The 115,550-nt window shown below is 46.6% G+C and overlaps 1 protein-coding gene across 2 annotated transcripts; it reads right to left on the bottom strand.

Moving 5' to 3' along the window:
* Positions 1-15,051: 15,051 nt before the first annotated feature.
* On the bottom strand, positions 15,052-82,356 carry LOC100543007 (gamma-aminobutyric acid receptor subunit beta-4). Of its 2 annotated transcripts, none has more exons than XM_010715273.3 (9): positions 81,421-82,356; positions 77,852-77,940; positions 54,840-54,907; positions 37,534-37,754; positions 25,225-25,307; positions 20,773-20,910; positions 19,087-19,239; positions 16,170-16,414; positions 15,052-15,645 (listed from the first exon to the last, which is right to left on the bottom strand). In XM_010715273.3, exons 1-9 carry the CDS (start codon positions 81,498-81,500, stop codon positions 15,268-15,270), a joined length of 1,455 nt encoding a protein of 484 aa, XP_010713575.1. In that variant the 5' UTR covers positions 81,501-82,356; the 3' UTR covers positions 15,052-15,267. The 2 variants fall into 2 exon arrangements, with proteins under 2 accessions (XP_010713575.1, XP_010713574.1); XM_010715272.3 differs by having other exon boundaries at positions 16,158-16,414.
* Between the last annotated feature and the right edge of the window lie 33,194 nt (positions 82,357-115,550).

A 115,550-nucleotide genomic window follows, 5' to 3' on the forward strand; every position in this document is an offset into this window, starting at 1 on the left:
GAATAGTTCAGTTGGATGGAACTTTGAAATATCATTTAGACCAATAGCTCTGACTGTGTCAGAGCTAACCAAAAGTTGAAGTACAATATTGAGGGCACTATCTAAATGCCTCTCAAACACTCACAGTCATGGGTTTGTACCTCTTTTGTACCTCCAGGAACTGGTACAGAAATGCTCTTGGACACACAATCAGTAATTATTAGTTATTTGCCTTTTCACTTCCTGAAAATTTTGATTTTGAGCTGAAACCTATTACATCATAATAGGCAGCTTAATAAATGTATGATGTCATATTTCATTAATTTATCTTCTAATAACAGGTTCAACAGTAATACTTCTGAGAGCTTGTTTCTGATAGAAACTTACTTTTTGTTTTTAATTGCAAACACAGCCTTGGATGTATTCCCATGAATCGAAGAACATGTTGTTGTTTTTTTGAAGGACTTAGAACTAGGCTCATGATTAATTCACCAAATTAAATTAAACCAGTTGGCAACTCTGATGTAAAGTTGGCTCATTTTCACCCATCTGACTTCAAAATGGCAGAATGGATTTTTATCAAACTTCAGAAGAAAAAAAGAAGAAGAGTTTGCCTTTGGGAAAAGGAACAGGGACTAAAAATAGAAATAGGAAACAGCAGTGGTATTTGTGCATCCTCCTTGGCCATTCAATGTTACATACAAGAATTGGTGTTTGGTGGCACTGCCTGTAGCTGCATGGCGGTGGTGGGATGCCACTGTCAGAGGATAAGATCCAGGTACAGAAATGAGACACCAGAGCAATTCCTGCTCCAACAGGAATGCAACTGGTGCAGCTCAGCAATGCTAACTTTCTGACCCTCTCCTAAAATGAGCTTCAGCTGTACACGCAGCACTCACATATAAACTCATAATGTTAACAAACTGGGCAGCAGCTCCTGTTGTGATCTTCACAGCTCCCCAAGGAGGGTGCTTGACTGCATAGCAACTGAAAGATGAATCCAGTTGAAAATGTACTTATCATTCACCAATAAACCCACGGAGTGAGAGAATATACAGTGTGAGGATGTGGGTGGGTGAGGACAGATCTACCCTGTGGGATCGGGTACATGGTAGATGGGCCATCTCAAAGCGGTATCTCTGTGAGCTCTGCATCATGCCATGAGGTGTTTTGTTTCAGTCAACATGCTGAATTTTTCTGCATGCAGCGAGTTAGAATCATAGAATCATAGAATTGTTGGAGTTGGAAGCGACCCCTGAAGGCCATCACTCCAACTGCCCTGCAGTGAGCTGGGGCACCTACAGCTCCAACAGGTGCTCAGAGTCCCATACAGCCTGACCTTGAGTTTCTCCAGGCATGGAGAACCACCACCTCTCTGGGTAACCTGTGCCAGTGCCTCACCACTCTTATTGTAAAAACCTTCTTCCTTATGTCCAGTCTAAATCTCCTCTCTTTTAGTTTGAAACCATTTCCCCTTGTCTTGTCACAACAGACCCTGCTAAAGAGTCTGTCCTCTTCTTTCTTATAGTCCCCATTTAGGTACAGCAAGTTCCTTCCTTTTTAGACCGAGAGCATAAAAAGAGCAGTCTTATATCTGCTATATCTGCTGATCTTATTTCAATAAATGATTTTTCTAATTGGTCTTGCATGTTTACATGATAATGTCTCCTAAGAGAATAGTGTGAGAGATAAAGCTGAATTATTTTATTGTCACACACTGCAAGTACAGGGGAAAGGGACAGGAAAGCCTTTCTCCCATATAATGGGTACAGGTTGAAGTTAGGACCTTCCTTGATACAGTGCCAGTAGCTTTAAGGAAGCTCTTCTAAATCCTGATTTAAGACCTGTAAGCACACAACATGAATGAGAGTGGTATTCAACATCCAGTTTATCAGAGCAGAATTTTAATTCCTCAAACTGAGATGATCATTCAAAACCAGTGTCAAGAACAGCTTACGTAAATCATATTTTAAACCAGGAGCACCTCTGGAAAATTTTTCCAGCTACAAACCTTGCTATCATTATTTGTGTCTTTGCTATTGCAGTGCCAGACTCCTGCATTGTGCTTAATATGATGTCAAACCTTCAGACAACCCATCAGCCAAAACTGGTGCGGACTCTGACATTACCCTTGGCAGCTGTGTGTTGCTGGGGAGTTCGGTCCTGCCAACCATGCATAGACTAGCTGCCTTGTTTAGGTTTTGTTTATTTGTTTCTGACCAAGTTGCCAAAAGTCCCAAACCTACCTGTTTGTAAGGGAGCAGGTTCCCATCTTCAGAGAGATGCCTTCAGCCCTACAGCAGACACATTGCAGGATGGCAAATTCCTTTTGCCTCATGTTTGCAGCCACCTGTCCAGGCAGACCCTGCAATCACGGGAGAGACCTCTCTTCCTACACAGCGCCTTTGGTGTAAGGAGCAGAGTGAACTGTGAGCTATGTCCTGGCTGTTTGTAACAGAATGGCCCTGCTTGGGGGAAGAAGTCCATGTGAGCTATTCAAGGTTGAATTCTCTGGCTGATCCTGCATTTCCCATGGGCTGGTGAGAGCACATGGAACAGTTAATATTTAAACTGTTGACACAGTGCCCGATTTAGACAGCAGCTTCAGCCTCACCCTCGTTTGGAAGAGTGTGTTGTCTGGGGGAAAGCTGCATGACCCGAGCAGCCAGCACAGAATGTCTAGGCTGGGCTGCGGCTGTGTCACATCTGCTCTGTATGCCCAGGGAGAGTGTGACTTCCACTGGTTTCCCAGCACACCGTCTATTAGATGCGACTTCACAACACAATTGGCTGGACAATGTTTGTGAGTTTTTCCTGATTTTTTTTTTTCCTTCAAAAATTCTAAAAAAGTGAAATTGCACTGACTCCAATGAAGTGCTTTTCAGCTGCCTTAAAAGTAAATACTTCAAGTTTAGTAACCATTTTGGTCTCAGTTTTTGTGAATTTCCCTCCTTACTTTGCCTGCCTGAAATTTTGCATTGCAAATTTTGTTGATACAACTCAAAACATAATTTATTCTTGGACATGGATGCTCCAAAGATATATCAACAAAAACCGAAACCTTCTTGACACTGATGATTTCACATGCGGTAAGGAAATCAGTCTGAAATTTCTACAACTCTTTTTTTAGACTCTCTTCTTTCTCCAGTTTAAGAGCGCATATCTTGACTTTAATACATGATAGCTGGCAGAGCAACGCGCTCTGCCCTCTTGCTACCACCCAAACTTTTGGAGGTCAACCCACAGTTGTATTTCCTATAAATGTGTTCATGCTTTTTAAAACTTTGGATAATATTATGATGTTACTTAAGTGCCCCAACCATTGAAAAGCCTGAGGAGCCTGGATGTTTAAAACTTTTGAACGTGTGGATCTCTGTCATTATTTGAATGTTTAATAGGTCTGCACAATTAATGCTGATATCCCTTCTGTTATCAGCAGAAATTCTTTCAGTACCCGGTAACATATGTAAACATGTATTGAATTTAATGGGGTGTTTGTTGCTGTAAAGCTGCCTAATCTGGGCTTCCAGGAATGTCAGGTGTGGTTCACCGTGAACGTGGATTAACACAGTACAACTGCTGGAATTCTAATCTAGACAAATTTTTCTCATAACAGAGTGGAGAATAGGTATCTAGGGTGGTTGTGACCTCTGTCTATGGTTATGAGGTGATTATTAGCATCTTCTGCTGAACCACAACTGGAAGAAATCATTAAGTGCTTTTCCCTCTTGCAGTGTGAGATCTTGCCATGGAAACCCAGGGTACAATAGATTAAACAGAAGAGAACAGGGAGACAAGGTGAGATTAACAGAACTGAAATCTCACTTCAAATTAAATGAGACAAGAAGATGAAGTAGTTTTTCCAGCAGCTAAACCTATGCACTCTTATCTCTTTAATAAGATGAAGGCAGGAGGAAAATAGCATCATAGAACCTCTCCAGAGTGGCAGCTTAGCAGGAACTGTAACTCACCACCACAGCTCGAAAAGATTTACATTGTGCTGCTCCCCTCTTCTTCATTCTCTCATTGTTTAACCATCAACACTGCAGACACTACCCACTTGCTACTTCTCTTTTAAATCAATCAAGTAGTTGGCTTTTATGTTTCTTATTGGGTGGGAAATTCCTCTAGGTTGAGCCGTGCATCTATGATTTTGGTGAGCAAACTGTGGAAGGCTGAGCCCCTCAAGTGTTTGGACCCTTGAGACTGGGGGCTGGTTGTTCAGCTTCAAAGAGCTTCAGTTTTAAGCAAATATGAGAACAGTGGGAAGGAAGTCCAAGAGGATTGGGTGGCAGGGGCATAAGGGCAGCCTTTCAGCTCAGGAGGGCGTGAGGGTTTTTGATAGTGAGGACTGCCACACCAAGCTTGGGAGAGAGTTATGAGTTGTCACATATGAAGAAAGTAAGGTAATGATCTTACATTAGATATGGGCTTTGGACTCAGTGGGAAAAAAAAAAAAAAAAAAGATCCAAAGGCAAAAGAGAAAGCCTTTCTCTTTTAATCCCTCTTCTCCATTGGCCCCCTTCAGGATTTCCACATCCCTGAGAGACAAATTGTAGCACCTTGGCCTCTCTGCACATCCTTATCTGCACATCCAAATCTTCTTGGTGACTTCAGGAGACCAAATCTTTTAACCTAGGATGTTTGGAGCTTAATAATCTGCCTATTAGATTTAGGCATAGATTATAGATTTCAGTTAAATATCTCAATGCCTTGAATCAGTCAGTTCTGAAAATGATACTGTGTCAGCTACTTTTGGTTAGCATGAAAAGGTCCAGCAATGCTTGAGTACTTCATTTGCTTGTAGAAATAAGAGCTTATATTTTTTTACTCCTCAAAATCAAAGTAAGTTACCTCATAGCAAAAAAAAATAATAATAATAAGACCAGGATTTTATCTGTTTTCCACTTTGCTCTGGGCAATAGCATAGAGCTTGTGTGCATCCAACTCTTGGTACAACCCAGTAGGATACTTGGATACGTAGAAAACTTTGCTGAAGTTGTAGCAAAGTCCTTTGGACACACATTTTAAATGGCATAACAAGAGTTCTGTTCTGAAGTTCAGGACAAGTTTGAGTGCTCTGATGGTAAGTTCATCTGTTTTTTCGTAGCTCAGTAACATGGATTTGGCCTAAAGACAGTGCCTTAAAAATGGAAACCTCTTGTATTCAAACCAGCAGAGAAAAAGTTCTCATTAAAGGTTGTATTTGTTATATGTTACTTTTGTTCTGGGTAGGAAAAAAGAAAGCAAACCCAAAAGCCCAAGAAAGATTCCTAACCAATTGATAATTAACAACTTTCAAGTACATTTATGTCCACATACATTTGTTTTCTTTTTTCAAAAAAAAGAAATATTTTTAGAGTTTTAACACTTAAAAAAAAAAAAAGAAGAAAGAAAGAAAAAAGAAAGAATAAAGTAATGTACACATTACATTATTTTGGTACTGGTATGGATCATTTTAAAAAACATTTGTTGTTAGTATTTATAATGGTTTGTACAAAATTGTAAACTATTTTCAAGTTTGTTTTTACTTTTGTTCAGCATCGCCTTTCAAAAACTGTCACTGCAGGAACAGAAATACCCCAAACTAAACCCCAGAATGAAGGCAAGGAAACTCCCCTTGGCCCTGCCCATCCTTCCCCCTGCCCTCCTGCCCACTCTACCTACAAGAAGACAGAAGGAGACAGTTTTTGAAAGCACCCAGCTGTAATTGGTGAGCACGCTTGTCCTGGGAGCCATCCCATGGCACAGAGTGGGCTTTAGCTCCTCTCCATCTGGCACAGGATGGCTATGAGAGTAGAGACTGCCACCCACCAATCACACCTTCCCACCTCTAGAGTAGACAAAGATGGCTCTTTAGGTCATTTTATTTTATTTCTTTGTTGTTTTTTCCCTTTTTTTTCCTCCCCCCGTTTTTTTTACAAAAAAAAAAAAAAAGAAAAAATCTACATCTAAATCACTTTGCTATAGAAACATTATTTTTCTTTCCCCCTTTTTTTTTGTTTTTTTTTTTTTTACATTTGTTAAAGCAGAATCTGCTTTTGTGAAAAAAGACAAGGATCAAGGTCTTATTTCATGCAGAAAATGCAAGTTAAAGAACGTAAAAATGGGTGGTTTGTTCTTTTTTTTTCTTTTTTTTTTTCTTCTTCTGTTTGTTTTTGTAATGCTGTACAGGATGCAACGCAGCCACTCAGAGTATGTCAAGATGGTTCACAGCGGTCCCTTTGATAATGTATATTGACATTGCCATTGATCTCCCTGTTCTGTTGTCATTGTTGTTCAATTAGGATTTTGTTTGAAATTCTGGCCACATAAGACGTCCCCAGTTAGAGATGTTGCCACTTCTTCATCTTTGAAGGGAAGATGGATGAGTGCAGTTTGAGAGGATGATAGATTGGCATAAATGATCTAGCCTTTCCTGGGAAAGATGCCCCACACTTAGAGGTCTAATCTTGTTTGCTTTCATACCTCTTGGCTTAACATCCCTGTGGTGAGCACATCACGAGTAGGCATTTGTTCTTCAGAAAACAGTTTCACCTCTGAAAGGGGATGTGATTTCACATAAAGACACAATATTATGACATGCCAGGCAATGGAGAGAAAAAATACTGTAGATCGGACAAAGGTCATTCTACCAGGGTCAAGAGTACTTGCCTACAGGTGGTGTTTTTCTGGTAACTCTTGAGTCTCTCTATTCTCTGATTTCCCATTTTCTTCTCTAGTATCTGGCTATTCATCTTTCCAAGTGTTAGAAACTCCTCTGTGACATCTGCTAACCCTTCCTTGGGTTTGCTCATGGGAGATCATCTCTTTTGGTCTGTCAAGCACATTGGCCCCAACCTGGTGAAGCTGTTAGATCCAGATATGATTTTAAACAGATGAGTAGCCATCAGGACTGTTCCTCTGCTCAGAGATGAGCGCGGGATTGGGCTTTGCTGGATTGAGGCACTGCATGGGTTTAGTCCTTCCCTTTCCTCTATTTTGCCCTTTCCCTTCTTGCTTCAATGCTCTTGAAACATGAGAAGAAAAAGGTTGGGGCAACCTCATCTCCCCCTTGCCAAATACTTTCTTCAACAGCACCTACCTTTGAGCTGAATCTCAGATTTATGCCCAGTATCTCCCTCTGAGATGCTCTGGGGCATATCTCCCCCATTTCTACCTCCATATCTTTGAGGCGTGAGGTTGGTGAGATCTCTAACAGCCTGGAAGCTGCACTAGCAAAAGACAAATTCCTGTTCAAAACATCCTTATTAGGTACCCAGGGTCCCTGTGGCAGGTGGCACAGTGGCCAGAACTTTGGGCCTGTTGTCCGCTCATCCTTGAAGAAATAAAGTTAAGCATTGCCAGCCACAACAGCACAAGTTCTCTCAAAAGGTGTGCCTCCTCCCTGTAGTGCCACCTGACATGTCATGATATTGTGTGGCAGACACTTCTGCAGCGAGGAATCACCACTGGACCTCATTGGGTCTCATTGGGAATGGTCATTACCTTGGCAAGACTTGGTGCTGCAGCAGCACAGGCCCTACAGCCCTGGGCAGAGCAAGAGGATGGTGATGAGAAAGGAAAGACCAACTAAGTGCATCATTCCCTAGTGGAACACATAACAAGGAAAGGAATGCCTCTGCCAACCTGAGCGAGTGCATTCCTCATGCTAAAAAACATCTGCATGACACCAAAGGCAATCATGTTTTCCTCCCTTGCTGACCTGGCTTCTCCTAGTCTGCCAGTCCCCAGATCCTCCTCACTTGGCTCAACAACACTCGGGGTTGTTCTGCAAAGGGTGTTCTATGCAGCTTGGAGGTGGGAGCCACATGACAAGATACCCAGAGAAGCACACTGCAGTCAAAGTGTCTGGCACTGGCAAGCTCTGGCTATCTGAGATGGGAGCAGGGCAGCCCTCAGCATGGAGCTGAGAACAGGAGGTGTGGGATGGCAGGTTCAGTGCCTCTAGAGTGAGATGATGATGGCAGATCTTCTTGGATGGAGCCATTTTTTTTCACCATGATTTTCTTCTGCAGAGCACAGTGTGGTGCAGGAACTCATACTCACACAACTTCTTGCTTTCTCTCTGCAGAAAACACCTGTCCCTGTGTACCCCCAAATCCTGCCTGTGCTGTTCGCCAGAGGAATGGCTGTGTCAGGGCTGTGAGGCCTGCATCATGCTGATGCACTCTAGCTGGAGTGGCAGTTATAGTGGAGAGAGAACCCTTACTGTTGAAGAATGGCCATTCCTAAGAGAACTGAGGCTTCCCTGTGGTCCATCTTCCATACAAAGATTTTTCTTTTATCCTTGCTGCAATAATACAAACAATAAAACGTTTGTTGGCTGCAGAAACCACACTCTCCCCACAGAGAAAGGGCTGTCCTTATTTTTCCAAAACACTAAGATAAAACAGACAAGCAGTTTCTCACCTTGTTTTTCACCCTTGGCATTCTTCCCAACCCAGACAAAGATTGGTTTTACTGCAGAGGGTTACCTATCGGTCTCAGACCCACTACCATTATTATCTATGGCATTCCTCTATTGCTCATTTCTGCTAACTGAAAGCTGCATGGAAACCAAACATTCCTTGGTCCAAAATCAGTCAATGCCGTAAACTTGAGCCTGTTCATTTTCACTTCTGACCTTCCGTGCTTCTTCTGCTGAAGAATTTTTCTCTGCAAGTCCAGTGGCCACTAAAACAGATAGCTGAGCTTAACTCAAGGTTTGCACTCTCTCTTCCAAATCCATTTTTCACCACCCGTTCCCATGCAGCCAGGAACTTGCAGACAAAGGTCTATTGAATTGCAAAGGCTCTTAGGAGAAGTCTGTCAACACTGATGGCTTCCTTGATAATTCTTCTCAGCAGCTGGCATTTCCTAGCATTTGTCACCTTAGGCCAAATCACAATGCAGAAAGGAGCATCAGCAACAGCAGCTTCTCCAAGACTGTTCAGGCTTGTACTGCCTTTACTCCACATGCATTACTTCATTTATGCAAGTGATACCTGATATCATTTTCATCCTTTCACTACTACATCCCAGGATACAGTAAGGCATAGTACAGTTTGGCTCTCCAGGAAGAAGCCTGCAAGAAATTGGGGTCTAATACATAGCCTCCTCTCATTGATCTCAGGGATGATGGGACCAAACACTGAATAGTTACTTACAGAACACAACTTCCACCTCTGCTGCCCACCTTTACTGCACTTGGAGGTGGATCAGGGAGCCAGCCCTAAGGTCACCATCTTGGAGGGCTGCACTTCTGTGCAGGCACAGACACAAGTTCACCCTCCAATCCCTGTGGGAAAGTCTGGGAAATGGTATTGTATCAGCCTGGAGGATAGTGCTTCTTTATTACTCTTGTCACCTTTCAGCTGTTCTTTACTTCTGAATGTACAGAACCATTTTTATTTGGTTTACATCAAGACATTAGAAATCAAACATTTATTTTTCAAAAAACAAAAAACAAACAAAAACCAAAGAAAGACAACCCAAAGCAACAAAAAAACCTCAACAAAATCAACCAATCAAACAAAATAAAACCAAATGAAAAAGAATAAAAACCAAGCCCCAACACTATATACATCTTCTTGTTCCCAGTCTCCACTCCCCTCCCTCCCTCTCTCCCACCCTTCCTCCCTCCCTCCCAGCATCTGCATTAGGTCCTGCGTCCAACACATAGATTTCACATCTTTCACCCAACCCATGCCCCCAACCCAGTTTCCATGCCTACTGCAAAGACATCCCACCCTGCTTGGTAAGCCCAGTCTCATCTCCAAGAAAGCATTTGGTAACCTGCACAGCATTTCTTGCCTGGTTATCTCTTATCTCTGACATCAGGGCAGAGCCCAGCCATTGCCCCAGCTTGGGACAGTGGTAATTCCTCCGCATATCCCAGCCCAGCTCTTGCAACATTGTCCTGATGCAAATGATTGTCCCTGCCTAGAGGGACTAAGCTCATTCTGAAGGCAGAGCACTACGAGTCTCCCTCTATTTCCCAGTTCCTGACCTCACAATCTCCCAGAGTCTGCGGTCTCCGTCCAGCATGGACTGCTGCCGTGGCTGGGTTTCCTTGAGTGCTGCCTGCAGCTGCACCCAGCCCATCTGGCTCACTGCAGGTCCCCAGTTTCCAGTGCTCTAGGCTTTTCAAACCTATTTATATTGCACGTATATTTCCACTACCTCTCTCCTAATCGTCTTTGAAGTTCTAGCCCGTTCTCACCTCTTCCTCATCCTATCCCCTCCACTAGAATTTCATTAACTATTGTCCTTTGGTCTGCACAGCTCCAGAAGTTTCACTTCAGCTTGATAACAGTTCAGAGATTTAAAACCCTTTCACCCTCCTCATAAAAAGGAAAACAAAACCAACTCCCTCCCCCACACCTTATCTCCTCACACCAGAGCCTTTGGAGCAGATCTGGTCAAACAGACCAGCCCAATCAGGTCCTCACACGGCTCTGTTTCTGGGAAGTGGATGTGCTGTCCATTGGACAGAGGAAGTGCCAAGCCTTGGCAGGTTTCCTACTTATTTGCAAGACATAAGCTGCTGGCATGGTGTCAGATGTGCATGCAAGAAAGCTGGATGCCAGTTAAGACCTATAGTCTTGTTTGTTTCATGCACTGTGAACTTATCCTATATACACTACGGGCTGGTTTATGCTTGAAGACATGAATATAAAGGTATACATTTTCCTTTTATCTTAGTAACCAAAGCTTTACTTTCACCCATGGAATAGCAGGGGTTTGCTACCACGGCTCTTATTTTCCTCTTCTGCTCTTTCTCTCTTCAGTTCTCAATACTGAAGGTGAAGGGGGATAGGAGGGGGACAGGTAGGATTACAGTCCCAAGGTCCTAGTTCCTAAAGGTCCCTGAGTGACAGCACTGTACAGTATCAGAATATGAAGCGATAGGGTTGTGTTGGCCATTTATATCCTGAGAGAGATTTCACTTTTATTTCTCCTTTTCCTCCTCCTCCTCCACATGCCTGCGTTAGGCTGTTACGCATGGGAAAGGTGCAAAACATTCTCCTCCAGCCCAGCCCCCTCAGGCTGCCCGGAGTTTCCCTCATGCTCAGCTTCCATTCTCTGACAAAAAACAGAAGGCCCAACAGACAGCAACCCTATCTCAAGCAGCAAACAAACTGAGGCTTCATTCAGCATTGCCTCCTGCACCACTGTAGCAAAAACCAGATGCTGCTCCATTTTGGAATAGCACTCATGCTTATTCCTCTCCGCTGCTCTCCCTTCATGAAGAGAAGGTGGACAGCAACATGCACACAAGCTACAGAGTGGAAATCTTCTCCAGCTTTCCAACAACATTATCTTTGTACCCACCCAATTAAAGGCTCATGTCTTTCCTTATGTTTGTGACAGCCTGAAACCTCTCAGCTGGAGTTTAATTTAAGTAAAATTCATTTTTTCTCCACTGTCTCCTTTCAGAATCACCGGACCCCGAAACAACCCTTGGATTTGTTGCCTTTCTTAGGGTGGACACAGATTGCTATGGAGGGGGAAAATGGAGGTACCACCTCGGTCCTGGAGGAGGGCATTTCTAAAGGCCTCCAGCATCCTTCCCTCCCCCCTGTCCAGGACCACATATTCTATTACTCATCTGACTTAAAGGACTCGATTGTTCTCCATCCTGCCATGTCACCAGAAATTATAAGGCAGTTCCTGAACTGTGAGAAGTCCTGACCGCACACTCTTTGGCAAAGATTATTGTGTAGGACTGAAAAGTCCAGATGTCTGGATATACGAAGACAGACTCTATGAAATAAAACTGGCCTGGCAAGGACAGGTCAGAAACATTCAGAGAGAAACTAGGATGACTCCTGCTAAGAAAGAGAACCCAGCCGACAGAGAACCGAGGCAAATAGCAAAAGAGTCTGGCTCCAAATCCCAGCAGGTGAAGAAAACATCTGAGCAGTGCTTTTTCCCTGGAAAGCTTTTGGATTGTCGCTGTGAAATTCTGGGCTCAATCTCTGATTGAAGCCTTGAAAAGTAAAAACAGACCCTCCTCCGTGCCTGATCTCCAGCTGCTGGAGGCCCTGGGCTGTACCTGCTGTGCCGGACGGGGTTGCTTAGTGGCTGGCAGGAACCCCTTCCATGTAGGACTCACTGCCCAAGCAGCAAAGAGCAGAGGTGAGCTTTCATCATATCTGTGTGCTGCTGCCACTGCTGGCCCTTGGGAGCAGCTGAGGGCACTCTGGGTGCCTAATTCCTACCACCGATTTGTCAGGCTTCTACTACAGCTAGCAAATTGCTGGAGATCCTGAGTCATCTCCCTCAGCTTCATCATTTCTTACCACGTGGCTATTTGTTCCCTTTCCAGTTTTAACAGGCTTCTTACAAGTGCCTCTTTTTTTTTCCCTTTCTGTCATTCTGACCACCCTTTGCATTGCAATCCCATATATAAAGGGTAAGTGTTTTGATATTGTATTTACTGACCAATCAGCTGGTTAGACTTCCCTGAAAGGCCAAACCTGCTGATAGGCAGCCTCCCTCTGGCACACATATTACCACATTATACTGCTGATGTCATAAAACACAACTTTATGACTTCCATTACAAATTTTAAAAGCCTTTTCCAAATTGAATCCCGCTAGAAAATGTAACAGTCTCCTCTGGACAACCTTTAACTTCCTGCACGTCAAGCAGAAGAAACTACCTGATTCAGCCACTAGTCCTACCATCCAGTTCTGTTCACTCTTCAAATTTACTGCTGTACAGATCCATGTCAGCAATAAACTGCAGCATCAAGAAAACCTATTTTCAACAGCATCGCTCCTGAATGTGGAAACCAGCAAGAGACTGTTCTGTAGGGAAGTTAAGCCTGATTTAACAATTGTGCTAAAACCTTGGTGAGCCCAGAAGGGCCGGGACTGAATGTGTGCGTGCATGAACGTGGCAGAGGGAGACAGAGATTGGGGATGAGTGAGAAGGATGGATGTTCTACTTTTATGCTTAGGAGTCTACCAGCAGAAAATGCATAAAGCACATTACTAATATAAAAATAGCAATACTTATCACTCTGATGTGCCCTGATCCTGCTTCCTCCAAATCAAGGCAAAACTTTCCATGACTTCAGTATTACTAGGTCAGGCCTATAGTAATTCACATTTTCAGAGCACTGTACAGACACAAATCAGTAAATGAAAAGATGTGCATTAGATGCATCTGTTCTCTGACAAACAAGTTTCCCTGGCCTCAGAAAATCACTTTGCTCTCCTGAACAATGGGAACTTAAGAAAAAGGAAGAGGATGCTAGCAGGAAAATAAAGGGGTGTTTGGATTCAAGGCAGTGTGTGTGTGGTGGCATGTGAAAACCTCCATCAGGTAAGAAAAGGGTTCTCATAATTACTCCATGAATGGCAGAATGACCCAAGGGTTAAAGTTTTGCACTTGTGAATTTATTATTTTCATGGCTTTTATTAACATTGTAAGGGAGATTATCAATCATCAGTGATTGCCCAAGTGGCCAATAATTCAGTGATTTATCTGAAAGTCACTGGCTCCTTTGGAAAAGGAGTGCCCTTTTGTACCTTAATAACATGTGCCTGCAGATGGAAGCTACTACAGACTTAAGGGCTTCCACAAGCACTGACAAGCTCAGCACTTTCACTGCAACCTTTGTTGTGCCCAGTCTTTGAAGACCACTGTCTTCCAGAGGGATCATGCTCCATAGAACTCTATGCATCCTTAGTTGCATCTTCTGCAGGAAGGGACACAAGGTGCTCTTCTCTGCATGGTTTAACAGATACAAAGCAAGGCCATATAAAGCAGAACATATTAGAGGGTGGTAGATCACCATTTGCTTCTGAAGCTCTTAGGAAAGGGAATAGTTATCATTTCTGGATATTTTCATCCTGAAATACAACAGAGTTAAAAAACCTCCTCCCCTTTCTGCACCTTGCTGTAGGCTATGGTCATTTGGTGGGCTGGAGTATGAAGTCCCTTGTCTGGCACAAAGAGCAGGTAGAGAGGGGAAATGGCTGAGTTTTCAGAATCCTGTAACTGCTTTTCTCCCAAAACTCAGTAAGAAAGATGCAGAGTGGAAATGATTAGGAACAAGCCCTATTCCAGGACTAAACCAGCTTAGATCAGATGCCAGCAGTGGACAATGGCATCATCCCATTGCTGATTCCCAAAACCCTCTCTCTCCTCAGCAAGTGTATTTGCACAATCTATTGTCCCCAGCCTCGTGTCTCTAGTACAAGCTAGGACTCCAAGTTCGCAAAGTTGCAATGAGCAAACAAAACCCTGCTATCCCCCCCAGAACATTGCCAGTTAAATGTCATCTGTGTTCTCTTTCTACAAAAGACATTACAAAACCCCCCTCCCCTGCTCCCTTCCCCAGAAAACATGCTTGCACACACACATCCACACCCACATCCACACACACTCCCAGATGTGTCTCACATGCACACACTCATTCACACAGGAAAAACAGCTTGCAAACTCCTGAAGGTGGAAAAAGGCAACTTGCAAATGTGCCTTTGCTTTTGATAAGCTCCCTCCTCCCACCCCCCCATGCCCCATATTGCCCCTTCCCTCCCAAATAATTGCCCTGTCCTCCCCCCTTCCCAGCTCTTCCAAAATAAATATTCTTTTTATTTGTTGGTTTAAAAGATTCTTTTAGGCTTGTAAGCAAGAGAGAGGGAGAGAGAAAAAGAAAAGAGAAGTCTCATAGCATGAGAATGAAACCCCACTATCTCATGAATCCATGTAGGAATAAACATGAAGGGGTTAGGAACAGTGACAGAAGAAAGATTAAAAAAATATAATAATACTGAGAGGAGAAAGATGAAATTATGAAGTTCAGTAGTGAGATGGAAGTGAGGATAGTGCATTAGTGAGCACAGCCAAAGATAACCTATCCCCCCCACACCAGTTTTTAACTCAATTTCCTTATATCTCCCTCCCCCCCTTTTTTAAATACTTTTTTTTTTGTTATTTTTCTTTTTTTCCTATCCTTTTTCTTTTTTTTTTTTACGCTTTTTTTTTTTTTTTTGATTTTTTTTTTCACAATGGTTTAAGTCCTTCAGCAGGAAACCAAAATTAAGACAAACACATCCCTCCCTGAAATCAAATCCCCTCCCATATACCTTTCTTTCCCTTCCCCCCCCCCAACACTCTGTGGTTCTATATGTGCTGAAAAGAGAAGAGTAAGCTTAGAGTAAATCTAATGAATCAAAGGAATAAATGATAATGATAGTAAAGAGTAAAACCCAAACCCAAAAGACCACAACACTCCTGTGTTGTCATTGTCTGAGTGTCTGTCCCTATCTCTCTTGGAGGCTGCAGGCATCAATTTACATAGTACAACCAGTAAACAAGGTTGAAGAATCCAAAGGTGATTGGAAAAATGATTCTTGACCACTTGTCAATGGTGCTGACATCTGTTAGGTCTGGAATTTTGAGCTTCAGCTTAGATGACCGCCGACGGAGACGGCAGTTGGCACGGTTGCGGGCTGCGGCATGGTGGGTCAGCGGGACATGGCGGTCCAGGGTTGGGTGGTGACCAAATCCATCCCGGGAGGCCAGCTGCTTGCGGAACTGAATTCCTGAGCCTTCAAAGGACATGACAGAGTTTCGAGAGTCGCCAACGCTGCTCATCATGTCCGTGGCCAGCAGCTCGTTGTTCATATCCAGAGTGCTGAGGAGGATGTTACCGTAAGGGTCAACCTAGAACAGGGGAGACAGAGAGAAAGCTAGCAAGGATGCCTTGTGCACTGTGTGCACAGCTATGCCACCAGGGATGATTTTGAACTGCTTTCTGTATATTGATACTGGTCTTTGGGTTGTAAGTGGGTTCTGAACCTGAACTTCTGCATTTGCAAAGGTCATCCATTGATGTTGGTTGCTCACAGGCTGGAGCCTGTGCTTGCAGTGAGTTGAGTAATGTGTTTGTGCCAACAGAGTAGGACCAAAAGCCACAAGGGTACCTTGCAAGAGGGTGGTCTGATGAAACTGTCTTGAGGATAATGACCAAATGATCAAGGAGAAAAATTCCCAGTAAATAATGGAAAGAGATCCTTCTCAGCATCTGTCTGCAAACTTCAGTAGATCTATGTTTATCAGACAAGGGAACTGGAGTTTCTTGTGGTGAAGAGATAGGCTGCTCCACAGCTCATCCAGGACTGAATGAACAGTGGAGAGTTTGAATTCTCCTGCCACAAGGAAAGAAGGGAACAAACCTGCTCTCTCACCCTCTTTTCTTCATAACGATGGCGCTCATTGTTGGCCTTGCTGATCCGTTCACTCTGTTTCTTCTGCTGCCGAGGGCCTCGTCCAAAGAATATGTAGTTGACAAAAGCATATTCCAGGAGTGCCAGGAACACAAAGACAAAGCAGCCCATGAGGTAAACATCAATAGCCTTGACGTAAGGGATCTTAGGGAGAGTTTCCCGCAGATGAGTATTGATGGTAGTCATTGTGAGTACCGTGGTGACCCCTGTAAGGAGAGGGTAGGTATTCTGTTATCAAGGTGGGGTGGTTTCCTGAAATGCCTATCTCAGATTTCCCATCCCTTCTCCCATCTGGGCTGAACCTCAGGAGGGTTGGAAGCAGCAAAACTGGGAAGAAAATTGTCATTATTCTAAGATCTACTGCCCATTGCAGAAAGTAAACAAGCTGTCAAAAGTGGGAGAAAATGTAAAAGCTCAGTAGCATCAGGACAATGTGGATCAATGTTCTCTGGACCTCAGTTCTCTGAGTCCTCCCCGATCATCCTTCTTTCAATCACTGTGATAGGAAATACACAGTTTTGTTTTCAGTCTCTCAAATTTTTTCCTCATTCTTTCCTACTTCATGAACTCGTCACAATTCCCTGGGCACTACTGAATGCCTAAGTATCCTTGACATGAATTTCTAATATGCTGTGACTTTCTAATGCCATAAATATGAGAAGGAGATAAGAGACTACCACTTCATGAGTCTCTCTTCTTTTACCTGCCTCAAGGCTTCTATCTATTTCCTTGATTCCATCAATTCCTACCTTTCTCTCATCAGCTTTACCACCCACTACTTCAATTATCTGAGCTCCTTTCATGGCTCTCATGTTCTCCTTTTTATGTCTACTCATATTTCCTGCATCTTAAATAAACCTTTATTTGACTATCTACTCGGTCTACTTGGTGCATCATGATTACACTCTCAGCTTCATTCCTTTCCTTCAGTTCGTTCTTAGCCCCTGGCCTGTGAACTCTCAAAATGGCCACAGATTTGTCTCTTCAAGAGTGCCTCAGAAAGTAGCAATTGGGCTTCATACTTCTTTTGGAGCAGAAACTCTGTTGCTTCAACCTAGTTCTTCTTTTCCCTCTTCCCAATCTCAGCTGCCATGTTTTTGTTACTACTTTGCTGATTTCCTTTTCCTCAAATGTCCTTCCTCCTCTTCTCTGTTGGCAGCATTCCAGTCCAAGTTCTTTGTCTCTAGCTCTCTTATTCTACATGGTTTTAATTTGCTCTTCATTTTTTAGCCCTATCTCTACTGTGATTGCTCCCACATTTGTCTGTGCATCCCGGAGTTGTGCTTGTCCTGTTTCCCCATCAACTTGATTGTTTTTAGTGTCATTCCCAACAAAAGACTTAGAGAGCTAATAGTCTTCAGTTCAAAGAAAAGAAGAGGGAGTGCAGACACAATGATAATTTTTGAATACCCAGAAGTCTGGTAGAAATTAAGGGGGAATAAAATGTTCTCCATGTCCACCAAAGACAGACAAATTGCATCGGAGATTTAGAACAGAGGAAAAGGGGGGATTTCTGGTTGTATGAGCAGGCTAATCCAGAGGAATAGTGGTTAGAGAAGGCTGCAGATTCTCCTTCTTTGAAGGTTCTTAGGAACAAGTTAGATAGAGAGCTGTCAGGAATGGCTCGTTGAGAGCTGTTCCAGTTCTGATCTACAATGTTTTTTCTTCTGTTTTCTCCAGATGTCAGCTGAAAATCAACAGCTGTGCATCTCAAGTCCACCCTTCTGCTTGTACTCTTCATGTGAGAGTCTACTCTGTCTACTATGTCTAGGAATGTCTACTGTGGTCTCTTTTTACTCTCACTAATGATACTCCTGTCACTGCAACTTACCTTTTCAATTTACTGTCTTCCTCTTTTCCCTTCCTTGATCCAGCCTCTCCAAACAGGCACAGACAAATCATTTCTTTTATATGTTTTTGTACAAACCACCACTGCTCTGCCTTCTCCTAAATCTAATTTAAGCCCCCAGCCTTCTCTGTAAGACCCAAACTTTACCTGTTCTCCATTCCTTATCAGAAGCTTTTCCCCACCACAGGAAATTTTCCTCCCTTGTCTCTCCTATTTCCTCTGAACTTTCTATCATGTTGCATAGCCCCATTCTGATATGCCAGCTACCCCACTTTTCTCCTGTTCCTTCTTCAAAATCCTCATCTGCAATCCACCCCCACTTCCCTTCTGTTGCTTAAAAGATCTCTTTTTTTTTCTCTTATAGGAAAACATCCCTATTTAGGGGCGCATATGTTTAAAAAAATCTTTTACTTCACTGTCCCACATTTGACTTTGGTTATGAAGGTCTTCAGTCACAAAAAAGAATCTGTATTGGGCCTAAAATATCATGAAATTGTGTAATGTCACTTTCTTTATCTCCTTAAACTTTTAGTCATTCACTCACCATTCTTACTGCTCTTTGGCCATCCACTCTTAGCATTTATCATCCAACTAACCTGCTCTCAGCACACCTGTTAATCAAGAGATGCCCAGACTTATCTATTTAAGAAAATAAGTACAAACTGGAGTGAGGGAGCTGGTGGGTTCATAGCATATCATAGTCTCATGCTTCTGAGAAGCTGTGACCATTTATACTTCTGTATGTAACAAATTCCCCACAGAAATCTATAATGTAACTTTTACTGATTCAAATAATACAGACTCAAGCTTGGGAGACATTGATATTTCCAAAAAAAGTAACTTCAGGCTGAAAACCTGCAGTTTGTTCTCCAAGGAGATGTCATTCTTTTGGGATGACAAATTTGACAGAACTATCTGCCTTGTTTAGCTGCTACCTCATCAAGAAAAAGATATTTTCTTTCTTAGAACTGTCCTGTTTGATTTCCCTCAGATATCATATTCTTCAGTGTATAATGAAAAGGTACCTACCCAGTGCCACTCGTGCAGCAGAAGCATCATAATTGATCCAGAAGGACACCCAGGACAGAATGGTGATGAGGATAGATGGCATGTAAGTCTGCAGGATGAAGTAACCAATGTTCCTCTTAATTCGGAAACTCAAAGATAAGCGCAGGTATGAACCTGTCAATGAGATATTAAAGGGAGATCTTGTCTGAGAGGAAGGCAAAGTCGTGTTTTTAGTAGGAGCTTCCATTTGGAAAATGTTCTCAAGAGGCAGAGATAATGAGGAATCTCTCCTCTTTTTTTTTCCTTAGATTGTACAGACTCATCAGAGAAGAGGGTCTCTTCAGAGTCTGCTCAATTGGCTAAGAATATTAGGAAGAAAGGAAGCTCTATGCACGTTACAGTATTATATCAGACATCATGGGAGAACGTCTGTTCAGTACTCAGTTGAAACTGCCTTTGTGATATGTGCCAATAAGATTTGGGCTTGCACGGGAGACTTCAGCCCTATATCTGGATGCAGTAAGATCATTTTCCATTGTATCATGTGCTAGTTTTTCCTCCAAATAGCAATGAAGATATGAATAGTATTTTTCCCATGCTGTTCTAAAACTGGGTTATGGTCAGACTGGGCAAATTCATACACAAATAGAGTACCATTGGTTGATCTGTAGATCTTTTTTCTTTTTCAAGTTCCTCCTAATCTTTTAGCAAATCTAATGAGGATAGTGACAGGAAGAAGTACTTTTACAATTCTTCTACTGGAACATGGTATTTTGACAGGACAAAGCAGCAACTCTCTCACTGCTGTGAAACAAAGTCCAAGCCATTCCTCCTTTTCACCTCCTTCCCTAAGCAACACAACAGACTGAAATATGAGTGTAATTGTGGGTTGGCAGCTAAGCTAACAAGAGAACAACAGTCTGTAATGATCAGGGAGGAAGACTGGGAAAAGGAGGTTATATTTTCTCATCATTGTGTATCATTTATGCAGTTTGAATGTTTTCGTTCACCAATCATTTTCTTTTTAAGGTCGTATCCACCCAGATTGCAAAGTTCTTTTGGAAGGAACATGGCTTCTTGCAGATGTCTAGATTACTGATGCAATGGGACCCTGCTCCTAGCATGTCCAGTGAGGTACCACTGTAGCAGCATCCCCATCTGCCACTGCCATGGACAGACTTTGGCTGTTACTTCACAGCATTTCAAAAATCATCCAAGTTAACACGTGTGGCACTCCGCTTAGGCAGTGAACTCCATACCAGATCAAAATGAAGTCAGCAACCAAAATCCAAACCCTTAATTGTCCAAGGTGTTCTCTCCAGATCTTGTAGTGTGCAGATGGGCCATTTGCTGTTCAAGAGAAATATTCTGCTTCTTACTGTTGCACCTACATTGATTTGAGAGCCAGTTTCAAACCACATAAATACAAGATAAAGGCTGAGAACCTTCTAAGGAGGTTCTGTTTTGGATTTAGCTGGTGTTTCAACTAAGAAATGAAAACAACTGTAATAAAAATAAAAATGATTCCACAAGTCTTTGAAGAGTCAAATTTGATGGGTACAGAAGACGGCTCTTTTTCAAACGAATAGGGCCTGAAGCCTAGAACCTAATTTAATACCTCAGAATCTAAATCAGATGAGCAACCACATTGACCTGGATCAACAGAAGGTTTATGAACTCCATCACATCTCTTGGGCAGAGACTCACCGGTGGTGAAGACCACTTCCCTGCTGACCAGTCTCTGCTCGATAATGGTGAACTGGGGCAGTTCTAGCACCTCCATCCCTGTGACAGCTGAATCATTTCCTTGCCAGAAGAAGACAATGTCATCAACTGTGTAACCATCTGCAGAGGTGGAAAAGCACAGAGAGAAAACTAAGCTGACAAGCTGCAGCAAATGACTCCCCCATTTTCTCTAAGGTGATTTGGAAGAGGATCCAAAGGAAAGCCCACACCACCAGACAGCAAGCACAGCCCTTCCTTGCTGACGTCATTTTCTTCAGCTGAGCTGGGCAATACGTTCCCCAGGAGAGGAAAAAATTGGTCAGAACTCCCCCTTCTGGCTAGGATTCAGGAAAAAAAGGTGGGATATGGTCCATCATATCTTGACTCGTGCTACATAATCTCCATAACTAACATGACAGGGAGTTGTGCATCAGAAGCTGCTATCAAATGCACAAAACATTGCATTTTGCTTTTTAAAAGCTGCCTCCTTTTACCAGAAGGGGGAGATCACAATACATTCTGATGCAGACCAGGTAAACAGAACCTCAAAATATTAAAGATTCCCAGAGAGAAAAAGATTTACAACGATGTTGAGAAGAAACTTGAGCATCAGTACATCTCTCTCTTAAATACCCTCAGTCATAATTTGGAAGCACACAGAGCCTCTGAGACCGGGGGCTGTTTTTGCCAAGCTCTGGCTGGAAAGAGCACTAAGGGAAGAAGAAAGTAGGCGAAATCCAGCTGGTGACAAATGTTCATTCCTTATTTTTCATGGTAATGGATTTGTTCAGAGGTCAACTCAACTGAGGGCACAGCCTTAAGCTTTTTAACCCCAAACAATCCAAGGCAGGAAGGGCTGCACAGGCTGTGGGTACTGAGAAGCCCACAGCCATATCCCAGGTGCTTCAGCCTCATTTGGAACAAGGCCTGGGCGACAAGAACATGCAGCTCCTCTCACATCAGTGTGATGATCACAACCCTGCCCATTGCACATGTGTGCAAGGATTGATCTCCGCTCGTAATTCAGTGCTGCTTGTGCCAAGGTCAGTTTTGCAGCACCACAGCTGTTTCCAGACATTTCTTATTCTAAGAAAAGTGTGGAGCTGCATGGGAACACCTCTGTGCTCAGAAAAGAACTGTGATATGTACAGGCTTTGGTACAGCACCACAAAGCTTTGTTCAGAGCATGATCTTCACCTATGCCCCCAGAAAGCCTGTATTTACAACCTGCACTGCATCACGACATCACGACAGTCAGCCTCAGCCATGAGCCCTGGCAGCAGAGGTGGTTGGCTAGCAACACCCAGCAAGGTCAACATCTGCTACAGAGAGCTGCCACTGAGGCCAGCACCAGTTTATTAGTGACAAGATGAGAATGAAGAGCTGTTGGATGCACCATAGAGGAGAAGGAATTATTCAAATTGGCCTCAGGGCCAAGGATTCCCTCTGCTCACAGCTGAGCTTTTGAGGACAGTGTGATGCTGCAGCTCCTGGGTGGCCAAAGTCCTGAGCAACCTGTTCCAATCTCACGGCCAAGCCTACTTTGAGCTGGGGGCTGGACTATGACACCCTGAGATCCCTTGCAAACTGCATTATTTGATGACTCTGTAGCCTCCAAGCCCACGTCTTGTGCTTTTGGTCATTACTGTTCTTATTCACCGATGCTAAAGAAGTGGAAAACTGTTATCAAGTGCTATACCAGATCCGTTTTGCTGTGAATCGACCAAGCCAGGCCTCCACCTCCTCCCTGGTGGCAGCCAGTCTGCTCTGTGGATGACTGTGGCGAAGCACCTAGACCCACGAGCTCAGGGAATCAGAAGGACCCTGAGGTCACCTCACCCACTGCAGACACCCATGGTGGCACAGGTTGCTGTGGTGCCCCATTATCCCAGCTTTGTGCACCTGTCCCAGAGCAAGGAGCTGACACCAAGCATGGAAAGCATTGCTCCCAGCGCCTGGTTCCTGTGGCTCAGAACCTCACAGCTAACAATGTGTGTGAGCTTATATTTGAATCCATCAAGCTCAGACCTTAAGACACCGGTGGCCACTCTGAGTTTTTCAACGAGGTTACGGAGCCCTTCCCACCCTATGCAGAGGTGCACCCAACCTGTAAACAACTCACCTCTCCACCTCCTTGCAGTAAACAAAGCAGGCTGAGCTATTTCAGTTCCTAACTGCAAAACATCTGCTCCAGCCCTTGAATGCTTTTTAGCATCTTTTTCTCAACCTCTTCTGATTTCTCAACTTCCTTTCTAAATTATGGAAACCAAAATTAGAAAGAACCCCTTTCCCAGTCTCACCAGCGACACATGCAGAGGCCAATCGATTCCCTGCTCTGAGTCACTGCTCTCCTGGTTTATATAACCAAGGCTTGCTCCAGCCCTCTGTGCCAGAGCCTTGCTACAAAGCCTCCAGCAGCGATCTTGGGGCTGTGATCCCTCCATCATTTCCCCCGGTCTGGGCTCGTGCAGGTCCCATCCTCAGTCTGGCAGCCTGGCTACTGCGCCCAGCCACAGACCTCCACATTTAGCTGTATTCAGATGTACTCAGGATGGATGTATTCAAATTGGGATGTATTCAAATGTGCAGCAAGCAGGCCACGCAGACTGCTATCTTCATCATCCACAAATTTAACAGCAGTTACTTCAAATTTACTTCCTGATCAGCAATGAAAATGTCAAGTTACAGTATCTAAGCTTAGGAGCTCTCGCAGTTAACTCGCTCCATCCCATTCATCCTATGACCTGCTGATACTGGGAACCGATCTTTTTTTCTAATATTATTATTCAGTATGAAATCAAACATGTTTTTCAAGAATCCATTTTTTTTTAAGTGGTTCTAAAGGGAAAGGTTGCTCAGTCTAAAAATAAATGTTCCACTTTGATTTGCAGCTTTAGAAAAGAAAACCAAGTTTCCACTTCAATTTTAAAAAGCAAAACAACTTTCAGAAAGTCATTTCAACCTGAAATATCATGAAGTATTGATACAGCATCTTAAGATGCCAGATGAATGGCCTGGTTGCTGCCAGCCTCATCACTTTTTTGTTGAGTCCTGGCACACAATCAGGAGGGGGGTCACGGAATGAGGGCTGGTTTGGGGGCAGTGGCTTGGATCAACAGGCAGTGTTAGCATGGGCTTATCCTCTGCAGGTAAGTTCAACACACTGCTATGGGAAGGAGATCCCAGCTTCACACTGCTGCTTTCTTCTCAGAAAGAGTGGTGAGGCATGGTACAGGCTGCCAGGGAGGTGGTGGAGTCACCATCTCTGGAGGAGCTCAAGAACTGTGGAGATGTGGCACTAAGGGATGCAGTTAGTGGGCAGTATTGGTGGAAGATGGACGATTAGACTAGAGATCTTAGAGATCTTTCCAACCTTTGTGATTCCATGATTCTACAAACTCAGCACTTCTGCATTACAAGGTTATTTTGGTGGGGTTTTCTGTTTGTGTTCATTCTGTTTTTTTTTAAAGCCAGGCATGAGAGGAGCATTGTTTCAAAGCTGTGTGGATGTGAAAACAAACAAAATGGAGCCCTGCAGATTTCCAGTGTGCGTGAGTGTGAGAGACAAAGGCTCTTAGCAAGGAAACCACGAGTCTCTTCATCTCGGCGTGGGTCTTGGAAATACTGTAAGGAAACGTAACTTCAACTAACAAATTGGCTTGACATGTCCCATTAAGAACAAAATCGCAACATGGGGAACTGTGGGTAATTCTCTGCCTTCTGTTTTCTTGGTTGTACCGTAAACTATTCTCAAAATACAAAAGAGTGCCAAAAATGACATGCCATTAGTGCCTCCAAGTGGACCTTATTTACATCCCATTACCCGCCACGCCAAAAACTGCTATCGCTGCACATCCCGAGTGGGACCAGGGCTGCCTGGTAGAGGAGAGGCTGGGAAGGCAGCGCCGTGCCTTCCGACTGCTGATGCCATGGGACATCTTTTATGAAAAAAGCAATTCTCTGATAATCACTACTGAAGCTGCATCATCATTACTGTGAGATCTGCTGCTCTGGACCGCTCCTATGGGAATACTGCAGTGCATTTTTATGAGGGAGTGCCGGACCTCCCTTGGCCAGAATGATCAGGGAGGCTTTTCATGGGAGTCCAAGAAAAATCCAGATGGGGAGGAGCTGTGGGCTCTGCTCCCACCTCCTGCAAAAAGCAGGCTCAGCCACCACTGAGGGCACCTTCCCAGGGCTATCTTAGGGCTGAGATAGCCTTCTCCACCCTCCCAAAAGTGAGAGTGATTTTAAGTGTCTCGCCTGCTGCCAGAGCTCCATTTTCCCAAGCACTTCACCCTGGGGATGGAGTTTGAATGAGGGAGCCCAGTCCTGCCCCAAGGGGCATCCTTGTGAATGGGTGGCCTTAAAAGCCCTAGGAGGCAGCCCAGGGGTGGGAGAGGTGGCTTGTTTGGGTCAGCATTGCATACGCACAGCTCTCAATCTCCAGCGTGCAGTTCTGCTGGTCCAGTGGGTACCTCCGCAGGTCCATCATGCAGGCAGCCGTGGTGGTGATCCTGAAAGAAGATGGGGGAAAAAAAAATAATAACAATAATGAATATTTTTAAAAAGGAGAAATGAAAGGCAGATGTGAAAGTCAGGCAGCATTTGGGGCCGCTGTTTCCCTGGAAACCAGAGAGAGCCACGGTGGGAGGGCAGAGGGAGGTGTGCGGGGGGCTGGATGCAGCTCACACTCAACTGCATGGCTTACACCCTCCGTGACTCACGTCAGCAAGGCTGTATCTCTGTTAGCAGGGTGGGGAGGGATTGGTGTTCCTCCCCTGTCTCTCCAGGAGAAAGACAAAGAAACTGGGAGTAGGCAGAGCTATGAGCAGAGCGGGGAGAGGAGAGAGATGTCAGATTGTGAAAGAGAGGCTGAGGGCAAGTGTCCATAGAACAGAAAAGCATTGATCATATTATCCTGCAATGGCCTCTTTCCTCCCAAATTGCCCCAAGAACCCCACTGTGCCCCTCCATTACACTCACTGCCCTCCTGCTCCTGCATTGTGTGCTGGTGGCTCCACTAACAGATTCACTCCTGTGCAAGTGATTCACCTGACACATGTGTACATATGTGCATCCCCTAGGAAAATAAACATAGGGAGAGAAAAAGGGCTGGGGTTGTTTTAGGGGTGTCAGTGCCAGGCAGTATTCTGTGAAAGGTTTACATGCATGTGGGTGCATCTGTGTTACACGGTGCACACAAAGGAGCATTGCTTTCTGGGTTGGGGCATTTTGCAGTGGGGCAGGTGGGGTGCAGGCACAAAGCAGGGAGAGAGCAATTCAGCTGCTAACTGCCAGCCCTGAATTTAGCAGGCTGCCCCAATTTCTCAAATTTATTGCTCCCCTCACCCCTTAATGCAGTTGTCTTCCTGTGCAGAGTTGTGTGCAGAGTACTGAAAACGGGGGAGAGATTGGTGCATTCCCCCCCCCCTTCTTTTTTCAATTAACCATCTGGAAGGCATTAATCAAGCTACACATTTTTTACTATGTAGGCATAACCAGTGAACTGTTAACGAGAAAGCTTTATCTTCTGAGCCCTGTGGATGGGGAGAGAGAGAAAAGAGGGGGAAAAAAAAGAAAAAAAAGACAAAAAAAAAAGACAAGAAAGCAGATAGGATGAGATGGCGAACCAGCAAAAAAAAAAAAAAAAAAAAGCAAAAAGGAAAATGCATCAATGAAAGAAAAAAGAGAGCAGAAGAGGGGGGTGTGGGTGAAGCTGGACAGAAAATCAGAGGGGGCAGAGGGGGGAAGGAGGGTGCAGGCACCCCTGGGACAGCACAGTCCTGGGGCACAAGGGTGGGGGCTGAGCAAGGCGGGCGCGTGGCCCCGCAGAGCTGCTGGCTCTTTAAGAAATCTCGTGTGCTAAATTTATCTCTCTGCTGTCTGTGAAGACTGTTTGTAGGAGATGAAGCCTTGAGGAGAGCCTTTGCCACTGCCTGCCGTGCTATAAATAGATCCGAAGAGACGAAGGGAATTTATATATATCCTCGCTGGGTCTAGATACAACACTGCAACTGCCCTCTCTCAGAGCAGGGGGCCCAAGTGAGCTCTTAACCCTTTTATCCGTACTGCAGTTGAGGTGGAGGAGAAAGCACAGAGGGGAGGAAGGATGACAGGACAGGAGTCACTCACAGATGATCACTGCGGCTTTGGGTCCGCGCGTATGGCTTTTGCAGCCACTGCGTTCGGCCCCTGTGGGCAGATGAATGGAAACACAGTGCCTGTCCCACCCCGACCCCAGAGCAGGGTGGGGGGCATAGGGGGCTGTGGTGTGGGAGTAGACCAAGAGCATACCTGGGGAGTGCACCTTGTCAGGAGAGCTCCCTGGAGAGTCCATCCTGGCCGGGCACTGAGACCAAAGAGTCACGAACGGCTATGACTCATCCTCCTATGCTGCACACGGCATATACTGTATATATTATACTGCACCCGTGGGAAATAGCAGCTACAAATGCGCTTTCCAATTTTCCCTAATGTGTGAGATGCAAAAAAACAAAAAAAAACAAAAACAACAAAAAAAAAACCACTCGTATTAAATGAAAATTTTCCACCCCATTTGTGCGACCCCGCAGGCTAAAACCTTTCCACAGTGTCCATCCCCAAATTGTGGCCCAGCTGGCTCACTTGGCCACACAAAGGACATCCAAGGGAAGCCTCTTCTGCTTCGAGAGGAACCCGCTCGCCTCTCAGCAGGATTTGCTTGTCACCTGCAGTGCTGGTTGGAAATGCAGAGCACGACACAGTGAGCTATGGCCACTGCACGCCATGCGCCAAACCCTGCTAGCACTAACAGCCAGCATAAATCCAGAGCCACTCCAATGATTTTTGCAAGATCACACCAATTTACATCAGCAGAGATTTACATCAGGGCAGAATTTAGCCCTGTAGATTCAAAAGAAGAGAACTTCAGGACAGACAGGACAAAAAGGAGAAAAATGAGAAAAAGAGGACAGTAGTCCTCAAAAATGAGATAACAATTTTTCTTTTATTCAAATTAAAGGCTGGGCAACCTCTGCAGCTCAGCATCTTCCAGAGATAAACCAGTGGGCTCGAGGTCCCAAACTCCCAGTGACCTGCCCAGTGACATCACTGGGGCACGTGAGAACAGGGACTAGGCAGCATGCAGATCTTATGATTTTTTTTTTTTTTCAGAGCAGGTGTAGCAGTGACACTGGGCTGTAACCACCTGCTTGTCTGGAGCATTTGCACGGCAGTATTGCACCCATGGTGAGGTGCTCCCAGCAAGCACCAATGTCACAGGGACTCCTGGATATGGCTCCTGCAGCATGATTAGATTTGGGGGGCAGCTGGTGTTGGGCATCAGGTCCTAGCCTGGGGCTTCCTATAACTTGATAAAATTTTTCAGGATATAGAAAGTGACAGCATCAAGGTGTTGGTAAGGCATTGGAACAAGCTGCCAAGGGAAGTGGTAGAATCACCATCCCTGGAGGTAGGTGCTCAAGAATAGGGTCAATGTGGCACTGAGGGACACGGTTAGTGGATACAGTGGTGATAGGTCGATGGTTGGACTAGATTATCTTTGTGGTGTTTTCCAACCTTCATGATTCTGTGATGCTATGTTTCATTATTTTGTCTTTAGACATCAAAAAATATCCTGGACACCAATAGCACTTTGCCACATCCTAATTGGAGACAACGGATGACCCACAGCATCGTGACTCTGTTCCAAAGTGCACTACTGTAGCACACCTACTTGCCATTGCTGTACTCAGCACTCACCACCATTGGCAGAACGCCCATCTGTGGCCTTTCTCCCTGACCCCATCACTCACTCACTTCTGGAGGGAGCCACCAAGGGGTTTTTGCACCTCCTTAGGTGGGTGTGTAACAAAGGAGGGTTGGACCTGGCAAAGGGATGAGAAGCTTTCCACCCCTCGTAGCCAAAAGGGACAGGAGTAAAACTCAGGCATCCCAGTGATCTTGTGGGGTCACTGTGCATCTCCTGTCTGTTCTTGAAGGCCACAGTATCAGTCTCTGCCTCATGCTTTCATGATTTTAAACAAACTACTTTGATACACTCTGGGCTGCTGTGAAAAGAGATGTGCCACAGGAGATAGCATGGAGAGAACTGGCCAAGGGCAGCTAGGGGGTGTTCCCTGTTCTGGGTGTCTCCACAGAGTCAATGGGCAATAAAGGAGAGGGGAGATTAAAAGGTGGGAAACTGAGGAAAGGACAAAAGAGTGATGATGGCAGGAGTGGTGATCAGGGAGACACGAGTGGAGATGAGAGATGGGAGAGCAAACAATGCAGGACAGAAGACTGCTAGGGTAAGGGAGCAGCAGAGAGGGCTCAGAGGAAGCAAGGGGCAAAGGAGCCTGGGGATGGGGAGCTGGAGAAGAATGAGAGGTTAAAAGAAAAAGCAGAAGAATGGAGATGAGGAGACAGAGACCAAGCCATTGCTCTGCACACAGCTTTAGATAGAGTGCATTCCCTACAGAGACACCAAAAGAGGAAGGGAGCATTGAGCGTGGTGCTGCAGGGGACGCTGGGGAATGATGCCACCTTCCCCATGGCACTGGCACAAGGCACTGGCACCCAGCCAGGCTGCGTCTTCTCCCTCCCTCTCTCCCGCTCCTCCTCTCTTGCTTCTCTACTCTCCCTCCCCTTTTAAATTCAAAAATTTGTGTGGTGTGAAATCTCATCTGCTTGATGGCGATTCACAGCGACACTGCCCATCGGAGGGGAGCAGCTCGCCTGCTCTTCATATGATGCGCGCAACAAAGCGGCCGAGCCTGGCCAGCACCATCCACCTCCTCCTCCCATCTCTGCCCCCTCTGTCTGCCTCCAAGTCAGCTCCCTCACTCCACCGCCTTCTCACCTCCCTCCCCACAAAGAAGACATGTCCGTGCCCTTGCTCTAGTCACTGCTCCTCAGGTCTGTGGGCATCTGTGCTATCTAGCAGCTAAGTCCTTGCTGCCCTGCTACTGCGCTGCACAGCTGGCAGGCAGACATAGTTCATCTGGGGGGAGACAGAGCTGTGACAGAGAAACTACTGTACACCACAGAAAAGGAAAAGGAAAAAGAAAAAAAGGGACACGCATTCATGAGATGTCGAGCAGCCCTGGCAGGCTGTGGGCTGACGGACATCCCCCTTCTCTGCTAGCACCAGCAGATCCAAGCAGAAGCTGAGGTAGCACAGATACCTCACTCTGGAGAGCATTCGTCTGCCCCAGGGGAGGAATGGATCATTTCAAGAAGAGTAGACAAAAGCTCAAAGTCACACCAGGCAAGTGCTAGGTCTCCATTTGTTATGATGAGGAAGCGATGCCCACCTGGAGTTTGTACTGACAAAGCAGATTCTGGCACAGAAAGGGCAGTGCAGCCTCACTGTGCTGACCCTCCACCACTGCCTGCCCTGTGACATGAGCACAGGGATGTCCCACCACTGCTGCAGCTCAAAGGGAGCACTTAGTCTTCTGCTTATCATCCGTCCTCCACAAGTTCTCCAACTTGAACACCATCAGACATTTCATTCCCTCTCTGATCCTCCTCATCGCTGTTTACTTATTAATGGCTTCTTCTGTCTTATTTAGAATGATTATATAAGTTCACAGACGGCATAGAGCTCTGACCTGCTACTAAAACCTACCAAGGTTGACAGTCTCTCCTCCATCTCCTTCTTATCCCACTGCTTGCCCCCAGATTATCTGCCCCTCCAGCTCCTGCCCAAGCCTCATTTCCCCGTACTAAACTCTGAAGGCCACCAGCCCATCCTCCACGTCACCTCCAGGGTGTGAGAAGACCAAATTCATCAGCTACAAGTGTAAAGGGCAAAAAATGACTTCCCCAAAATACCACCTGGTTTCAAAATGAGCAGGACCAGGCTTTGGAAGGAGGACTGGGAGGGAGAAAGAGGAAGACTTTCACCTTTGAGGTGTTCCTGAAGCAAGTAGGATCCTGTGCCCCCAAGCTCATCCTTACAAAATAAACTCTATGCATCATGTCTATGTGTACATCATGAAACTAAACTTGTCTGGGACTGATTTCTAGGGCTAGTGTCAAGCAGTATAGAACAGCCTGTGCCTACACTTCACTTCTTGCCCTCCAGAGAAAGGGTCTGGGTGCATGCAGAAGAAGAGAACAGGTACCAGCCTCTACTGGGCTCTGACTGGGAGAAGTCCAAGAGACCTCTTGTGGACAGAGACCAAACCCAGGAAACAATCTGACAAAGTGGACTTCCCCTGTCTGGTGCCCCTGTCCAGTTTTTAAGTTGCTGATTTCTGGATTTCTGGAGAATTTGAAGATGTTTCTGTCTCCCAGCAATACAGACCCCAAAAGCTGAATTAGTGGCAATGAGAAGGTGTGGAAGCCACTCAAGTTTTGCAGGACATGTGCAGAGCCCCCATGGGGCAAGTTAAACTTGTACGGGAATTTCAGTGACTAAGAGGAGAGAAAGGCAAAATTGCTGTTTTGCTGAGAGAGAAAAATTGAAATCAAATTTTCACTCTGCACATTCTCAAAGTCAGTCATAAAATCATGCTGGCAAATGTCACCTTCTGCCTGGCAGTAAGCACAAACTTCGAAGGGCCTGGAGGGATTTATAAACCCGTGGTGAATTTTGCCATTCTTTTAACACGGTCTGATCTTTGCAGACTCCCGGAGGTCATGTTAGAACCAAGAGCGAGGCAAGGATATGGAATATTTTCCTCTTGTGTCTCTGTGCCTAAAACCAACTCCATAAGCCTTGGCACAATCCTGCTAAGGTCACTCTGTTTCCAAAAGCATCTGTGCTTGCATAGGCTTCCTTTGATAAATAACACCATGCACTGTGTTCTGATTAGATGGAGAAAAAAAAAGCTCTTCTAAACTAATACTTCACCCACGGAATGAGCCCTTCTCCCACTCCGAAACACAGCACCATACCAGACACTATAGAATCACAGAATCACAGAATATCCTGAGTTGCAAGGGACCCACAGGGATCATCAAGTCCAACTCCTGGCTCCAAAATCAACTCTGTCCCAGCAGAAACCAGGACATGATCTGGGAGAAAATTGCTCAGTAGTCTCAGCGCAGCAGAAGAGCTCCTCAGTTATAACCTGCCAGGCTTCTGCTTCATAGGGAACCAGATAACACCTATGGAGAGAGCAAGGACACGGCTGCAAACAGCAATTTTTAAGTGCAGTGTGAGCAGAAGGACCCTTTCTGCCAACCGAAGAACCAAAAAGCCCAGGCTGGAATATAGAATCACAGAATCACAGAATCACAGAATTGTAGGGGTTGGAAGGGACCTCTAGAGATCATCGAGACCAACCCCCCTGCCAAAGCAGGTTCCCTACACCAGGTCGCACAGGTAGGCGTCCAGGCGAGACTTGAATATCTCCAGAGAAGGAGACTCCACAACCTCCCTGGGCAGCCTGTTCCAGTGCTCCGTCACCTCACCGTGAAGAAGTTCTTACGCACATTCGTGCGAAACTTCCTATGCTGCAGCTTATGTCCGTTTCCCCTCGTCCTGTCTCCACGTACCACTGAAAAGAGACTGGCCTCACCACTATGGCTGCCACACCTCAGATATTTATAAACCTGGATCAGGTCCCCTCTCAGTCTTCTTTTCTCAAGGCTAAACAGACCCAGTTTACTTAGCCTTTCTTCATAGGGGAGATGCTCCAGGCCCTTCACCATCTTTGTGGCCCTCCGCTGGACTCTTTCCAAGAGATCCCTGTCTTTTTTGTACTGGGGAGCCCAGAACTGGACATAGTACTCCAGATGAGGCCTTACCAGGGCAGAGTAGAGGGGGAGGATCACCTCCCTCGACCTATAGAGAATGCAACACAGATGGGGCTGGGCCCTGGTCAAGAGCTGGGCTGGTGATGGGAGCTCTGGAGAAGACCCCAGGGTGAGCTGCAGTGGAACCCAAACCATGGGCAGCAGAGAGAGCAGCCGCCGCGGCACCGTGCAGCAGCATGCCTGCTGGTGGCTGTGCAGGAGATGGGGATGCTGGGCCAACCTGTGCTGCTCCCCTGCACAAGATGAGCTGGAAGAGGTGTGTAAGCGCAGCCTGGCCCAGCAGCAAGCACAGTGCCAGGAGTGGGTCAGCTCGCCATAGCACAGGGGCTGCCCTTCCCTGGGAGTGGTGGGAATGCAGTCCTGTGAAAGCATAAAGCAAGCGCTGCAAAAATAAGTACACCTGGATTCACTCAGGTGTAAACTGCGAATGTGGAGCTGTTTGAAGTATAATTATTCTCTTCCCTTAGCTTCAAGCCCTAAATAGGCATTTACACCAATGGGGACAGTGGAGGTCTGCCCCCCTTGTATTCAAACTGCCTCATCTCCAGCATTGCTCACTGCAGTGACTCTCATGGGCAGCTATATAAAAAAAAAAAAGCAAAGCAAAGCAAAACACATGCACACCCCACCACTACCACCTTCGCAAGAGGAGATCCCTCATTCTCCCTGCATTTAGTCTGTGTCATCAAATTCCTCTGCAGCTCTCAGTTGCTCAGTTCTCATCTCCCAGGTTACTCGCCAGCGCGGTGCTGTGTCCTGCACGCTGTCCGCTCGGCTCTGCACTGCTGCCCACTGTCCCAGCAAGAACAGACCTGCAGCCCCAGCCCTCCAAAGCACCCATTTTGCTGGAATTCTGTTTTTCCCTTAATTGGAATGCAATCAAAGAGCTTCAAGATTTCCCCCAAAGACGTTTTTAAGCTGGTTTCAAATACGATTTCGCATTGCCGTGCGAGAATTTCAGCGTCGTTACATTTGTTTCTATTTTTAGGCCTCTGAAAACAGATAGGAAAATACTGATAACATCAGCATTTGGTGAGTGTCAACTACCAATTTGCTACCAAATGGAAGCTGCACAGGCTGGAGATGGAAATCTCACACCATTACATGTAGCTTCTATGTGTGATGAGGTAAAGCTTATTGAATACTACAGCAGAGGCTGAACAGACCATCTCCAGAGGTCCAGAGAAATGGTTTGTTGGTCCTCCCTTCACACGCCAGCAGTGGCAGCACCAGCACCTTGAAATAGGGAGGGGAGTATTGACACGAGTGAAAAATTCTCTGTGTAACATCAGGAGTGAAATATCAACACGCCCCGAAACACTTCTTAAAGGAAAAATTTCTCCCTAATTTTTTTGTTTGTTTGTTTAAAATTGGATGAAGCCAGTGCAATTTCTAACAAAAAGCCATTAGGAGGAAAAATGCATTAAATCCAGCCAGTTCTATCCTGCTCCTCCTCACTATTTTACTCACCTCTTTCCGTGACCCCAACAAACTGCTTTGTCTTGGCGGGCAGTTCCCTTAAGCCTTGCTTCATACTGCGACCTAACATGTTGTTTTAGCACTTTCCTGCTGCGTGCCCCAGGTGACCGCCTGTGCTTCATGGACATTTGTAACCCTGCAAGATACGGAGGGGCCAGAGGAGCCCAGGCACAATCCTACTGCTTCATGCTTCCTAAAACCCTGCTGGCTTTGCACCCTCCCACAGCAGGCCTCAGTCTCTAGGAGCATTCCTTGGGTTGGATCTGGGTTCCAGACCCCAGGATCTGGGCCATCTGATAGCTTGGGGGAATGGAGCTGGGAAATACCCGTGGCAGCCCCGCATTGCCTCCCAGCACAGCCCGTGGCTGTTTATGCATTCCTTTTGTCAGAGACCTGGCAACCAGCTTTTAATCCTAGCCCAGCGTGAATTAATTTTGGAGTAAGCTTTTGTATCGAGTGCTTTCCTAAGATGTAGCTGTATTACATCTGCTGCTCTCTCTTCATCCACTAATTCGCTAATTCTATCAAAAACAAGCATATGCTTTTCTGACACACAGCTTCCACAATGAAACAGAGCAGTGGAATAAAGGGCTTCATTTACTCATGGAAACGAGTTATCTGAGGCTTGATCTTGTCCTCACCGGAGTCAGAAACAAAATACCCATTGGCTTCCACGTGAGCTAACTTGGACCTTGTGGTCTGCTCTGGGTTTGAGCCTGATCCTGCCTGAATGCTCGCTGGAGCCGGGGCTGCCAGGGTGTCATCCTCCCCGCTCTCTGACATCAGAGACTGCTGGAAAGAAAAATGACTGTTGTGCCACAAATAGCACGATTGAGTCACTTTGCTACAGGATCAGCTCAAAGGAGGGGGAAGTGGCTGGTGAGAAGGTGGAAGGAGAAGGAGCAGAGCTGTGGTATCTTGCCTGGGCAGAAACAAACAAATGGGCCAACAAAGGTTAAAAAAGAAGAACCAACAAAAATTGCCTTCTTCAGCTTTCTTCTATCAGGGCAACTCCATTTTAAAATCCTTTCAAAAATGCAAGACAAGACAAGATGGGCTTCACCCTACAGGAAGGACCTGCACTTCCCTTTCTGTTTGCAGAGCAAGTGTAGGTGCACCTGTACAAAGATAAAGGGAACACAGGTGAATGTTTAGCTTGTTTTCTTACCTGCTTACACCTGCTGTGCACATGGTTGTGTATTTTTGAATATGTTCACAATTCTTTGCACCTGCAAAACTGCACTTAATGCTTCTGTGGTCAGCAAAACCACAGGTGCAGGAGTCAGTCCAGACTGTAAGCCCTAAAGGAAACACTGTCTGTACACTATGAATAAATTTTGAGACTTCAGGCATTCAGGGCACCTGGCTTGTCCCCCTGTACCCCCTTGCCTTCAAGGCATTAAAAGCCAGCCACTCTGGCCAGAGGCACAGCCCAGGAACAGCAGTTGCAATTGCTTGCTGCTTCATTTTTGCAGTTGCAGTTTTCTCCAGGGGCAAGAGAGCAGCTTCCAGGAAAACCAGCCAAAAGTTAAAACAACACAGGCAGCTCCTACTATGGCCCTGGAAATAACAGGGGCAAACAGCTGTCATTTTCTTTCTTTTGGCCTGGATGCAGTTTTCCTCAGCTCACCCATTTACGCAGGCGCTGGGAGGGAGCTGAGCTCCCCTGCCCATGCTGCAGAGCCCTGCAGGAGGATAGAGGCAGAACAGTGCCAGAGGTGCTCATGCAGCATCCTTGCCCTGCAAATCCTCCATGGGCTTCCACTGCTCTTCACCTGTGCAGCAGGGTTCACACTGTTCACTCTTGGAGCTGATTAAATGGCAGCTGATAAAAATATACTAGATACCAGCATCTCTGCTTCTTTTGCTGTGCAGGTGCATGCTAAGGTCTCCTACCAGCCTGGTGGAGGCAGCTCTGCACTCAGGTGGGCTGGCTCAGCAGCTCCAGCTTCACAGCACTTTGTGCTCCCTCCTTCACAACAGGACAGGATTTCTGCTCCTACGTACCCTGAATCAAAGCATCTTCTTGCCCAGCCCAGCCTTCATACTTTGTTTAATGCAATGCAGAAATCTGGGGTAGCCAGCTGGGTGAAGGTTACAATCTTTTTGGTGAGTAAAGTTCAGAGCAGTATCAGCCAAGCAACATCACTGGCCCAAGGTCAAGAGATGGATGCTTCTGGGAAAGGAGAGGTGGAATTGGTGGAGGCTCACAGCTGAACTTATTCCATCTTTTGCTGTATCAGAAGAGCAAGAAGCATACTCTATTCAGAAAGACATTAAGTGCAGACATCAGAAGACCTACCTACTCCAGCCTGCTCCTTACCACCAGCAGCCACTGCTTCTCTTTTGGCTTCCCATAACTCTGCCATAGCAAAGCACTGGGTACAGTCACCCCATTGTCCCTAGCACAACAATGCCCTATTTTGCTGTGCCCACACTCAGCCCCTCTCTCCTAGAAGCAGCCCTGCTACTTAAAAAGGAGGAAATCATCATAAAAAGTCAGATTTTGCCACAAAGCACAAGGCAGCAGAAGAGCTGATACTGTAAATGGGAAGGGTGGGTGTACCCTCTTTGAAAGAGAAAGGTCTTTCCTCCCCCTCTGCTGCACTGGGATGTAAGCCCAGAGCTGCTATCACAATCATTTGTGAATGTGGAGGCAGGTCGAAAAGCCAGCTGTGAATTTTGGTAGTCAAAAAGGGAATAAAGGAAAAAAAATAAAGCAAAAAAAACAACACACAAAAAAACCACCCACAAAAAAAAATCTAGGCAAACAGCTCAAAGCAGACAAACACAGGGTTGGGGAAATCATTGCCTAGATCTCATCTACAGCATCCAAAACTGTACTGCACTTCTACTTACAGCTGCAGGCTTCTCTTTTAGCCCCTACTGCCCTGGCATCTCCAGAAATCCAGGTAACACAGCAAGCCAGCCTCTGCCACCTTCACTGCACTCAGAGTACTTTCAAATTCTGTGGACTGCCAACACAAATATGTTCCAGACACATAAGAAGCCTCCTCACTGAGCACCATTCCCCTACTAAATATCAACTTTCAAAGCACAACCATCAAAATTGCTCTGATAAAGACAAACAACATTTGTTTTTTTTTTAATGATCCAAAAACATTTCTTATATTTCATGGTCAAAAATGACTGAAATGATTGGATTCAAATGCTACAGAAGTTAGGTAATTAATTCTTGTGTCTCTAAGCCAAACTTACAGAAAATTATAAGCAACTGAAAATGAGTGTTTCAAATGGAAGTGAATGCACTGTATGACAGTAACCTGAAAAGCACAGAACCAACTCTTCCCATCTCCAGCACCTGCCTATAGCAGTCTGAAGGTAACAACCATTTTCAGCCTGGAGAAAGATGCTTAAACCTGTGCAGCACCTGACTATGGCTTGGGTCCCTGTCTGCGCCTTAAGAAAATACGAGAATATCATTCAAATGAGGGAAATTTAGATGAGAAGTCATTCACGAACACAACCAACAAGAATCCCCCTCACACCTACCTCAGGCCGTACAGGACCGTCCCATCAGGATGGAGCCGAATCATGCGATTCTTCACCGTCACCCCATGCAGAAAGGACTTCTTGTCATTCAGGAAATAGGTATCTGGCAGCCACAGCTGGTCAGCCACCCGGTTGTCCAGGGTCAGGTTGAGAGGAAGGTCGTTATATGCCAGGCGTTTGTCCCGCCAGCTCTGCTGGAAGTACATGGTGATGGTGTAGTCCTAGGAGAGAAACATGCAGGGACATAACTCAGACCCTCTCTGCTGCCACTGCGGAGACGTCTGGTGGGTCTTCACCTTTGCTGGCACCCAGATGCTTCTTTCTGAACCACCACCAGCTGGGGAGGGCTGTCTTTTCTTCTGGGAAAATGGATACAAGGCAGTTGCTAAAAGCCACTTCTAGTCTGAGCAGAAATTCAGGAGGCTCCCAAGGGCACGTGGAAAATCTTACCTCCAGGCCAAGGATTCAAAGTCAGCCCAGGCCAGCCATGACAAGCTATTAGCGCCTGCCTTGTTATACGAGCAGAGCTGGGAGCTCATTGTGATTCTTGGTGAGGGACATATGTGGAGGAAATCTGTCACCAGTGGAGCATGATCGACTGGGTAAGGGGCAGTGCCATAACCATCCGCAGCCACCGCAGTGCCGTACATATCTCCTGCTTCTTTCCACTCCAACTGTACAAAGCTGAAGCTTAAAACGGCAGCTAAGTCAAGATGTTTCTGAAGGGAAGGGAGAGATGTTTTGTGGCCCATAGCTGTAGCCTTGCAGAAACGACTTTAGATGCTCTACAGTAACTGCATATCCTGGAGAGGCCTAGAGGCCCCAAATCAGCTTATTCACCAAGACACAGTATTGCGGCACTGTGATGGAAGAGTAATTATTTCCTTCCAGATAAATGAGTAGTATGGGAAGGGGTCTTGTACAAAATGATAAAATATTCTCTCAACAGCTCTTAAATAGTCCAGGAGCCAGATTTTTATGGGTAACCAGCCAACAAGATGCAGATAAGGAAGTGGGCAGGGGAAACCACATGCACAATCTTACAGAAACCAGTAACTTTTCACAAGTCCCTAAATAAAAAGCATTCTGCAAATGCATGCAAATGAACTGTTGGGGTCAGAGATATGTTTCTTCCTGTGCAGATATTGACAGCACAACAGGAGCCCCCTGAACCATGCAAGTTTGCATGAGGGGCATTTCCGCTGTGCAGAGGAGGGCTGGTGAGGACCTTGCTTCTGCACTAATATCTGGGCTGAGTGCAGAGGCATCCTGCTTGCCCACCTTCTCCCACTTACTTTACTCAAAGCCAGGTTTGGTTAGCACCTCTGAAAACAGGCTCCAATAATCCTACTGTATCCGCATGCCAGGATTTGAGTGCCTAACTTTGACTCAGAAATCTAGACCCACATGCACATCTGAAAGGTCACGGAGCAACAAATATGTGGTGTTGTCTGGATACAAAAGTTATTTCTGTCACCTTTGCATTATATTGAAAAGAACAAACAAACAAGCAAGGAAACAAACAAACAAACAATAAAATAAAATAAAATAAAATAATCAGTGCCAGTTTTCTGGCCAAGAAATTGTTTTGCTATGATTTTTAAAGGACTGAACTTTTGCTAACTCTTGCTTCCCAATCCATCCCTCATTCTGATTTTGGTTAAGGACCCTGCTAAAAGAAAATGTTCTCCCTGCTCACCTCTCCCAGTGGGTGAGGAAAGGCAAGATCTATGTTGGAGGGAACCACTCTGCTCTGCCCAGCAACTCTCAGTGAGCTGTCAGCCGTGAGCCCCCTCTCTCAGCCTTTGCAGAGGCTTTGCTCTCTTCTCCTCCTGCTATCCGTATGATGCATGCACAAAGCAGAGGTGAGAGTAGCACGTGGAGCTGGCAGATTCCAGAGCTGCCTCCCTGCAAGGAGGGAGGGCAGCACATGTTGAGGCCAGCAAAAGCCCCAGAGAATGAAGAGGAGCTTATCTGGAGGCTTCACATGTTAAAATGGCAGTGCATCCTACCAGCTAATGAGGACAGGGCTGTTAGTATGCGTCTCCAAACAGCAGAATGTGACTGATAGCTCATCCTTTCTGATGCAGCAGAGACCTCAAAACAAAGACAGTATAAGAGGACTTGAACAATGAAAGGCTGGAGTGTGGACAGAAGAGGGGTATGGATGGAGAAAGGTATCTCCTGCAGAACTCCAGAGAGGACAAATGCAGAGCAACACATATGAGGGTCTCCCATTTTCCCCAGTTAACAAGTAATTGTTAACTGCTACTTCAGCTTACAGAGTTCCACCTTCTTTTGTAAACATAATGTTTACTGAGCAGTATACAAACAACTAAATGCACCAAAAAAAAAAAAAACAAAAAACAACAAAACAGCAGTAGAAAGGCTCTGATAGAAGAAGGAAGCAGCAAGGGAGGAAAAATATTGCGCAGATTAAATACTAAATACTAAGCAGAGGCTTAAGATGACAGCGTCTGATTTTCTGCAGTGGGTCGCTGTACAAGAACAGGCTGAAGGCAAAGTAATGAAAGCAACTTTCCACAGAAGTGATGGAACTTGTTACAAAAGCACGAGGTCAGCTGCTTTACGGTGTTTTGGAAGGCCCAGGCATGATGTGGAGAAAACAGTCCTCCAGGTTAGAAAAGGGAGGAACTAACATACCAGGAAAGGAGAACAGCCCAAGGATGCAGAGCATCCTGCTGCAAGGCAGAAGCTCCAGCTCCCAACAGACAGACACCAGAAGCATCCCTCCTAGGCAGGCTGCTCATAAACCATCAGCACAGCTCCTGGCAAATGTGGATGATTGGAAGGTTGGATCTGATTGGTTTCCTCTGTATTGTGACCTATACAGACCCCAGTATGAAACCTGACCAGAGGCAGAAGCGTGCATTCTTGTTGCAGGCTACAGTAGATTCAAAAGCCAGAATTAGAAACTGAAGGAATACTACATGCAAAAGAGTCAAATCTTTGCTTAGAATACAGTATTATTGGCAACATGGATGTCTCCTGTGCCTAGCTCGTGTCTCCGGTACCTTTCTTCTAAAGTGAGAGAGCTTTTAAAGTGAAGGCAACAATTTCAGACAGCTCGTGGAGGCTACATTTCACCAAGAACTTGAAAGGTGCTGGAAGCAATGAGGGGAATAAAGGCCATTTTACAACTTACTCCACCTCTAGATGTGCCACTTAATTTTGTTCCCCAGTTCTCCCCCCACCCCTAACTTTGACGAAACAGCTCCCTTTGGAGAAGTGACCAAATAAAAGTCCTACCCCATGTAAGCAAATGACATATGCTCTCCTTGTCCAAGATCATAAAAGAACATTAGGAAAGCCAAGATGCTTCAGAAAGAGAGAGAAAAATGGAACATCTGACTTAGTAAAAACCAAGCTGCCACTGCCAGAGACTAATGAACAGTTTGTTGGCTTCAGCTTCTTTGATGATTAAACACCAGCTCCTGTTCCCGTCATTCCTGGGAGAGAAATTAAAGGACAAAGTAGTCCTCCAGTATGTTTTATTTTAAGGAGAGGGCAGGGAAAATAAGAATTATTTTTAAGGGAAGGAGACAATGTGCCTACAATCTTTTGCAAAGAAACAGAGCAGTGTAAAATGCACAAGAAAATATAGGAAGGACAGGGCAAGATGGCCACAGTTCTTAGCAGGCTTGTTTTGCCCTCACAATGGATTGTCCATTTCCATGCAGATAAAACAAAAATCTTAAAAAGCACCAGTTAATCTGACATTAGTAAAGACATGATGGCAATCTTTCCTTCTCCAAGACAGCACCAAATCTGTCTTAGGCTCTCACCTTTGCCTAGGGCAGGAGGCAGCAGCTCTTGTACTTACTGTGCTTTTCATGGGGAGAGAATTCTGCCAACATCCTGCTTTTAATTTATCTTCTGGTGCAAGCCAGTGCCCAATTTACAAGTCTGAAGTTCTGCATGACAACTGCTATACATAAAGTGACAACTATTTTAGATATTGTCCTTCTTCCTGTTCTTCAACTTAGGAGAGAAATCCAGAATCTCTTTCCATTTTCCCTAATTTTGAATAACCAAATATCCCCAGACTTAGGTGACAGGAGAACCACATTGTACCTGCACTATCTCTGTCAACAATGCAAGGAACAAATGTGTTTGCTTCTAGAATAGGCTTTGTGCACCTCTGTACAGCAGGTCATTGTGATCTTGAACTCATTTTTCTTAGGACCTTGGAAGAACTTTGCATGGAGATGTTTCCCCTCACCAATCTGATCTACTTTTGTAGTAATTTGCATGTGTTTAATTGCTGAATGCATGTCCAGAAACTGGGACATATCAGCTGAATCCTCAACAACTAGGGGTGTGCAAGTGAAGTGTCATCTTGTTGCCCTATTTCTCTCCTCCACACTCCATGTCTATAGCATCTGTACTGGTGCTGGTCCTGCGTTATCTTAGCATGCTACATACTTGCATCTTGCACACCCACAGCAAACCATAGAGCAGCACTGGTGGCTGCATCCCATTTCTTCACCCATCTCCCAGCTTCCCCCAGCCCATCTATTTGTACTTCCTAAGAGCTACCCTTACTGCCTTGCAGCATATTACCAGTGCCCTGCTGCATCCGCATATGGGCATATCTAATATACAGCCATTAAAGCTCAAAAATATGTATTTAATAGTCATTTGTATCCAATTAAACATGCAACAACTAGCCTATTAAGCTAAATTGAATTTGAGTGAGACATTTAAACAGCGACTAGTGAAGATACTGGTTTCTAAAGCCCTCAGAAGGCTGAGGGGAGAACGCTGGACTATGCCAAAGGAAAGGTGAAGCTGGAAGACCAGTGACACTCCCTAAACTCTTTCAAAGGTACTTCACAGCCTCTGCATGCGCCCTCAGAAAATTTTCATTTTACCGTGACTTTCTTACCTCTTGCTTGCTGAGAGCTGCTCAATTCAAGTGGTCAACACTCATTATGCTTTCTAGCAGGAACATCACGGTAGCAGTAAAATGCAATTTCACTAAAACATTCCCAGAACTGTTCATTCCTCTGAGCTATTATTTTTGAAGAATTATTATTATTTTTTAATGAAATGTCCTCTTCATCGTCTTGTCAAGAGGTTTATTGGACACCAATCTAGTCGAACCATACTGCGGACAGGAGATTTTCTGAAGTCTTCCAAATAGACTGACTGCCAGACACTATAGGAAGAGAAGGGAGGGATGGCAAGGAGAAAAGGATACTTCTAAATCCTTCAAGGGACTTAGAAGCCTACTGGGATTAGGTACTCTAGAAAACACTGCTGTCTCTCTCTTTCAGCTCAGTCAATACTATTCTGTAGGAGACTTTGGGCACTTTAATCTACTTGTAAAATTGAGACAGTGATGCTAACTTGCCTCTGTGTTGCAGTTTGGGATCCTACACCTCTAGGCAAGTGCTAAGTGTGCAGTGCCCAGAACCTACCTTTTTTTTTTTTTTTTTTTTCCGGGAAAATAAAACTTTAAACAGAGTTTGTAATTCATTTTGGCATTCAAGACCATCAGTGCAGCTTAGGGCTGCGTGGATAGGGAATCATGGCATGAATGAAGCAATACTACTACTTTACATGGCAGAACAAAATATTGTACATACAGTTCTGCACCAAAACCATGGCTCTTTCTGCATTATCAAGGCACACTATGCTTGAAAGACAGTTTTAACTTAGAGAAAGAAGAGTTGTTATTCCATGGTAAAAAACAAAAAACAAAAAACTGCTGCAAAGATGTTATTTCCCTGGAGATAGCTGGAGGCAAACAAATCCTTTAAATGATGTAAGACAACTAACATGTCTTGGGTGGAATAATTGCCACCACTTGGTTGGCAACTCAGTTGGTGCAAAGTGGCTTGACCAAAAGGCTACGTGGTGGAGCTAATTTCCCTTAGAAAGCAGAAGAATTTGATCACGTAGAAAAGATAACTGGGACTAGGCAGAGATGATGTGGAATCAGGCACAGAAGATGCAGAACATTTTTCTGGCAACGTGGCACTGCCAGGCCAAGTGGGGGGGTATCCTAAAGGGAGAGGATGGCAGCCTGTGGTCTGAAAAACAAGGCTTGCTTTTCAACAGGCCTATGAAAACTTTTTGCAAATTATCGCACTCAAAAACCCCAGGACTTTTGTACGCACAGACCCATTTCTATATCTGATGTGGCAGATTCTACATGAGTACTCTGCATAGCTGTATCTGTGACCTCTACGCTTGCAGATTGTGTTAGAAAAAAAAGGCTAGCAGTCACTTGTGGTGTGAGCAGAGAACTGTACAGTCATTCTGGGACAGCTGTAAGGTAGAAGGATACCAACTGATAACCCATTCTTGGCAACATCTACCATCTAGGTTGCTGACCAGATGGGGTGTCATACTTCCAGGCTACCTCTGCTTCCAGTCATGCCCTTGGTTGTACCTGGGCAGAGCCAAAGGAGCCAGACTGAGCAGCAGCAGCACACAAGATATGGCCTACGCTATCACTCTCCCACTTTAGCAATCCAAGTCCTGGCTGCAGGAGCATAAATTTGATGGATGGGTGCAGTGTAGTTAACTGACGATAGCCTTCAAAATGCAGCTTATGAAACACTCCTGATCCTGCTGAACGAGTCAAGTTTATTACAGGATGCATGAGGCAAAAAACAGATTTCAGCAGGCTGTAGAGGTCCACAAGCAAGCAGACTTGGACTTCACGGCCAACTGGATGGCAAAGAACAAACTGCAGTTCTTGTCCATGCTGAATGAGTGCTCTCTGCAGTACCAGGACCAACAGTCCTGGAGCCAAGGAGCTCTATTTGCAGAGCTGGCTGAAAGTTGTTGGCAGGGAGCCCATGTGAGCTCGGTAAATAAAGTATCCAGATAATAAAAATACCCAAAGGCACTGTTTAATTTTTCTGAGGGTTCTGATACAGCCAGCAATATTGTGAGGGAGCAGAAATCTTGCATACAGGAACATGAGCACAGGGCAAAGCTGACCTTCCAGAAGAGAGGAACAAAAGACACCTGGATGGAGGTTTAGGAGAACCAGGATTATACTGGAGCTGGTGTGTTATAGACCTTCAAGTCTGCTTGAACCTCAGTTGAAAACTTGATGAACAAAAGGGTCAGTACTTTGTGTATCCATGACTTAGGAATGCAAAGTGCAAGGGAAGGGAGATGAAAGGCACAAGCTGCCTTCTCCTGCAGTCACAATGACGTAAAAGGAGATCCTGTGGCTGCAGGTTGCAGCAGTGGAAGAGGGAGATGAAGAAGGAGATATTTACAGCTTGCAAGATGTAAACATGCTTGGGTTTGCATTCCTTTTCACTAGAGCCTCAGGTGGGAGCTCACAGCATACTGTAAAGAGGGGTGTGAGGGATGTATAGGAGCGCACATCCCAGTCTAGTGGTCCACTGCTCCCTGGCAGATGGAAGGCAGCCACCTGCATGTGCCCTGTAGGCAGTGGTGTGGAAGGAAGCAGGGGCTGTAGGATCCCACGTTTCACTTCTTTTCCTGACAGTTTTCTGGCTAGAAATGCCCCGAGAGTCTGCTTGTGCCAGTGCAGCAGAGACTGCCCGCATTTCATCCCACATGCATGCACTACCTCCTTCCCCAAAACAATCCCTTTCATCTGAACTAGAAGGCTTTTCTGGATCTACAAACAGCTCAGCAGATCCTTTCCCTTTCACCATCATTTTTCCTTGAATGTTCATTTTTCTCTGTAGCCTAGCAACTCCGCACAGACTCAGAATATTAACAGCTCCTGTCCCCACACACAATCTTCTCCAGAGGCCTGAAAAATGTGATAGCAGAAAGGCTGAGAGTGGTAGGAGCGAGCACGGGAGATGTAGGGAGCACGCAGGGAGCCTATATCAGCATTCAGAAACAGCAAAGCTATTCAGCTGTCGTATCTGCCACCTTCACTCAACATGTACATAACATATAGAGCTATATATAGCCCCATTTATTTACATATTCAAATAGCAACACGACACGCACGCCCTTGTATTCAGAGCGGGGTTCTATATTCAGGTTCTGGCACTCTTGCGCACGCACATTCCATTGCTGCATGCTATAAATATATATATGACAAGATGTCAGCAGGTCAGATCCACAAGATCTAATATGGTTTTCAATCAACCAGATGAAGCCTTCGCTTGTGGGAAGATACTTCTGCAGTAATCTTCTCCAATGCTGCAGCATTGCTATTGAAACAGGTGGCCATTTAGAACACTGTTCTCAAATACAGACAGATTTTTTAATATATATATATATATATATATAAATAATATAAAGGCTGTGGGAGTTCTGCCTGTAATATAAAAACTGAAGCAAGAAAAAATCATCCAGGAGAGTTTTCTGCAGTAACAATTCTAACTACTACAGGAATGCCACAGTGCAAGCTGAAGTGGTTCATACCACTGCCATACAACGCTGACATGTTCAGATCTAAAGATAACTTGGCTTGTTCAGGAACAGATGGAGCACTGCAATACATAGCACTGTTCAGCTGAAAGCGTGCTGCAAACCATATAGCCATGGACTCTCATCCTCTCCAATATGACTTTTTTCCTGCTGTGGGGTGGAGTCATCTATGAAACGCAGAGTGAACATAAGTCTCTTCAGTGAGAGCACAGAATATTCACATGGAGGAAATCACCCACTGAGCCAGGCATCTGAACTCCTTCTCAGTCCTAGAAGTGGGGTTGACTAAGCCCTGCTGAGGTTCAGACTTGTGATACTGCAGGACTTGCAGAGCTGCTCCTTAGGAAAAATGGCAAAATAGAAAGATGCTTAATGGGAATGTGTAAATGCTTATACTCAATAAGCAGCACCGGCACATCTTATTAGTGCTGCAAAATCCCAGATTTGGTCTAGAAATCAGCCAGTCCATCCAACTGCTTGTCCGTATCCAATCTATTCCAGTTGCACAGATAACTGGTTTCCTGCATAACCTCCCATTAATTTATCCTGCGAATGTACAGGATTTCTAGGAGGAAATCTGCATGGTAGAATAGAAAGCCTTGGGGGGAGAGAGTCATACTCTAGCTCAGCAGCTCCCAGTTTTTCTTCAGCTGAGAGCTTATTTCAGCAAAGCTTCTACAGCTCATTATCAATTGATCTACGTCCATGGTAAAATCATGCAATTCAGCCAACAAAAATATTTCATTCCAGAACATCATTAATGACAAAGACATTAGAGCCTTTCAGCACAAACATAGGGGACTTCATTATAGGGGATGCTATAAAGCTTTCCCCCACTCACATGAGGACAGATCCAAGCAGGACTGCTGCTTTACCAGACTGCCCTCTGCTACACACACCTCAAATCCATGGGACCTCCATCTGAGAAGCAGTTTCTGGCTCCTCGTGCAGGTCCTAGCTTTCTTCTGGCCATTGCATTTGAAGAAATGGTATGGTGATCTTTGGGTTGTTAGCAACTTGACTCTAAGATGTAGTGAATTCACTGGGCTGTCTCTACAGGTGGCCAACATCAAGGCCAAAAATGTAGGGAGAATTTTGTCACTGAATAGGATGATTTTCAAAATATTATGGAAGATAGATAAGATTTTTCCCTTCTATAAGTTGCCATAAATACAGTACATATTGACATATGAGTCACACTGACCTATTTTCCAGTTTTTAACCCAAGCCAATCTCTTTGTAACTAATTTCATAACCAAGAATGTGAAGTACATCAGGATCCTTCACAATAGTTTGCATTTTTCTTAATTACTTTGTGCAACATCACCACCCTATTGTGGAAGGATCATGTTTTGGGGCAGGGATGGGAGCACTGCTTGTTTGAATTTCAGCAGCCACTCTCACATCTTATCACACAGAAGTCCCCTCAGACCTGATGCTTTTCCTGTCTCCATGCAGTACTTTAGTCTAAGGGCTGTCAAAAAGGACTTGGGGATATTGGTGGATAGCAAGCTGGATGTGAGCCAGCAATGTCCCTCATGGCCCAGAAAACCAACCGTATCCTGGGCTGCATTAGAAGCACTGTGGTGAGCAGGTTGAGAGAGGTGATCCTGTCCCTCTACTTTACACTGTGAGACATCACCTGGAGAGCTGCACCCAGATGGGGAGTCCTCAGTACTGGAGAGACATGGAGCTGCTGGAGTGTGTCCAGAGGAAGGCCACAAAAATGATGCAAGGGATGGAACACAGTCTGAGAGAGCTGGGGCTGTGCATCCTGGAGAAGAGAAAGCTCCAGGGAGACCTAAGTGTGGACTTTCAGTAGCTAAAGGAGAGCAATAAAAAAGAAGGGGACAGATTCTTTAGCCGGATATGTTGTGATAGGACAAGGGGAAATGGTCTCAAATTAAAAGAGGGCAGATTTAAATTGGACATAAGAAGTTTTTTACGATAAGAGTGGTGAGTTACTGGCACAGGTTGCCCAGTGAGGTGGTGGTGCCCCATCCCTGGAGACACTCAGTGTCAGGCTGGATGGGGCTCTGAGCACCTGATGGAGCTGTAGGTGGAGCTGGACTAGGTGAACTTTGAGGGTCCCTTCCAACTCAAATGGGTCTATGACTTAATTCTGCGTCTTTCAGTACAATCAGTAGGATTTCTGTTAAAGTAGAATGTGGTTTGAGCAGATATCCACAAGCAACTCTTGGCCTTTTAAACTGTATCAGTGCTGGTAAGTCACCTTGAGACCCAGCAGTCCATGATGGGATGACAACTGGAGGAATAGGCAAAGCAAGTAAGGTCTAGAAATAGCAGAGAAGATGGGTTCTTGCTATGGATTAGAGTTTCTCTCTCCCCTTCTACAACTGTCTTTATTTCTTCAAGAAACTCACGGACAATAGGAAAAAGCACCAGGATGCTGCTGCTTCCCTTTAGCTAGCACAGGGTTGTGTGTTTATGTAGAAGTTACTTTCCATTGCTGAAGAAGCATCTGAGAAAGCCACCCAGGTGACTACATGTAACTGATGGCAACCTGCAGAGGATACTGCTCACAGCTATAGAGCAGGACCTTCCTTCTCATTCCTTGTTAACTCTCTCCTTCAGGAAAATACCACTTAATATGTACAGAACTGCTACTGTTTGATTTTCCAAGCAAGCAGCCACCCAATGCATTGCAGCCCTGCACGCAACTGACAATTGCTGCATGACCTAAGTGGTACTGAGGCAATCTTTGGCAGAGAAAGGCACAGACCATTGCCAGCTCTGAAGAAACCTATCATCTCAGCCACATGCTTGCAATATCACAGTTTAAATGACAGCACACCAAATCCTCTAGCACATGAAACAAGCACAACTCCTATTTGTCCACGCCACCACAAAATCTGGGTACATCAGAGCTGTACCATGCTTATGCTACACTATAAGAATTTGGCCCTTCTTCAGCACCAAGGCATCCTCTGCTACCTGCCACTGCAGGAGCCTACAGCAAATCCTCTGGGAGTACAGCCCCTGCAGTACTATTACAACGCACCACCCCTTCAGCTCAGCACCAAAGATGCATCTTTGCTGTGTTTTGGCAGACTTCAATATTCAGCGACCTTAAATACTAGGATGTAGCATACTCACACACACAACTGGATACTGCAGTGCTGTGAATCAGGAGATAGCTGAGGCTAGAGGGACACCATCACAGTACTGGAATGTCCTGTCATACTTACAGCATATAACCCAGAAACCTCTGACTGTAGGTTCTAAATACTTGAACCTTTAAAACCTTTGCATATCCAGAGACATAGAATAGACTGATTGGAAAATACCTTTATATCATTTTTTCCCCATTGAAAGTAGTTGCCAACAAAGCAGAATAATTTTGGATAAATATGAAAAACACTGATATATTTGAAGAGAATATGTGGTAGTATCCATAGCAGAAATCTCTCCTTAGAAATTTGAGTTTTAAAACTCAAGACAAGCATTTCAGTGGAAAATCCTCTCCAGGTGTATCTTATGTTTCCTGCCTGCTATTGCAGACGTATAGTTGGTCCATTGGAAAGCAATCAAAGGCCAAGAGATGTGCCCATATATATCCTTAGCCTAAGAAGCTGCTGTCTCTCATACCAAATCTATCCATCTACGCTGCCTTCTTTCACCAACTATGTTCAGCACACAACAGAATCACCCATGCATTAATGTGTGTGGGTTATAGTGATTTGGGATTCAGCTAGGCACATTCATATTCCAGTGAAAACAGGACCTACAAAGCCTGATCAGGACAAATTAATCTACAAAATTCCTCTACATGGGCCATTTCAGACATTCCTGATAAATGGAATCTTTGATATAGTGGAGAGACTGGTGCATCCCTGATGGTGCCATAAGAGGCTGTAGGATGATATTTTCTGGACAAGAATGCTCTTACACACCTGTAGTGGAATTGCAAAGTCACAGATTGAAGCAGTGATTGAGCACCTGGGTTAAGGCAGGGCCAACCCAAGGTTGCTCAGGTGCATGCAATGTACGTGTGAGTGACTAGAAGGGATGGAGCAAGGATCCATGCCTTCCCAGACCTCTTTTAAGGGTTGGCAGTAGAAGCAAGGGCATCTTACTGAAGCTTCCTGCATATCTGATGTCTTCTGAAGGTAAGCAGTTGTCCCCCGTCCCTCTGCCCCCATTTTTTTCTATGGCTATTGCATTTGAGCTAACTGTCACTTGCCACAGCTTGGGATCCTGCTGCTCTGCTGTCATGTTATGCTTTCCCTTGCATTACAAAACCCAAACCACCTTTTTCATTGGTTAAAAGGAAACTTAAGACACTTGCAGCTCATAGCTTTCCAGGGACATACATTGAATCCCTCTTGAACAGGGATAACTTATTTTCCTAACAAGACAACTTGGTTTCTTAGACTTCAATCAAACCTCAAGAAGTTAGGAGGTATCGTGTCTGTCGTGTCTGCTATCTCCTGTAATTTCCAAGTGATCAGCCAATTGCTGGCACTCCCATCAGGCAGCAATGTGGTGAGAGGTGATGATAGAGGAATAGGGAACAGGAGGCAATGAAGTGAAATATCGAGGTTAGCCTTGCCAAGCATCCTGCACCAGCCACTAACCTCTCTGCACTGCGGACTGTTGCCCAGCAAAATGTATCACCAGTCCCACAAATATCACTGCTTTAACACCTTGTATATCCCTGCAAACGGTTCTTTATGGAAGCCTCGCTTCTTATGCTAGCCCTCTACAATAATCCTCTTGTAACTTTTCAACTTGTCACCAGGTTTATAAAACTTTAAAGCTAGTGCTATAACAAACTGAAACAATGTTATTGCAGATGTAGGAGAGCATCTCGGGATGAATAAATTATAGGAGCCACAAAGAAATCACGACGACAGCAGCTGCATGCTCCAAGTTGCTTATGGTGTGCAGATACACAGGGGGAGCAGGTTTAGGAATGCACAGATCGTAGGGCAGGGAAATTGAAGCATTATGAAGGATAACCATCTCTTCTAAATGCATACAATGCATCTGGTTGCTTTACTTATTGAAATCCTTCATGAATGCTTGGAGGGAGTCTGAACTGTCTGGTACTGGAAAAATACATCCCTGAAGATGAGGGAGGCAAGGCTGCAGGTGGAGATAGCAGCTTCCACTCCCACCCTGCAGAAAGTGTGCAGATTGGGCCAGTTCTTCAGCTGCCTGCTGGAAGGGCATGCAGGAAAGACTTCCAGCTCCTGAAGCAGTTGGTGCTGGATCCAACAAAATAACTTCTCCAGCCTATTTCCTCAGAGGACAACTAGGAAGTACCATCCTTTTGTTCTTAGCAGATCCACTGAGCTACAGAACATCATTATGAGGGTGTTATTCTTTTCAGACTGCCTTTAAAACCCCAAATTGCAAATTCATACAGGATCTGAGAATTCTCCAACCAGGCTTTTCATCTTCATGGATCAGCACTTCCCAGAGGATTTGCCTCTCAGATGTGCCCTCCCCAGTACCTACTTGGCCTGGCCCCTGCCACCTTCTCCCAAGCACTTCAATTGATGTCACTGATCCTGGCTCAGCAAATAATCCTTCTAATCAATGACAAGAACAGAGGCTGCAGCTCAGCATTGCTTAGCAGAGCTAAGAAGAGAACACAGCAATAAAGCATTACTTGAGCAAGTGAGCTTGAAAATACGGCTGACCACACACAGTTAGCAGCTGTGGTGAATGAGATGTCATTTTTTAAAATAAGGACAATAGTTTTGGTCCCTCATGACTAGGAGATCATTACAAAGCCAGCAGTGCACCTAGGAGCCTCTTTTAACCCAGCGTGACTCCATCTGCACTGTACCATGTCACGGTGTTAGGGCATGGCCCTCAAGAAGATAAGATGCTTTGCCTTTGTACAACAAGGAACCAGGAGACACTGAGCTTGTACAGGCTACTGCAATGCATTCTGTGGTGTCTGGGAACTTCCAGTGTAATGACACAGTTGTGTTGTCTTTGCGTAGCCCTGTAGCCTCCAGAACTGAAATGTCATCACATAATCATTTCAGCAATACCATTCCCATGGGAGTGGAGGCAAAGAGTGCCACTTAGATTGTGGATGGAGCTGCATTCCTCCAAAGCACCGCATCCAGCCAAAGTCCTGTGGAAAACAACTTCTTGAATCATGCTATGGCCAGGCACTGGCAGCACTTGTTCCCTACCATTGTGCAGCCAGTAAATGCCAGGAGTCCCAGGGATAGGCACATGGGAGTGCTGGGGGTTCTCCTCAGCCTGCCCAACCCATTGTTCCAGAAAGGATGTCTGAGGATTAATTAATTATCCTACAAGGGGCAGTAAGTAATAACACTCCTTGTGGAACAATAGAAGCTATTTGGTTGCCATGACAACTCAGCTCCACTTGTGTGCCTTTAATTTATTCATTGCACAGTCCCTTCTCCAATCACACACAATGCCAAAAAATGCCTTGTTTTTCTTGCCAGTCACCATGTCCAGAGCAGGGGTAGGACACAGCCCTTTCCCCAGGGCATCTGTCACCCAGAATGATGCACATAAATCTCTCCTGCCTGGAAAACTGCATCCCATGAGATTCTGCTCCCTGTAGGTTTGATTTTGATTCTCATCATTTAACCCCTTCTGAAGCCTCCTCGCTACATTTCTTATAGATCTTGAGTGGGTTCTACTGCAAACGTAGGCAGGAAGGATGACCAGGAGTTTGTGCTTGTCAACCTCTATGGAGAGCCAGGAGGGATGATCAGAAGCATGGAAGTGACATGCCATGGCAGCATCAACAGGCATGTGGCATAAGCAGCGTGTAGTGCTCACTCTGGTTACAGCCATGCCATGATTACCAAAACACTCAGTGTCCATCAGCAGTGCTGCCCACATTCCATAAGACCCAGAGCAATGTGCAGGTGAAGGTCGGTGCAGGTTCAACCTGCTCTCCCCTACGCTCCTCAGAGGTTTCTCTACAATCTCAATCGTACACTTTTGCCCCAGCAGTCCTTCTGCAGAGGAAATATGGTGTTCACTGGAAAGGGGAGAGCACTGCTCTCACAAGGAAAGGGTTGAAAGTATTGCTAAGAGAATGGTGGCTAGCACAGTATACAGCATGCCTGACTACAGCAGGTGTATGGCAAAAGACTTGAGAAGACCTTACAGCCCATGGACACACCTCCAGCAGGAACCTCATCTTGAACCTGAAGCATTTAGCTCTCTTCTGATATCTATACAGGAAGATCAGGTAATTGTAGCACGTAAGCTGAGAATAAATCCTTCACTTCCTGCAATTACATTTGTGCAATCTGGGGTCTTATACAACATTTCCAGACCCCCAGTTTTTCATTCTGACTTTAGCAAGGAAAGTGACAGCTGCCACGTAGGAAAATTCAGGTCCAACTTGAGACTGGGGGAGGAGGTGACTTAATGTTGAGCTTTGTCCTGACAGGCAGGATAGATGGAACTGGGTTAAGCCATCTGCCTTTTCGAAGTTGAGCTTAACCTCAAGCACAGTTACCCAATGCAATAGGGACTGAGAGCTTTACCTGAATTTTTGTATTGTACACGCTGCTCAGTGTCACTATTAACACTGAGGTGTAACATGCCATGTAGAGAATGATAGTAAAGGTTGGGCTAGAGAAAACAGGGCAGGGGAGTCCAGAATCGGATAAATAGGACAGGAGCGTTGGGAGATCAAGATTTTAACAGTCTTGAACAGCAAGAGCTCTAAGCTGGCCGAGGATACCCTGCATGGGTCAGGACTGAGGAATAGGACAGCTGCTGCCGAATGGTCCCCATCCATCCTCATGGCATGCAGAGGGACTTTGAGGAAAAGCCTCTGGGCAGGAGGGAGGAAGGTAGGTCTAGGTGACAGATCAGTCCAATGCAATGAAATCTGTTATCTGAGCAGAGAACATTTTTCTTCAGTGGTAGAAAAAGCTCCAGCCTATAAATACCACCCCAAGCAAGCAGATTGCCCTAAGATGCCTCCCTTCCCTGTATAGATCTCCAAAGAAATGCCAAATCACTACCAGCAAGCATAAAAAGCCACTGCCAGTTTTTCAACCTTGCAGACACAGGCTGACTGTAAAGCTACTCTTGCTTTTGTGCCACTAGAAAAATACAAGCATCTACTTTGAAGGAGTAAGCATTAATGGCTAGAGGAAACAACTGGAACAAAATGACAAGAGATGAGAGTCTGCTCTGAATAAGTTGTAACTAGCTCCAGAGATGCCAGCCAAGTTTCTTCATCCACATATTGACAGATGACACTCAGGATGCTTCTCTGAGCTAGTGAATGCTAACCTTTCCGGGACTTATTTCATCAGGAAGCAAACTACAGTCCTTCAATCACATCACAAATATTACCAGCAGATACAGGCATGTACCAGAGGTCCATCACACCAGCCTTGCTTTGTGAGGGCTTAATTTCAGAACTGTTTTGGTCTGGAGCTGGGCTGTGGGGCCAGTTGTGACACAGGCCAATTAGTGGGTGGAAAGAGCAAGGCTCAGACAGAAACCAGAAAAAAAATTTGGAGACCTCATTTAGTACAGCCTGGTGATGTGCTGAACTTTCTTTTTTATCACACTGCACACAAAGAAATCCTGCTTGAATTTGTTATGCTTTAGTGATGAAGAGTTGTCTCAAGCCATAGTACAATATCTCTCATAATCCTATGTCCAATGAGGAAAAAAACGCATTTTGTATCAGACAATTACAACTTTTCTCCCGCAACTTCCCAACAGTTGCAGAGAAGGTCTGCAGGAGGAGCTTAAGGAAGCAAAGATGTCTGGCCTTCTTTTCATCAGGGCACCCTGACAGCTCAAGTGACTCCAAGGACAGATTGTCTTGGATGTGCATCTCAACCAGAAAAAAGATAAAATATTTTATTAGCCTTTTGTTCTTTTTGTTTTCATCCCAAACTCACCATGTTGACTTCAGAGATCTGGTCAATGCTGGAGATATGGATGCTCATTCCCACTGTGACAGGGTTACCTGAAACACAAACAGACTAGGTTAGGACCATATCCAGGCTCTCTCCTCCTGCCTGCTATTACAGCACTGACTAGAAATGCATGGATATGACTTAAGCAGCCTGACATTCTGCAAGTATCCAGAATTTCAAAGTCACATGTGCTCAGATTATTAGAGAAGAATAGATTTGTCTGACTCCCAGCTTGATTCTTTAATTCTTGGAAGTTAATCACTCCCCCTAGTTATACAATTATCTCTACTTATTCCAAATAACACCTTCAGAGACATCAGCAGGCTCTCAGAGGTCTTGCAAAAGGTGTTGCTGATTGACTATACACAGAACACAGCAATCAAACCCATGCAGCACATAGGCAGGAAGGATACTCCAGCTCACTTCTCCATCCTCCTGCCAGCACTGCCGTACCAAACAAAGCCCAGATGAGTTTTAATACCCAAGACACCAGGCAAGTAATGGAAACAGATCCATTAAGTTAGAAACTAGCATTTCTACTGTGGCTTTTCAGAGAAGCGAAGAGTAGTGCTGGGATTAGAGAACAAATTTTACCAATGGCATAAGGGTACACCATCCCTTACTTAAGCTGTGTAAAATGATTTGCAGAGAGATACACATCCGCTGCTAAAACTAGCACAAGCTTTACCTACAGCAGCTAGGAATGGGTTTTCTGAGAGCCACCACTCTCCTGTCATCCCTACTGCTCCACAGTCAAACTCAATTCCACTGCAGCCAACAGCCCTCTTCTCACATGTGCCAGGTAGAAAATGCTTCCTTGCAGCGTAGTACAAGGAAGGGAAAGGCAAGCAGCTCTACCGCTCAAGGTATTAACTCTTCCATGGACTCATTAGTAGATCTAAGTGCTGGAATATTTACAGATAATCATGAAATGGCTTAGAAAGTAATTAGGAGATTGGGGTAGAGGGGAGAACCACACAACTGGAAATGAAGTGATTTTTTAATTATATGTTTCCAGAAGTAGGGAAGTAGTGTCATTAGGGCTGCCTTGTGATTGGGTGTACTGTTAACCAAGACCCTCTGCTGCAAATTAAGCAGCATTATCTTTTAATGGAATATGAACAACACTGAAAACATCAGAATCAACAACTGTAATTAGACCCTGCTAGGCAAATCCCCTGAAAGAGGCAGTGCTCTTCTGCAGCACTCCTGGCTCGCTGTCAGTGGTGCCAGGGACAGGGTGCTCAGGAGACCTTGCAGAGCCTCCAGAAATCCCCATGCAGGGCAAGCTCCCAGCCACATCTTTGTATTGCTCTGCTCATCTATTACAAAGCAACCAGGTGGGAAAATAACCACAAGTTACTCTGTGACAGCCAACCTCCTCACATCCTGCACTGTGCCAGCGGCTGACAGCAGCACCAGTAAAGCACTTCAGGAAGTCTCAGTTCAAGTAGTTTGTCTTTTTTTCCGCACTCAGGACCTTGTAGTGATAGCAGCTATAGCAGGAAGTATCACTGCCCTGACGACCTTACTGACTAATTGGCTGCAAGAGGAAAGATGGGGCTGTGTCAGGGCTGCAGCAGAGCTGGGGAGAAGCCAGCTCCTGACTCCTGAGCCCCACTGCCATGCCAGTGATGTTTCCTCCAAGAGATGCCCTGCTGTCTTCTTTGCTTCCAGTTTGTCAATACTGGTGAATATGGTACTGTGGTTGGGCGTCCTTTCCTTTCTTGGTGCAAAGAAAAAAAAGCTTTTCTTCACCCCTGCTGTGCAAGAGACCCACTCAAACAACCGGTCTGGGTGGCAATAGAAAGCACTGACAGCAGTGATATGCAAATATTTGTCAAATGCAGAGACTATCCAATCTAATCTATCTGTCTAGACATTTGTGCTGTGTTCATCACCATGGTATCTGAGTGCCTGGGGTCATGCAGTGACTCAGTGTCAGAGCTGTGGATAAGATCCAGACCTTCCAACTCCCAGCTCCAAGACAAGTGCCGGAGCGGAGATCATCGTGCTGCTCCCCATCATTCTGTGCTCACCCACACCCAGCACTTGTGCCCAGTCAGCAATGTTCCCAATGGCCACCCTGGGCACTGCCAAGTCCTCTATACTTCATCCATCACAGCAAGTGGGAGGCTTCATGAGCTACTTCCATCCCCTGGGATGTGTATGTCAACCCACTCCAGAGATGAAGGTATGCAAAGATCTATACTGGATCTACTCTTGGCTTGATTGCCAGGAAGCCATTTTACCTCCATTCCAGTTTGAAGACTGCCCTTCCACCTCTTCAGAACAGCACACGTGCATACACAGCCAGCAGAAAATACTCGCCCTACCTCTTACCACAGCCCGGAAAGAAACTAGATCGGCTGCTGTCCAACATTCAGGCTGTAAGTAGTACACAGAATAAACAAAGGACATCAATTCTGCCAATGTTAATAGCTTCAGGCAAGAGGGATACAAAAAGTAGGGTATTTAAAATACAGGATAACGTCATCTGAATTTGTTCAAAAGGCAGAGCTCGACATCTGCAAATCTGAAAAGATGCAAAAGAAAACCTGATATTAAAGATTTATGCTTTTATCTGCAAAGTAGACCTTTACCCCTTAGAGAAAATGCTTATGCCTTGGAAAGGTTTGTAGACAAGTTCACAAATAAGGGAGAGTGAGAAACTCTGCCTCTTCAACCAGTGAACAGCACTGCCATGCATCTCCATTTCTCACCACCACTGGAGAAGTCACCAACATTTTGTCCTCAAAGCAGTTTGACGTCTGTGAAAAACGTTCTCAGGGGAAGTTGGAAGGAAAGCAGACAAAAGAGTTATAATAAAATCAGTCCTTTTTCTGCAAGTGATACTTGTCAAATACAAAAACAGCCAAGGTAGAGAACAAGTTGTGCTAATCTGCAATATTTTTCTAGCAACCAGTTATTACTTTCACATTTTATTTTATAATGTTTTAAAGCCCCAGAACCCAGCATCGTGTTGCTACAGAAGCCATCCCTATGGCACAACTGCAGAGGAAAGATCATGTTCCCAAGCTTGTCTGTTTTCACTGCAGCCAGGGGTGATGGCAGCTTGGATCAAGGCATTTCTTCCAGTTTTCAGCCTTGTAGTTCAGCTGTAGGAGGAAGCAAAATCTATAGCACAAAATTCAGTGTACGTAATGTGCCTCCAAACACAATATGGTGACTTGGGCAGCTGGGCTGCACCATGGTTCACACCACCCTTTCTTCACTCCTAGCCCAGAAAGTTAAACTAGAGCAAGTTTGGATTTCTCTGCCATTAGATTTCCAACTACAATACAGAAACAGTCAAAGACTCAAGAACAGTGAGCAGTCAAATGGAACTTATATTATTATCTACTAAAGCCACATCACTTTTATAAACTACAGCCAGTGCCTTGAGGAGCCTGGTTCATGCATGTCTGAGTATGTGAACCTGGCATTGCTGGCACAGCAAAGGTTTGCAGTTGCTATTGACAGACTTCAGCCTCAAGTCTACCCGCCAGCCCAAACTACTGGAACAAAGGGTTGACAAGGATCCTGGGAGGTTGCACAGCCCATATCCTTCACAGAAGCAGACTCAAGTAAACTTAAAGCTTCTTTAGTGGAAGCTTTCTTTAAAACCACCAGTATCAGAAATTCCCTCGCTCCTCTGGACAATCTCCTGCATTTGACTGCACTGAAAAAGCTTTACTTGAATATCCAAATTAAACCTTCTCTGCAGTACAAGCGTAGTTGATTGTCTCATCATCTCCCACCCTTCCCCCCCCACCAATGATAGTGAAAGAATAAATCAATCATCCTTCTTTGACAACAGCTTTTATGTACTGAGAAACCATGACATCCTTCTCCCTCCCCCACTAATACTGTCTTTCCTTGATTAAATGCACCTGAGTTCTCCAACCTCTCCTTGGAGGTCATGTTTTCTAAAGCTCTAACAATTAGTGCTGTTCTCCTCTGGCCTTTTGCCAATTTGTCTACATCTCTATTTTAAAGGATGGTAGCCAGACTCTAAAGTAAAGATGACATGTCATCAGCACAGAAGGGGAAAAAAACAACTTCCAATTTGTATAGCATTCTCCTAAACCACTTTGGATATATTGCTGTCCAGAAATCACTCCAAACCCACTGCTCCCATCCTGAGATCTGCTTGCTTTGAGTAGGAGTTCAGAGATATTAATGGGGCAGCCCTGTTCTTAACATTCAAGTGCATCACATGTAGAAGAGAGGGGATGTAGCACTGTCTTTTGGCCAAGAGTGAGGCGCATCCAGCACAGCTATATGCATGAGTCCCAGTGTTCCCTGCTTGCACCCTGCCTGTGGCATTATCAGTCTCCAAGATTGCCTGGGAAGATCATGGAGCAGATTCTCCTAGAAGCTATTTTAAGGCATGTATGAGACAAAGAGGTGATTCAAGACAGCCAATGGCTTCACCAAGAGCAGATTTTGCTTGACCAATCTGGTGGCCTTCTATGATAGAGCGATGGCTTCGGTGGATGGGGAAGGGCGATGGATGTCATCTACCTGGACTTCTGCAAAGCCTTTGACATGGTCCCTCACCACATCCTTCTCTCTAAATTGGAAAGGTGTGGATTGGAAGGACAGACTGTTCAGTGGATCAGGAATTGGTTGTCTGAACGCCAAAGGGTTATGATTAATGGTTCTGTGTCAGGGTGGAGGTCAGTCACAAGTGGTGTCCCTCAGGTTGGTCTTGGGACCGATGCTCTTCAACATCTTCATCAGTGACAGATGATGGCATTGAGTGCACCCTCAGCAAGTTTGTGGGTGACACCAAGCTGAGCAGTGCAGTCGATACATTGGAAGGAAGAGAAACCATCCAGAAGGACCTGGCCAGCCTGGAGAAGTGGGCCATGAAAACCTAATGATGTTCAATAAGGCCAAGTGCAGGGTGCTGCTCTTGGGTCGGGGCAATCCCAGGTACTTATACAAACAGGGAAGAGAGCAGCCCTGTGGAGAAGGACTTGGGAGTCGTGGTGGAAGAGAAGCTGGACATGAGCTAACAGTGCACGCTTGCAGCCCAGGAGGCCAGCTGTGTTCTGGGCTGCATTAAAAAAAAAGGGTGGCCGGCAGGGACAGGGAGGTGATTGTCCCCCTCTACTCGGCTCTTGTGAGGCCCCACCTGCAGTGCTGCATCCAGGCCTGAGGCCCCCAGTACAGGAAGGACCTGGAGCTCTTGGAGCAGATCCAGAGGAGGGCCACTAAGATGATCAGAGGGCTGGAGCACCTCTCCTATGAAGGAAGGTTGAGGGAACTGGGCTTGTTTAGCTTGGAGAAGAGAAGACTCTCGAGAGACCTCATTGTGGCCTTCCAGAACTTGAAGGGAGCGTATACACAGGAGAGAGAACAGCTGTTTACGAGGGTGGGTAGTGTTAGGACAAGGGGGAATGGTTTTAAACTGAGACATTTGAAGTTTATGTTAGATATTAGGAGGAAGTTTTTCACACAGAGGGTGATGACACACTAGAACATGTTGCTCAAGAAGGCTGTGGATGTCCCATTCCTGGAGGCATTCAAGGCCAGGCTGGATGTGGTTCTGGACAGCCTGGTCTGGGGGTTGGCATCCCTGCACATAGCAGGGTGGTTGAAACTAGATGATCATTTTGTTCTCCTTCAACCTAGGCCTTTCTATGGTTCTATGATTCCTGCAGTAGCATTAGAACTCCTTTAAAGTCTTCTGCTGAGTGAAAGCCAGAGAAAATGAGTTTTCAGACTCCAAATCTGTACAAAGAACAGGTCTGTGCCTCACCCTACAATGAGGCATAGTGCTATGTCCATGCCATCCCATGCCAGAGAAACCAGAGGACAGCAGAGGCACTAGAGCCCAGAAGCAGCAAGTCCCAGACAAGGTTGCCCTGTGTTGGCTGGCAGAAATGTTTCTGCAAAAGCAGGGCAATACAGGCAGACATGGAAAGGGCAAGGTTTCTTGTTAGATGCCACTATGGGACTGCAGTGCCTTACTTGCATTTTCAACGATTCCTCTGCTCCCACCTCCCTCCCGTCTTCCACCTCCAATTAGAGTATTCTCAAGCTTGCCAAAGGCAAGACCAGCACACAGATTAATTTCACTCCCAGGACTTTTTCATTCAATATGACTCCCGCTTTGCTGAATGCAGGAGAACTGTTCAGTATCTACTTGCTCTTTCTGCAGGAAAAGGCTTGTCCAAGCCACTGCCCCTGCTTTGTTCTCAGCACTGGACCTCAGGGCAGCCTGGCTTTATGTTTACAACTTAAAACCGTGGCCTACGTCACTGCTACGTGCAGTGAGGAGCTGGTTATACAAGGCTGACAGACACTGTTAGTTAGATGGAGAGAACTACCAGGTAATCAGCGGCACAGAATGGATCAGGGCTTGCTGCCTGGATCCAGCCACGCAGGCTGCCAAGAAATCCCGCTCTGTCCTATCCAGAACAGCTTTCAGCCCAAAGACTATTCCACAGTTTCTTTTAAATCTTCCCAGAAGATAATTTAGAGTCCTGTGTAGTGCCTGAACACTCAGTTTCACCAAAGAGGAGTCGCCCATAGTTACCACCAGTACCAGGAGAATAAAAGTGTTCCTGTTTCTTCCCTCCACAACATTGGAGGACTGTAGGAGGAGTTTACAAATTGTTATTTGCATAATGGCTGTGCTGTTGAATCTCAAGGCTCTGCTGTAGCAATTAGTGGGAGAATGTCTAGAAGATCATAGAATCATTGGAAAGGACCCTTAAAGATCATCCAGTCCAACTCCTCCACAATGAGCAGGGGCACCTACAGTTCCATCAGGTGCTCAGAGTCCCATACAGCCTGACCTTGAGTTTCTCCAGGCATGGAGAACCACCACCTCTCTGGGCAACCTGTGCTAGTGCCTCACCACCCTTATTGTAAAAACATTCTTCCTTATATTCAGTGTAAATCTCCTCTCTTTTAGTTTGAAACCGTTTCCCCTTGTCCTATCAGACAAGGGGATGCCATCCCAGCATGCAGTACATCAAACCATGAAGAAGATTCCAGTAATTTTCCCATTCTTTCCCTTTTAGCTTAAGTACAAATGCAGTATGCACCTCCCCTATGAGGACAAGCTAAGAGAGCTGGGTCTCTTCAGCCTGGAGAAGAGAAGGCTTCAGGGAGATTCTAACAGCCTTCCAGTACCTGAAGGGGCCTACAGGAAAGCTGGGGAGGGACTTTTTATAAGGGCATGTAGCGACAGGACAAGGGAAAATGGCTTTAAACTGGAGGAGGGTAGATCTAAATGAGATATTAGGAAGAAATTCTTTACTGTGAGGGTGATGAGACACTGGAACAGGTTGCCCAGGGAGGCTGTGGATGCCCCCCTCCCTGGAAGCATTCAAGGCCAGGCTGGATGGAGCTTTGAGCAACATGGCCTAGAGGGAGGTGTCCCTGCCTATAGTTGGGAATTGGAACTAGATGATCTTAAAGGTCCCTTCCAACCCAAACCATTCTATGATTCAGTACACATTAATCCTGCTAGATGAGCAAGGAAAGTTGACCGCATATCATGAAAGCATGAATGTTTTGGGAGCAGCTTTCATCCAGCATCTCTGATTTGTGGTGACATCTGGAAGTGCCAAGATCAGCAGGGTCTCTTAAGCACCTACTTCAACTTTTCAAAAAAATTCAGGTTTAAATACCAACTAAACATCCGCCAAACATTTTTCTTTTTTTAATTCTTATTTCTATGACTCACTGTTGACCTCTTCCCCATCCACATCTAATAGCTGTGCAGTGAGCTTGCCAGGATCAGCACAACAGCCATCATTGCTATGAGCTATCACACATCCAGAGGCTGATATCAAAACTGTCCTGCTGCTCCTAGCAGGTCACTCCTTGATATCCATTGGATGTACAGGAGAAAACTGTACCATGACAATAGCCTTTTATCCAGCTTTGTAGTTTACAAGAGAGATGGTCTCATGGCAGGTTAACAGCTACAACATTTGCTGCACTGTGGGGAAACAGAGAGGCAGAGGAACTTGTGCTAAGGAATCTTCTTGCTTCACATGAATGAAGAGTGGTAGTCTAGAGCTGGAAATCAGAGCCCTGGTGTCCAAAATATATAGATCTATCTATGCCTGTTGCTTTCCCTTGGATTTAATCTTCTGCAAGGTGGGAGGGATACCCACCACCACTGACTCATGGAGATTGCAGCCGCTCTCCAGGTAGGCCTGGCAGAAAACAGTTTCTTCTGCCTGACAGGCTTGCTGCATTTTTCCATGCTTCTTTAGGGACATGGCTTGGCACATCTTGAGCTTTCACACAGAACAGGGTTGTGCCTAGCCTTGCTAGGCTTCCATCCATCCAAATCTGATCAGGCACAGCAGAACCCTGTGTGAGGAGGCTAAAATGGGGATTTGCAGCCCACACTACCCTGCTCCAACAGAGTAACTGAACTACATACTTTCCTAAGTCATATGTCCTCCTGACGCTAGCAGCCCATGAGCCAGGAGAGCTGGGCTAGTTTGTTTCCTGAACAGGTATTTGGCATATCCAAATACTGAAAAAATTTAGGGCTTAGGTAAGAGATAGGTTTGCCTCCAAGTAAGCACTGAAGCTGATCTTTCAGCAAAGGGCCAAGAGATGCAGCACTTGCAAAGTATGCAATCTGACTATCCAGGTATTACCCCATGATGCTCTCTGCAGACATACCCTATCAGTTAACCTTGATAATAGCTGCCACGTTTCCATTATGTTGTCAAATGAAGCTGTCCCTGCAGATGTGAGTGGAGAGGATATTTTCTCAAGCAAGCTGTGCCTGCTTGTGAGCCAGTGCTGAGGGATCCTTCTGGAGGAACAATGCTTTCCCACTGCAGATGTAACATTCATTCTGCGACTGTTCTAGGGAAAGCAGAGAGCTACGGAGCACAGTCGAGCACAATCTGTGAGGCACAGTGGATTACCTAATCTACCTCATGGGTATTTTTAATGGATTAGTAGGTATTAGAGTGGGATATTGCAAACATCCCATGGAAATTTGGAAGTGAGAGACAACAATCAACCGGCTGCAAAAACAGTGTAAAGGTTGTCCCAAAGGTATCGAAGGATTACAGAGCAAGCTAAATCAAGGCTGACTTTAAAAGATATCACTAGACAGCTTCCCAAGCTGAATAAAAACAAGATCTCAATGTACAGGCTTAAAAATGGAACAAGAGAGTAGACATTAACCTCACAACTCTTGTACAACTGGTGGACTCAGTTCAGCAAAGCACCTGTACATGCACACAGGACTTTCAGCATTAAGAAAAATCACCAACTTCTCAGAATATGATCTGGTTTTGTGAGAGACCTGGCCCAACATTCAGGAGACATTTTTAAAGCTACTTTTCCCTCAGTGAGGAGGGTAGCCTTCCAAAGCCAGGCTTATCTCTTCCCTGAGTGATACATGCTTGGTAAGATTACAGAAAATTGAGAGGAAAAGAAGTTTTCAGGTTTATCATAAATTATTTGTCTTCATTTACAGACCTACAAAGCTGAATCACCTTACTAGATCTGATAGTTAACAACGTGACATCACTAGTGGGACTCAAGCAATAAATAAACTCTTAAAGAGCAACCTGACTAAGAACACCACTTCCCACCCCTTGAAATAGGCAACACCCAGCCCAAACCACAGCAAGTTTACTTTGCAGGGATGCCACAGACATTGGTTTCTTTGCTAGGCCAAGTGCAGAAGGCAGATCCAGCCATCAGGAGATGAAGGTGCAGTACTCTGTCAGAACAAGGATCAGTCACCCATCCTCCCTGTCCAGGGCACATACACTCAAACAGATCCCTGGCTTTGCACTCTATGAAGTAAATACTTTGTTTGAAGGATTTTCCTTTTACATCCCTTTCAGCAGAGAAGGGCTCTCCTGTAAAACATTACCTTTCCCTGCAGTTATACTAAGCTGGCTCTAGAAAAAGCAGAGGTACTGAATTTCCCAGACTCCTTCAGCTCTTAAACCCCTCCAAAAGTGGTAGTGGGAAGGCAACAGAGCTTCCCAAACAAGTATTTGTCGTAGACTGACAGCAGATCAACTGAAGCCAGGTATTTTTCCTCCAGCAGCAAGAACCATCAGACCCACACTGATTAGCCACCTCCACATTTATCCACCTGATAAAACTCCCTCCTACCTCTGCTAAGTTGCTGGCAGGCAAGTGCATCTCCCTGCAGGCCTGCACAGCAGCTGGGCAGAGCTCTATTCACCTGAGGAAGCTGGGGAGGACTCAGGAAGAATCCATTTTTTCTGCTTTTGCTCAGGCCCTCATTGCTCTATCTACATTTCCAGCTGGGGTATCCCTTGTGCTCTCAGAGCCATCATCTTCCTCCTGCTTTCAGAGCCACCCAATCCCCAACTCAGATAGGCTGGGAAGCCTTTGGTTCCCATTTCCTAGCCCACTGCTAGTTACTTCCCTTTCCAGGACTAGCAGATAAGAGTAGAGCTTTAGAAAGCATCATCCACAGACATTTAGTATTTTGAACCACACAAGAGGGAGCAGAATGCTTTTCCACTGGGTTCAAGCCTAGTATTGGATGCACCACACGATGACTCTCCTGCAGCAGCCTAACAGGCAGGAATACAGCAAACAACTGGGAAGACCACAGCACCAAACTACTCTCCTCCTACACACAGCCAGAAGGGGTGCTGCTATAAGGGGGGCATCCCGCCCCACCTCCTCCCATTGGGTAAGGCTGCCATGGTGGTACAAAGTTGAGGCCTTTTAGCCATTTGGCAATCATACCAACTGGCAGCTGTAGAAACTTCTCATACATTCCCCATTAGTCTGCCTCATATCCATCTGACCTCTCAGAGCACAAAGGTCCTGATCCACCTTTTCAGCACTGGGCTTTTGTTAATGAATGCTCCTACATGCAAGAGGCTTGCTTTTGTGATGCCCTGGAAACATCATCCTCCAAACAAACTACAGACCTGGGCCGTATGCGAATATGTGACCTCTCTAGGAAAACGCTCTCATACATTACCAAATCCTGAGCCATCTAATCCCCTTAGCTGAAAACGAGCCGAACCAAATTAATTTAAATGGGTTAACACAAGCTTCTCTATTCATATCAAATCCATTACTCTGTCTTGGAACCATTTGTAACAACAACAAAATATCTGGACTTGACATTTTTATCAAAGTGACCAGAAGGTGTTTTTCTTTTCCCTCTATTTTCAGTCATTAATGAGTTAGTCACACTTCCTCATCACTTCTACAGACTTGTGTCTTTAAAGAATACCACAGTTTCTAATTTCTGGGTGAATCCAATAGGATGTGCACAGCATGGGGAGAAAAAGAAAAGGGAAGAAACACAATGACCAGGTCAGGACACATCAGACTTATGCAAAGAGCATACTCAGGGCTGAGACCTGCAGTGGCAGTAGTGACAGCCCTGCTGTGCCCAATGCCATACCTGTCAGTAGGTGACTTCTTGGTGGTGCTTTATCCCACAGCATGATGCAAATTCAGTGGCTGGGGTCCCCATGAGAGAGAGATGGCCATTCCTTCCTTGTTACCTTTGTCAAATGTTTGGTGGAGATACAGCTTTTCTCAGTGCCTAGCTCGACCTTCCCAATACACTACTATTAGGGCTTTAGCTGATGCTGACTTCGGACGCTGCCCACCACCACCCGTCTGTATCACACACCTGCTCCCTTCTCTCCCCTACCTTTCTGGGTATGTAGATCATCTTGGAGGTAGAGCTCTGGGGTCACACGGTGCCCAAGGCTTATGCACAGTGAAGGTCAGGATGATTTACAGTGCAAATATTGCCAATGAAAAAAAGTGGTGAGTCAGGCCCGAAAATACAATGGAGTTCACATTGAAATCTTGAGCTGAGTTAGAAATCATGAGAAGCAAAGCACAGGCAAACAAGCCCCCTTCTTCCAAATGTTGGATATGGGATTGTATGTTTTTATCTCCCAGTTTCTCGGTCAGGGATGTGCTTTGTTCAGGTTCTGCTTTTTCTCCAGCATGAAGACAGAGAAAGTCTTAATAACATAGGTGATGAGTGAGAACTGAAAGACTGCTATAGGAAGAAGGATCCAAGTTTGTAAGTTGGTCAGATTTGAAAGACTGATGCCCGGACTGGTGTTTCCAGCATTCTGCTAATTATCATTTCGCAAAACTGCCCTGGAGATTCATCAGAACCAAAGTTACCAGGCCATTCCTTACCCCAGCACGTATTATTAAGAGATACAACTGCCATTTGTTCACCAAAATAATTGCTTTCACTCAGGATGCATGGGTGAGCAAATCTTGCAGAGCTTTTACATATATATTCATCTTCATCAATTCATCAACATAATAATCACACATTATTAACTTGAGTACTCATCATTTTATTCTCTCCAGCTTCAAATCCTAGCAAGGAGCTAGTGTGCAACAGAGAAAAAAAAAACAACATGTAGAGGAACTTCTGATGAATGTTCTATTTTTGAAATGAAAGGAGAATAAGAAGAAAAACTCAGATCATCATATATCCTCTCCCTCTCTTCTAAAAATGTCCTGCCAACCCAAGACCCTTCCCCAGAAGCCAGCAGACCCAACACACAGCCTGTTTGCCTTGTGGAGCTTCCTCTCCCTGTCCGGAGGAGGTTTCTTTCTTCACGTGACAATGTTCCACCAGCAAGGTCCCAAATAGAAGCTAGGAGGCCTCCTGTCCTGGAGGGAAGCCTCTGGTCTTACACTTGGAGCTTTGCAACTGTGCATTCCCTGCTGAACTTCTCAGTGTAGAACCACAGTGCCTTTGCTGGACCTGCCCTTACCCAAAACGTGAACTACTCCAAACCTGAAAGAGACTTCTCCTACGGCCTCTCTCATGCAAAGCTGCTTAAAGAAAGAAGTCTGCAGGTGGGTTGCCTGATTGAATCACAGAACCATTAAGTTTGGAAAAGACCACTAAGACCACCTAGACAAACCACCAGCCCATCACTGCCATGTAATAGCTTCACAGCACCACTGCAGTTATGACCAGGGAAGGGGAAAGGGCAGTTTGGGGTTCTTACTTCTCAGCTTCCTGATGAGCCTTGGTTCTAAACACTGGCACTGGATGATAAACTGTCATCACCTGTCATAGGAACTGGATAAGATGTGGTACTTCTGGGTCATTGTTCTTGGTAGAAGTTGGTCTGCATAGCAGACAAAAACTTACTACTGCTTTTAAAGGCCAAGATAACCCTGCTGGCTCAGATGTCTGAGACTGGCTCTGGGCAGGGAATGGCAGGATGTCTGTTCCTGCAGGCATTGACGGTCATTTCAGAAGCACACGAACAGTAGAGACTGGAACTAGTGTGAAATCTGGGACACCCTTTCCTATTTCTTTAGCATATGGCATGATCATATCCAATGAATCTATTATCTGCCTCATGCCTTACTTTCCAAATATTCAGCCAATGACTGTTCAAAATCTTGTATTTTCTGAAAAGGCTGTGGGGAATACTCTCCTGTTCTGTCTACCAGGAGGGGACTATTTGTGAACAAAATGAATACCCACTGCATGTCAGAGCTTTTCCTATGACCCTTCCTATGGACATTTGTCTACAGCAAAAGAAGGGCACATGTACCCATTCCCTCTGCAGGTTTCACAGGCTATTTGGTGACCAAGCAGTGGACCAAGGCACTGACAGTGTTTGGGTCTGCTCTTCTGAATAAAGAGCATCAGAAGGAAGCAGATCTGCCCAGTTCCATGCCTTGCTCTGCCTCAGGTTTTGCTCTGCCACCCCCAACAGGCTGCCACCTCTTGGTGTCTGTAGACACACAGTGGGGCTAGCAGAAGCCCATCAGCCCATAGGTAGTGGGGAAGATCTGTTAGTCAGTGTTTGTACAGCACAGAAGCCTTGCTGCTATCTGTCACACAGAGCCCATAATACCACCTGAGAAGAAATTATATTCCTGCATAATCAAAATCAGATTCAGCTCAGCCCTGATTCAAGAATCCTTTTTGGCTGGTGATGATGTCCAGAGCAGAGAGAGCACAGCTTGATTTCCAGAGCCCAGGCTGAGCTGGCAGAGCTGGCAGGTAGAAATATCTTGTTTTGACTGGTAAACTGAGCAAATTTGACATGGAAACCACTGAGGGAGAATAAATATGGAACAACAAGATGTAATTTTTACAGAGGCTCTTTTCCAACCATAACTGTACTCCAAGCCATCCCAGACTTGAACTAAGAGGTCCTGAGGTCTGGGGAGGGAAATTCAAGCCATGGTAGGTTTGGCTGAGGCTCACCCCTGTCACAAGCACAGACATCTCTAAGTGCACAATTACTTAACGGCACTATTCCTTCAGGACTACAAAGAGCAGAAAAAATAGAAAAGAACAGAAAAGGGAGGGAGGGAAGATCAGAGAAGAAAAAGAGTTTTTAGCTCTGACACAGAACCAAGAATAAATGCCAGAATCAGAAGAATAGCCTATAGGAATTGCATGATCAGTGTTCTCCAAAGCGGCCTGAAATTCATACCCTGCTCAAAGCAAATAGTGGTGATCCTACAGCCTGGGAATAAGGGCTGACTGAGCCAAGCTCAGCTGCTTTCCATTTAATGGGAACAGGATCGGTCACTGGATCAATAGAATACCTGTTTACTCGACAAATCTGTTCATGCCACGGGGCTCCACCATCCAGCATCCCTCCCTTTCTCACATACACGATGTGAATTCCTTTAATGGGCTCTTTGCCATCATTAAGCACATCATTTGCCTTGTCCATGTTTCTAGTGATGTTTTTAACAAGTGCATGATATTTCACATGAAATATCAAGATATAAATAGACACTTAACAAACCCCACCCTGGGCTATCTGCAAGAATGGATCTTAATCTTCCACACCAAATGCTGTCACTATGGCTGAAGAACTGTATTACAACAGTTCAGCCTGACACTTCAGTAGCCTTTTGCTTATTTATTTTTGAACCAGACACAGGTGAGAAAACTGATGTGTACACACAGCCTGCGTTTTATATTTTGTGCTCTATGGGTTAAAAACATTCTTCTGCTTCATTGGGATATTAGGAATCTTAAGAAACGAACAATATGTATATGTAAAGCTGCTCCAATGAACAGCTCTAGGGCTGTGGGAATGTATTTTGAGTAATCAAAAGGACTTGTACTAATGAGTTTTGCACTCTTTTTACATTTTGCTTGTAGTGACAGTCCCTAGAATGCAAGTTTACTGGCAGGAATAGCCTCAGAAATGGTTGGGTGTTACGTATATATTAATCAAGGTGGAAGATGGGTCCAGGCGAGATGGCAAACATCCTCCAGACTTGCTATAAACAACAACCTACTTTTGATTAGTTAATTAATTAAGAATCATGGAAATTTTTATGCCAATCAGTAACTTGAATACATTGTAATCTGTAATAAAAGAGAAAAAAAATGTGTGACTAAGAAAAGAGGCAAAATTCCTGAAATCAACACTGCAAAAAGGATGATTACATCTTTCTTTTAGAGATAAAGGGATCTCAGAGCACTTCACCAGCCATGGTGTGTCAGGGGTTGGATGGAGTGGCACAGAAAGACTACACCAGCCAATGGGGACAAGGAAAGAGGAGGGCAACTGAATGCAGCAGTGCTACATGGAATTTGTCACAAACGGAAGAATCAACGTCTGTTGTTTTGAAAGTATAATGGTTTCATGAATAACAGTAAGACCTCATGTCTTTCACTGGATACTGAATCCAGCAAATAACACTAGGTGATACTGAACATTTCTCTAGGGCAGGCATTCAGATTGCTCAGACACCCAAATCCAACATTACTTTGCACTGAGAGTCAGGGGAACCCATCTTTATTGCTGTCTTTGTCACACCACCGAGAGCTTCCTAACACTGACGGATCTTCTGGGGCCACAGATGGATGCACAAATATGTTCAGCATGTAACAAGGAGTCTTCAAGATAAGTCACATTAGAGGCTGGGACTAAACATTTTAAAATATTACTGCACCCAAGAAACAAAATGGATGAAACATCAGTGGAATCATGCCCACTGCTGCATGGACGTTATACAGGCAGTTCTTAATTAGGGAGTCCACAGGATTCTTGTTCATTCCTCTTCCTTGTTCAGTAGAGGATGGATTTGCTCTAAGGATGATGTAGGATTATATACAGGAGGACAATACTGTCAGTGGGGTCCCTGGCTGCCTTGCTGAAAATCTTATTGCCATGCAGTGTGTGAGGGGGAGGTGTTCAGGAAAGGAAAGCTGTTTGTGTAGCTGTGTCCTATTCTCCAGTGCTGGATGTGTCACACTCCTATACCCAGATCTTATAGGTTGTCATGGACTGCCTACTGGGGCATGCCTACTGGGACATGGGGCTGAGACTCACAGCTGTGGCTGATATCAATAGGCACCACGCTTTGAACATGTCATATGCTGAATGTAACACTGCTAAGCATTCTGGAAAATCAGGTGTTTTGGCTGGGCACCCCACAGCAGGGCTACTTTTGACTCCTCAGAGGGGAAGTGTGAAGATATTCACACTGTTCTTACATATTTGACAGCAAAAACTAAAACAATTAGTTCTGTAGGAGCATATCTCAGTATGGAGCAGACAAGAAAGCCTAAGCATAAGCTGGTGTCTGCATACTTAGTCCGAGGCTTTGCATCAGATGTGCAGCTCACCAACCTCTCCTGGCTGTCTGTCCTAATCATTTGCCACAACCACCTCAGTTCATGCCCACTAGCATGCTGCCAGCCTGTGCCCCTTTCGAGTGAGGGGAATAAGAAGGAGCATCTCCATGTGTAACAGCATCATCCCCCGGGTGCTCTGTGGAGGAGTGCATGAGGAAGCAGTTGTTGGAGCTCTCCTCCAGACGCACCCTCACAAGGAGAACAAACGCATAGCCAGGGAGCAACCTCAATTGTGGCTTTTCTGAAGTCCTGAGTATTTGACTTTGCAGCCTCAAAGTCCTTTTCGCAGTATATATTTCCTATAAAAAGAGCAAAGTGAAAAAAAAATAGAAATCCCATAATGTGGCAATGTGTTAACATCCACATATGTCCCAGGAAGGTCTGGATCCTTTCATTTCCTGCCACTTCAGCTAATGAAGTAAGACACAACAGCAGGAGGTTGTCATCTTCTTTCTGGATTAGCCCTAGAGAAGATGTGACCCATGGTCTGGAGCCAGAAGTCACATACATGGAGGAAGTAGCAGGGGCTGAGCAGCTGCAGCCAATTTACCAACGAAGGACACACTTTTCTCAACACCCTTTCCTTAGGAAGAAGAGTGGAACTACTGGTAGCCTTGATGATATATCTAACTTTGCTTTGGCCCTGGATGGCATGAGGGTTTGCTAATTTTTCCATACCTCTCTTTCTTCCACTTACTCCTTTCCTGTTTTCAAACCCAGAGCTGCTTCCCATGGGTATGGGAGAGGAAGGATGATATCTCCCACCTCGGTGTCAAGCTGCGAAGCGCAGCAGGTTAATGTGTGTTCTGTTCTAAACAGTCTCTCCTGAAGACAATGAAGGGTGGCCATGGAGAAAAGGGTGCCATCCTGCTGGGACCCAATTCTCTGCTCCAAAGCATGCAGAAGTGTTAGCTGAAGGCACTTCAGAAGCACTGGGGAAATTGAATCTGGCCACTCTGAGAATTTAACATTTTTGCCACAGAAAGGGAAGAGAAGAGAGATGCAGTGCTGAAGATGAAGCCCTTAGAAGGCCAGGATTGCAGCTCCGTCTTGCAGGGTGCCTCTCCCTCCCTGCCACATTGCGACAAATGGAGGTGGTGACATCAAGATGCCAGTGTCACCATACTGGGGTGATGATGGCCCTGGGCAGCAGCTGTGTGTGCACGAGGGCCAGCCCTGCTGGGGTGCTGCTGGCTTCCCCCCCAGCATTTCAAAAGAGGAAAAAAAACCTATTGCATATGTGCCTCGGCTTGTTCTCAGAAATATCTGAATCATTTTGCCTAAAATTTCCCCTCTTTCCTCAGAAAAGTGAAAGCAAACGAGCTACATGGAAAAAAAAAACAACACAACAGGAGCACGGTAGCCAAGCCTTATACGCAGCAGGAAACAGGGACATTTTCAGGGAGCCTTAGCACTATGCAACACTGCCAGCCCTGCCTACATAAGGCACCAAATTCCCATCCTTCCAGTACAGTGCCATTGGGAACAATTGTTTCCCAGCCATGCTGGGCTGGGGGGCCAAGGCTCGGCCCCGCGCCTCCTGCTGCACTGGTGCCAGCCAACACTGCTTCTTCTGCCAGCCCTGCTGCTTTCCAAGCCCTGAACTACTGACAGTGCTTCACTGCAACACTTTATGCATCAGCAATCGTTTGTTTTCAAATTCTGGGTTTTAAGCCACATTGCTACACAGGGAATGGCTGAGGATTTTGTCCTCAGGCCCACTGAGCTTGGGGTGGCCTTTATTGCCCCTGAGGAAGAAGTGCTGTGGAACAAGAAAGGCATGAAGGAGGTTGGGACCACAGGAGGGTGCAGGTGTGATGGAGCAGAGAGGGATGAGGGCAGGAAGGGCAGGCAGGAGAAGCAGGGAGGGCAGCTGAAGGAGGGGTTCATGTCTAAGGAAAGAGGTGAGACAGGGCAAGGTTGATGGAAGCCGGGAAGCCAGGTCTATGCTGCACAGCAGATGAGGAGCAGAGCTATGAGCCCTAATCTCAGGCGCATTTGGATCCAAGACCCCCTACATCTAATTCTTCTTAGAGAAATTTAAATAAAATCTCGAGTGGGGAGAGCTGCTGAACACACAGGCATGGAAATATAGGAAACATAGAAACATATGCCATCATTCATGCACATCACTCAGGAGCAACACTAGGAACCCTGCATTTCTAGGTAGGCAGGGGACAAGGAACAGGGAATAACATCCCCTTATTTTTTGACTGAAATCTGTATAAGATTCCATGCAGGGTTCTCTTTCCATTAGCTCCTTGGAAGAAGAGAAAGTCTCACAAAGTTTCAGGTTGAAAATGTTGCACCAACAGAGAGCAGCTGAGTCACTGAGCTCAAGTGGGATCCTCCTGCCATTCCTTTACTAGCTTCTCTACCCTGGGGCAAGATAGTCTTCATTTACTTTGTCTTTTTTTTTTTTTTTTTTTTGTATCTTTTTTTTTTTTTCCCTCCTATGGTACTAATGCTTCTAAAAGCAAGTGCCTAAGAGCACTTACAAGAGCCAAGGTACTGCTCTGAAAACTCCCTCTTCCCCACCCGTAGCTTTGCAATGCTTCCCAGAACAGATCTGCAGCATCGTCCAGCTCTACACAGGGGTTTGCTATATCCTGTTTGCTGTGCCATAGCCTGCCTTGCAACCCATCCAAAAGCAGACATGGAGCTCTGTGCCATTGATCCCACATGGCAGGGCCACTTGGTCTCTGAGCGAGCTGCCCTGCTTCCCGCGAATTGAGCCGGCTTCCCAGCACCTCCCTAAAAAGCTCCTTCCCTCCCTTCCACTGCCATTCTTGCAGTACCAAGACAGAGATCTCTGCTTTAGAAGATTGGCTAAATCTTTCTCCTGCCATGCAGATACTTTCTCCAAACCTGTTCCAGATCCTCACCACAATCCTGGCCAAACCCATTAGAAATGTGTTGTGATGACATCCTGAGCCCATGAAGACTGAGCATTGCTGCCCCTGCATGTTGGCACTGTCCCACATCTCCTTGACCTGGCATGCTACCTAGGGTCAGTATCTGGAAAGTAAGAAGGAATGGCCAGGGCTCACCAGGCCACAAGGGTTTATCACCTGCACCCCAAGGATGGATGTACCTGCTGTCCATGCAGCATCCACTTCAATATCACCCATTCTACTCCACTTCTCCTAGCTTCTGACTCCCTCAGGCAGCCTCCACTGATCCAGGATGGCTTTCAGGAGGAGGTACTCCCAGATTTTTCCATCACACCCACATGGCTCCAACTTTCCCCCATTTTTCCCACATTTCCTGCTGTTCAGTTCAGCTCCCAGGTGAACATGTCACACTCAATGCCACCACATCACCCGTGAGAGCCGACCTGCTCATCGGCCTAATGGGTTTCCAGGGGGTGGGGGAGAGGGGAGGAGAGTGAGTGGCTGATGCTTCTCAGCCACTCAGCTCGGCCCAGAGCTAACGAGGCATCTCAAAATTAAAAAGTGAACTGCAATCCCCAGCAGGCCTGTCCTCCTTTTGGCATTAGCCAGAGTTCTCATTCTCTTTCAAAAAAAAAAAAAAAAAGAGGACTGGGAAACCGTGAGTTGCATTTGGAGCTGTTGATGCACCATATCCCAGGTGCAATGGGGGTGCTGAGACAAGGAGGAAGGACCCTTGGATGGAGACAGCAGCACAAAGGTCTTTGGTGCTACTGGAAATCCTTTCTTCTCCAGGGGAAGGAGGGAAGCAGCATTATTCACTTTGAGGCCCATGAGCTGATTCCTGCACTCTTCTGCCTCAAAACTGAGTCTGGCATTACGGATGGACCGGGGCCAGATTGTGCACAGAGTAATGGACCAAGGCGGTGAGGATGAAAGTGGGGAATGTGTTCCTTTATGCAAGAAGGGAAGAGGAGCTGCTTTGCTCCCATCTTCCTGTCCAATTAGAGACTTTGGTCAGAGCTGTGCCAGCCTCAAGACAGCCTTGTTCTATTCCTTCTGGGCTCCAACTAGGACTTACCATTCCACCAAGATGCCATCTTGGCCATTCATAGCTCACCTTAACTGGTCTTCTCAGAATGAGAGGTCAAGTGGGTGAAGAGCAATCACCTTCCCAAGCAAAGATGGCTTACACCCATCTTGCCCAGCATTCAAGGCATAGGCACTGTCCTGGAGAACAGAACAGTCATCAGGTCTCCTGGGATCAGAAGCCACTACAGATTAGATGAGTCTTGGTGTGATCTCTCTAGATTTATCCTAGCAATGGATTTGCCCCAAAATCTCAGAGAGCTGGTGAACTCTGGAGACAGCAATGCTGCAAGGAGACTTTCACCATTTTTCCTTGGGAGTACAAAGCTAATGACCTCCAGTTTTCAGACCCACCTCTCAATCCATCTTTTCCTTACTTACAGATGCTGCAGAGGCAATTTTTCCACACAGAAGCTTATCCTCAAGAGAAGAGGGCCAGGCATGCTAAGAGTTAGGGTGTCTCTGCACATTGAGCATCGAAGGCACAATAATGGGTACTGCCAGAGGGGTCTTTTGCACTCCCAAGCAGAGAAAAGGGCAAGAGAAAGGCAGCACTGAGATGTGTACCAGAATTAAGTCCACTGCTTTCTATCTCTTGCTCAGCTTGAGCGAGGAAAATGCATTATGTACTTTGGGAATTCAAGGTAAAATCAAATAAACTGCAATGGTTTCTCAAAAACATCCATTTTACAGTCAGAAAGGAGGCACTGCATGTGCAGCCCAGCCCATGCACTGCACAAACCTGGCAGTTCCAATAGCAGAACCTGGACTGAAGGATGGGGTGGTGTGTCCCAGGGGCAAGCTGGGTGTCCAAGGGACCTGGGGGTGCAGGACCTTAACAGCTCCCCACACTCTTCTGCTCTGTTCCCTCATGCAGCCAGGTCACTTGCTGTTTTACTGTATCATAATCATCTCAGCGGCTTAGGAGATGGTTTTCCTCACCGTTTTTATGTCATCTTTGCAGTTCTCTCCTCCTCATAAAATGTGACTGCATCAATTCCTCTGATTGGGGCAGGTCAGCTAATAGGGGCAACATTTCCCAGATAGACCTTTAAAACAATCCAGCCATATCTCGCATCTAAAGGAAAGGAGGGAGAAGGAGGAATCCTGCTGTCTTGCATATGCTCACAAAGCCGTACCCCACTGCACTGAGGCGACACTCAGCTGCACCATGGAGGATCAAGCATTGCCCCATCCCACAGCCCCCACTAGGCCAGTGCCAGCAGCACCTTGTGCTGCTCTTATGTCACCAGGGTGACTTTAAAAAAAAAAGAAATACACGGCAGTATTCCCTTACCCATGGTTTCAAGGAGATTTGGATCAAGCTCTTTGGGAGAAAATTCCTCCCTTGCCTTCCATTGAACTGACTCTGGCATCTCTTTCCCTCAAAAGCCCATAAATGAATCTGCTTCCCAGCAGTTGTCTGGAGAACATCTACCTCCTTGGGCTGAAGCTCCCTCAGTCCCACATTCCTCCTCTTGAGGAGGAACTGGCATCGCCCAGAGAAGACGGAAAACAGCCAAGCGTGGCAGGTAAGGTCAGGAGTGCTCCAACCCCCCCACCTTCTTGGGATGTTCTCTGACCACGTGGTCAGTGGTGGGATCTCCAGTGCTTGCAGCTTTACAACAGATAGACCTCAGCAGTGCCCTGCAGTATGACAATATCCGAGGATGATTTCATACTTCATCTCCACCACGGTGACAAAGAGCAAATCCCTTCCATTCTCTTTTGTGTTCACAGAATACAAGAGAGGAATTCGCAGATTCTTCCATCTCCTACTGAACAACAGTGAGGCCAGAGGCTATCCAGGTAATATTTTATCCCATATTGTCATTAAGGGGTATAGACCAACTGACAGCCTTGCCAGTGGACATCCCAACCCTCTGCAGGGAAAGCAGCTATAAAATCTGGCACCAGGAGCAGCAGAAGTTATGGAGATATGAACTATGGTCCATGAGGGAGAAAAGTTCAGGGTAGAGATAATCCAGAGTGTCTCAGCAAAATGTCCTCAGAAACAACCTACCATGAACAATCCCCCATCTGTCTGCAGACAGTGCAAATTCAAGATAGAGTTCCTCTTTTTTCTACATTTCTCATCTCCAGTGGCACTCAGTAATGCTGAACCTGGACCAGCAGAGTCGGCCCGTGCCCTGCAGAGCTCAGTGCTCAGTTGAGCCAGGGGCCAAAGCAGGCACTGGGGTGGCCAAGGAGCCAGGGATGGGGAAGGATGAGGAAGAGAAGGGAGGGCAGGATGGGAGGAGAGGAAGAGGGAAACCATGGAGAAGAAGAAAACATGAGGGAGGAGGCAGGAGGGTGCATGTTGCAGGGTGATGCATGGTGCAGGCAGGATCCCGTGCTCCGCTCCCCGCAATTGGCTGTCACCATACCTCCAAAGTCAGGCCTGAGGCGGACGTCATAGCCCTTCAGCAGTTTGTCCACAATCTCTTTCACCACAGAAATATTCCCAGTGGATGGGCTGAAATAAAAGGGAGAAAATCCTCATCATCCTTTGTGCTCCCAGGCCCATGCATGGGGATCCCAACCAGCCAGCTCTATCACAGCATCCCTCATATCCCACAGCATCTCACAGGATCACTTGCATCCCGCAGGACCACGCAACCTGTGCTGCCATTCCACAGCCCAGTGCACCCTGGCCAGCAACTCGCTTTTCTGGGTACCTTCCCCTGATTTCACACTGTACAGCATGGACTGCCATGCTCTGATGTCCACACTGCACACCTGCCCCCCAGCACACAGCCTGCACTGCTACAACCTAGTGCAAGCTCTGCTTCCCTGTGCACCCAGATATGTCTTCATGCTATTAAAGCACAGGAAAAAGCAGTGTCATAACACACAGCCAATCTTTGCCATGTAAAAATTCGTTTTCTGCCACTCAGCATCACCATGGCTTCTTAGCAACGCGAATCAAGAGGCAGAGCTGGGAGGCAGGGACCATCTTCTGCTATGTGTGCCAGGGCACAGTGCCTTGCCCTCCGGCCCCCTGACTGCCATGCAGGGCTGCCCCTGCTTCAGTAGTTTAAGCCCCCCCCAGCCATCTCAGCAAGAACAGTGCTCCCTCTAAAAGCAGCCTGTGAGGCAAAGCAAAACCAAAGGCAGGAGACCAGAATGCAGAGGATACTAAAAATATTGAGCCTATTCTATGTAGTGGGGCACATAGGTTCTGTCACCTGGAACTCAGCCCCTGTGCCACCCTCCATCCCCTGCTCTGCAAGAGAAATAGGGTCCCTGGCAGTAACAAGCACTGCTCCTTGCAGTCACCCACCAGAACAGCATGTCTCCCTGTCAGCACTGCCTCCCACATCCATCTAAGTCAAAGGAAAGACACACCATGGCACTACCTCTGCCAGCCATCCTGCGCCTTGCTGGACATCAGTGCCTGTCCTGACATGTCCGTGTGTCTGCACACACACACACAGGGCAGACTCTATGGGACATGCATGGCCTTCTGCATGAGCACACGGACATGCAGATACACCAAAGCACTGGAGCTCAAGGCTACAGCTGTGACAGATGTGCACAAATGCATGCATATGTGTGACGACATCCAGGTCTACATGATGGGGACTACAGGTGCTCTGTTAGATTGTGAGGACAAGCTGGGGTGTGGACACGATTTACGCAGGTGCACAGAAGCAGGAATTGATGGGTACCATGGGCTGAGGCCAGGTTCTCTGTACAGGAGTGGGTGGAGGCATGTGGGACTGGCAGGACTGAGCATGCAGCGAGGCTGTGGATGTGCAGGGATCTCTCAGCCAAATAGTGATGTGCAGTGCAAGCCAGCACACCTTGCCGGCCCAGCTTTGGTGCAGGCACAAACCCTTCAGCACTTGTGCCAGGGTTGTGACTGAGCTGCACTCCTGACTGGGCACCTTACAAAGATTTTTCCTTGGAGAGCATTGTTTTAATCACTGTAAAAAGGCCAGAGAGGTGCATGCAGGTGGATGTGCCTGTGTTTGCAAAGGTGTTCACACCTGTGGATTTCTATGCAGGTATGCAAGTTTTTGCCGTGCACTTTTGTATATATATTCACTGTGTTAGTGTCCATCAGTATTTTTCATTTCTAGATAGTCACTGCTGGGCACAAAGATTTTTATGTTCATAGATCTCCGTATTCAACATATAGACATAGCATGCATTTCTCAGGGGGCTAGGCACTTCTGCCTCACACAGGACATGAGCTCAGGAAATTGTGATACTTCTTTGATATGGGCAAAGAAACCAAAGCAGAGAGAGCAGCCAATGTGTCAGGGGCCATGAGGTAAGGGGCAGAGGGGAGAAAGGGACAGAGAGACTTGTTCCTCCCCATCAGTTGGCCCCATGAGGGCAAAACCTGGCACTGTGATCAAGGGCACGGTTTCTTGTCTGTCAGTGCTCTTTTTGATCCCAAAAGCCACTTCCCTCATGCTGAGCAGGCAAGTTGTGCATTTGCCCAGCTGTGGGCGAGCAGCTGCATGTCAGTGCTATTCCTGGCAAATGTGGGTCTGCATCCGCCAAGGGAGCACATCCATCCAGCCTGTGAGCTGAATTTGTGAATACCACGTCCCTGGCTGTGTGGGTGTGCATGTGCTTCACATACACACACACACTTGCAGCCAAACATTCACATATATGCACACTGTTCTGTTAGAAGGGATGAGTGGGAGTAGCTGGAGGCATGTGCACATGGGAGAGCAGTTTGTCCCCAGGATGTGCAGAGATGTGCATTGAGACTGTAGGTGAATGTCTGTCTGGGACATAAGCAGAAGAAACATACAAATAAATACACATGCAAGGACATGTCTGAGCACAGGCTGCTGATGTGAGCGCTGCTCTTTACACATTTGCTTCTAAGCATGTCTGTGTATGTGTCCATACACATTAGAATCATGCACAAATAGTGTGCAGAAGGTGGGCATGACTCTGCGCATGTGCATGCTTATAACTATGGGAACATAAATCTTTGTGTATATAGATATGCAAGCCTGTGCATGGAGCTGCATATGTGTGATGGGAACGCTGTGCTAGCGTGCATGGCTGAGCATAGTAATGCCTCAGCTCCCACCGCAGCACACAGGTACCAACCCACCTGCCTGCATCTGTCAAAAGAAGGGTGAGGAGGAGCAGTCAGAGGGCTCTGTGTGTGCAGGCAGCAGGAACGCCTGTGTCAGAGCAAACAGGTGTGCTCTGTACACCTTGTCCAGGCTGGATGGGTGCCTGTGCCTCTGACTGCTGGGATTGCTCAGAGTGCTCAAGGCATGCACCAGGAATAGCTGCAGCCTGGGCACACAGGGAAGCAGTGCAAACATTGACACGGCTACACACAGAGCAGGTAAACCGTGCTGTGCTGTCCGTGTGTTGCCATGCACATGTGTGCAGCCAATCAGCACAGATGGATGCGTGCATGCAGGGCTGCATCTGAGCCGGTTGCACCCCCAGATGACTATGTGGCATGCCATAAATCTGCGTGTAGGCACAGACGTAGGCATTGCCTCCTGTGCACTGCGGAGCTGGGCTCTGCTAACGGCACAGCACGCCTGGATGTGATGTGGCTGCGTGTGCACCGTGTGTGTGCAACACAGGCATGGCCAAGGCAGCCCCGTGCCGGGTGCGTATGCACGCAGCTCGGCTCCCACGGACACCATATTTCCCAGCAAAATGCTTCGTTTTGTTGTTTTCCCCTCAGGTTGAGCAGGAAAAGGGGGGAGGAGGGGGGGAATGCGCTGCAAGTGGGCTGCGAGGTGGGCTCTGTCCGCAGCACATCGCATGTATGAGCATCCCTCCTCCCCCTGTCATGACACGGGCTAGGGAACAACAACAACAGGCAGCGGGGGAAGCAATTTGGGGAAAGGACCCCCTCCCCTTTCCCACACGCAGATTGATGGAGAAAATCCCAAAGAAAACAAACAAGCCCTGTATCAGCACCCCAGTCCCTGCAGCCTGGGATCGCAATCCTTACCTTTGCGCACAGCAGGCGACACAAAGAGCTGCTAAAGCAGAGACAATTCCACTCAATCTGTCTGCTTGAAATGTCCACATTTCCACAAAGACGAAGGATGAAAAAAATCTTTGGAGGGGAGGGGAAAGAAGGATGGATCTCCTGAAATCCCCCTCCAAAGAAAGGGGGGGAGGGAAAAAAGAAACCGACCCCCCCCAGTCAGTTATTTCCTGGAGAAAAAGAATAATGAGAAAAACTAAAAAATGTGGGGGAAAAATATCCCCCCCCCCTCCTTCAGTGCCAGTCAAAGAATTCGTTTCTTCTTCCTTTCAGCATCCTTTCAACAAGAGACATCCTCTGGCAATGGAGAAAATCCCAAGAGAAAGAAAAATAAAATGCCCCAAAATGAGCTTAGCAAAATATGAAATCGAATCTCACAGGTATGCAGATATGAAGGAGAAGAAGGGAAAAAAAAAAAAAAAAAAGGAAAAAAAAAAGAAAAAAAAGAAGAACTCAGTGTCCCTTGAGCACTCCACTTGGATTATTTTTCCTCCTGCTCTTTTGCCATCCGGTTCTGCAGATGTTGCATGGCTCCTGCTACCCACCTTCAGAGAAGAGGAGGAGGAGAAAGAGAGTGGTGTGTGTGTCTGTGTGCGTGTGTGTGTGTGAGGGGGGAGGTGTGAGTTATCGAGCAATACAATTTTATTCTGGATTTTATCTACCTGCTCCCCCCTCCCTCTTTATTTTCCGAGGGGGAAGGGGAAGCAGTGCCACCCCACTCTGCTGTTATTCTATTTTATGGCAAGCTCAGGCTCATCACTTGGATGGTTTGGGGCTTCTCTGAAAGAGTTAAAAAAAAAAAAAAAAGGAAAAAGGGAAAAACAAATGCAACCCGGTAAATAAATAGATACATATATGCATGTGTAAAAAATAAATAAATCTCTGTCTGTGGAAGGAGCCACTCTCTGAGGGAGGCTCAATGTCTCCCTAGTGCTGTTGCCGCAGCTCCTGTGGAGTTTTGCTGCTCATTGCAAAGTCAGAAGAGGAAGGGAGGAGAGAGGGAGTTTGGGGATGGGGAGGGGGACTCTCCGGGCAAACTGCGATCCTGACGTCATGGCTGACAGCATTAACCCCTGCTGGCTTGCAGAGGGGAGGGTTTTGCTTATTCCTGGGGAGGTGGGAGCAGGACAGAGGATGGAGTGGTAGGCAGGGGGATGTGCCTGGACAAGGGTGGCTGAGCTGCAGGAGCTGATTTTCCAAGGCTGTTTCCGAGGTTGTCTGAAATGGTGTGATCAGTGAAGGCTGGACTTCTTCCTCCAGACACAGAGATAAAGGAGAAGGTGATCTGCTGGAAGTCCTTCCATGCCACAGGGCAGAGGGTGGCCTGGTGGCCTCCTGGGGAGCTGGGGAAGGCCTTCTGAGGTCTGGTGGGCTGGGGGCCTTTCCAGGCCAGGTAAGACCAGGTCAGTGGGGATGCTCAGCTTTCCCCAGGGGGTGTTGTCATATGGGCGTAACAAAGTTTGGGGAAAGGAAGACAAAACTGCCAGAAACACTGCTGAGGATCAGTTGCTGATGCTATAGTTTTACCCACTGAAATGGTAAGTCATTGAAATCTTCAGTCACAATCCCCTGTGTATCAGCTTCTGATCTTTATCTTAAAAAAGTAATATAATTAAGGAGCTCTACCTCTCTAGATCAGGCATGGAGTGATGGATTTCCATGGAGGAATTTTTCCTAGGAAGAAGGAGAGCTACAGTGGCACTGTCAGCACAGAGCAGGGTACCAGAGCTCAGATACCATCCACACCCTCCCACCAGCACCATCCAGGCAGGGGATGCAGGGGAAGAGCAGACCTTGAAGGAAGGCTCTCCCTTCCTCTTGCACCCCACTAACACTGGCCAACACCTGTGTGTGGCTGCTCTCCAAAGCCCTCTGGGCCTGAAGGCAGAGCAGATGTGTAACTGTAGCTGGGCAGGGTGAGGATCAAAACACCCCTGGAGAGGCACACGAGGCAATGCAGGGTGGAAGCTGGGCAACACCCTCATCTGCAGGTTGTCAGTCCTTGAACCTGGAGAGCATCTCTGAGCTGCCCTTCTGCTCCACTGCGCCTACCAACCCATTGGGGCTGTCCCTTTGCAAGCCCTTGGGAAGAGAAGCAACCCAAACTGATGTTCTGTGCATCGAAACAAGGGTTGCAGGACACTACCCTGGTGTCACAGTTGGGACCATCCTCCCTGGGCAGCTCTTGTCACAGCAGGGAGGTCCTGGGGGCAGCCAGCTTGGAAGGCACGGGGAGAAAAGGGGGATCCAGAAAGGTTTTGCATCCACACCAAGGGTATGAAAGGATCGGAGGTGAAAAGGTGTCACAACAACTGCTGAGGCTGGTGGAAAATGAGCCCTCCTCATATCTCATGATACTCATGGCCTGGGGGCTCTTCCAAAGCAATAGGGTTTCCCTGCATGCTTATTGCAGAGGAGGAACCAGCCCATCAGGTCTGAGCTTGTGCTTTGTCAGGTTCAGCCTGTAGCCAAAGATCAGCCACTTCCACCATTTCCACATGGCAGGTTGTCTCCTCTGTGGTTGCTCATGCTTCAAATGGAGTGCCTTGCCCTGTGATGAAGGGCACAGGTATTGCTGGCATGATATCAGGATCCTGTGATGTTTCCCCATGTGCAAATGTGCCACCAGGAGCCTGGAGTGTGGGAGGCACAGCTCCAGCTCCTCTCACTGCTTGCTGTCACACAGGTGTGGTATTAACCCCATCTGCTGCTGCAGCAGTGCACAGGTCTCCTGGCAGCAGCAAGTTTCTGAAGCACTTGTTCTGAATTAAGCTGCTGGGTACCAGAGAGGAGCTCCTGGGAGAGATGAGAAGCCTTTGCCTCTCTCAAAGCTCTGGGCACAAAAGGTACCATTTAGCCCCACTATGGGCCATTCCACTCCTTCCTTCTCTGGTCCATTAGCAATGTTCCATCCCACCAAATGTGATTGCATGTTACTGGCAAAAAGGTAAATGGAAAGCAAATGTCAGGGGCATACATGAAGGGGAAAAATTATGCTCACAAATGGTGACATTTGTGCTTGCAAGTTCACCCAGTCGGGAGCAGAAACCGTATCACATGAATTATCTGACCATTCAGCCACAACATGGAGCTTGGGAAAGCCAATTGCTTAGCAGCAAACGCATTCAAAGACACCATCGTGTGCTCTTGAATAATCTACCTGAAGCCATGTTCACGAATAAATGAATGCTCTGGAATTAGTCACCCATCTCTGCTGAGTCTCATTAAGGCAGACGCACATTTGATACAGGAAGATGCTCGCTGAGGAGTTTGTTTCTTCCCCTCCAGATGACAGGCAGCCTTGAGACCCCCAGGACCCCAAGAGCCGGGTCTCCCTCCCCTCCTCAGGAGCTCTCTGCACTCCAGAGAGAGCCCAACAGTGTTTATTTCTGAAGTTCATGTTCTGAGCTAAAAAAGAGCCACTGGAGGCTGCTGGAGTTGGCACGCTGTGACTGCAATCATCCTGAAGAGGCCATGGAGGAATTTGTTCATGGCTGTCCGCTGTCCTCTGTTACTAAATCATTCATTTGAAGTACCCTCCTACTTGTTGCTCCGCTGCAAGCTCTACACCATAACCTTTTTCTCCTGTGGACACCCCTGTCTCCAAGTCCCACAGTCACAGTGTGATAGCACTGTGCCAAAAGTATCTACAGATCATGGCTTCTGGTCTATAGCTACCATGGTGCATGGTATCCAATGATTCAGCACTTGCTAGGTGTTCATCTGTCTGCTACCTCCATCTTTGGGTTTGTGACATGGAGGGAGAAATCAGTGCTGTCCTGAGGGGTCTGCACAAGTGTATGGGGCTGCTGAATCACGGCCTGAACCTTTGATTGATCACCTGAGGCGAGCAATGAGTCAGCCACAGGAGCACAGGTGAAGGCAATTCACCTGTGCTGCAGGAAGGGGTGGAGCCTGGCTGCACCTCTCCTAGACCCATTTAAGAGCTGACTGCCAGTGGGGAAGGATCTCTCTGGAGATCTGCTCCATCAGGAGTTCATCTTGTGAGCCCAGGACAGGGTGAGTGACTTTCTCTCATTTCCTCCAATATAAATTATATTAGCCAAGCTCCTGGATATATATATATATATACATACACACACCATCTGTATATCCATTGATTAAACAACAAGTGAAGTAGCAAAGCAGTGAATCAGGTTACATCTACCTTTCTGTAGAAACAGGGAAAGAAAGAGAAAGCAGGGCTTTGCCAGCACCAGGGCATATTTCAAACCTCTTCTCCAAGCACACAGATGCATCTAGCAAATGGAGCTTGGATAGATATTTCTGTAGAAAGTATCCCACATCAGTAAATACCACAATTAGAACTAGCATTAGGGAGCATCCAGAATAAATCTCTACCAGTACCACTTAGCTGTGTCACCTCTGGCCCTGAGGAGCTGTTGTGGCAGGGGGAACAAGAAGCTCTTTCCCTTTCCATCACAGTTATCAGCTAAGTGCCACTCCTCCCCACGCTTTGCCATCATGGTGGAAAAATCTTACAGGTCTCCATGCGCTGCTGACAGGAGGGGACAGGGCTGGCTCTTCTGTCAAACCAGCAGCTCCCTGAAGAACACAGTTATTCTTCCAAAGCAGGAGAAAATAATCATCAACAACAGCAACAAAAAAAACCAAACCCAATCTACGACAACAACAACACCAAAAAAAAGCAAGAATCAGAATGAGAGAAGAGAGAACAAAGCAAACTGGACAACAAACCAGAAGTGCTACTGATCTTCCTGCACAGAAGATGAAAAACACCCCACAAATACATGAAGTGTACTTCGTGATGTGGAAATAGGGAAGGGCAGAGGTAAGGGAATGTTTCCTGCCTTGTGTAGGACATGACCTTTTCTTCCTGCACTTGCTGCAGCTGCACCTAGGCCTGGTCTCAACAAGACAGAAACCTTTGGCAGTTATATTTTGTGGGTTCCTAGCAGAAGAGTTTTTCTTCAAGACCTTCCACAGGACGAAGTTTCTACCAGCAATTACAGTGCCACATAATCACCTTTGTGCATCGGCCCTGGATGAGAAGACCACCAGTACTGATGTAGCTGGCAGACATCAACAACTGCTTGAACAGCTGGGACCATCATTTTTTTGGCAACTATGTGTTCTTTAAGCCACAAATCCCGCCTCACATCAGCCCCAAGAGCATGGACACACCATATGCTAGATGCTGTATATTTCTAAGGAAATATCCCAAAGGCACAGTCTATATCCAGGGTTCCCCATCTTTGCTGAGTTAAAGATCCTTCATCTTGCACTTCTGAAGATAGTGCAGAATTCTCAAGAGCGAGCGGAAATGTTTGCTATTTTTAGGAACTGTGAATGGGTGAACTGGTGAGCTGAGTTTTGCATGCAGCAGTGCATCTTGCCTGTGCTCAAATCTCTTTTACCAGAGGATGGAAACTGGTGGAAAGGCAGAATAAATTCTCAATGGAGGTGAGTTCACACACTGCCTTCCATTTAAGCCGTCCTTTATTACAAGCCTGCAGACCAGTCTAGTTTGAGCTTTAACTCGTTTGAAAAACTGTACAGCCAAGTGAAGGTCCTTCAATTATGGTTGCCGAAGTGCTGGGATAGTTGTAGTTATTGAGAAGCTTTAGATCCTACATCTACAGTGAAAGAACAGCCCCATGCATGGCAGACTGCCCATGCCACAGCCTCTCCAGCCATGCCTGCTCAGTGGTAAAGGCCTACTCAGGTTTGAACTTAGCAAATCAAAGGCCCCACATTTAATTTCTCTTCACATTTCCACGACTGCAGTTAGGAACAGCAGTGATGCCCTTTGGGACTGGCATTTCCGATTGTGTTATGACTGGTCATTGAATTAGTGACTGAGCACCTGGTGGGAAGGCAGAGCCAACCCAGGGGAGCTCAGGTGCATGCAATGTACCTGAGTGACCAGAAGGGTGGAGCCAGGATCCATCCCTTCCCAGTCCTCATTTAAAGGTTGGCAGTGGAGGTAAGCATTTCTTGTTGGTGATCTCTCTGTTTCTTTCTGAGGTCTTCTGAAGGTAAGCAGCTTCTTCCCTTTATTTTTGTGCCCATGGCTGTTGTATTGGAACAAATTGTGACTTGCTGCAGCCTAGGACTTTGCTGCTCTGCTGTGACTGCTGTGCTTTCCATCGTGTTACAGCTGGGTACCCATTTCCACCATTAGCCTGATGTTGATCAAGTCCACATCTGCTTCAGCCCAGGCACATAGAACTCTGTATTTTATCCCAAGGTAAAGCTCACGGTGGTCTCCTTCACGGCCGGAACCACCTCAGCCAGGAGATCCTGTTTGTTCCTGCACCTATGAAATGCTCTCCAGCTCTTATGTTTTCAGTCATTTCTTATCCTAGAGCCCAGTATGGAGCTCAGGCCCCAGCAAGGGCTGGCTGGACCACAAGCTTGAGGTTTGTTTGTAAGCACTGACCATACATACAGGGCTTGTAGGTCATCCAGGCTCAATTGTGTTCTGGAAATAACATAAAAAGGTGACCTTTACTGTCACAGCGTGGAGGACAATGGTGAGTGATAATATCACAGAGGGCATGCACAGAAGGTGTCTGAGTAAGAGCCTTACTAAAGGGAGCATGACAAAGACTGAGGGCTTCAGAATGACAACCAAACTCATAAAGTCTCCAGGCTGGAAGATGATAGATACTGGCGTTACACACATCAAGGTGCTCATCTTGCCTTTCTAATCTGAGAAGAGATAAGAGAGAACATAAAACTGCTTTCAAACTTTCTAAGACTGTAGAAGGAACAACCCTACTCCTTTGTGTGTCATAAATTTCTGTTTTTATTTTTCAAGTGGGAAATTGAGGCAGATATGTGCTTCCTTCATGACTGCTCCTGACTGGAATGGGGACTTTGTAAAATGTTCTCACTGGGCACATGTTGTGTGCTCCTCGTTAACTCAGTGTTTTATGTGAGATAATATTCATATGTGCTTTCCCATGGCCTTCAGCCACTCTAGTGGTTCCAAAGGGCTTTGTCTGATGGCTCTAAAACAGGTGGCTGAGATTGAGTGACTTTTATGACCTGAGAAGGGTGATAATGGTGCCAAAACTTGCTCTCAGGAGTGTTATATTGCTGTCATGAAATGCAATTTGTACATTATAGGATGGAAGACAGTGCAACATGTATCTTGGTCCTGAAATAGGACTGACAGTCCATCAGCCTGCTGACAGCTAATAAGCTCTGGTCATGCCTCAACTTCTAAGTCACTCGAGCATTCACTTTGCAAGCATGAGAGCAAAACACCTGTGTAAGGCCCATATTTGAGTGCTAGGCATGCCTCTGCCATGGAAAACAACTTAGATGGGTTCTGTGTTCCCTCTTACCCTGGTGAGAAACAGCCCTGAGTAGAACTAGATTATTCTGGATTTGCACCAGGCACAGCAGTGAGGGGCACCTCACTGTCTTGCCTGCACCAATCCAATGTCTATGAGGTTCCTCTCCGGATAAGCAAGAGGAGAATTCCCTGTATATACACTTCATTTTGGAGATTGAAAGTGAGATGTGTGTGATGCTGTGTTGCCTGGCAACAGGCTGGGAGTGATGGAGCACAGGGCAGATCTTACTAGGGGCTGTGCTGGAGAGGAGCATCTCCAGCCTGTGCACGTGGCAGAGGAAAGGGCTGAGTGCTCCAGCAGAGAGGAATGTGCTTGGAGCAAGGTAGAGACACAAAAATGTGGGAAGGACCATAGGGGAGATGGAAGTCCAGTTGAGAAGGAAAAGAGAGAAGATAGAGAGTCCCCTCTGGTGGGGGGTGGAAGGTGGAAGAGGTGCTGAGCTGTGAGGGCTCGTGGCCATCACCTTCCAGGGAGTGGCTGTAATCTCTCTTCAGATGTGTTGTGTCTTCAACCCAAAGAACAGCAGAAAGAGGCAGTTTTCCTCTGAATTGTCTGTTCTCCTGTAAGGAAGTCTCATATTCCTGACGCTCTTGTGATCCCTGGATACTCTATACAGCTTTCAAAGTTGACTGCAGTGACTTTTTCTGAGTGACAAGCATCCACACAAGGCTTCATTGGGAATAACAGCACCTCTCTGACCAGTCCCAAGAGGGTCCAGCTGTCCTGAGGGACTACACTCAACTTAACAGGTCAGTTTGGTCAACACAGCAAGAATCTGTCCTTCATTTCCTTTACTTTAAATTGCTTTGAAATTGCAATTGGGGGGGAAAAAGTTATGTAGGATTGGAGGAAACAGGCATGAAAAGCAATTAGTTTCCATCCACAAGAAATGTTTTTGGTCTGGGTATCCCCCCTCAAAGTCACAGGTCTCCCTGGACCTCTGTCCTCCCATTTGCACCCACAAGGACTTTTCGCTGTGCTCTCTGCACAAAGAAAGGAGGGGATTCTGTGCCCTGGCTTGGTTGCAGATGAGGGAGGCATGCAGGGCATCAGCAGCCCTTGGGGAGACCACTTCCCCCACTGTCAGAGCAGTGCTAGCTCCTCTCTCACTGGGAATCCTTTGTGGTAGGTCCCTCCTGCACCACAGCTGACCCTGCCAGGCAGAGGACTCCCCTATCTCTGGAGCATGGCACATTGAGTCCTGGCTGCAGACCTCCACCCCCAAAGAAATTTTTGGGGATGCTGTATTGTCCTATACATGAGTCTTCCCTATTTCCTGCTTTTATTTTAGTCCATTTGCATCACTGATTTGGGCAGGCCATAGAGCTCAGCCTTCTGCATCTGTCCCAGCTGCCATGCAGGACAGTCTCTACACACAAAGATGTCAGCCGACCTTCTGGCTGGTTGCTGCCTTCCCCCTTTTGCTTTTTTCCAATAAGCACACCATCTCCCGGTGTGCTCAGGAGGAGGCATTCATCCACTCTGCTGCTCGGACACATACAACAAGCTATCGTGTTTGCTCTCACACGGCGAGCCAGTAGCAGCGATGCGATAGACTGTGGTTTCCCTGTACTCTGGTCTACAATCTTAATTATTAAGATAAACCTTTTAGCTCAGTTCTTTCCATCTGGATACTTCTCCATCTTGACTGAAAGCAGCTTTTAACAGGGAATTCCAAAACTTGTCCTTGATTTATCCCAACTTAGGAAGAAGAGCAAAAATACTTTTCCTGACTACAGCTACTTCTGAGATGTGCAGTATTAAGTTTTGTTCTGCCTTTCTTGTCATTTCCAATATCATACGATACCATATTTAAACTGACAGGGACTGTAACACTTATCAGAACAAAATCTATCCATGTCCCCCATGCAGGGCACAGCATGGAGGAGCTGTGAATCCTTTCCCAGCCTTCCTCCTGCCAGGCCTTTCACTCCACTGCCCTTTTGTTAGGCAGGAAAATATTTTCCTGGGAAGAACTGTCTATCATGGCAGTGATAGCAGAAATATCTGATTTCCACCAGCCAAAACCTCCTGCTGCAGCTTACACCAGCTTAAGGTGTGTGCAAAGGCCACGCTTGAGTAGTGTGTTAAACTTGCTTTATGCTGGTGCCAGCTGCTGTAGAAGGTAGCACAAAGTGAGTTGAAGCTAGCACAAGAGCTTTGAGAAAGCTACTGACTTAAATTTAGGCTGTATCTGGCATGTTTTGAACAAAGCCATGGCAGAGGGGCACAAGTTTTTTCAGTTTATGCCCATTCTTTCTCCACCAAGGTAGAGAATTATCGTGGAAAGGATTATTTCTATTCAGGTTCCCAACTGAAGCTTTCTTTGCTTACCAAATCTACTGGGGGGAAATGTTTTCATCTAAAGGAAGCCCAAGGGGAAAATTAAGTTTTCCAAGGAAACTGCAGGGAAGCAGGAGAACAAAGCAGCTGGAAATGGAGCTGAAAAACATTCCTGTGATGCTGTTGGAGTACAAACCTCCTCTGGGAGGGAAAGGCAGTTTCCTATGTGAATGGGAACAGCAGTGGCTGCAGTGCTCAGCATCTTTGATGTCCATGCAGGCAAGGAGCAGCCCAAGTGAGCACAACTGCAGGCTGCGCTGTGCTGGGACCAGCAAGCAATGGCTGGGTCAGCAGTGGGTGGTCACATCGGGCTCTGACTGGTTGGTGCTCCCATAAGCTGATGTTTGAACCCGAGCTCCCTGTTCCTGGGAACTTCACTTTTCCCTTTTATTTCCTTCTGACTCTCATTTGAAAATCAAAGTGCTATAGGAGGTGGCCTAGGCTCACAAATCCTACCGGGTTCACAGCTGAAACAGAACCTAGACCTTCCTTTCTTCCCTTCTTCTCTTTCCCCTTTCAGTCCGGCTGCCAGCTTGCTGCACCTATTTGCATCTCCAGAGCACCGTTTCTCTTCTCTGTCAGTTTGGTGCACCCTCAGCCTTCCTTCCTCCATCCCTGAGACCTCTTCAGAGCCAGCAGCCCAGCATTGTCCACACTGAGGTGATGTAACCTGTATTTCTGCTACTTCTTTCTTACAAACTCTGCTGCCTAAAGCCAGGGCCGCTTTTCTTCCACATTTGGAGAGAGCGATGCACTTTGCTAATGTAACCTTAAGTGACGTCTGAGCTGGATGTGTGTTCCCAAGGCACAGAGGGCTTGGCCAGTAAATTATCTAGTCTGCCAACCCACTCCCACCATGCCTACTAACCCATGTTCCCCTGTGCCACATCTCTGTGTTTCCTGAACACCTCCAGGGACACTGACTCCATCACCTTCCCGAGCAGCCTGTTCCAATGCTTTACCACTCTTTCAGAGAAAACTTTCTTAATATCCAATTTGAATATCCCCTGGTGCAACTTCAGGCCATCACCTCTTTGTTCTCTCACAAGTTACCTGGGGAAAGAGACAACCCTCACCTTGCTACAACCTCCTTTCAGGTAGCTGTACAGAGCAATAAGGTCTCCCCTGAACACTGCTTACAAGGGAGCTCTGGAGATCACATAGTCCAACCTCCCATTCCCTTGCAAGTAACCCATACCTTGTAACAATCACAGCTCTGATCTAAGGGGATTCACATTTTCTCAGATAAACGCTGTCTGCCAGCGTGCTCTCAATTTCTCTTCCATCATGAGTCCTATGACCCCTCCCCAAATTGTCACAAGGACGTTTCTCCCCCAGGGAGAACAGCCTGGAGTGTGCTGGGGACTAGGTGACAGAGCCACTGCTTCCCCCTCCTCAGCTCCCTGGGGGAGGATCCTACCTCCTGATGCAGGCTCAGATCTACAGCTGCAGTCCTCCTACCAGCATCTTCACTCTGATGGAGAGAAGTAAAGATCATCAAACTTTCTGTTTCCTGAGTGGCCCTGCAGGACATCTGCTTGGCAAGTTTTAAACACACTCTAAAAGACTCCATGCTGGCACAAGGCCCCTCAGCTGCCCTGCACTGTGAGCTCCCTCCATCCCAGCCCTGCAAGCTCCACAACAGCAGCGAGGGCAGAGAGGTGGTGTGATGTTGCAGGGAGCGAAGAGTTGTTTGCTTTGCTGTATCTGATTCACAGTGGAAGTGCAGGGGTCAGGAGAAGGCTGTTTATCATGCGAAGGTGTCCTGATTAAGTCAAGCAATGACGATGACATCTTAAAGGAGCAGATGAGAGGTAGATCATTGCCTGGGACTGGAAGATGAGGAAAAAACAACCCCAAAATCCCTGGTGAGGGGTCAGCATCAGTTGGGCGTGTTGCCAGCCCGTGGTCCTCAGGAAAGCAGAGCGTTCTTTCACGATGCGGGGATGACAGCCTCTGTTGGCATGGCAACGTGGGATGCTGCAGTGGGGATGGCCGGGCAGAGTTTGCAGTCGGCAGAATGGGGAAATGTTTGATAGATTAAAAAACCACCAGCTGCACACCATCGTCCTCCCTCACTCGCTCCACCTTGTGCTGCCAAGTTGAATAACTATGTTATTTTGGTGGGAGAAAAACAGCATAATCTGAGCCCAGGCTGTCAGGGAGGAGGGAGAGAGTGCGTTTTCTTCTGATATTCTCCCTTTTCCCCCTTTTCCTTCCCAGCACCTCCTTTGGGGAAATGAAGCCAAGCAGTGAACAAGGATCTGTTGTACAAGTGGGAGACCCAGGCTCTGTTTGGGCTGTGGTATCCCACAGATCTCATCATTACCCTGCACAGCTTTCACATCCTACCTGCAGGTTGCACTCTAAATTATATATAAAAAAAAAAAAAAGTTCAAGCACGAGGTAATTCTCGTTCACTTAGAAAACCTGAGGAAACACAAGAGTGAAGAAGTAGGGGGTTAAAAAGCAGGTCTGTTTGCATGGCCAAACCTTCACTGCTTCCATGCAGAATCTCTGAAGTACTGGCGAGGACACCAGGGTTTTCTGTGCAATTGGTAGTTGCAGGGCTCCCTGCTCCCACTCTGGATGTGATGTGACTCACAGGGGTTTGCCCATGCACCCTGAGCAGGAAGATGTGTGTTAACCTCAGGCGCACAACTTAGGATAATTTCACATTATTTTGGATAATGCCAGGCTAAATATTTTGCTGTCTTTTGTTCAAGTATCTCAAAGGGATGTTCTATTTTCTCCCTGATTGGACCAGGTTGCACTTCAGGTGTCTTGCAAGGGTTCAGTGAGGTTTCCCTCCATCTTCTGAACACCACCTGGCTTTCTGAACAGCTCTGCAAGGCTTTTACTTTGCACCTGCACTTTGCACACTGCTGCTTCCTGAACCACAATAGCATAAACCAAGAGATGACAAAAGGAAAAGTCACCTGTAACAGCAAAAAAACCCACAACCTCAGGACAGAGCAGCCTCTGGGGAGTTTTGTCTCATGATGTGGCAGCTGTGCCAGGATCACGAGTGCACCACCAGACACTGACTGCCCCAGACAGCTTCACTTGGGACGTCCCCTACCCACTCACACCACCCATTGGGCCATGGCTCCATTTAAGCTCAGGTTCATGCACCCACCCTTTGTTTTGGGCTGTGCTGTAGCTATCTCTGAACATACCTCTGAGATGGTACCTAGATGTGCTTTGCAATCTTGTCTCTAGCTGGGCGTTCTGGCTCTCATTCGTGACAATAGGTGGGACAGTGCTCAGGTACAGTGGGGCTGTACACCCTGGTCTCTTTGGTTCTGGCCTTATTCTTCCCTGTGGGGCAGTTCTACTCTTGCTGCTTCCTTGATACTGAGTGGGGCAGCCTGCTGAGAACCCTTCTGTAGCCTGCACCCAAGAAGAAAGGCAGGTACCAGAAGTATAAGGAGGTGCTTAGCTCAGTTCCCTACGTTCCACTTTCTCTTTGTAGTTGGGCAGAGCCTTCCATGGGGCTAGACAGAGCAGGAAACCATTTCCTAAACAACCTTTAAGGTAATAAACTAAAGGCTTTCACTTAAAATGAGGTGCTGTGCTACACAAGGAGCAGGTGTCCCAAGGTCACTCAGGAAGTCTGTCAGAGAAAATCAGTGATTAGTTGTTAAGATTCAGCTTGAATCTAGATAGGGTTTTAGACTGTAAAATTTTGCACTCTGGTGTGGTGCAGCATGATCTCGAATGCGTGCGTGGTGTCACAGCTCCTTTTTACAATGAGGAAAGCCATAAGGGCTGGGCTGTGGGAAGCACAAAGAACAGGGCTGGCGTCTCTGGAGCTGCTTTGCTTGCCCCTGCTGTGCATGCGGGAGCACGACGGCTTTGCAAAGCTGCTTGGCGCTGGCCGGGGCCGTCCTAACAGCTGCAGGATGGGATGCGTTGGTTCTCGCTGGAGGCTGAGCGCCCAGCACGGAACGGGGAGAGAATGCCGCTTCTCTAGAGGGGAGCGTCGGGGGGTGAGGCTGCTGTTAACCATGCTTACAGGGAGAGCTCCGCTCCAGCGGCTTATCGCCGGCAGTGGGTGGCGGAGGGAATCCCTTTGCAGGAGGAGCACGGCTGAGCCCAGCTCCTGGAAGGGAACCTCCAGGTGAGCTGCGCCCTGCCCACCCCTCTCCGGAGGAGCCTTTGAGCATCCGCTCCTCTGTTCTTTTCCATCTCCCCCAGCACATCCACCTCCCTCTCCTGCATTTCTTCTGCCTCGCTCCACACCGCTCTGCAGCTTTCTCTGCTCAAAATAATTTCTGCTCAGGGAATTCCTCTCCCTCCCTCTCCGCTCTCCTGCAGTATTTCTCTCTGGCCTTTGCCCTGGGATATGTAGCTGAGCATTAGCACAAACATCATCTCTCGCTGGTGATTTGGAGCAGACAAGATGACTTTAAAGCCCAGCGAAAAAGCCTTCCCGTGAAAACATCTTGTTGCAAAAGCAGGGCATTAGCGAGGAAGGCTTTGCTCTCCAGGTGGGGTGTTTGCTGAGGAATTATTCTAAGCACTGATCATCTCGGCAAAGTGCTGCGTTCACCCAGGGCATCTGCGTTCACTGCAGGGCTCACAGCCTGAGCAGGAACAAACCCCCGGCCTGGCAGCGGCAGCCTTGGGCACTGCTGCCAGCATCCATCTCCTGTGCTGCCACTGGGAGGTGCCACCTCCAGCAGCGCGCCGGGATGCTGGGGGGCAGCCCCGCAGCCACCCCCAGACTGCAGCAAAATCTGCACTTAATCACCGGCTGATCTCAATCGGGGCACTTACCGATTGTAAACGCTGTGTTTTTGTGGGAGGTCTCCCAGGTTGGATTTGTTTTGTCTTTGTGGTGGGGCTGCGGGGTAGAGAGGAGACCTGGGTCCGTCGGTCTGTCTGAAGTCTGTTCTCATTCGGTGCTGTTCCCTGTTTCTGCTTTTCATTTCAGACTTCTTCCTTCTGCACTTCCATCTGCTGATGCTTTGTGGTTCCCCTGCTAAATGCTGAGGGGACCTGAGCAATTACTGCCTTATGGCACACGTTATGTCTGAGGTAAACCTATTTCTTCACCAAGCCTTACAGGCACAGTTGTTAGGGGGCTGTGCATGCCACAATGTGTTTGCAGCAGTTGCTGATCAGAAATTTCTTGAAGAGAAGGAAGCTGTGCCTGTAACCTTCCTTTTAAAATAGAACAAACCTGAGTGTGTGATGGGGTTAGAGGGGCTATTTTTAGCAAAATGCTTCAGGTGAGTTGGAGCTTTCCCCTTTGCCTGTATCTTCAAAACACCACTTCCAGCCTGGAGAAACAAGGCCAATAAGGTTCTGTTGCTTTTCAGCTCTCCTGGTGCTGAGTTTACTGTCTGATATGCTGCTGAAAATTTGGGCACGGTCTTTCAGCTGCAGCCTGAATTGCTCTGTGTCACAGTGCTAAGTACTAAAATGAAGAGAATTATCATGGGTAAGCAAGGTTTGCCAACCTCATGGTCTTTCCTTGAAAACAAGCTAGGATGTGTTAGCAGCTGCTCTTCAAGGTTTCTAAGGAGAGTGACCTGCATGAGTTTAACATATTGCAAAGGGAGGTGATGCTAACACTGTAGCCGACACGACGATGCAAAGTGTGCCCTAATCCTCCTGAGGTAAAGCATGGAGGGCTGGGGGTGCTGGTGCCCAGCTGGTGCTCCCAGCCACGGAGAGAAGCTGTGCTGATAAAGGACCATGATTTCAAAATGCATTGGGCAGCACTGAGAGTTGTGTAGCCTTTTCTAAAAGATGTTTTCCCCCGATGACTGACAGAACAGTTCCTTGGGGAAAGTCCCATCTAACCCAGTTCTATACCCTGCACTTAACACAATGGATCTCCTCGCTTTCCCGAAAAATCCTCACTTACAGCAGGCTCAATTGTCACATTCCTGGGTCAGACGTATCTTTTTTTTTTTTTTTTTTTTTTTTGCAAAAAGTTATGCTGCCATGCCTTCACTGGGCTGCTCTTAAAGCTGGCACAGATAGCAGCACAGAGAAGAGCTGCCGTGCAGTTTGCATTCAGTTAGTAAATATTCATGCTGACTTTCTAAAGGTGAGTGGCTTAGCAGCTCAACCCTTAATAAGAGTGCAAGGCTTCAGCTCTTGGAGCTTGAGGCCAGAAAGGCTGATTAAGTAAGTTCTGTATAGGGGGTCCTTAAGTTTTGGATGACTGACACTCCTCATCTGATGAGCCCAATAACTTCATGTGGATGAAGGTAGAGTATATTTGGCAAGGCCAGCTTGTTACAGCAGCTGCTTTGATTTGCAGATATCTTGTCAACAGTAGCTTCCATGCAACCAGCTAAATTAGGAATGCAGTTGCAGGGAATGTAATATTTAATTATCCTTGCCATTAAAAATGTTGTACTTGATTCTTTTTCTTGGCTAGTTCAAACCATGAATTTTTACTATTTTCACTATTTTATGGCAGAAATGAGGCAAGCAAGCCTTGTTTAGCCATGGGGAGAACAAGGTGTGAAACTAAGTCAACTTTACTGCTGAATGTAGAGCTTTGTATTTGAAGCTTGGCTTTAAGCAAAGGTGAGTGCTTGTGGTCCAGCACAGTGCCAGATGTAGGAGTTGCTTAGCTGGGAGAGCGGGTCTGTAACTCATGGAAGTGTTTATTTGGCATTTAAGCTCTCCTCACTGGTAGCTGATAAGGATGTCCTGTGTTGGACCTGAAGTCCAGGGGATTACAAATGATCCTGAGGGAGACTGAGGGTGAATGCCAAGTAGTCTGTGCTGTCAGTGTGATGGGATATTACAAATGCAGCTTATCCTCACTCTGACTGTCTGGGGCATGATGGGTCAGGTAAGCACAAAAGGGCTGAGGAAATCTGTAGCTAAAGCTTTAACTAGAAGGCAGATGCTAACTGTCAGGGCTGCCACAGAAGCAGGTCCTGACCTGTACCAATCCTGGGGCCTGTTTGCAGTGTCCTTGTCCCAGCTGGGCTGGTTCTGTGCTGCCAGAGCCTCCTGGGACTTCAAAGTAAGGCAGGAGGTGCTGCTTACATTAAAGGCAGCCCCTCAGCACTGCCTGCTGGGGTGCAACAAAGCTCTCTGAGCTGGTCTCTGCACCAGGGCAAAAGTGATGCTGCTTGGAGCTTTCCTTAGCCAAGCACCAGGCTCCTACATGAGCACTACAGCATCTCCCTTCTGTATGCCATTACTATAAATGTATGCTTATTCAAGGCTTGTCTGCTGTTCTGCCTGAATGCAGTGGTTAGAGCATTGAGACAATGTGCTACCCGTCATGCCTTGTGTCAGCATATGGTTTTGAAGGGTCACTTAAAATATAGCTTCAGTTCATCTTATTGTGCTGGCTCTTCTGTGCCAGGGAATGTTGGGGGGCTGCACGTCTTCTTATGATTCAAGTTAAATCTTCAGTCTTTCTGGAGAACTGATGTTTGGATGCCAGACCACCAGATTGTGGTGCAAATTGGACAAGAAGCTTCTCCAGCTCAACAAAAGACTAATTGCCATTGAGGTAAGAATCCTGGACCAGTAGGGTTGTAGGAGACTCCTCCTGAAAGCACTGTTCCACTGCAGCATGTCTATGGGATGCTTCTGCAGGAGAGGAGGACAGGAGCTTACATAGGACTTCTGGAACACAGAATGAAAAGACTAAGATGGCTGGGAACTGGATCAGAAAAGGCTTTCCTTTATCAGACCAACTTCTGCTTTCTTCTTTCCTCTTTCCTGTTCAGCTGAGAGCACACTAGCATTGACTGAAATCTGGCTCTTCAGCTGAAGAACTTAATTTGCTGTTAATAAGGACATTGAGGGGAATGTGGATCTCTTTGACCTTTTTAACCTAAATTCCTGTCCCTAGACTGGAGGAGTTATGATGGCAAGTTCTGTGTGAAGCTGCCATGGAGGCATGAAAAGTTTCTTGGCATTTCTTTGCAACTCACCTCCTGCCTCTGCAGAAACCACTGCTACTGAGACCCATCAAAGACTTTAGTGAACCAAAAAATGCTGGGCTCATCTGGTGAGACACTGTTGTGACTCTTTCTATAGAAAGGTACGTAATGAACACAATTTATATACCACTATCACACCCGTAACATATAAAGACATTTAACACAGAAGAAACCGCCCGCTCCATGGGGATTGAGGACTGTGTTTGGCAAAGTAAGCACTCTGCCATAAAATGAAGAGATCAGCTATGCTTGCTGGAGCCAACAATCCTCTGTTCTGTTTAACCCAGCAGTTTTCACACTGTGAGAATAAGTATGCTCTTTATATCTCATTTCTGAGCTGGGTGCCCTGTTGCACTGCAGCTGTGACAGAGGCAATATGTTTCCCATTAACACCTTTACAGGCTGCTTAGTGCATCTAGGGCTCCTTGAGGGTGGGAGAGAGGGAGATAGCAAAAGCCACTCTGGAACCTGAAGTTGCTGGCCGTGGCTTATAACCAAGCTCTTCTCCCAACCCTGGTGGCCTGACCTCTTTCCAGCTCTGCACGTAGTGCAGAAGAGCAACATGTTGAGTTTGCTCTTGGTCTTTGGGAGTGTAGCAAGGCACTAATAAGGAGAGGAAGAGGCACAGGCTGCACAGAGAGGTGGGGGAGTCACTGTCCCTGGAGGTGTTCAGAAAACACGTGGATGTGGCACTGAGGGACATGGTTTAGTGGGTATGTGGCGATGGGTTGGTAGCTCAGCTTGGGGATCTTAGTGATCTTCTCCAATTCTAAGTGGAGGTTGTCAGGGAAGTGTGAGCAGACCTGGAGCGTGGAGACTTGCTGGTGGCTGCTGCAGCTGCCTGTATGGTGTTGAGCAGTACAGGAGGCATCACTCCCTCCTCCTTCATCCCTAGGGCATAGCAGGTTCAGAGCAGACGTGGAAGGAGAGGTAAGCAGTAGGGTCTGGAAGTCCCTGTGAATGGGGTGCTCCCCAGATGCATGCTGCAAACAACACTGTGTGTCCTGGCTGACAAGGAATTGCTATTTGAGAAATGGGATTTGGGGCATGGGGTGAAAATGGGGAAAATGCTGGCAGTTTCATTTCAGGTTAATGAAAACATGATTAACAATTGTAATTAACTGATGAAACAGTGGCTAGTTCTCTGCCCCCTCCTGATGATTTATGAGATGCAGAAGTTACCTGTGCCCATGTTTCTGCTTATGGCAGCACTTTGCAACATCTCAAACTTTCTGCCTTAAAATCCCCTCCAGGCACAAGTTGCTGTGGCTTTAACTCCTGAGATGCATGTAAGGATGTGCTACACCCCCAGCATAACTGCCTCTGATCCCAGTCCCGTTGTTGGGAGGCTCAACAGCAGAGCCAGAGGCTGCAGGTGTGCTGAGGGAAGAGCTGAGAAAGGGTGGCAATCTGAAAGAGCAGCTGCTCCACAGCAAAGCTGTGGGGAAACTCAGCCTTGGTCTCAGCTGGGGGCTGAGCACCTGGGAGAAGTGGGTGCTTCCTAGATGCAGAAGATGCCTTTCAGCCTTACATATATATTTAAATATCTAGGTGGACTTGTACAAATGTGAGATTTTTACTTAGGGAAGAAAGAAACAGAAAAGCACTGTGTGCACAACCTCCTACTGTGAATAGGACAACTGCATGAGTAACAGACAACTTCCTTTGGTGTATTCCAGTAAGAGGGCAGCATTTGTCCCTATGATGGAGACAGATGGCACTTCTGGTGTGTGTGCCCAAGGCAGACAAGAAAGCGATCTTTTGTCCCATCTGATCAGTTACTGCTTTCTTTGGAGTCGTTGTTAGGGCTGTGCTTTTGGCTGTAGATGGGAAGAACAGGTGAGCTTTGTCTTGTTTGTCTGCTTGCATATGCGTGATCTAAAAAAAGTGACTATCCATTTCTCTAAGGATACCTGATGAGCATTAAAAATACAATTGCAAGAATAATCAGGTCAGACTTCAAACAAATGCAAGGAAGCAGATCTGTTGAAGAAAGAGATACCTTGTTATGTCATTTTCTCTGAACCGTTCTTAAAGGCTGATCTTTCTCCTGGAGATCAAACTAAGGTTCTTCAGCCCAGGGATGGAACCCAGTACTCTTGCCTACAAGCTGTGGGCAGATAAGAAGTCCCAGTATGAAAGATAAAAGATGAAACAAACAAACAAACAAAAACAACAAAGAAGGATCTCTCCAGAGTTTGCAGCACTGTAGAACATGGCAGGAGCAGACTTCTAGGGATGGCCTGTGCCTCTATGGTTTGTGTGTGTGCAGACATGGTTAGGAAGCACAGTGCACTGGGAGAAGTACCCTGATGTCAGTGAATTGATCTCCTGGACATGGGGCCAGCTTTGGGAGATCCCTGGTTTGTGGCAATTTGTAGCCTTTGGAGAGGCATGAGGCTCTTGCTGTGAGCCCACAGTATCACAGAATCACAGAATGTCAGGGATTGGAAGGGACCTCAGAAGATCATCTAGTCCTACCCTCATGCCAGGGCAGGAACACCTAGATCAGGTCATAAAGGAATGCGTCCAGGTGGGTTTTGAATGTCTCCAGAGAAAGAGACCCCACAGCCCCTCTGGGCAGCCTGTTTCAGTGTTCTGTTCCCCTCACTGTGAACAAATTTTTTCTCATTTATGTGGAACCTCCTATGTTCCAGCTTGTACCCCTTGCCCTATCTTTGGACCTCACTGAGAAGAGCCTGGCTCCATCCTCCTGACACTCAATCTTTACATATTTATAAACATTAACGAGGTTACCCCCTCAGTCTCCTCTTCCCCAAGTTAAAGAGACCCCGCTTCCTCAGCTTCTCCTTGTAAGGAAGATGCTCCACTCCCTTTATTATCTTGGTGGCTCTGTGCTGGACTCTCTCAAGCAGATTCCTGTCCCTCTTGAACTGAGGGGCCTAGAACTGGGCACAATATTCCACATGCAGTCACACCAGGGCAGAGCAGAGAGGGAAGAGAACCCTCCTCTACCCACTAACCACACGCCCTCTAATATACTCCAGAATGCTATTATCCTTCTTGGCTACAAGAGCACAGTGCTACAGTGGTTCCTGGGGTTGTTCTTGCCCAGATGCAAGACTCTACACTTGCCCTTGTTGTATTTCATTAAACTTCTCCTTGCCCAACTCTCCAGCCTGTCTAGGTCTCACTGGATGGCAGCACAGCTTTCTGGCATGTCAGCCATTCCTCCCAGTTTTGTGTCATCAGCAAACTTGCTCACAAAGCACTCTATTCCCTCATCCAAGTTATTGATGAATATATTGAATAGTACTGGTCCCAGCACTGACCCTCAAGAACTCCACTAGATACAGGCCTCCAGCTAGACTCTGTCTCATTGACCATTCTGGCTTCTTTCCTTCAGCCAGTTCACAGTCCACCTCTCTACCCAATTGTCCAGACTACACTTCCTCAGTTTAGCTGTGAGGATGCTATGGAAGGTGGTGTCAGATGCTTTGCTAAAATCAAGATAGACCATATCCACTGCTTTACCATCATCTATCCACCTGATTATATCTTCATAAAAGGCTATCAGGTTGGTTAAGCATGACTTCTCCTTGGTGAAACTGTGTTGAATGCCCCTAATGACCCTCTTATCCTTGATATGCCTAGAGACAGATCCATGGATAAGTTGTTCCATCACCTTTCCAGGAATGGAAGTGAGGCTGAGTGATCTATGGTTACCTGGGTCCTCCTTCTTGCCCTTTTTGAAGACTGGAGTGACATTTGCTTTCCTCCAGTCCTCAGGCACCTCTCCCATTACAGTATGCCTATACTGGCGTAGTTGGAAAAAGTCTAGTGTTAAATTGCTGTTTGGGTGTAGCAGAAATGCTAAGTCACAGCTTGAAGCAGTGATTGAGCACCTGGTGGGAAGGCAGGGCCAACCCAGGGGAGCTCAGGTGCATGCAATGTACTGGGGTGACCAGAAAGGGTGCAGCCAGATCTACCCCTTCCCAGACTTCATTTAAGGGTTGGCAGTGGCAGTGAGGGTATCTTGCTGAAGATCTCTGCCTACCTGAGAAACCCATGATTTCCTAGATGTCCTACTGAGATATTGAGAGCAGTGTAAGCAAGGAACCTCTGCAGGTCTGTGGTTGCTGGGTTAAGAGGGCTGGCTAGAGGTTCTGTTGGCTTTGGCCCTAACGCTGGTGGGTAGGTTGACAGTCTGAGATCTGCCCTACCTGGGTTAGTGGAGCCTATAGTTTAGACCTTGACTCTCCCTGGAGGAGGAAAAAACAACTTGAACAGCTAACCATAGCTCAGGTTTGGTTTGGTTTGGTTTTGGTTGGTTGTTTTTTGTTTGTTTGTTGAAGTCTAGATGCAAAAATATCATATTACGGTCACTTCACCTACAAGAGGGACACTTTCATGCATCAATGGGATGCTAACGCTTGGATAAGCCTGTGTTTAAAGTGGAAGTTCATCTGAGAGAGCAGAGGTCTCCCACGGACATTTCCAGCTATGAGAAATGCACTCGCTGACCTGAATGGCCATGACACGTGTGCAGATGATACTGTTTATCTACAGCCTCTCTTAGCACATGTGCAACCTTAGAAAGGCACTCAGAAGCATGTGTTAATGGCTGCCAGAGGTGCTGTGTGTGCGGAGTGGTCTCTGAAGACCGGACGCTCCATCTAACTCTAGGGCTTGGGTTTTGCTGGAGTCCGGAGAGCAAGCACTTCTCAAACCATTCTCCTTCCTCAACAATCAGCAGCCAGCGCTGGGCAGCGATTCCCAGTGGGCGCTCGTTTTTACGAAGGAGCGTCCCGAAGGCCTCTCTGTGGCCGCAGCTGCGGCGCTTCCTTCCCGCGGCTGGCAGAGGGCAGCAGAAGCCACGGAACCGGCGGCGGAGGCCGCGCGGGGCGGGGCGGCACGGCGGCGCTTCCCGCGCGGTGCTCAGCGGCTGTGCTGCCTGCAGCCGGGTGCGGGGCGGGCTTTTCCTCCGCGGGAGCGCCGAGCTCCTTCAGGCATTGGGCTCGACAGCTTCTATTGCGATTAGCCCGGCCGCTTTGCGGAGTTCCCCCAATGTGTTCATGATGTGCGTCCCTCCAGGCTCCTTCCCTGGGCAAGCTTGCAGGCAGCACTGCGGCTTTCTGGGCGTGGGCATAGGTTCCTAGTTAGAGAGGCGGTCTGTGGCTGAAGCCCGAGCAAAGGAGGCAGGAGAGCGGAAGGCAGATGTACGGGAAAAACTTGCTGCTGTGGTAAAGGGATTTGGAATCTCCCCCGATGAACCGCTCCCTCCCCATGAGCCATTTGGGGCCCTGGGACACCCCTTCTTGGCCCCAGGGTGGTGCACAAACGGAGCCCTGGGCTTGGCTTTGCATAGAGCTTTTTCTCTCCAGAGCAGTTGAGTCCGGCCTCGCATTGATTTCCATTTGAGTCAGGCACTTCTTAAAAGCCCCGGAGGGAGCTTGCACAGCATCTGTGTCTCTGACGTTTCCAGAGAGAGCATCTTGCCAAGTATCTTGGTGTGTCGATAGCTGAGGGAATCCCTCGGTAACCTTCCTGAGGATGCTTCTCTCCAAGTCCCCTGAAACAGGGCACTCTGGTGCCAGACATTCCCACAGGAACTGCAGCCCTGTTTGGAAAGAGGCCGTGATGAGCACACTCCATGGCCGCTCTGGATGTGGCTCTCCTCCCCTTTGCATTTTAGGAAGGCTCTTTGCAAGCAGACGGTAGCCTTACAATATCTGAGTAGCTTTCACAGGTGTTTAACCCCCTGTAAAGCTCCTCCTGCAGGTAGTGTTGTTTTCTAACCCCATCCTCCTGGCTGGCACCAAGGCTGCTCCTTGCAGCGCATCCACCTGCATGCAGCACTGCCTCCTTGGGGCTCGGAGCTTTCTGTGAGGGTGAAGGCAGCTTTACCATCTCCATTCAGCGCATGACTTAATTCTGTAATGTTTTACAGTGATGTGATTATCAGCCCAAGTTAAAAATATTTTTAGCAGCAGGCACTAAGCCCTCTTCTTTAGGGGAATGTCTTGGCAGAGGAGTTGAAGCAGTTTTAAATAGGTGGCTTCTTGGTGAGAAATAACCTTTCCCTGAATTGTCTCATCTGTTTTCACCTGACAAAACTTTCTTTGTTCTGGTTTATTATTATTATTTTTTTTCTCCTGGGGAGACTTACCAGACCTTATCAGCTTCCTCAGCAATGGAAAGCCCATATCGCTTTTCGAGGTAAAATGAGAGTGGAGAAAGAGATTAAGGCAGAAGCTACTGAAAAATATTCTGACTTCTTTCTCTTCAGGTGGGGATGGAAAGATGAAAAGGAAGCAAATTTCCTTCTGAAAATTTCTTACTGCTGTTCTATTTGGGAGAGAGCTTGAAGTAGGAATACAAGTCCTTAAACAAAAATTCAAGTTCGTAAAAACTTCTATTTCTGAAATCACTGTGGTGCCACTTCTAAAAGGTGATCTATTTTGATCTCAGTAGGCTGCCAGCAACCCATCCTTGTATCTGGTTCCTGCTAGCAGGGCAGTGCTGGAGCCCAGTGCAGCTGATGCACAGTGAGGTCTGTTTGGTTCCTGACAGTGGCACCATCGTATGGCTGCAAACGGCTGCCCAGTGTCTGTGGGAGAGCTGAAGGGCGTTTCCATGGTAGGAAGGTTTAGCAGTGCTTGGTGAGCATGCCTTGGATGGCTTTTAGGATGACTGGAGTCTGATAGCTGCACTTTCATGTATGTTTTCCTACCAAGAGTTAGAAACCTCTCCCCTGCCCCCTCCCCTTTCTCTCTTACCACTGTATGTGTGTTCATGTGTTCTTTCACAGCTTTCCTTCACAGCTGCAGTGTTTAGTGAATGAAGTACTGTCTCTTCAAACAGCCTTCTCGAGAAGCCATGCTTCTTTGTGAGCAGCCAAGCTATTTTGCAAGCCTGGTCTTCTTTATCTTGATTTCATTGGTCTTCCTGGCTCCAATTTTTTTTCCTTGGTTTCATTTCTAACTTTCTGTTCTTTGAGCAAGGCTTCAGTATTTTGCATGCTGATGTTAATGAAATGTTCAGGCGAAGAAGCCTAATCTTTGGGAGCTGGAGGAAGAAAATGAAACCCACATCTCCTTACTTTATTCTCTACCCTGTACTGTGTATTTGCATCAATACATTCCAATTATCTGACCTCCCCATAGATCTTCTCTGAAGCACCTCTGCTTCATTGAATGCACGTGATATCTAGTGTTTCCATTAAATGTGGCTCTTCAGTCTTTCTTCTTTTGCCCATTGTAGGATCTGCTCCTTTGCCTATTCAGGTGCTGCACAGTAGTACTCATCACCATTGTATCAGACTGATTCACACATGGTAATGAACTTAATTTCACACCACCACTACAGGGAGTCAGGTTATTTTTATCTTACATTAGTGAAAATTGGCATGCAGTTCTTAAAGGAAAAAAAAAAAGCAGAGAATAGTTTTGGCTGTCAAACTGAAAATATATAGGGTCGTGATTTTGGAATACTTTACCCCCCAGAGGTCCCTGCAATGAAGCTTCTCCTGGGTAATAGAGGCTGCCCAGCACACCTGTAAGGCAGACCCAGGACATCTGTAGAGCAGGATCTGCTGTGCTTCATTGTGCTAATTCAATCTGGCTGTGAGGTGGAAAAGAAGTTGCTGCAGTGACTTTTTCTGCTGCAGCTCCTGGCACTTTGGCTGGCATCAGATCTGCAGTCCACTGAACAAGGTCTGCTGGGCTCCTGGCAAAGCATGTGGCTATGCACCATGCGTGTAAGCTGACTGCAGCCTCCTGGAATTAGCAGAGCTTTCATTTCTTACCTCTCTGATCACCTCTGCAACTGGAAATTATCAAGTCTTCATCAAAATCTTGGGGTTCTGGATGTGGAGAAATTTCTGCTTATGAATGAAAATGTCCTCTTGGAAACTTCTGGTTGGAGACCTTTCAGATTTGCTCCAGAACATGTGCTTTTCTAAACCCCACCTCCACATCCTCCTCCCAGCCAAGGGAAGCTGTCTAGTGGTTGCATGTGTGATGCCCAACGCTACCCCTTTTGTCTAAGAAATTAAAGTAACCTGATTAACTAGGATGGAAGGAATTAAGCCTGCGTTTGTGGAGATGAGGACCAGCAAGGTCTCTTAACACTTGTTACTCTGGGCTTCCTTTGATTGGCATATCAGCAGCTACATGCCATAAATTACCTGGATAGATTCTCCTGTGCATCTGAATGCAGAAGTGAAGCAGAGTGTTATTTTAATTAATATCTGGTGCGTGATTTTCCAGGTGCTGTGCAGCTCCTATCTTGACTTGTAACCTCTGTTCTTTCAATTCTGAAGTCTTGTTTGTGCTAACAGTACTGCATGCCATCCTTGAACCTGCTCCTGGCTTTCTGTTGCTCCCTTGTCCCTTGACAGAGACCTTTCCTTAAAGTGAGTGTGTTTGTGATGCCTTGAGGAGATAGGAGGGGCTTAGGGACTGACTGACATGATCTGTTGGCAGGTTCTAGGTGTTCTCCCACATGATGGGCTGGAGGTGGTGGCATGGATTCTGGAGTGAATTAGCTTGAGAGGTGTTCCTGGATGCCTGTGGGTCCACAGCAGAAATCTTGGTACTCCCACTGTATTCCATTAGCAGCAAAGTGTGAGGTTGCATGCCTTGGATTAGAAAGCACTTGAGGATGTCATTTACTCGGGCAGATTTCCCAGCTGACTGAGCATTCCTATTCCACTAATTACGAACCAAGAGGGTGTTGTATGCAATGGCACCCAGACAAGAGGAGCTTTCCTCTCTAATGGGGGCAGGTTGGGAAAAAGCAGAATGGATATGCTAATTGTTATCCTCTCCCATTATATTCAATCAGTTGGAACAAAGTAAAGCTTCCTTTGGTAGCTCCTGAGAAATGTGGTGCTCAGATGCTGCAGCTGGCTCCTTCCAACAGCCAGCATCCGAGTCAGCGCTGTAGATGAAGTGTATCAGGAAGGGATAACTCAGAGCCAGGACTGGCTGGAACTGCCAGCTTTTCTGAAGTCACTGGAATAGTCAAGGATTAGGGAGCAGATGAAAGAGCTGCCCTACCCAGATCTTTGTGAAGCGTTTGACCAAGCCGGTGCAGGACTGCGTTGTTTTGTTTCTAGCTGGTGTGGGACACAGGAAGATGGAGTTGCTTTTTCAAATTTCCCAGAACTGAAGATGTGGGGCTGAGAGGAAGCAGTGACCCCTAAAATCCTACCAACCTCTGGACTTCCCTCTGTGTAGGGCTGCTCTCGGTCAGGTGTTTTGATCTCAGTCCTGCAGCTTTGGGGCAGTTACAGCATGCCTCTTCTCAACTTGAGTGTCCTTCAAATCCCTGGGCCCAAGTTTTCCTATTTGGCATTGCCAGAAGCTGTGCATCCCCCTGCCAGGCAGCTGATAGCAGCAGAACATCTGCCTGCCTCTGTGCCCTGTGGCTCTTCCTCCTGAGCATAGCTGCTTTGCTCTGCCATGTGTCTTCCTACCATCAGATGCATAATTCCTTTTGCTGGCTTGTGCTGTTTGTCTCTCATTCTGTTGCACTAAAAACCCTCCTGAAGCAGATAGGCCCTGGAAGGGCCTTGCCTGTTGGTGGTGCATTTGTAGTAGCAACTGACAGATGAATCCTCAATGCTCTGTGCAGGAAAAAGTACCAGATCCTGCCCTTGTGCTTAATGCTATCTGCTGGTGGGCAGCCTGGTAGGGGGACGGGGTGAAGGGAGGCAAAGAGGACTATTTAAGCCTCCACTTTGCCCCACTTCTGACAAGCAGCTGGTGTTGTGGTTTTCAACATACATCTGAAGGTGTTTCTGAGATGGGGATCACTGACAGTGGTAAGGAATTAGGGATGAAGTGGACTGGAACTGGTGGCTAAGCTGGTCCTCCATCATGCTTCCACCCCTAGTACCAGCAGTTGCATATGACAGATGCGTGACAAACTGCTTAAGTACCAGGGAGATAGCCCGTGGGGATGCTTGGGGCTGGAGCTGTCCCTTTTTTGGTTACTTCACCACTTGCCAAGAGAAGGTTATCACAAACCTTTTTAAGCAGCTCCTTCTCTCATTAAGCGAGCTCTGGCTCAATGTTGGCTTCCCACGGGGCTGCTCCAGGAGGCAGAGATTGGAGTGTCCTGTCTCCTGCAGCCACCACTCACCTTAATCTCGTGAAGAGCTCTTATTACCTGAGTCTCTGCTGTTTTGTTTCAGCTAATTAGTGCTGATGAGATCCACTCACTATTAGGCAGTCTCCTGTTCTTCAGCTTCCTGCAGCCCTCATAAAGTTTACCAAACATGGCAAGATATTAAACCTTTCAGGCACCATAGCACAGGCACTGCAGTGGCGTTGAGAGTCCTTGTTAAAGCAGCAGATTCAGCTGATGTCTTTAGGAACTTCGTCTCTCCTGCTGACAGGCTCCATCTACAATGAAGTTGTGTGGCTAACTATCCTGCTTGATGGAGAGGATCCTAAAATTGCTACTTCAATGAAAGTACAGCCAATCTCCAATGCAATAAGTTCTGGAATCCGTCAGAATTGATACTTCCCTTGGAATTTATGGTCTTGGTGCCCAAAGCTCAGCCACATCTTTGGGCCAGGAGATTTGCTGCTGCTTGGTGTACAACTATAAAAAGGACTCAGTTTCATTAAGCTGTGATGAGACCAATTTCTTTAAAAGGAGAGATTCAGGCTGGCATAGAAAGCTGAGGAAGGTGTTTAGAGGGAAGGTAGGACATGGGATAACATTCTGTGTAATTTGAGCATATGGCATTTTCCTGAGACTTTGGCTAATGCTGTCAACTCCTGCAATTCAGTGTGAATCTCCTGTTGTTTGGCTCTGTTTCAGGCTCCTGGTTTTGGCTTAGTGTCATGTCACTCTCCACACAAAATGAGTTCGGTTTTGTGGGGCCCAGAAGGACAGAAGGATCCCAGATCAGAAAAGCAAGCCAGCAGCTATCCTAAAGCCAGCCCTCCCTAAAACCAGCTTTCCTATGCAGTTGATTTATTAGCATTATGCACCTAAATTGCTTAAGCATATTTGGACTTCACAGGCATACACAACGTTAGAAATAGAAATGCTGAAGCATCTAAAACCTCACGACTCCACAGGGGGTTTTTTGAACTGATGCTGCTATTGTAACTGCAAAAGAGATGTGCCTGTGTCTAGGTCTTTCTCTCCAGGTTTAGTTTTGCCCTTGCCAAGGGACTGCAGGACAAATACAGTTTCTTTCAGGCCCATTAGTTTTTATGAATTTGTTCTACTGCCAGCTTATATTTCTTGAAATTCAAGACGATGAGCTAGCCCTCCTAAAAGAGCTCTGGTGCTTCTCCACGTAGCTGGGTCTGCCTTCTGGATTTTTGGGTGAATGCATTCTGTCAGAGAAACAAGGCTCCTGCTCTTTGCTCTGCCAGCATCTGCTGGGGCACAGACCTGGAGCTCAGCAATGGCGTGTAGGAAGCTTTTTAGCTCTTTGAGCTGTTGGATGGATATATGAGCTGAGCATCTATGTAAGACTGACATATAGCCATCCCAGTGGCCATGTGGATTTTATTGTACGTGTTTGAATATGGGTAAAACTCCAAATACATTGGGGTTCTTATCTGAAGCAGCAAGGATTATGTGATGCTTATGAGTGTTATGTAGCACCTCGGGCATTCCTTGGCACTGCATGTAGATCAGCACCTTTCAGGTCTAGCAGAAGTAGAGGTAATTTTCCTCAACCTTTCCACACTCCCTGTTTGCTCTGTCATGGCTTGCCTCAGATCTCAAGTGAACCATCTGAAAGCTATGCCCTGGCCCATTGCCCTCCTCTTTCCCTCCTGCACACTGCTGCAATGCACCAACACCTTCTACAGGCGGTGCTTCCCTTCTTGACTGCTTTGCCAGGTTTGTGGAGACTGCGCTCCTGGTGGTGGGAGCCACCTTGGCATTTGATTCCAAGGTTAAGCCCCACCACTGAGTTCTTGAAGTGTATGTGTGAAGTGACAGATTGCATAATGTATGTTGTGGGATATAAAGATAAAGCTGTTTCCTTTCACAAACTCTGAGATTTAGGGCTGGAGGCTTTCAGTGTGGGAAAATTTGTCTCTTACAGGAACCAGCAGTTTTTAGCTCCACCTGCTTCCAACCACCCAGCACAGGAGATGCCAGCCAATGGGTTTACTGGTAAAGGGGCACCCATTTATGTCCTGCTGAAATAAAGCTTTGAAGAGGGCTACCACTTTACACTGTGCTGGGGGAAAGGTTGTTCTTAGGTGTTTCTCAGGCACTAGGGAGAGCAGAACGCTTTAAGTGGCTTTTGTCCCTTTCAGGAGCTTCACTGTGGACATGCTGGAGTGGAGAAGGGAGGAGGATTGCTTATCATGGGGAAAATTGTTACCTTTCTACCTCAGCCCAGCGCTGTGCCCGCTTGCTAGGTTCTGGCCAGTGGTGCAGCCCTTCCTGCACTCTGTATAAGACTGAAGTTCTGCATTACTGCAGCAGCAACCCAAGGCTCTTCTCCCTGCACAGAGGAGGAAGAGTTTGCATGGGTGGCTCCAGTTTGCCTGTGCACTGGGAAAACCAACATCATTTTGGTTCTGTTCCTTTGCATCACTGCTAGACTCTGCTTGAGGGCTGCAGTGTGGTGCACAGCACTCTGCCTGTGTGGGACAGCCCTGGAGGTTGGGATGGCAGTTGCAAGGCTGCCAGCAGCATTCAGGATGAGCCGTGACCCCCATCTCTGACCGAGGATGTAGGCAGGTGGCTGATTTATGGCCGTGGTGAGATAGGGGTCTCTCAGAGTTAAGCTGTAGGCGAGTTGCCATGGAGACAGGCTAATAAAGCACCAGGCAGCAGCCGGCTCTGACGATGGAAGCCCTGCTACGGGTGCAAGGAGCGGGTGGGTGGAGAGAAGGAGCAGCTGGCACGGTGGGGATGGAGGGTGAGCACCAGCAGAGTGGGACAGGAGTTGGCTTTTTGAGATGGCCCTGGATGCTCTGAGAGGGAAGGGGGTGAAGGGAGGAGAGATTCCTCTTCCAGTCCTTTTGAGGAGGAGTATGTCTACATGGTGCTCCTCGGGGTAAGTGGCAGCCTTTGATGAAGGAGCTGGACCTATGCACATCATGGAGCATCTCCTGTTTTTGCATCAGCTACTTGTTTGCTTACTGGATGCAGGTTGCTTTCTTTCCTAGTAGCTCAGAGGGCCTCAGAGTGGATGGGTGGGGGTGTCAGCTTGCAGAGGCCACCCAGTGCAGGACTGGTGCAACAGACTTGTGACCATACTCATGGCTAGATTGTTTGTAGAGAAAATGGGACTTGCCCCATGCCAAAGTGGGTGCCTGTATGCAAGAACCACTCTGACTGGAGTACTCCCCTGGTGCTGATGAGCCTTCAGCCTCAGAGCAGGTTTCCAGCACCCAGCAACTCTGAGGAGCCACGTGTCACTGGGTCACACCTCCATCAGCACACTGCTTCTGCCTTTCGGTGTTCCTTGGATCAACCCTGACTGCTGCTATGTAGGAGCTGCAGCTCCCTTGAGTGCTGGATCTGGGTGTCAGATGGAATAAATGTGGATGGCACAGGCTTGCTTCAAAGAGCTTGGGTGTGCCGGACCTGTGCTGCACATCTCTAATCCCGTGATCCAGCCTGTACCTTCAGAAAGGACCATCCAGTCTAAATGCTTCACTAGGCTAGCAGTTATTAAATCTGCAATCCTTCTCAGTTCAAGGGCACTGTAGTATAGATCTAAAACTAAGCACACTTCTATTCTGGCTGGTTGAACAGGATGGCAGAAGTGAAAGGCTTAGCTAATTATAAGCAAGATATTCCCAGGCTGCTGTACTTCCATTTTGAGAGATTACTCTTCAGTAATATGGTGACAGCCTGAAAGTTTAACCTTGATCATCATAAAAAGGGTTTTGCCTCAATGCCATCTCATTCTGGAGTGTGCCAGAGTTCAGGTAAGCATTTCAACAAGTAAAGGAGAGGGTTTTTTTCAGTAGTATATTTTAAGAAGGAAATAAAGCTTTATGATGGAGGGATGCATTAAAAGATAATTGATCACAGGTCTCAGATGATGTTTTTATGCCTCTGAAATAGATGGATGTTATCTACAGAGATTGATGTTTAGAAGAGGGCTGTCTTCTTCCAAACAGAGCAAAGGTCAAGACAATTCTGGCTGACTATGAGCAGCTATTGATAACATTGCCTTCTCTTTCAGAAAAGGTTTCCTAAAGCAGGGCTTCCTGAGCTTGTTAATGCCTTCTCCCCTGGCCAGAGTCTCAGCTTCTCTGTTGATTGAAGTTATCATGTGTGCTGAAGACTCTTGTGTCCTTATGTCACTAGCCAGATGACAGGAGTACTCTCGATTAGTTGGAATCTTCACTTGCTGGGATGAAAAAGGTTTATTTCTTCCATTAGGACTGGGGCTTCCTTTGATATCCCCACTGCAAGGAGGGCTGGCCAGCCCTTAAGGGGCACAAATCGTGCAAGGCTTTGGAGCCTTTCCAGGAGGAGTAGTGTCTGTGACTTGGATGGTAGAAATTCTGATTACTGCTGCTTGGTTAGCTGGTGGTAGACCTTGCTGTGGAGCACAGGTTCCTGCTCTGCCAAGGTCTGAGTGTGATACGACCTGGATCCAGCGCATCTGGAAGGATGAGAAGGGTGCGGTGTGCACATCCACTGACCTCCTTCTCACTTATAGTGGCTTTAAGTGGGGTACCTTTTGCAGTGCTGACAGCTGTTCATGTGACAACATCCTTGTAGCCCTTCAGCTTGTGCTTCTTTCTGTCTCTGAGAGGGAAAGGGGTGAAGGGAGGAGAGATTCCCCTTCCAGCCCTTTTGGGGAGGAGTATGTCGACATGGTGCTCCTCAGGCTAAGCAACAGCCTTTCTGTCTGAGCCCAGTTATGGCCACTTCCCCCACTTTTACAAAGGGAGTCTACTGTATGTTATGGCTGCAAAGGGAGGAATTTTGTATAATTTGGGGCTTGTTAGGAAAACTTTTTCAATAAAGAGCTTCATGCCCAAGACTGTTTCAGGCTGCTGGCAGTGGCAGAGGAGACCTCTCGGTGAGCCAAGAAGGCATCTGGGAGTGGAGTGAGGTATTCTGTTCCTGGGGAAGTCTGTATTGCTGTTGCTTATGGATGAACAGGCCTCAAGAGAACCACAGCCTCTGTTGCCTGAGATTATTGTTAGTACTACTTAAACCTATAAATCTTGGAATGTTCTTCAGTATGAGCCATTTAAGTCTTGAGTCACTTGTCTCCGGATACGCTCATCTTGCTGATTGTGTTTCATGACTCTTCTACCCAAGGCAGCTCTTGCCAACAGCTGAGTCAGTTTGGAAAGGAGGAAGAACAAGCATGAGGGCCTCCTCTGCTCTGATCCTATAGGGAATCAATGCTCCTGAGTTACCAAGGTCCTGTGCGTTGCCCTACCCCTGGGAATGGTTCACAGCAGTGCTTTCCCATGGAGTGTCACTTCTCCATGGGAAGGTCGTAGCTCAGGTCTTCAGGACTCTTACTTCTGTGTGTGTTGGGCCTCCCGTTGAGCTCTCTCCTGTTCCCTTGCCAACACTTATTTACAAGCATATAAATTAGGAACAGAAGGAGATGTGCTGTGGAAGAAACTCTGAAATAAGCAGAAACTTGGTGTCAATAAGTATGGCTGGCTTGTTGTTCCCTGGACTCTGCTGTGTGCTTTGAGTGGGAGATGGACTCGATGATCTGAAATCTCTTCCAGTGTGAATTTTCCTATGTTTTCCCACAATTGTGGAGGAAAAAAATAAAAAGCTCCTCTACTGGCATGCACACATATCTCATTCTTCTCTTGAATGATGCTTTAGATTCTTCTGGGAAGCAAGGATTGGGCTATGGAAATGCAGAGAACTGGTACTTGGACTGGATTTAACTGTTTACATGCTCTCCTTCAGATTCTTGCCACGATGTTGTCTGTTATTTTTAGTACTCAAAGGTATTTTTGAGAAGGGCAGTGATACTTATGGTTATCATCCTTCCTCATCCTCAGTGCAGAGCAGTGGTTATGTACCACAAAGTCACAACTGCAGCTGAGTCCTGCAGAGTGTTCCACAAGGAGAGCTCTGCAGGGACAATATATTTTGAGTGCGCCTTACTGTCAGCTGTTGTCTGCCCAGCTTCAGCTGTGGGGCTCTGCAGAGCCTCTTGATCCCAGCTGGCTCTGGCCGGTGCGTCCTGCATCACTTGTCTGGCATCGCGCTTCCGCTGGGATCCCCGCACTGCCACTTTGTCCTTGCTTTTACTGCCTACTCCTCGGAGCATCTGAACCTGTCTTCCTCCTCCCGCCCTTCCTCTGCGTTTGTTTTCCTCCGCGTGCCGTTTTATTGCAATATAAGCCTCTGGCAATTCCAAGTTGCAGTCCCAACTTTCCTGCCAGGATTTGGGCCTCGCGGGGACGAGGCAGCAGCTTGACAGGGTCCGGGGCACAGCATCCTTCGGGGTGCCAGCCGCCTCCTCGCAGAGCCTCAGCGCCTCGGGGAGCGCCCACCCTTCAAC

Source organism: Meleagris gallopavo, chromosome 9, assembly GCF_905368555.1.
Source record: "Meleagris gallopavo chromosome 9, MGAL_WU_HG_1.1, whole genome shotgun sequence".
Lineage (NCBI taxonomy): Eukaryota > Metazoa > Chordata > Aves > Galliformes > Phasianidae > Meleagris > Meleagris gallopavo.

What these genes read in the sequence shown, in the direction of transcription:
- LOC100543007 (XM_010715272.3), bottom strand. Translation starts at nt 81,500, where the DNA reads ATGTGGACATTTCAAGCAGACAGATTGAGTGGAATTGTCTCTGCTTTA. An exon ending in GTCGCCTGCTGTGCGCAAAG is followed by an intron (nt 77,941 to 81,420) that starts GTAAGGATTGCG and finishes CTTTTATTTCAG; the next exon opens with CCCATCCACTGGGAATATTT. An exon ending in AGATCTCTGAAGTCAACATG is followed by an intron (nt 37,755 to 54,839) that starts GTGAGTTTGGGA and finishes TTTCTCTCCTAG; the next exon opens with GACTACACCATCACCATGTA.